Source organism: Podarcis melisellensis (genome assembly GCF_964234715.1).
Source record: "Podarcis melisellensis genome assembly, chromosome: 9".
NCBI lineage: Eukaryota > Metazoa > Chordata > Lepidosauria > Squamata > Lacertidae > Podarcis > Podarcis melisellensis.
Genome location: NC_138541.1, coordinates 65,575,230 through 65,719,408, shown reverse-complemented (window position 1 = coordinate 65,719,408; position 144,179 = coordinate 65,575,230). Strand labels below are relative to the sequence as shown.

The window sequence follows — 144,179 nt, the reverse complement described above, 5'->3', positions numbered from 1 at the left end:
TAGGGATTTTTTCAAAAAAATCTTTTTCCGCAGGTCAAGTTATGAGGGCAGATTTCTTGTCCTGTGATAAAAAGCCTTCTGTTTCGACCGCCAAACCGTTCTGGGGAGTATTTACAACCGATTGGCACCATTTTTGAGTGAATTGGAGAAATTGAGATTTTTGCAGAAATTGTGACACAAGGCCTTAGGGATTTTTTCAAAAAAATCTTTTTCCGCAGGTCAAGTTATGAGGGCTGAATTCTTGTCCTGCGATAAAAAGCCTTCTGTAACGACCACCAAACCTTTCAGGGGAGCATTTGCAACCGTCAGGCACCATTTTAGAGCGAGTTGGAGAAATTGAGATTTTTGCAGAAATTGTGACCCGGGGGCTTAGGGATTTTTTCAAAAAAATATTTCCCCGCAGGTCAAGTTATGAGGCCTGATTTCTTGTCCTATAATAAAAAGCATTCTGTTTCGAACGCCAAACCTTTCAGCGGAGCATTTACAACAGATTGGCACCATTTTAGAGTGAATTGGAGAAATTGAGATTTTTGCAGAAATTGTGACCCCGGGGCCTAGGGATTTTTTCAAAAAAATCTTTTTCCACAGGTCAAGTTCTGGAGGGCTGATTTCTTGTCCTGTGATAAAAAGCCTTCTGTTTCGACCGCCAAACCTTTCAGGGAAGCATTTGCAACCGTCAGGCACCATTTTTGAGTGAATTGGAGAAATTGAGATTTTTGCAGAAATTGTGACACCGGGGCTTAGGGATTTTTTCAAAAAAAAAATTTCCCGCAGGTCAAGTTATGAGGCCTCATTTCTTGTCCTATAATAAAAAGCCTTCTGTTTCGACCGCCAAACCTTTCAGCGGAGCATTTACAACAGATTGGCACCATTTTAGAGTGAATTGGAGAAATTGAGATTTTTGCAGAAATTGTGACCCCGGGGCTTAGGGATTTTTTCAAAGAAATCTTTTTCCGCAGGTCAAGTTGTGGAGGGCTGATTTCTTGTCCTGTGATAAACAGCCTTCTGTTTCGACTGCCAAACCGTTCTGGGGAGCATTTACAACCGATTGGCACCATTTTAGAGTGAATTGGAGAAATTGAGATCTTTGCAGAAATTGTGACTCCGGGGCTTAGGGAGTTTTTCAAAAAAATCTTTTTCCACAGGTCAAGTTGTGGAGGGCTGATTTCTTGTCCTGTGATAAAAAGCCTTCTGTTTCGACCACCAAACCTTTCAGGGGAGCATTGGCAACCGTCAGGCACCATTTTTGAGTGACTTGGAGAAATTGAGATTTTTGCAAAAATTGTGACCCCGGGGCTTAGGGATTTTTTCAAAAAAATCTTTTTCCGCAGGTCAAGTTATGAGGCCTGATTTCTTGTCCTATAATAAAAAGCCTTCTGTTTCGACCGCCAAACCGTTCTGGGGAGCATTTACAACCGATTGGCACCATTTTTGAGTGAATTGGAGAAATTGAGATTTTTGCAGAAATTGTGACCCCGGGGCCTAGGGATTTTTTCAAAAAAATCTTTTTCCACAGGTCAAGTTCTGGAGGGCTGATTTCTTGTCCTGTGATAAAAAGCCTTCTGTTTCGACCGCCAAACCTTTCAGGGAAGCATTTGCAACCGTCAGGAACCATTTTTGAGTGAATTGGAAAAATTGAGATTTTTGCAGAAATTCTGACACCGGGGCTTAGGGATTTTTTCAAAAAAAAAATTCCCGCAGGTCAAGTTATGAGGCCTCATTTCTTGTCCTATAATAAAAAGCATTCTGTTTCGACCGCCAAACCTTTCAGCGGAGCATTTACAACAGATTGGCACCATTTTAGAGTGAATTGGAGAAATTGAGATTTTTGCAGAAATTGTGACCCCGGGGCTTGGGGATTTTTTCAAAAAAATCTTTTTCCGCAGGTCACGTTGTGGAGGGCTGATTTCTTGTCCTATGATAAAAAGCCTTCTGTTTCGACCGCCAAACCGTTCTGGGGACCATTTACAACCGATTGGCACCATTTTTGAGTGAATTGGAGAAATTGAGATTTTTGCAGAAATTGTGACCCCGGGGCTTAGGGATTTTTTCAAAAAAATCTTTTTCCACAGGTCAAGTTCTGGAGGGCTGATTTCTTGTCCTGTGATAAACAGACTTCTGTTTCGACCGCCAAACCGTTCTGGGGACCATTTACAACCGATTGGCACCATTTTTGAGTGAAATGGAGAAATTGAGATTTTTGCAGAAATTGTGACCCCGGGGCTTGGGGATTTTTTCAAAAAAATGTTTTTCCGCAGGTCACGTTGTGGAGGGCTGATTTCTTGTCCTGTGATATAAAGCCTTCTGTTTCGATCGCCAAACATTTCAGGGGAGCATTTGCAACCGTCAGGCACCATTTTTGAGTGAATTGGAGAAATTGAGATTTTTGCAGAAATTGTGACCCCGGGGCTTAGGGATTTTTTCAAAAAAATCTTTTTCCGCAGGTCAAGTTGTGGAGGGCTGAATTCTTGTCCTGTGATAGAAAGCCTTCTGTTTCGACAGCCAAACCGTTCAGGGGAGCATTTGTAACCATCAGGCAACATTTTTGAGTGAATTGGAGAATTTGAGATTTTTGCAGAAATTGTGACCCCGGGGCTTAGGGATTTTTTCAAAAAAATCTTTTTCCGCAGGTCAAGTTGTGGAGGGCTGATTTCTTATGCTGTGATATAAAGCCTTCTGTTTCGACCGCCAAACATTTCAGGGGAGCATTTACAACCGATTGGCACCATTTTTGAGTGAATTGGAAAAATTGAGATTTTTGCAGAAATTGGGACCCCGGGGCTTGGGGATTTTTCAAAAAAATCTTTTCCGCAGGTCATGTTGTGGAGGGCTGATTTCTTGTCCTGTGATATAAAGCCTTCTGTTTCGATCGCCAAACATTTCAGGGGAGCATTTGCAACCGTCAGGCACCATTTTTGAGTGAATTGGAGAAATTGAGATTTTTGCAGAAATTGTGACCCCGGGGCTTAGGGATTTTTTCAAAAAAATCTTTATCCGCAGGTCAAGTTGTGGAGGGCTGATTTCTTGTCCTGTGATATAAAGCCGTCTGTTTCGACCGTCAAACATTTCAGGGGAGCATTTATAACCGATTGGCACCATTTTTGAGTGAATTGGAAAAATTGAGATTTTTGCAGAAATTGTGACCCCGGGGCTTAGGGATTTTTTCAAAAAAATCTTTTTACGCAGGTCAAGTTGTGGAGGGCTGATTTCTTGTCCTGTGATAAAAAGCCTTCTGTTTCGACAGCCAAACCTTTCAGGGGAGCATTTGTAACCATCAGGCACCATTTTTGAGTGAATTGGAGAATTTGAGATTTTTGCAGAAATTGTGACCCCGGGGCTTAGGGATTTTTTCAAAAAAATCTTTTTCCGCAGGTCAAGTTATGAGGGCAGATTTCTTGTCCTCTGATAAAAAGCCTTCTGTTTCGACCGCCAAACCGTTCTGGGGAGCATTTACAACCGATTGGCACCATTTTTGAGTGAATTGGAGAAATTGAGATTTTTGCAGAAATTGTGACACAAGGCCTTAGGGATTTTTTCAAAAAAATCTTTTTCCACAGGTCAAGTTGTGGAGGGCTGATTTCTTGTCCTGTGATGAAAAGCCTTCTGTTTCGACCACCAAACCTTTCAGGGGAGCATTTGCAACAGCCAGGCACCATTTTAGAGTGAATTGGAAAAATTGAGATTTTTGCAGAAATTGTGACCCCGGGGCTTAGGGATTTTTTCAAAAAAATCTTTTTCCGCAGGTCAAGTTGTGGAGGGCTGATTTCTTGTCCTGTGATAAAAAGCCTTCTGTTTCGACAGCCAAACATTTCAGGGGAGCATTTGTAACCATCAGGCACCATTTTTGAGTGAATTGGAGAATTTGAGATTTTTGCAGAAATTGTGACCCCGGGGCTTAGGGATTTTTTCAAAAAAATCTTTTTCCGCAGGTCAAGTTATGAGGGCAGATTTCTTGTCCTGTGATAAAAAGCCTTCTGTTTCGACCGCCAAACCGTTCTGGGGAGTATTTACAACCGATTGGCACCATTTTTGAGTGAATTGGAGAAATTTAGATTTTTGCAGAAATTGTGACACAAGGCCTTAGGGATTTTTTCAAAAAAATCTTTTTCCGCAGGTCAAGTTATGAGGGCTGAATTCTTGTCCTGCGATAAAAAGCCTTCTGTAACGACCACCAAACCTTTCAGGGGAGCATTTGCAACCGTCAGGCACCATTTTAGAGCGAGTTGGAGAAATTGAGATTTTTGCAAAAATTGTGACCCGGGGGCTTAGGGATTTTTTCAAAAAAATATTTCCCCGCAGGTCAAGTTATGAGGCCTGATTTCTTGTCCTATAATAAAAAGCATTCTGTTTCGAACGCCAAACCTTTCAGCGGAGCATTTACAACAGATTGGCACCATTTTGGAGTGAATTGGAGAAATTGAGATTTTTGCAGAAATTGTGACCCCGGGGCTTAGGGATTTTTTCAAAAAAATCTTTTTCCACAGTTCAAGTTCTGGAGGGCTGATTTCTTGTCCTGTGATAAACAGCCTTCTGTTTCGACCGCCAAACCGTTCTGGGGAGCATTTACAACCGATTGGCACCATTTTTGAGTGAAATGGAGAAATGGAGATTTTTGCAGAAATTGTGACCCCGGGGCTTAGGGATTTTTTCAAAAAAATCTTTTTCCGCAGGTCAAGTTGTGGAGGGCTGATTTCTTGTCCTGTGATAAAAAGCCTTCTGTTTCGACCACCAAACCTTTCAGCGGAGCATTTACAACAGATTGGCACCATTTTGGAGTGAATTGGAGAAATTGAGATTTTTGCAGAAATTGTGACCCCGGGGCTTAGGGATTTTTTCAAAAAAATCTTTTTCCACAGGTCAAGTTCTGGAGGGCTGATTTCTTGTCCTGTGATAAACAGCCTTCTGTTTCGACCGCCAAACCGTTCTGGGGACCATTTACAACCGATTGGCACCATTTTTGAGTGAAATGGAGAAATTGAGATTTTTGCAGAAATTGTGACCCCGGGGCTTAGGGATTTTTTCAAAAAAATCTTTTTCCACAGGTCAAGTTGTGGAGGGCTGATTTCTTGTCCTGTGATGAAAAGCCTTCTGTTTCGACCACCAAACCTTTCAGGGGAGCATTTGCAACCGCCAGGCACCATTTTAGAGTGAATTGGAAAAATTGAGATTTTTGCAGAAATTGTGACCCCGGGGCTTAGGGATTTTTTCAAAAAAATCTTTTTCCGCAGGTCAAGTTGTGGAGGGCTGATTTCTTGTCCTGTGATAAAAAGCCTTCTGTTTCGACAGCCAAACCTTTCAGGGGAGCATTTGTAACCATCAGGCACCATTTTTGAGTGAATTGGAGAAATTGAGATTTTTGCAGAAATTGTGACCCGGGGGCTTAGGGATTTTTTCAAAAAAATATTTCCCCGCAGGTCAAGTTATGAGGCCTGATTTCTTGTCCTATAATAAAAAGCATTCTGTTTCGAACGCCAAACCTTTCAGCGGAGCATTTACAACAGATTGGCACCATTTTGGAGTGAATTGGAGAAATTGAGATTTTTGCAGAAATTGTGACCCCGGGGCTTAGGGATTTTTTCAAAAAAATCTTTTTCCACAGTTCAAGTTCTGGAGGGCTGATTTCTTGTCCTGTGATAAACAGCCTTCTGTTTCGACCGCCAAACCGTTCTGGGGAGCATTTACAACCGATTGGCACCATTTTTGAGTGAAATGGAGAAATGGAGATTTTTGCAGAAATTGTGACCCCGGGGCTTAGGGATTTTTTCAAAAAAATCTTTTTCCGCAGGTCAAGTTGTGGAGGGCTGATTTCTTGTCCTGTGATAAAAAGCCTTCTGTTTCGACCACCAAACCTTTCAGCGGAGCATTTACAACAGATTGGCACCATTTTGGAGTGAATTGGAGAAATTGAGATTTTTGCAGAAATTGTGACCCCGGGGCTTAGGGATTTTTTCAAAAAAATCTTTTTCCACAGGTCAAGTTCTGGAGGGCTGATTTCTTGTCCTGTGATAAACAGCCTTCTGTTTCGACCGCCAAACCGTTCTGGGGACCATTTACAACCGATTGGCACCATTTTTGAGTGAAATGGAGAAATTGAGATTTTTGCAGAAATTGTGACCCCGGGGCTTAGGGATTTTTTCAAAAAAATCTTTTTCCACAGGTCAAGTTGTGGAGGGCTGATTTCTTGTCCTGTGATGAAAAGCCTTCTGTTTCGACCACCAAACCTTTCAGGGGAGCATTTGCAACCGCCAGGCACCATTTTAGAGTGAATTGGAAAAATTGAGATTTTTGCAGAAATTGTGACCCCGGGGCTTAGGGATTTTTTCAAAAAAATCTTTTTCCGCAGGTCAAGTTGTGGAGGGCTGATTTCTTGTCCTGTGATAAAAAGCCTTCTGTTTCGACAGCCAAACCTTTCAGGGGAGCATTTGTAACCATCAGGCACCATTTTTGAGTGAATTGGAGAAATTGAGATTTTTGCAGAAATTGTGACCCCGGGGCTTAGGGATTTTTTCAAAAAAATCTTTTTCCGCAGGTCAAGTTATGAGGGCAGATTTCTTGTCCTGTGATAAAAAGCCTTCTGTTTCGACCGCCAAACCGTTCTGGGGAGTATTTACAACCGTCAGGCACCATTTTAGAGCGAGTTGGAGAAATTGAGATTTTTGCAGAAATTGTGACCCGGGGGCTTAGGGATTTTTTCAAAAAAATATTTCCCCGCAGGTCAAGTTATGAGGCCTGATTTCTTGTCCTATAATAAAAAGCATTCTGTTTCGAACGCCAAACCTTTCAGCGGAGCATTTACAACAGATTGGCACCATTTTGGAGTGAATTGGAGAAAATGAGATTTTTGCAGAAATTGTGACCCCGGGGCTTAGGGATTTTTTCAAAAATATCTTTTTCCGCAGGTCAAGTTGTGGAGGGCTGATTTCTTGTCCTGTGATAAAAAGCCTTCTGTTTCGACAGCCAAACCGTTCAGGGGAGCATTTGTAACCATCAGGCACCATTTTTGAGTGAATTGGAGAATTTGAGATTTTTGCAGAAATTGTGACCCCGGGGCTTAGGGATTTTTTCAAAAAAATCTTTTTCCGCAGGTCAAGTTGTGGAGGGCTGATTTCTTATGCTGTGATATAAAGCCTTCTGTTTCGACCGCCAAACATTTCAGGGGAGCATTTACAACCGATTGGCACCATTTTTGAGTGAATTGGAAAAATTGAGATTTTTGCAGAAATTGGGACCCCGGGGCTTGGGGATTTTTCAAAAAAATCTTTTTCCGCAGGTCATGTTGTGGAGGGCTGATTTCTTGTCCTGTGATATAAAGCCTTCTGTTTCGATCGCCAAACATTTCAGGGGAGCATTTGCAACCGTCAGGCACCATTTTGGAGTGAATTGGAGAAATTGAGATTTTTGCAGAAATTGTGACCCCGGGGCTTAGGGATTTTTTCAAAAAAATCTTTTTCCACAGTTCAAGTTCTGGAGGGCTGATTTCTTGTCCTGTGATAAACAGCCTTCTGTTTCGACCGCCAAACCGTTCTGGGGAGCATTTACAACCGATTGGCACCATTTTAGAGTGAAATGGAGAAATGGAGATTTTTGCAGAAATTGTGACCCCGGGGCTTAGGGATTTTTTCAAAAAAATCTTTTTCCGCAGGTCAAGTTGTGGAGGGCTGATTTCTTGTCCTGTGATAAAAAGCCTTCTGTTTCGACCACCAAACCTTTCAGCGGAGCATTTACAACAGATTGGCACCATTTTGGAGTGAATTGGAGAAATTGAGATTTTTGCAGAAATTGTGACCCCGGGGCTTAGGGATTTTTTCAAAAAAATCTTTTTCCACAGTTCAAGTTCTGGAGGGCTGATTTCTTGTCCTGTGATAAACAGCCTTCTGTTTCGACCGCCAAACCGTTCTGGGGACCATTTACAACCGATTGGCACCATTTTTGAGTGAAATGGAGAAATTGAGATTTTTGCAGAAATTGTGACCCCGGGGCTTAGGGATTTTTTCAAAAAAATCTTTTTCCACAGGTCAAGTTGTGGAGGGCTGATTTCTTGTCCTGTGATGAAAAGCCTTCTGTTTCGACCACCAAACCTTTCAGGGGAGCATTTGCAACCGCCAGGCACCATTTTAGAGTGAATTGGAAAAATTGAGATTTTTGCAGAAATTGTGACCCCGGGGCTTAGGGATTTTTTCAAAAAAATCTTTTTCCGCAGGTCAAGTTGTGGAGGGCTGATTTCTTGTCCTGTGATAAAAAGCCTTCTGTTTCGACAGCCAAACCTTTCAGGGGAGCATTTGTAACCATCAGGCACCATTTTTGAGTGAATTGGAGAAATTGAGATTTTTGCAGAAATTGTGACCCCGGGGCTTAGGGATTTTTTCAAAAAAATCTTTTTCCGCAGGTCAAGTTATGAGGGCAGATTTCTTGTCCTGTGATAAAAAGCCTTCTGTTTCGACCGCCAAACCGTTCTGGGGAGTATTTACAACCGTCAGGCACCATTTTAGAGCGAGTTGGAGAAATTGAGATTTTTGCAGAAATTGTGACCCCGGGGCTTAGGGATTTTTTCAAAAAAATCTTTTTCCACAGTTCAAGTTCTGGAGGGCTGATTTCTTGTCCTGTGATAAACAGCCTTCTGTTTCGACCGCCAAACCGTTCTGGGGAGCATTTACAACCGATTGGCACCATTTTTGAGTGAAATGGAGAAATGGAGATTTTTGCAGAAATTGTGACCCCGGGGCTTAGGGATTTTTTCAAAAAAATCTTTTTCCGCAGGTCAAGTTGTGGAGGGCTGATTTCTTGTCCTGTGATAAAAAGCCTTCTGTTTCGACCACCAAACCTTTCAGCGGAGCATTTACAACAGATTGGCACCATTTTGAAGTGAATTGGAGAAATTGAGATTTTTGCAGAAATTGTGACCCCGGGGCTTAGGGATTTTTTCAAAAAAATCTTCTTCCGCAGGTCAAGTTGTGGAGGGCTGATTTCTTGTCCTGTGATAAAAAGCCTTCTGTTTCGACAGCCAAACCTTTCAGGGGAGCATTTGTAACCATCAGGCACCATTTTGGAGTGAATTGGAGAAATTGAGATTTTTGCAGAAATTGTGACCCCGGGGCTTAGGGATTTTTTCAAAAAAATCTTTTTCCACAGTTCAAGTTCTGGAGGGCTGATTTCTTGTCCTGTGATAAACAGCCTTCTGTTTCGACCGCCAAACCGTTCTGGGGACCATTTACAACCGATTGGCACCATTTTTGAGTGAAATGGAGAAATTGAGATTTTTGCAGAAATTGTGACCCCGGGGCTTAGGGATTTTTTCAAAAAAATCTTTTTCCACAGGTCAAGTTGTGGAGGGCTGATTTCTTGTCCTGTGATGAAAAGCCTTCTGTTTCGACCACCAAACCTTTCAGGGGAGCATTTGCAACCGCCAGGCACCATTTTAGAGTGAATTGGAAAAATTGAGATTTTTGCAGAAATTGTGACCCCGGGGCTTAGGGATTTTTTCAAAAAAATCTTTTTCCGCAGGTCAAGTTGTGGAGGGCTGATTTCTTGTCCTGTGATAAAAAGCCTTCTGTTTCGACAGCCAAACCTTTCAGGGGAGCATTTGTAACCATCAGGCACCATTTTTGAGTGAATTGGAGAAATTGAGATTTTTGCAGAAATTGTGACCCCGGGGCTTAGGGATTTTTTCAAAAAAATCTTTTTCCGCAGGTCAAGTTATGAGGGCAGATTTCTTGTCCTGTGATAAAAAGCCTTCTGTTTCGACCGCCAAACCGTTCTGGGGAGTATTTACAACCGTCAGGCACCATTTTAGAGCGAGTTGGAGAAATTGAGATTTTTGCAGAAATTGTGACCCGGGGGCTTAGGGATTTTTTCAAAAAAATATTTCCCCGCAGGTCAAGTTATGAGGCCTGATTTCTTGTCCTATAATAAAAAGCATTCTGTTTCGAACGCCAAACCTTTCAGCGGAGCATTTACAACAGATTGGCACCATTTTGGAGTGAATTGGAGAAATTGAGATTTTTGCAGAAATTGTGACCCCGGGGCTTAGGGATTTTTTCAAAAAAATCTTTTTCCGCAGGTCAAGTTGTGGAGGGCTGAATTCTTGTCCTGTGATAAAAAGCCTTCTGTTTCGACAGCCAAACCGTTCAGGGGAGCATTTGTAACCATCAGGCACCATTTTTGAGTGAATTGGAGAATTTGAGATTTTTGCAGAAATTGTGACCCCGGGGCTTAGGGATTTTTTCAAAAAAATCTTTTTCCGGAGGTCAAGTTGTGGAGGGCTGATTTCTTATGCTGTGATATAAAGCCTTCTGTTTCGACCGCCAAACATTTCAGGGGAGCATTTACAACCGATTGGCACCATTTTTGAGTGAATTGGAAAAATTGAGATTTTTGCAGAAATTGGGACCCCGGGGCTTGGGGATTTTTCAAAAAAATCTTTTTCCGCAGGTCATGTTGTGGAGGGCTGATTTCTTGTCCTGTGATATAAAGCCTTCTGTTTCGATCGCCAAACATTTCAGGGGAGCATTTGCAACCGTCAGGCACCATTTTGGAGTGAATTGGAGAAATTGAGATTTTTGCAGAAATTGTGACCCCGGGGCTTAGGGATTTTTTCAAAAAAATCTTTTTCCACAGTTCAAGTTCTGGAGGGCTGATTTCTTGTCCTGTGATAAACAGCCTTCTGTTTCGACCGCCAAACCGTTCTGGGGAGCATTTACAACCGATTGGCACCATTTTTGAGTGAAATGGAGAAATGGAGATTTTTGCAGAAATTGTGACCCCGGGGCTTAGGGATTTTTTCAAAAAAATCTTTTTCCGCAGGTCAAGTTGTGGAGGGCTGATTTCTTGTCCTGTGATAAAAAGCCTTCTGTTTCGACCACCAAACCTTTCAGCGGAGCATTTACAACAGATTGGCACCATTTTGGAGTGAATTGGAGAAATTGAGATTTTTGCAGAAATTGTGACCCCGGGGCTTAGGGATTTTTTCAAAAAAATCTTCTTCCGCAGGTCAAGTTTTGGAGGGCTGATTTCTTGTCCTGTGATAAAAAGCCTTCTGTTTCGACAGCCAAACCTTTCAGGGGAGCATTTGTAACCATCAGGCACCATTTTTGAGTGAATTGGAGAAATTGAGATTTTTGCAGAAATTGTGACCCCGGGGCTTAGGGATTTTTTCAAAAAAATCTTTTTCCACAGGTCAAGTTATGAGGGCAGATTTCTTGTCCTGTGATAAAAAGCCTTCTGTTTCGACCGCCAAACCGTTCTGGGGAGTATTTACAACCGTCAGGCACCATTTTAGAGCGAGTTGGAGAAATTGAGATTTTTGCAGAAATTGTGACCCGGGGGCTTAGGGATTTTTTCAAAAAAATATTTCTCCGCAGGTCAAGTTATGAGGCCTGATTTCTTGTCCTATAATAAAAAGCATTCTGTTTCGAACGCCAAACCTTTCAGCGGAGCATTTACAACAGATTGGCACCATTTTGGAGTGAATTGGAGAAATTGAGATTTTTGCAGAAATTGTGACCCCGGGGCTTAGGGATTTTTTCAAAAAAATCTTTTTCCACAGTTCAAGTTCTGGAGGGCTGATTTCTTGTCCTGTGATAAACAGCCTTCTGTTTCGACCGCCAAACCGTTCTGGGGAGCATTTACAACCGATTGGCACCATTTTTGAGTGAAATGGAGAAATGGAGATTTTTGCAGAAATTGTGACCCCGGGGCTTAGGGATTTTTTCAAAAAAATCTTTTTCCGCAGGTCAAGTTGTGGAGGGCTGATTTCTTGTCCTGTGATAAAAAGCCTTCTGTTTCGACCACCAAACCTTTCAGCGGAGCATTTACAACAGATTGGCACCATTTTGGAGTGAATTGGAGAAATTGAGATTTTTGCAGAAATTGTGACCCCGGGGCTTAGGGATTTTTTCAAAAAAATCTTTTTCCACAGGTCAAGTTCTGGAGGGCTGATTTCTTGTCCTGTGATAAACAGCCTTCTGTTTCGACCGCCAAACCGTTCTGGGGACCATTTACAACCGATTGGCACCATTTTTGAGTGAAATGGAGAAATTGAGATTTTTGCAGAAATTGTGACCCCGGGGCTTAGGGATTTTTTCAAAAAAATCTTTTTCCACAGGTCAAGTTGTGGAGGGCTGATTTCTTGTCCTGTGATGAAAAGCCTTCTGTTTCGACCACCAAACCTTTCAGGGGAGCATTTGCAACCGCCAGGCACCATTTTAGAGTGAATTGGAAAAATTGAGATTTTTGCAGAAATTGTGACCCCGGGGCTTAGGGATTTTTTCAAAAAAATCTTTTTCCGCAGGTCAAGTTGTGGAGGGCTGATTTCTTGTCCTGTGATAAAAAGCCTTCTGTTTCGACAGCCAAACCTTTCAGGGGAGCATTTGTAACCATCAGGCACCATTTTTGAGTGAATTGGAGAAATTGAGATTTTTGCAGAAATTGTGACCCCGGGGCTTAGGGATTTTTTCAAAAAAATCTTTTTCCGCAGGTCAAGTTATGAGGGCAGATTTCTTGTCCTGTGATAAAAAGCCTTCGGTTTCGACCGCCAAACCGTTCTGGGGAGTATTTACAACCGTCAGGCACCATTTTAGAGCGAGTTGGAGAAATTGAGATTTTTGCAGAAATTGTGACCCGGGGGCTTAGGGATTTTTTCAAAAAAATATTTCCCCGCAGGTCAAGTTATGAGGCCTGATTTCTTGTCCTATAATAAAAAGCATTCTGTTTCGAACGCCAAACCTTTCAGCGGAGCATTTACAACAGATTGGCACCATTTTGGAGTGAATTGGAGAAATTGAGATTTTTGCAGAAATTGTGACCCCGGGGCTTAGGGATTTTTTCAAAAAAATCTTTTTCCACAGTTCAAGTTCTGGAGGGCTGATTTCTTGTCCTGTGATAAACAGCCTTCTGTTTCGACCGCCAAACCGTTCTGGGGAGCATTTACAACCGATTGGCACCATTTTTGAGTGAAATGGAGAAATGGAGATTTTTGCAGAAATTGTGACCCCGGGGCTTAGGGATTTTTTCAAAAAAATCTTTTTCCGCAGGTCAAGTTGTGGAGGGCTGATTTCTTGTCCTGTGATAAAAAGCCTTCTGTTTCGACCACCAAACCTTTCAGCGGAGCATTTACAACAGATTGGCACCATTTTGGAGTGAATTGGAGAAATTGAGATTTTTGCAGAAATTGTGACCCCGGGGCTTAGGGATTTTTTCAAAAAAATCTTTTTCCACAGGTCAAGTTCTGGAGGGCTGATTTCTTGTCCTGTGATAAACAGCCTTCTGTTTCGACCGCCAAACCGTTCTGGGGACCATTTACAACCGATTGGCACCATTTTTGAGTGAAATGGAGAAATTGAGATTTTTGCAGAAATTGTGACCCCGGGGCTTAGGGATTTTTTCAAAAAAATCTTTTTCCACAGGTCACGTTGTGGAGGGCTGATTTCTTGTCCTGTGATGAAAAGCCTTCTGTTTCGACCACCAAACCTTTCAGGGGAGCATTTGCAACCGCCAGGCACCATTTTAGAGTGAATTGGAAAAATTGAGATTTTTGCAGAAATTGTGACCCCGGGGCTTAGGGATTTTTTCAAAAAAATCTTTTTCCGCAGGTCAAGTTGTGGAGGGCTGATTTCTTGTCCTGTGATAAAAAGCCTTCTGTTTCGACAGCCAAACCTTTCAGGGGAGCATTTGTAACCATCAGGCACCATTTTTGAGTGAATTGGAGAAATTGAGATTTTTGCAGAAATTGTGACCCCGGGGCTTAGGGATTTTTTCAAAAAAATCTTTTTCCGCAGGTCAAGTTATGAGGGCAGATTTCTTGTCCTGTGATAAAAAGCCTTCTGTTTCGACCGCCAAACCGTTCTGGGGAGTATTTACAACCGTCAGGCACCATTTTAGAGCGAGTTGGAGAAATTGAGATTTTTGCAGAAATTGTGACCCGGGGGCTTAGGGATTTTTTCAAAAAAATATTTCCCCGCAGGTCAAGTTATGAGGCCTGATTTCTTGTCCTATAATAAAAAGCATTCTGTTTCGAACGCCAAACCTTTCAGCGGAGCATTTACAACAGATTGGCACCATTTTGGAGTGAATTGGAGAAATTGAGATTTTTGCAGAAATTGTGACCCCGGGGCTTAGGGATTTTTTCAAAAAAATCTTTTTCCGCAGGTCAAGTTGTGGAGGGCTGAATTCTTGTCCTGTGATAAAAAGCCTTCTGTTTCGACAGCCAAACCGTTCAGGGGAGCATTTGTAACCATCAGGCACCATTTTTGAGTGAATTGGAGAATTTGAGATTTTTGCAGAAATTGTGACCCCGGGGCTTAGGGATTTTTTCAAAAAAATCTTTTTCCACAGGTCAAGTTCTGGAGGGCTGATTTCTTGTCCTGTGATAAACAGCCTTCTGTTTCGACCGCCAAACCGTTCTGGGGAGCATTTACAACCGATTGGCACCATTTTTGAGTGAAATGGAGAAATGGAGATTTTTGCAGAAATTGTGACCCCGGGGCTTAGGGATTTTTTCAAAAAAATCTTTTTCCGCAGGTCAAGTTGTGGAGGGCTGATTTCTTGTCCTGTGATAAAAAGCCTTCTGTTTCGACCACCAAACCTTTCAGGGGAGCATTTGCAACCGCCAGGCACCATTTTAGAGTGACTTGTAGAAATTGAGATTTTTGCAGAAATTGTGACCCCGGGGCTTAGGGATTTTTTTCAAAAAAATCTTTTTCCGCAGGTCAAGTTGTGGAGGGCTGATTTCTTGTCCTGTGATAAAAAGGCTTCTGTTTCGACCGCCAAACCTTTCAGGGAAGCATTTGCAACAGATTGGCACCATTTTAGAGTGAATTGGAGAAATTGAGATTTTTGTAGAAATTGTGACACCGGGGCTTAGGGATTTTTTCAAAAAAATATTTCCCCGCAGGTCAAGTTATGAGGCCTGATTTCTTGTCCTATAATAAAAAGCATTCTGTTTTGAACGCCAAACCTTTCAGCGGAGCATTTACAACAGATTGGCACCATTTTAGAGTGAATTGGAGAAATTGAGATTTTTGCAGAAATTGTGTCCCCGGGGCTTAGGGATTTTTTCAAAAAAATCTTTTTCCGCAGGTCAAGTTGTGGAGGGCTGATTAAAGGCCTTCTGTTTCGACCGCCAAACCTGTCAGGGGAGCATTTGCAACCCTCAGGCACCATTTTTGAGTGAATTGGAGATATTGAGATTTTTGCAGAAATTGTGACCCCGGGGCTTAGGGATTTTTTCAAAAAAATCTTTTTCCACAGGTCAAGTTGTGGAGGGCTGATTTCTTGTCCTGTGATGAAAAGCCTTCTGTTTCGACCACCAAACCTTTCAGGGGAGCATTTGCAACCGCCAGGCACCATTTTAGAGTGAATTGGAAAAATTGAGATTTTTGCAGAAATTGTGACCCCGGGGCTTAGGGATTTTTTCAAAAAAATCTTTTTCCGCAGGTCAAGTTGTGGAGGGCTGATTTCTTGTCCTGTGATAAAAAGCCTTCTGTTTCGACCACCAAACCTTTCAGGGGAGCATTTGCAACCGCCAGGCACCATTTTAGAGTGACTTGTAGAAATTGAGATTTTTGCAGAAATTGTGACCCCGGGGCTTAGGGATTTTTTTCAAAAAAATCTTTTTCCGCAGGTCAAGTTGTGGAGGGCTGATTTCTTGTCCTGTGATAAAAAGGCTTCTGTTTCGACCGCCAAACCTTTCAGGGAAGCATTTGCAACAGATTGGCACCATTTTAGAGTGAATTGGAGAAATTGAGATTTTTGTAGAAATTGTGACACCGGGGCTTAGGGATTTTTTCAAAAAAATATTTCCCCGCAGGTCAAGTTATGAGGCCTGATTTCTTGTCCTATAATAAAAAGCATTCTGTTTTGAACGCCAAACCTTTCAGCGGAGCATTTACAACAGATTGGCACCATTTTAGAGTGAATTGGAGAAATTGAGATTTTTGCAGAAATTGTGTCCCCGGGGCTTAGGGATTTTTTCAAAAAAATCTTTTTCCGCAGGTCAAGTTGTGGAGGGCTGATTAAAGGCCTTCTGTTTCGACCGCCAAACCTGTCAGGGGAGCATTTGCAACCCTCAGGCACCATTTTTGAGTGAATTGGAGATATTGAGATTTTTGCAGAAATTGTGACCCCGGGGCTTAGGGATTTTTTCAAAAAAATCTTTTTCCACAGGTCAAGTTGTGGAGGGCTGATTTCTTGTCCTGTGATGAAAAGCCTTCTGTTTCGACCACCAAACCTTTCAGGGGAGCATTTGCAACCGCCAGGCACCATTTTAGAGTGAATTGGAAAAATTGAGATTTTTGCAGAAATTGTGACCCCGGGGCTTAGGGATTTTTTCAAAAAAATCTTTTTCCGCAGGTCAAGTTGTGGAGGGCTGATTTCTTGTCCTGTGATAAAAAGCCTTCTGTTTCGACCACCAAACCTTTCAGGGGAGCATTTGCAACCGCCAGGCACCATTTTAGAGTGAATTGGAAAAATTGAGATTTTTGCAGAAATTGTGACCCCGGGGCTTAGGGATTTTTTCAAAAAAATCTTTTTCCGCAGGTCAAGTTGTGGAGGGCTGATTTCTTGTCCTGTGATAAAAAGCCTTCTGTTTCGACAGCCAAACCTTTCAGGGGAGCATTTGTAACCATCAGGCACCATTTTTGAGTGAATTGGAGAAATTGAGATTTTTGCAGAAATTGTGACCCCGGGGCTTAGGGATTTTTTCAAAAAAATCTTTTTCCGCAGGTCAAGTTATGAGGGCAGATTTCTTGTCCTGTGATAAAAAGCCTTCTGTTTCGACCGCCAAACCGTTCTGGGGAGTATTTACAACCGTCAGGCACCATTTTAGAGCGAGTTGGAGAAATTGAGATTTTTGCAGAAATTGTGACCCGGGGGCTTAGGGATTTTTTCAAAAAAATATTTCCCCGCAGGTCAAGTTATGAGGCCTGATTTCTTGTCCTATAATAAAAAGCATTCTGTTTCGAACGCCAAACCTTTCAGCGGAGCATTTACAACAGATTGGCACCATTTTGGAGTGAATTGGAGAAATTGAGATTTTTGCAGAAATTGTGACCCCGGGGCTTAGGGATTTTTTCAAAAAAATCTTTTTCCGCAGGTCAAGTTGTGGAGGGCTGAATTCTTGTCCTGTGATAAAAAGCCTTCTGTTTCGACAGCCAAACCGTTCAGGGGAGCATTTGTAACCATCAGGCACCATTTTTGAGTGAATTGGAGAATTTGAGATTTTTGCAGAAATTGTGACCCCGGGGCTTAGGGATTTTTTCAAAAAAATCTTTTTCCACAGGTCAAGTTCTGGAGGGCTGATTTCTTGTCCTGTGATAAACAGCCTTCTGTTTCGACCGCCAAACCGTTCTGGGGAGCATTTACAACCGATTGGCACCATTTTTGAGTGAAATGGAGAAATGGAGATTTTTGCAGAAATTGTGACCCCGGGGCTTAGGGATTTTTTCAAAAAAATCTTTTTCCGCAGGTCAAGTTGTGGAGGGCTGATTTCTTGTCCTGTGATAAAAAGCCTTCTGTTTCGACCACCAAACCTTTCAGGGGAGCATTTGCAACCGCCAGGCACCATTTTAGAGTGACTTGTAGAAATTGAGATTTTTGCAGAAATTGTGACCCCGGGGCTTAGGGATTTTTTTCAAAAAAATCTTTTTCCGCAGGTCAAGTTGTGGAGGGCTGATTTCTTGTCCTGTGATAAAAAGGCTTCTGTTTCGACCGCCAAACCTTTCAGGGAAGCATTTGCAACAGATTGGCACCATTTTAGAGTGAATTGGAGAAATTGAGATTTTTGTAGAAATTGTGACACCGGGGCTTAGGGATTTTTTCAAAAAAATATTTTCCCGCAGGTCAAGTTATGAGGCCTGATTTCTTGTCCTATAATAAAAAGCATTCTGTTTTGAACGCCAAACCTTTCAGCGGAGCATTTACAACAGATTGGCACCATTTTAGAGTGAATTGGAGAAATTGAGATTTTTGCAGAAATTGTGTCCCCGGGGCTTAGGGATTTTTTCAAAAAAATCTTTTTCCGCAGGTCAAGTTGTGGAGGGCTGATTAAAGGCCTTCTGTTTCGACCGCCAAACCTGTCAGGGGAGCATTTGCAACCCTCAGGCACCATTTTTGAGTGAATTGGAGATATTGAGATTTTTGCAGAAATTGTGACCCCGGGGCTTAGGGATTTTTTCAAAAAAATCTTTTTCCACAGGTCAAGTTGTGGAGGGCTGATTTCTTGTCCTGTGATGAAAAGCCTTCTGTTTCGACCACCAAACCTTTCAGGGGAGCATTTGCAACCGCCAGGCACCATTTTAGAGTGAATTGGAAAAATTGAGATTTTTGCAGAAATTGTGACCCCGGGGCTTAGGGATTTTTTCAAAAAAATCTTTTTCCGCAGGTCAAGTTGTGGAGGGCTGATTTCTTGTCCTGTGATAAAAAGCCTTCTGTTTCGACCACCAAACCTTTCAGGGGAGCATTTGCAACCGCCAGGCACCATTTTTGAGTGAATTGGAGAAATTGAGATTTTTGCAGAAATTGTGACCCCGGGGCTTAGGGATTTTTTCAAAAAAATCTTTTTCCGCAGGTCAAGTTATGAGGGCAGATTTCTTGTCCTGTGATAAAAAGCCTTCTGTTTCGACCGCCAAACCGTTCTGGGGAGTATTTCCAACCGTCAGGCACCATTTTAGAGCGAGTTGGAGAAATTGAGATTTTTGCAGAAATTGTGACCCGGGGGCTTAGGGATTTTTTCAAAAAAATATTTCCCCGCAGGTCAAGTTATGAGGCCTGATTTCTTGTCCTATAATAAAAAGCATTCTGTTTCGAACGCCAAACCTTTCAGCGGAGCATTTACAACAGATTGGCACCATTTTGGAGTGAATTGGAGAAATTGAGATTTTTGCAGAAATTGTGACCCCGGGGCTTAGGGATTTTTTCAAAAAAATCTTTTTCCGCAGGTCAAGTTGTGGAGGGCTGAATTCTTGTCCTGTGATAAAAAGCCTTCTGTTTCGACAGCCAAACCGTTCAGGGGAGCATTTGTAACCATCAGGCACCATTTTTGAGTGAATTGGAGAATTTGAGATTTTTGCAGAAATTGTGACCCCGGGGCTTAGGGATTTTTTCAAAAAAATCTTTTTCCGCAGGTCAAGTTGTGGAGGGCTGATTTCTTATGCTGTGATATAAAGCCTTCTGTTTCGACCGCCAAACATTTCAGGGGAGCATTTACAACCGATTGGCACCATTTTTGAGTGAATTGGAAAAATTGAGATTTTTGCAGAAATTGGGACCCCGGGGCTTGGGGATTTTTCAAAAAAATCTTTTTCCGCAGGTCATGTTGTGGAGGGCTGATTTCTTGTCCTGTGATATAAAGCCTTCTGTTTCGATCGCCAAACATTTAAGGGGAGCATTTGCAACCGTCAGGCACCATTTTTGAGTGAATTGGAGAAATTGAGATTTTTGCAGAAATTGTGACCCCGGGGCTTAGGGATTTTTTCAAAAAAATCTTTATCCGCAGGTCAAGTTGTGGAGGGCTGATTTCTTGTCCTGTGATATAAAGCCGTCTGTTTCGACCGTCAAACATTTCAGGGGAGCATTTATAACCGATTGGCACCATTTTTGAGTGAATTGGAAAAATTGAGATTTTTGCAGAAATTGTGACCCCGGGGCTTAGGGATTTTTTCAAAAAAATCTTTTTACGCAGGTCAAGTTGTGGAGGGCTGATTTCTTGTCCTGTGATAAAAAGCCTTCTGTTTCGACAGCCAAACCTTTCAGGGGAGCATTTGTAACCATCAGGCACCATTTTTGAGTGAATTGGAGAATTTGAGATTTTTGCAGAAATTGTGACCCCGGGGCTTAGGGATTTTTTCAAAAAAATCTTTTTCCGCAGGTCAAGTTATGAGGGCAGATTTCTTGTCCTGTGATAAAAAGCCTTCTGTTTCGACCGCCAAACCGTTCTGGGGAGTATTTACAACCGATTGGCACCATTTTTGAGTGAATTGGAGAAATTGAGATTTTTGCAGAAATTGTGACACAAGGCCTTAGGGATTTTTTCAAAAAAATCTTTTTCCGCAGGTCAAGTTATGAGGGCTGAATTCTTGTCCTGCGATAAAAAGCCTTCTGTAACGACCACCAAACCTTTCAGGGGAGCATTTGCAACCGTCAGGCACCATTTTAGAGCGAGTTGGAGAAATTGAGATTTTTGCAGAAATTGTGACCCGGGGGCTTAGGGATTTTTTCAAAAAAATATTTCCCCGCAGGTCAAGTTATGGAGGGCTGATTTCTTGTCCTATAATAAAAAGCATTCTGTTTCGAACGCCAAACCTTTCAGCGGAGCATTTACAACAGATTGGCACCATTTTGGAGTGAATTGGAGAAATTGAGATTTTTGCAGAAATTGTGACCCCGGGGCTTAGGGATTTTTTCAAAAAAATCTTTTTCCACAGTTCAAGTTCTGGAGGGCTGATTTCTTGTCCTGTGATAAACAGCCTTCTGTTTCGACCGCCAAACCGTTCTGGGGAGCATTTACAACCGATTGGCACCATTTTTGAGTGAATTGGAGAAATGGAGATTTTTGCAGAAATTGTGACCCCGGGGCTTAGGGATTTTTTCAAAAAAATCTTTTTCCGCAGGTCAAGTTGTGGAGGGCTGATTTCTTGTCCTGTGATAAAAAGCCTTCTGTTTCGACCACCAAACCTTTCAGCGGAGCATTTACAACAGATTGGCACCATTTTGGAGTGAATTGGAGAAATTGAGATTTTTGCAGAAATTGTGACCCCGGGGCTTAGGGATTTTTTCAAAAAAATCTTTTTCCACAGGTCAAGTTCTGGAGGGCTGATTTCTTGTCCTGTGATAAACAGCCTTCTGTTTCGACCGCCAAACCGTTCTGGGGACCATTTACAACCGATTGGCACCATTTTTGAGTGAAATGGAGAAATTGAGATTTTTGCAGAAATTGTGACCCCGGGGCTTAGGGATTTTTTCAAAAAAATCTTTTTCCACAGGTCAAGTTGTGGAGGGCTGATTTCTTGTCCTGTGATGAAAAGCCTTCTGTTTCGACCACCAAACCTTTCAGGGGAGCATTTGCAACCGCCAGGCACCATTTTAGAGTGAATTGGAAAAATTGAGATTTTTGCAGAAATTGTGACCCCGGGGCTTAGGGATTTTTTCAAAAAAATCTTTTTCCGCAGGTCAAGTTGTGGAGGGCTGATTTCTTGTCCTGTGATAAAAAGCCTTCTGTTTCGACAGCCAAACCTTTCAGGGGAGCATTTGTAACCATCAGGCACCATTTTTGAGTGAATTGGAGAAATTGAGATTTTTGCAGAAATTGTGACCCCGGGGCTTAGGGATTTTTTCAAAAAAATCTTTTTCCGCAGGTCAAGTTATGAGGGCAGATTTCTTGTCCGGTGATAAAAAGCCTTCTGTTTCGACCGCCAAACCGTTCTGGGGAGTATTTACAACCGTCAGGCACCATTTTAGAGCGAGTTGGAGAAATTGAGATTTTTGCAGAAATTGTGACCCGGGGGCTTAGGGATTTTTTCAAAAAAATATTTCCCCGCAGGTCAAGTTATGAGGCCTGATTTCTTGTCCTATAATAAAAAGCATTCTGTTTCGAACGCCAAACCTTTCAGCGGAGCATTTACAACAGATTGGCACCATTTTGGAGTGAATTGGAGAAATTGAGATTTTTGCAGAAATTGTGACCCCGGGGCTTAGGGATTTTTTCAAAAAAATCTTTTTCCACAGTTCAAGTTCTGGAGGGCTGATTTCTTGTCCTGTGATAAACAGCCTTCTGTTTCGACCGCCAAACCGTTCTGGGCAGCATTTACAACCGATTGGCACCATTTTTGAGTGAAATGGAGAAATGGAGATTTTTGCAGAAATTGTGACCCCGGGGCTTAGGGATTTTTTCAAAAAAATCTTTTTCCACAGGTCAAGTTGTGGAGGGCTGATTTCTTGTCCTGTGATAAAAAGCCTTCTGTTTCGACCACCAAACCTTTCAGCGGAGCATTTACAACAGATTGGCATCATTTTGGAGTGAATTGGAGAAATTGAGATTTTTGCAGAAATTGTGACCCCGGGCCTTAGGGATTTTTTCAAAAAAATCTTTTTCCACAGGTCAAGTTCTGGAGGGCTGATTTCTTGTCCTGTGATAAACAGCCTTCTGTTTCGACCGCCAAACCGTTCTGGGGAGCATTTACAACCGATTGGCACCATTTTTGAGTGAAATGGAGAAATGGAGATTTTTGCAGAAATTGTGACCCCGGGGCTTAGGGATTTTTTCAAAAAAATCTTTTTCCGCAGGTCAAGTTGTGGAGGGCTGATTTCTTGTCCTGTGATAAAAAGCCTTCTGTTTCGACCACCAAACCTTTCAGGGGAGCATTTGCAACCGCCAGGCACCATTTTAGAGTGACTTGTAGAAATTGAGATTTTTGCAGAAATTGTGACCCCGGGGCTTAGGGATTTTTTTCAAAAAAATCTTTTTCCGCAGGTCAAGTTGTGGAGGGCTGATTTCTTGTCCTGTGATAAAAAGGCTTCTGTTTCGACCGCCAAACCTTTCAGGGAAGCATTTGCAACAGATTGGCACCATTTTAGAGTGAATTGGAGAAATTGAGATTTTTGTAGAAATTGTGACACCGGGGCTTAGGGATTTTTTCAAAAAAATATTTTCCCGCAGGTCAAGTTATGAGGCCTGATTTCTTGTCCTATAATAAAAAGCATTCTGTTTTGAACGCCAAACCTTTCAGCGGAGCATTTACAACAGATTGGCACCATTTTAGAGTGAATTGGAGAAATTGAGATTTTTGCAGAAATTGTGTCCCCGGGGCTTAGGGATTTTTTCAAAAAAATCTTTTTCCGCAGGTCAAGTTGTGGAGGGCTGATTAAAGGCCTTCTGTTTCGACCGCCAAACCTGTCAGGGGAGCATTTGCAACCCTCAGGCACCATTTTTGAGTGAATTGGAGATATTGAGATTTTTGCAGAAATTGTGACCCCGGGGCTTAGGGATTTTTTCAAAAAAATCTTTTTCCACAGGTCAAGTTGTGGAGGGCTGATTTCTTGTCCTGTGATGAAAAGCCTTCTGTTTCGACCACCAAACCTTTCAGGGGAGCATTTGCAACCGCCAGGCACCATTTTAGAGTGAATTGGAAAAATTGAGATTTTTGCAGAAATTGTGACCCCGGGGCTTAGGGATTTTTTCAAAAAAATCTTTTTCCGCAGGTCAAGTTGTGGAGGGCTGATTTCTTGTCCTGTGATAAAAAGCCTTCTGTTTCGACCACCAAACCTTTCAGGGGAGCATTTGCAACCGCCAGGCACCATTTTAGAGTGAATTGGAAAAATTGAGATTTTTGCAGAAATTGTGACCCCGGGGCTTAGGGATTTTTTCAAAAAAATCTTTTTCCACAGGTCAAGTTCTGGAGGGCTGATTTCTTGTCCTGTGATAAACAGCCTTCTGTTTCGACCGCCAAACCGTTCTGGGGACCATTTACAACCGATTGGCACCATTTTTGAGTGAAATGGAGAAATTGAGATTTTTGCAGAAATTGTGACCCCGGGGCTTAGGGATTTTTTCAAAAAAATCTTTTTCCACAGGTCAAGTTGTGGAGGGCTGATTTCTTGTCCTGTGATGAAAAGCCTTCTGTTTCGACCACCAAACCTTTCAGGGGAGCATTTGCAACCGCCAGGCACCATTTTAGAGTGAATTGGAAAAATTGAGATTTTTGCAGAAATTGTGACCCCGGGGCTTAGGGATTTTTTCAAAAAAATCTTTTTCCGCAGGTCAAGTTGTGGAGGGCTGATTTCTTGTCCTGTGATAAAAAGCCTTCTGTTTCGACAGCCAAACCTTTCAGGGGAGCATTTGTAACCATCAGGCACCATTTTTGAGTGAATTGGAGAAATTGAGATTTTTGCAGAAATTGTGACCCCGGGGCTTAGGGATTTTTTCAAAAAAATCTTTTTCCGCAGGTCAAGTTATGAGGGCAGATTTCTTGTCCGGTGATAAAAAGCCTTCTGTTTCGACCGCCAAACCGTTCTGGGGAGTATTTACAACCGTCAGGCACCATTTTAGAGCGAGTTGGAGAAATTGAGATTTTTGCAGAAATTGTGACCCGGGGGCTTAGGGATTTTTTCAAAAAAATATTTCCCCGCAGGTCAAGTTATGAGGCCTGATTTCTTGTCCTATAATAAAAAGCATTCTGTTTCGAACGCCAAACCTTTCAGCGGAGCATTTACAACAGATTGGCACCATTTTGGAGTGAATTGGAGAAATTGAGATTTTTGCAGAAATTGTGACCCCGGGGCTTAGGGATTTTTTCAAAAAAATCTTTTTCCACAGTTCAAGTTCTGGAGGGCTGATTTCTTGTCCTGTGATAAACAGCCTTCTGTTTCGACCGCCAAACCGTTCTGGGCAGCATTTACAACCGATTGGCACCATTTTTGAGTGAAATGGAGAAATGGAGATTTTTGCAGAAATTGTGACCCCGGGGCTTAGGGATTTTTTCAAAAAAATCTTTTTCCGCAGGTCAAGTTGTGGAGGGCTGATTTCTTGTCCTGTGATAAAAAGCCTTCTGTTTCGACCACCAAACCTTTCAGCGGAGCATTTACAACAGATTGGCATCATTTTGGAGTGAATTGGAGAAATTGAGATTTTTGCAGAAATTGTGACCCCGGGCCTTAGGGATTTTTTCAAAAAAATCTTTTTCCACAGGTCAAGTTCTGGAGGGCTGATTTCTTGTCCTGTGATAAACAGCCTTCTGTTTCGACCGCCAAACCGTTCTGGGGAGCATTTACAACCGATTGGCACCATTTTTGAGTGAAATGGAGAAATGGAGATTTTTGCAGAAATTGTGACCCCGGGGCTTAGGGATTTTTTCAAAAAAATCTTTTTCCGCAGGTCAAGTTGTGGAGGGCTGATTTCTTGTCCTGTGATAAAAAGCCTTCTGTTTCGACCACCAAACCTTTCAGGGGAGCATTTGCAACCGCCAGGCACCATTTTAGAGTGACTTGTAGAAATTGAGATTTTTGCAGAAATTGTGACCCCGGGGCTTAGGGATTTTTTTCAAAAAAATCTTTTTCCGCAGGTCAAGTTGTGGAGGGCTGATTTCTTGTCCTGTGATAAAAAGGCTTCTGTTTCGACCGCCAAACCTTTCAGGGAAGCATTTGCAACAGATTGGCACCATTTTAGAGTGAATTGGAGAAATTGAGATTTTTGTAGAAATTGTGACACCGGGGCTTAGGGATTTTTTCAAAAAAATATTTTCCCGCAGGTCAAGTTATGAGGCCTGATTTCTTGTCCTATAATAAAAAGCATTCTGTTTTGAACGCCAAACCTTTCAGCGGAGCATTTACAACAGATTGGCACCATTTTAGAGTGAATTGGAGAAATTGAGATTTTTGCAGAAATTGTGTCCCCGGGGCTTAGGGATTTTTTCAAAAAAATCTTTTTCCGCAGGTCAAGTTGTGGAGGGCTGATTAAAGGCCTTCTGTTTCGACCGCCAAACCTGTCAGGGGAGCATTTGCAACCCTCAGGCACCATTTTTGAGTGAATTGGAGATATTGAGATTTTTGCAGAAATTGTGACCCCGGGGCTTAGGGATTTTTTCAAAAAAATCTTTTTCCACAGGTCAAGTTGTGGAGGGCTGATTTCTTGTCCTGTGATGAAAAGCCTTCTGTTTCGACCACCAAACCTTTCAGGGGAGCATTTGCAACCGCCAGGCACCATTTTAGAGTGAATTGGAAAAATTGAGATTTTTGCAGAAATTGTGACCCCGGGGCTTAGGGATTTTTTCAAAAAAATCTTTTTCCGCAGGTCAAGTTGTGGAGGGCTGATTTCTTGTCCTGTGATAAAAAGCCTTCTGTTTCGACCACCAAACCTTTCAGGGGAGCATTTGCAACCGCCAGGCACCATTTTAGAGTGAATTGGAAAAATTGAGATTTTTGCAGAAATTGTGACCCCGGGGCTTAGGGATTTTTTCAAAAAAATCTTTTTCCGCAGGTCAAGTTGTGGAGGGCTGATTTCTTGTCCTGTGATAAAAAGCCTTCTGTTTCGACAGCCAAACCTTTCAGGGGAGCATTTGTAACCATCAGGCACCATTTTTGAGTGAATTGGAGAAATTGAGATTTTTGCAGAAATTGTGACCCCGGGGCTTAGGGATTTTTTCAAAAAAATCTTTTTCCACAGTTCAAGTTCTGGAGGGCAGATTTCTTGTCCTGTGATAAAAAGCCTTCTGTTTCGACCGCCAAACCGTTCTGGGGAGCATTTACAACCGATTGGCACCATTTTTGAGTGAAATGGAGAAATGGAGATTTTTGCAGAAATTGTGACCCCGGGGCTTAGGGATTTTTTCAAAAAAATCTTTTTCCGCAGGTCAAGTTGTGGAGGGCTGATTTCTTGTCCTGTGATAAAAAGCCTTCTGTTTCGACCACCAAACCTTTCAGGGGAGCATTTGCAACCGCCAGGCACCATTTTAGAGTGACTTGTAGAAATTGAGATTTTTGCAGAAATTGTGACCCCGGGGCTTAGGGATTTTTTCAAAAAAATCTTTTTCCACAGGTCAAGTTGTGGAGGCCTGATTTCTTGTCCTGTGATAAAAAGCCTTCTGTTTCGACCGCCAAACCGTTCTGGGGAGCATTTACAACTGATTGGCACCATTTTTGAGTGAATTGGAGAAATTGAGATTTTTGCAGAAATTGTGACCCCGGGGCTTAGGGATTTTTTTCAAAAAAATCTTTTTCCGCAGGTCAAGTTGTGGAGGGCTGATTTCTTGTCCTGTGATAAATAGCCTTCTGTTTCGACCGCCAAACCTTTCAGGGAAGCATTTGCAACAGATTGGCACCATTTTAGAGTGAATTGGAGAAATTGAGATTTTTGTAGAAATTGTGACACCGGGGCTTAGGGATTTTTTCAAAAAAATATTTTCCCGCAGGTCAAGTTATGAGGCCTGATTTCTTGTCCTATAATAAAAAGCATTCTGTTTTGAACGCCAAACCTTTCAGCGGAGCATTTACAACAGATTGGCACCATTTTGGAGTGAATTGGAGAAATTGAGATTTTTGCAGAAATTGTGTCCCCGGGGCTTAGGGATTTTTTAAAAAAAATCTTTTTCCGCAGGTCAAGTTGTGGAGGGCTGATTAAAGGCCTTCTGTTTCGACCGCCAAACCTGTCAGGGGAGCATTTGCAACCCTCAGGCACCATTTTTGAGTGAATTGGAGATATTGAGATTTTTGCAGAAATTGTGACCCCGGGGCTTAGGGATTTTTTCAAAAAAATCTTTTTCCGCAGGTCAAGTTGTGGAGGGCTGATTTCTTGTCCTGTGATGAAAAGCCTTCTGTTTCGACCACCAAACCTTTCAGGGGAGCATTTGCAACCGCCAGGCACCATTTTAGAGTGAATTGGAAAAATTGAGATTTTTGCAGAAATTGTGACCCCGGGGCTTAGGGATTTTTTCAAAAAAATCTTTTTCCGCAGGTCAAGTTGTGGAGGGCTGATTTCTTGTCCTGTGATAAAAAGCCTTCTGTTTCGACAGCCAAACCTTTCAGGGGAGCATTTGTAACCATCAGGCACCATTTTTGAGTGAATTGGAGAATTTGAGATTTTTGCAGAAATTGTGACCCCGGGGCTTAGGGATTTTTTCAAAAAAATCTTTTTCCGCAGGTCAAGTTATGAGGGCAGATTTCTTGTCCTGTGATAAAAAGCCTTCTGTTTCGACCGCCAAACCGTTCTGGGGAGCATTTACAACCGATTGGCACCATTTTTGAGTGAATTGGAGAAATTGAGATTTTTGCAGAAATTGTGACACAAGGACTTAGGGATTTTTTCAAAAAACTCTTTTTCCGCAGGTCAAGTTATGAGGGCTGAATTCTTGTCCTGCGATAAAAAGCCTTCTGTAACAACCACCAAACCTTTCAGGGGAGCATTTGCAACCGTCAGGCACCATTTTAGAGCGAGTTGGAGAAATTGAGATTTTTGCAGAAATTGTGACCCCGGAACTTAGGGATTTTTTCAAAAAAATATTTCCCCGCAGGTCAAGTTATGAGGCCTGATTTCTTGTCCTATAATAAAAAGCATTCTGTTTCGAACGCCAAACCTTTCAGCGGAGAATTTACAACAGATTGGCACCATTTTGGAGTGAACTGGAGAAATTGAGATTTTTGCAGAAATTGTGACCCCGGGGCTTAGGGATTTTTTCAAAAAAATCTTTTTCCACAGGTCAAGTTCTGGAGGGCTGATTTCTTGTCCTGTGATAAACAGCCTTCTGTTTCGACCGCCAAACCGTTCTGGGGACCATTTACAACTGATTGGCACCATTTTTGAGTGAAATGGAGAAATTGAGATTTTTGCAGAAATTGTGACCCCGGGGCTTAGGGATTTTTTCAAAAAAATCTTTTTCCGCAGGTCAAGTTGTGGAGGGCTGATTTCTTGTCCTGTGATAAAAAGCCTTCTGTTTCGACCACCAAACCTTTCAGGGGAGCATTTGCAACCGCCAGGCACCATTTTAGAGTGACTTGTAGAAATTGAGATTTTTGCAGAAATTGTGACCCCGGGGCTTAGGGATTTTTTCAAAAAAATCTTTTTCCACAGGTCAAGTTGTGGAGGCCTGATTTCTTGTCCTGTGATAAAAAGCCTTCTGTTTCGACCGCCAAACCGTTCTGGGGAGCATTTACAACTGATTGGCACCATTTTTGAGTGAATTGGAGAAATTGAGATTTTTGCAGAAATTGTGACCCCGGGGCTTAGGGATTTTTTTCAAAAAAATCTTTTTCCGCAGGTCAAGTTGTGGAGGGCTGATTTCTTGTCCTGTGATAAAAAGCCTTCTGTTTCGACCGCCAAACCTTTCAGGGAAGCATTTGCAACAGATTGGCACCATTTTAGAGTGAATTGGAGAAATTGAGATTTTTGTAGAAATTGTGACACCGGGGCTTAGGGATTTTTTCAAAAAAATATTTTCCCGCAGGTCAAGTTATGAGGCCTGATTTCTTGTCCTATAATAAAAAGCATTCTGTTTTGAACGCCAAACCTTTCAGCGGAGCATTTACAACAGATTGGCACCATTTTAGAGTGAATTGGAGAAATTGAGATTTTTGCAGAAATTGTGTCCCCGGGGCTTAGGGATTTTTTCAAAAAAATCTTTTTCCGCAGGTCAAGTTGTGGAGGGCTGATTAAAGGCCTTCTGTTTCGACCGCCAAACCTGTCAGGGGAGCATTTGCAACCCTCAGGCACCATTTTTGAGTGAATTGGAGATATTGAGATTTTTGCAGAAATTGTGACCCCGGGGCTTAGGGATTTTTTCAAAAAAATATTTCCCCGCAGGTCAAGTTATGAGGCCTGATTTCTTGTCCTATAATAAAAAGCATTCTGTTTCGAACGCCAAACCTTTCAGCGGAGCATTTACAACAGATTGGCACCATTTTGGAGTGAATTGGAGAAATTGAGATTTTTGCAGAAATTGTGACCCCGGGGCTTAGGGATTTTTTCAAAAAAATCTTTTTCCGCAGGTCAAGTTCTGGAGGGCTGATTTCTTGTCCTGTGATAAACAGCCTTCTGTTTCGACCGCCAAACCGTTCTGGGGAGCATTTACAACCGATTGGCACCATTTTTGAGTGAAATGGAGAAATTGAGATTTTTGCAGAAATTGTGACCCCGGGGCTTAGGGATTTTTTCAAAAAAATCTTTTTCCGCAGGTCAAGTTGTGGAGGGCTGATTTCTTGTCCTGTGATAAAAAGCCTTCTGTTTCGACCACCAAACCTTTCAGGGGAGCATTTGCAACCGCCAGGCACAATTTAGAGTGACTTGTAGAAATTGAGATTTTTGCAGAAATTGTGACCCCGGGGCTTAGGGATTTTTTCAAAAAAATCTTTTTCCACAGTTCAAGTTCTGGAGGGCTGATTTCTTGTCCTGTGATAAAAAGCCTTCTGTTTCGACCGCCAAACCGTTCTGGGGAGCATTTACAACTGATTGGCACCATTTTTGAGTGAATTGGAGAAATTGAGATTTTTGCAGAAATTGTGTCCCCGGGGCTTAGGGATTTTTTCAAAAAAATCTTTTTCCGCAGGTCAAGTTGTGGAGGGCTGATTTCTTGTCCTGTGATAAAAAGCCTTCTGTTTCGACAGCCAAACCTTTCAGGGGAGCATTTGTAACCATCAGGCACCATTTTTGAGTGAATTGGAGAATTTGAGATTTTTGCAGAAATTGTGACCCCGGGGCTTAGGGATTTTTTCAAAAAAATCTTTTTCCGCAGGTCAAGTTGTGGAGGGCTGATTTCTTGTCCTGTGATAAAAAGCCTTCTGTTTCGACCACCAAACCTTTCAGGGGAGCATTTGCAACCGCCAGGCACCATTTTTGAGTGACTTGTAGAAATTGAGATTTTTGCAGAAATTGTGACCCCGGGGCTTAGGGATTTTTTCAAAAAAATCTTTTTCCACAGGTCAAGTTGTGTAGGCCTGATTTCTTGTCCTATAATAAAAAGCATTCTGTTTCGAACGCCAAACCTTTCAGTGGAGCATTTACAACTGATTGGCACCATTTTTGAGTGAATTGGAGAAATTGAGATTTTTGCAGAAATTGTGACCCCGGGGCTTAGGGATTTTTTTCAAAAAAATCTTTTTCCGCAGGTCAAGTTGTGGAGGGCTGATTTCTTGTCCTGTGATAAACAGCCTTCTGTTTCGACCGCCAAACCGTTCTGGGGAGCATTTACAACCGATTGGCACCATTTTGGAGTGAATTGGAGAAATTGAGATTTTTGCAGAAATTGTGACCCCGGGTCTTAGGGATTTTTTCAAAAAAATCTTTTTCCACAGGTCAAGTTCTGGAGGGCTGATTTCTTGTCCTGTGATAAACAGCCTTCTGTTTAGACCGCCAAACCGTTCTGGGGAGCATTTACAACCGATTGGCACCATTTTTGAGTGAATTGGAGAAATTGAGATTTTTGCAGAAATTGTGACCCCGGGGCTTAGGGATTTTTTCAAAAAAATATTTTTCCGCAGGTCAAGTTGTGGAGGGCTGATTTCTTGTCCTGTGATAAAAAGCCTTCTGTTTCGACCGCCAAACCGTTCTGGGGAGCATTTACAACTGATTGGCACCATTTTTGAGTGAATTGGAGAAATTGAGATTTTTGCAGAAATTGTGACCCCGGGGCTTAGGGATTTTTTTCAAAAAAATCTTTTTCCGCAGGTCAAGTCGTGGAGGGCTGATTTCTTGTCCTGTGATAAAAAGCCTTCTGTTTCGACCGCCAAACCTTTCAGGGAAGCATTTGCAACCGTCAGGCACCATTTTTGAGTGAATTGCAGAAATTGACATTTTTGCAGAAATTCTGACACCGGGGCTTAGGGATTTTTTCAAAAAAAAAAATTCCCGCAGGTCAAGTTATGAGGCCTCATTTCTTGTCCTATAATAAAAAGCATTCTGTTTCGACCGCCAAACCTTTCAGCGGAGCATTTACAACAGATTGGCACCATTTTAGAGTGAATTGGAGAAATTGAGATTTTTGCAGAAATTGTGACCCCGGGGCTTAGGGATTTTTTCAAAAAAATCTTTTTCCGCAGGTCAAGTTGTGGAGGGCTGATTTCTTGTCCTGTGATAAACATCCTTCTGTTTCGACCGCCAAACCGTTCTGGGGAGCATTTACAACCGATTGGCACCATTTTTGAGTGAATTAGAGAAATTGAGATTTTTGCAGAAATTGTGACCCCGGGGCTTAGGGATTTTTTCAAAAAAATCTTTTTCCGCAGGTCAAGTTGTGGAGGGCTGATTTCTTGTCCTGTGATAAAAAGCCTTCTGTTTCGACCACTAAACCTTTCAGGGGAGCATTTGCAACCGCCAGGCACCATTTTAGAGTGACTTGTAGAAATTGAGATTTTTGCAGAAATTGTGACCCCGGGGCTTAGGGATTTTTTCAAAAAAAATCTTTTTCCACAGGTCAAGTTGTGGAGGCCTAATTTCTTGTCCAGTGATAAAAAGCCTTCTGTTTCGACCACCAAACCTTTCAGGGGAGCATTGGCAACCGTCAGGCACCATTTTAGAGTGACTTGGAGAAACTGAAATTTTTGCAGAAATTGTGACCCCGGGGCTTACGGATTTTTTCAAAAAAATCTTTTTCCGCAGGTCAAGTTGTGGAGGGCTGATTTCTTGTCCTATGATAAAAAGCCTTCTGTTTCGACCGCCAAACCGTTCTGGGGAGCATTTACAACTGATTGGCACCATTTTTGAGTGAATTGGAGAAATTGCGATTTTTGCAGAAATTGTGACCCCGGGGCTTAGGGATTTTTTTCAAAAAAATCTTTTTCCGCAGGTCAAGTTGTGGAGGGCTGATTTCTTGTCCTGTGATAAAAAGCCTTCTGTTTCGACCGCCAAACCTTTCAGGGGAGCATTTGCAACCATCAGGCACCATTTTTGAGTGAATTGGAGAATTTGAGATTTTTGCAGAAATTGTGACCCCGGGGCTTAGGGATTTTTTTAAAAAAAAAAATTCCCGCAGGTCAAGTTATGAGGCCTGATTTCTTGTCCTATAATAAAAAGCCTTCTGTTTCGACCGCCAAACCGTTCTGGGGAGCATTTCCAACCGATTGGCACCATTTTTGAGTGAATTGGAGAAATTGAGATTTTTGCAGAAATTGTGTCCCCGGGGCTTAGGGATTTTTTCAAAAAAATCTTTTTCCGCAGGTCAAGCTATGAGGCCTGATTTCTTGTCCTATAATAAAAAGCATTCTGTTTTGAACGCCAAACCTTTCAGCGGAGCATTTACAACAGATTGGCACCATTTTAGAGTGAATTGGAGAAATTGAGATTTTTGCAGAAATTGTGTCCCCGGGGCTTAGGGATTTTTTCAAAAAAATCTTTTTCCGCAGGTCAAGTTGTGGAGGGCTGATTAAAGGCCTTCTGTTTCGACCGCCAAACCTGTCAGGGGAGCATTTGCAACCCTCAGGCACCATTTTTGAGTGAATTGGAGATATTGAGATTTTTGCAGAAATTGTGACCCCGGGGCTTAGGGATTTTTTCAAAAAAATCTTTTTCCACAGGTCAAGTTCTGGAGGGCTGATTTCTTGTCCTGTGATAAACAGCCTTCTGTTTCGACCGCCAAACCGTTCGGGGGAGCATTTACAACCGATTGGCACCATTTTTTAGTGAATTGGAGAAATTGAGATTTTTGCAGAAATTGTGACCCCGGGGCTTAGGGATTTTTTCAAAAACATCTTTTTCCGCAGGTCAAGTTGTGGAGGGCTGATTTCTTGTCCTGTGATAAAAAGCCTTCTGTTTCGACCACCAAACATTTCAGGGGAGCATTTACAACCGATTGGCACCATTTTTGAGTGAAATGGAAAAATTGAGATTTTTGCAGAAATTGTGAGCCCGGGGCTTAGGGATTTTTTCAAAAAAATCTTTTTCCGCAGGTCAAGTTGTGGAGGGCTGATTTCTTGTCCTGTGATAAGAAGCCTTCTGTTTCGACCGCCAAACCGTTCTGGGGAGCATTTACAACTGATTGGCACCATTTTTGAGTGAATTGGAGAATTTGAGATTTTTGCAGAAATTGTGACCCCGGGGCTTAGGGATTTTTTTCAAAAAAATCTTTTTCCGCAGGTCAAGTTGTGGAGGGCTGATTTCTTGTCCTGTGATAAAAAGCCTTCTGTTTCGACCGCCAAACCTTTCAGGGAAGCATTTGCAACAGATTGGCACCATTTTAGAGTGAATTGGAGAAACTGAGATTTTTGCAGAAATTGTGACACCGGGGCTTAGGGATTTTTTCAAAAAAATATTTTTCCGCAGGTCAAGTTGTGGAGGGCTGATTTCTTGTCCTGTGATAAAAAGCCTTCTGTTTCGACCGCCAAACCGTTCTGGGGAGCATTTACAACTGATTGGCACCATTTTTGAGTGAATTGGAGAAATTGCGATTTTTGCAGAAATTGTGACCCCGGGGCTTAGGGATTTTTTTCAAAAAAATCTTTTTCCGCAGGTCAAGTTGTGGAGGGCTGATTTCTTGTCCTGTGATAAAAAGCCTTCTGTTTCGACCGCCAAACCTTTCAGGGGAGCATTTGCAACCCTCAGGCACCATTTTTGAGTGAATTGGAGAATTTGAGATTTTTGCAGAAATTGTGACCCCGGGGCTTAGGGATTTTTTAAAAAAAAAAAAATTCCCGCAGGTCAAGTTATGAGGCCTGATTTCTTGTCCTATAATAAAAAGCCTTCTGTTTCGACCGCCAAACCGTTCTGGGGAGCATTTACAACCAATTGGCACCATTTTTGAGTGAATTGGAGAAATTGAGATTTTTGCAGAAATTGTGACCCCGGGGCTTAGGGATTTTTTCAAAACATCTTTTTCCGCAGGTCAAGTTGTGGAGGGCTGATTTCTTCTCCTGTGATAAACAGCCTTCTGTTTCGACCGCCAAACCGTTCTGGGGAGCATTTACAACCGATTGGCACCATTTTTGAGTGAATTGGAGAAATTGAGATTTTTGCAGAAATTGTGACCCCGGGGCTTAGGGATTTTTTCAAAAAAATCTTTTTCCGCAGGTCAAGTTGTGGAGGCCTGATTTCTTGTCCTGTGATAAAAAGCCTTCTGTTTCGACCACCAAACCTTTCAGGGGAGCATTGGCAACAGTCAGGCACCATTTTAGAGTGACTTGGAGAAATTGAAATTTTTGCAGAAATTGTGACCCCGGGGCTTAGGGATTTTTTCAAAAAAATCTTTTTCCGCAGGTCAAGTTGTGGAGGGCTGATTTCTTGTCCTGTGATAAAAAGCCTTCTGTTTCGACCGCCAAACCGTTCTGGGGAGCATTTTCAACTGATTGGCACCATTTTTGAGTGAATTGGAGAAATTGAGATTTTTGCAGAAATTGTGACCCCGGGGCGTGGGGATTTTTTTCCAAAAAAATCTTTTTCCGCAGGTCAAGTTGTGGAGGGCTGATTTCTTGTCCTGTGATAAAAAGCCTTCTGTTTCGACCGCCAAACCTTTCAGGGAAGCATTTGCAACAGATTGGCACCATTTTAGAGTGAATTGGAGAAATTGAGATTTTTGCAGAAATTGTGGCCCCGGGGCTTAGGAATTTTTTCAAAAAAATATTTTCCCGCAGGTCAAGTTATGAGGCCTGATTTCTTGTCCTATAATAAAAAGCATTCTGTTTTGAACGCCAAACCTTTCAGCGGAGCATTTACAACAGATTGGCACCATTTTAGAGTGAATTGGAGAAATTGAGATTTTTGCAGAAATTGTGTCCCCGGGGCTTAGGGATTTTTTCAAAAAAATCTTTTTCCGCAGGTCAAGTTGTGGAGGGCTTAATAAAGGCCTTCTGTTTCGACCGCCAAACCTGTCAGGGGAGCATTTGCAACCCTCAGGCACCATTTTTGAGTGAATTGGAGATATTGAGATTTTTGCAGAAATTGTGACCCCGGGGCTTAGGGATTTTTTCAAAAAAATCTTTTTCCCCTGATCAGGTCATGAGGGCTGATTTCTTGTCCTGCGATAAAAAGCCTTCTGTTTCGACCTCCAAACCTTTCAGGGGAGCATTTGCAACCGTCAGGCACCATTTTTGAGTGAATTGGAGAAATTGAGATTTTTGCAGAAATTGTGACCCCGGGGCTTAGGAATTTTTTCAAAAAAATCTTTTTCCACAGGTCAAGTTGTGGAGGGCTAATTTCTTGTCCTGTGATAAAAAGCCTTCTGCTTCGACCGCCAAACCTTTCAGGGGAGCATTTGCAACCGTCAGGCACCATTTTTGAGTGAATTGGAAAAATTTAGATTTTTGCAGAAATTGTGACCCCGGGGCTTAGGGATTTTTTCAAAAAAATATTTCCCTGCAGGTCAAGTTATGAGGCCTGATTTCTTGTCCTATAATAAAAAGCATTCTGTTTCGAACGCCAAACCTTTCAGCGGAGCATTTACAACAGATTGGCACCATTTTAGAGTGAATTGGAGAAATTGAGATTTTTGCAGAAATTGTGATACCGGGGCTTGGTGATTTTTTCAAAAAAATCTTTTTCCGCAGGTCATGTTGTGGAGGGCTGATTTCTTGTCCTGTGATATAAAGCCTTCTGTTTCGACCGTCAAACATTTCAGGGGAGCATTCATAACCGATTGGCACCATTTTTGAGTGAATTGGAAAAATTGAGATTTTTGCAGAAATTGTGACCCCGGGGCTTAGGGATTTTTTCAAAAAAATCTTTTTCCGCAGGTCAAGTTGTGGAGGGTTGATTTCTTGTCCTGTGATAAAAAGCCTTCTGTTTCGACTGCAAAACATTTCAGGGGAGCATTTGCAACCGTCAGGCACCATTTTTGAGTGAATTGGAGAAATTGAGATTTTTGCAGAAATTGTGACCCCGGGGCTTAGGGATTTTTTCAAAAAAATCTTTTTCCACAGGTCAAGTTGTGGAGGGCTGATTTCTTGTCCTGTGATAAAAAGCCTTCTGTTTCAACCGCCAAACATTTCAGGGGAGCATTTACAACCGATTGGCACCATTTTTGAGAGAATTGGAGAAATTGAGATTTTTGAGTGAATTGTGACCCCGGGGCTTAGGGATTTTTTCAAAAAAATCTTTTTCCGCAGGTCAAGTTGTGGAGGGCTGATTTCTTGTCCTGTGATAAAAAGCCTTCTGTTTCGACCGCCAAACCTTTCAGGGGAGCATTTGCAACCGTAAGGCACCATTTTTGAGTGAATTGGAGAAATTGAGATTTTTGCAGAAATTGTGACCCCGGGGCTTAGGGATTTTTTCAAAAAAATCTTTTCCCGCAGGTCAAGTTGTGGAGGGCTGATTTCTTGTCCTGTGATAAAAAGCCTTCTGTTTTGACCGCCAAACCGTTCTGGGGAGCATTTGCAACCGTCAGGCACCATTTTTGAGTGAATTGGAAAAATTGAGATTTTTGCAGAAATTGTGACCCCGGGGCTTAGGGATTTTTTCAAAAACATCTTTTTCCGCAGGTCAAGTTGTGGAGGGCTGATTTCTTGTCCTGTGATAAAAACCTTCTGTTACGACCGCCAAACCTTTCAGCGGAGCATTTACAACAGATTGGCACCATTTTAGAGTGAATTGGAGAAATTGAGATTTTTGCAGAAATTGCGACACCGGGGCTTGGTGATTTTTTCAAAAAAATCTTTTTCCGCAGGTCAAGTTGTGGAGGGCTGATTTCTTGTCCTGTGATATAAAGCCTTCTGTTTCGACCGTCAAACATTTCAGGGGAGCATTTAGAACCGATTGGCACCATTTTTGAGTTAATTGGAAAAATTGAGATTTTTGCAGAAATTGTGACCCAGGGGCTTAGGGATTTTTTCAAAAAAATCTTTTTCCGCAGGTCATGTTGTGGAGGGCTAATTTCTTGTCCTGTGATATAAAGCCTTCTGTTTCGATCGCCAAACATTTCAGGGGAGCATTTGCAACCGTCAGGCACCATTTTTGAGTGAATTGGAGAAATTGAGATTTTTGCAGAAATTGTGACCCCCGGGGCTTAGGGATTTTTTCAAAAAAATCTTTTTCCGCAGGTCAAGTTGTGGAGGGCTGATTTCTTGTCCTGTGATATAAAGCCTTCTGTTTCGACCGTCAAACATTTCAGGGGAGCATTTATAACCGATTGGCACCATTTTTGAGTGAATTGGAAAAATTGAGATTTTTGCAGAAATTGTGACCCCGGGGCTTAGGGATTTTTTTCAAAAAAATCTTTTTCCGCAGGTCAAGTTGTGGAGGGTTGATTTCTTGTCCTGTGATAAAAACCTTCTGTTACTATCGCCAAACCTTTTAGGGCAGCATTTGCAACCGTCAGGCACAATTTTTGAGTGAATTGGAGAAATTGAGATTTTTGCAGAAATTGTGACCCCGGGGCTTAGGGATTTTTTCAAAAAAATCTTTTTCCGCAGGTCAAGTTGTGGAGGGCTGATTTCTTGTCCTGTGATAAAAAGCCTTCTGTTTCGACTGCAAAACATTTCAGGGGAGCATTTGCAACCGTCAGGCACCATTTTTGAGTGAATTGGAGAAATTGAGATTTTTGGAGAAATTGTGACCCCGGGGCTTAGGGATTTTTTCAAAAAAATCTTTTTCCACAGGTCAAGTTGTGGAGGGCTGATTTCTTGTCCTGTGATAAAAAGCCTTCTGTTTCAACCGCCAAACATTTCAGGGGAGCATTAACAACCGATTGGCACCATTTTTGAGAGAATTGGAGAAATTGAGATTTTTGCAGAAATTGTGACCCCGGGGCTTAGGGATTTTTTCAAAAAAATCTTTTTCCGCAGGTCAAGTTGTGGAGGGCTGATTTCTTGTGCTGTGATAAAAAGCCTTCTGTTTCGACCGCCAAACCTTTCAGGGGAGCATTTGCAACCGTCAGGCATCATTTTTGAGTGAATTGGCGAAATTGAGATTTTTGCAGAAATTGTGACCCCGGGGCTTAGGGATTTTTTCAAAAACATCTTTTTCCGCAGGTCAAGTTGTGGAGGGCTGATTTCTTGTCCTGTGATAAAAAGCCTTCTGTTTCGACCGCCAAGCATTTCAGGGGAGCGTTTACAACCGATTGGCACCATTTTTGAGTGAATTGGAAAAATTGAGATTTTTGCAGAAATTGTGACCCCGGGGCTTGGGGATTTTTTCAAAAAAACCTTTTTCCGCAGGTCAAGTTGTGGAGGGCTGATTTCTTGTCCTGTGATAAGTAGCCTTCTGTTTTGACCGCCAAACCATTCTGGGGAGCATTTGCAACCGTCAGGCACCATTTTTGAGTGAATTGGAAAAATTGAGATTTTTGCAGAAATTGTGACCCCCCCGGGGCTTAGGGATTTTTTCAAAAAAATCTTTTTCCGCAGGTCAAGTTGTGGAGGGATGATTTCTTGTCCTGTGATAAAAAGCCTTCTGTTTCAACCGCCAAACATTTCAGGGGAGCATTTACAACCGATTGGCACCATTTTTGAGAGAATTGGAGAAATTGAGATTTTTGAGTGAATTGTGACCCCGGGGCTTAGGGATTTTTTCAAAAAAATCTTTTTCTGCAGGTCAAGTTGTGGAGGGCTGATTTCTTGTCCTGTGATAAAAAACCTTCTGTTACGACCGCCAAACCTTTTAGGGGAGCATTTACAACCGATTGGCACAATTTTTGAGTGAATTGGAGAAATTGAGATTTTTGCAGAAATTGTGACCCCAGGGTTTAGGAATTTTTTCAAAAAAATCTTTTTCCACAGGTCAAGTTGTGGAGGGCTGATTTCTTGTCCTGTGATAAGTAGCCTTCTGTTTCGACCGCCAAACATTTCAGGGGAGCATTTGCAACCGTCAGGCACCATTTTTGAGTGAATTGGAAAAATTGAGATTTTTGCAGAAATTGTGACCCCCCCGGGGCTTAGGGATTTTTTCAAAAAAATCTTTTTCCGCAGGTCACGTTGTGGAGGGCTGATTTCTTGTCCTGTGATAAATACCTTCTGTTACGACCGCCAAACCTTTTAGGGGAGCATTTGCAACCATCAGGCACCATTTTTGAGTGATTTGGAGAAATTGAGATTTTTGCAGAAATTGTGACCCCGGGGCTTGGGGATTTTTTTGAAAAAATCTTTTTCCGCAGGTCAAGTTGTGGAGGGCTGATTTCTTGTCCTGTGATAAAAAGCCTTCTGTTTCGACCGCCAAACATTTCAGGGGAGCATTTGCAAACGTCAGGCACCATTTTTGAGTGAATTGGAGAAATTGAGATTTTTGCAGAAATTGTGACCCCGGGGCTTAGGGATTTTTTCAAAAAAATCTTTTCCCGCAGGTCAAGTTGTGGAGGGCTGATTTCTTGTCCTATAATAAAAAGCATTCTGTTTCGAACGCCAAACCTTTCAGCGGAGCATTTACAACAGATTGGCACCATTTTTGAGTGAATTGGAGAAATTGAGATTTTTGCAGAAATTGTGATACCGGGGCTTGGTGATTTTTTCAAAAAAATCTTTTTCCGCAGGTCAAGTTGTGGAGGGCTGATTTCTTGTCCTGTGATAAAAAGCCTTCTGTTTCGACCGCCAAACCTTTTAGGGGAGCATTTGCAACCGTCAGGCACCATTTTTGAGTGAATTGGAGAAATTGAGATTTTTGCAGAAATTGTGACCCCGGGGCTTAGGGATTTTTTTAAAAAACATCTTTTTCCGCAGGTCAAGTTGTGGGGGGCTGATTTCTTGTCCTGTGATAAAAAGCCTTCTGTTTCGACCGCCAAACATTTCAGGGGAGCATTTGCAACCGATTGTCACCATTTTTGAGTGAATTGGAAAAATTGAGATTTTTGCAGAAATTGTGACCCCGGGGCTTAGGGATTTTTTCAAAAAAATCTTTTTCCGCAGGTCAAGTTGTGGAGGGCTGATTTCTTGTCCTGTGATAAAAAGCCTTCTGTTTCGACCGCCAAACATTTCAGGGGAGCATTTAAAACCGATTGGCACCATTTTTGAGTGAATTGGAAAAATTGAGATTTTTGCAGAAATTGTGACCCCGGGGCTTAGGGATTTTTTCAAAAAAATCTTTTTCCGCAGGTCAAGTTGTGGAGGGCTGATTTCTTGTCCTGTGATAAAAACCTTCTGTTAGGACCGCCAAACCTTTTAGGGGAGCATTTGCAACCGTCAGGCACCATTTTTGAGTGAATTGGAGAAATTGAGATTTTTGCAGAAATTTTGACCCCGGGGCTTGGGGATTTTTTCAAAAAAATCTTTTTCCACAGGTCAAGTTGTGGAGGGCTGATTTCTTGTCCTGTGATAAAAAGCCTTCTGTTTCGACTGCCAAACCGTTCTGAGGAGCATTTACAACCGATTGGCACCATTTTAGAGTGAATTGGAGAAATTGAGATCTTTGCAGAATTTGTGACTCCGGGGCTTAGGGAGTTTTTCAAAAAAATCTTTTTCCACAGGTCAAGTTGTGGAGGGCTGATTTCTTGTCCTGTGATAAAAAGCCTTGTGTTTCGACCGCCAAAACTTTCAGGGGAGCATTTGCAATCGTCAGGCACCATTTTTGAGTGAATTGGAGAAATTGAGATCTTTGCAGAAATTGTGACCTCGGGGCTTAGGGAGTTTTTCAAAAAAATCTTTTTCCGCAGGTCAAGTTGTGGAGGGCTGATTTCTTGTCCTGTGATAAAAAGCCTTCTGTTTCGACCGCCAAACCTTTCAGGGGAGCATTTGCAACCGTCAGGCACCATTTTTGAGTGAATTGGAGAAATTGAGATTTTTGCAGAAATTGTGACCCCGGGGCTTAGGGAGTTTTTCAAAAAAATCTTTTTCCGCAGGTCAAGTTGTGGAGGGCTGATTTCTTGTCCTGTGATAAAAAGCCTTCTGTTTCGACCGCCAAACCTTTCAGGGGAGCATTTGCACCGTCAGGCACCATTTTTGAGTGAATTGGAGAAATTGAGATTTTTGCAGAAATTGTGACCCCGGGGCTTAGGGATTTTTTCAAAAAAATCTTTTTCCGCAGGTCAAGTTGTGGAGGGCTGATTTCTTGTCCTGTGATAAAAAGCCTTCTGTTTCGACCGCCAAACCTTTCAGGGGAGCATTTGCAACCATCAGGCACCATTTTTGAGTGAATTGGAGAATTTGAGATTTTTGCAGAAATTGTGACCCCGGGGCTTAGGGATTTTTAAAAAAAAAAAAATTCCCGCAGGTCAAGTTATGAGGCCTGATTTCTTGTCCTATAATAAAAAGCCTTCTGTTTCGACCGCCAAACCGTTCTGGGGAGCATTTCCAACCGATTGGCACCATTTTTGAGTGAATTGGAGAAATTGAGATTTTTGCAGAAATTGTGTCCCCGGGGCTTAGGGATTTTTTCAAAAAAATCTTTTTCCGCAGGTCAAGCTATGAGGCCTGATTTCTTGTCCTATAATAAAAAGCATTCTGTTTTGAACGCCAAACCTTTCAGCGGAGCATTTACAACAGATTGGCACCATTTTAGAGTGAATTGGAGAAATTGAGATTTTTGCAGAAATTGTGACCCCGGGGCTTAGGGATTTTTTCAAAAAAATCTTTTTCCATAGGTTAAGTTGTGGAGGGCTGATTTCTGGTCCTGTAATAAAAAGCCTTCTGTTTCGACCGCCAAACCTTTCAGGGGAGCATTTGCAACCGTCAGGCACAATTTTTTAGTGAATTGGAGAAATTGAGATTTTTGCAGAAATTGAGACCCCGGGTCTTATTGATTTTTTCAAAAAAATCTTTCTCCGCAGGTCAAGTTGTGGAGGGCTGATTTCTTGTCCTGTGATAAAAAGCCTTTCTGTTTCGACTGCCAAACCTTTCAGGGGAGCATTTGCAACCGTCAGGCACCATTTTAGAGTGAATTGGAGAAATTGAGATTTTTGCAGAAATTGTGACCCCGGGGCTTAGGGATTTTTCATTGTAATTTCATTGTCCCCGAGAGGGGGCAATGACAATAAAGATATTATTATTATTATTATTATTATTATTATTATTATTATTATTATTATTATTATTACTGTTATTATTGTTATTATTAGTATTATTATTTTCAAAAAAGCCTTCTGTTTCGACTGCCAAACCTTTAATGAGAGCATTTGCAACCGTCAGGCACCATTTTAGAGTGAATTGGAGAAATTGAGATTTTTGCAGAAATTGAGACCCCGGGGCTTAGGGATTTTTTCAAAAAAAAAATTTTCCGCAGGTTAAGTTGTGGAAGGCTGATTTCTTGTCCTATGATAAAAAGCCTTCTGTTTCTACCGCCAAACCTGTCAGGGGAGCATTTGCAACCCTCAGGCACCATTTCTGAGTGAATTGGAGAAATTGAGATTTTTGCAGAAATTGTGACCCCGGGGCTTAGGGATTTTTTCAAAAAAATATTTTCCCGCAGGTCAAATTATGAGGGCTGATTTCTTGTCCTATGATAAAAAGCATTCTGTTTCGACAGCCAAACCTTTCAGCGGAGCATTTGCAACCGTCAGGCACCATTTTAGAGTGAATTGGAGAAATTGAGATTTTTGCAGAAATTGTGACCCCGGGGCTTAGGGATTTTTTTTTAAAAAAACCTTTTTCCGCATGTCAAGTTGTGGAGGGCTGATTTCTTGTCCTGTGATAACAAGCCTTTCTGTTTCGACTGCCAAACCTTTCAGGGGAGCATTTGCAACCATCAGGCACCATTTTTGAGTGAATTGGAAAAATTGAGATTTTTGCAGAAATTGTGACCCCGGGTCTTAGGGATTTTTTCAAAAAAATCTTTTTCCGCAGGTCAAGTTGTGGAGGGCTGATTTCTTGTCCTGTGATAAAAAGCCTTCTGTTTCGACCGCCAAACCTTTCAGGGGAGCATTTGCAACCGTAAGGCACCATTTTTGAGTGAATTGGAGAAATTGAGATTTTTGCAGAAATTGTGACCCCGGGGCTTAGGGATTTTTTCAAAAAAATCTTTTTCCGCAGGTCAAGTTGTGGAGGGCTGATTTCTTGTCCTGTGATAAAAAGCCTTCTGTTTCGACCGCCAAACCTTTCAGGGGAGCATTTGCAACCGTAAGGCACCATTTTTGAGTGAATTGGAGAAATTGAGATTTTTGCAGAAATTGTGACCCCGGGGCTTAGGGATTTTTTCAAAAAAATCTTTTCCCGCAGGTCAAGTTGTGGAGGGCTGATTTCTTGTCCTGTGATAAAAAGCCTTCTGTTTTGACCGCCAAACCGTTCTGGGGAGCATTTGCAACCGTCAGGCACCATTTTTGAGTGAATTGGAAAAATTGAGATTTTTGCAGAAATTGTGACGCCGGGGCTTAGGGATTTTTTCAAAAACATCTTTTTCCGCAGGTCAAGTTGTGGAGGGCTGATTTCTTGTCCTGTGATAAAAACCTTCTGTTACGACCGCCAAACCTTTCAGCGGAGCATTTACAACAGATTGGCACCATTTTAGAGTGAATTGGAGAAATTGAGATTTTTGCAGAAATTGCGACACCGGGGCTTGGTGATTTTTTCAAAAAAATCTTTTTCCGCAGGTCAAGTTGTGGAGGGCTGATTTCTTGTCCTGTGATATAAAGCCTTCTGTTTCGACCGTCAAACATTTCAGGGGAGCATTTAGAACCGATTGGCACCATTTTTGAGTTAATTGGAAAAATTGAGATTTTTGCAGAAATTGTGACCCAGGGGCTTAGGGATTTTTTCAAAAAAATCTTTTTCCGCAGGTCATGTTGTGGAGGGCTAATTTCTTGTCCTGTGATATAAAGCCTTCTGTTTCGATCGCCAAACATTTCAGGGGAGCATTTGCAACCGTCAGGCACCATTTTTGAGTGAATTGGAGAAATTGAGATTTTTGCAGAAATTGTGACCCCCGGGGCTTAGGGATTTTTTCAAAAAAATCTTTTTCCGCAGGTCAAGTTGTGGAGGGCTGATTTCTTGTCCTGTGATATAAAGCCTTCTGTTTCGACCGTCAAACATTTCAGGGGAGCATTTATAACCGATTGGCACCATTTTTGAGTGAATTGGAAAAATTGAGATTTTTGCAGAAATTGTGACCCCGGGGCTTAGGGATTTTTTTCAAAAAAATCTTTTTCCGCAGGTCAAGTTGTGGAGGGTTGATTTCTTGTCCTGTGATAAAAACCTTCTGTTACTATCGCCAAACCTTTTAGGGCAGCATTTGCAACCGTCAGGCACAATTTTTGAGTGAATTGGAGAAATTGAGATTTTTGCAGAAATTGTGACCCCGGGGCTTAGGGATTTTTTCAAAAAAATCTTTTTCCGCAGGTCAAGTTGTGGAGGGCTGATTTCTTGTCCTGTGATAAAAAGCCTTCTGTTTCGACTGCAAAACATTTCAGGGGAGCATTTGCAACCGTCAGGCACCATTTTTGAGTGAATTGGAGAAATTGAGATTTTTGGAGAAATTGTGACCCCGGGGCTTAGGGATTTTTTCAAAAAAATCTTTTTCCACAGGTCAAGTTGTGGAGGGCTGATTTCTTGTCCTGTGATAAAAAGCCTTCTGTTTCAACCGCCAAACATTTCAGGGGAGCATTTACAACCGATTGGCACCATTTTTGAGAGAATTGGAGAAATTGAGATTTTTGCAGAAATTGTGACCCCGGGGCTTAGGGATTTTTTCAAAAAAATCTTTTTCCGCAGGTCAAGTTGTGGAGGGCTGATTTCTTGTGCTGTGATAAAAAGCCTTCTGTTTCGACCGCCAAACCTTTCAGGGGAGCATTTGCAACCGTCAGGCATCATTTTTGAGTGAATTGGCGAAATTGAGATTTTTGCAGAAATTGTGACCCCGGGGCTTAGGGATTTTTTCAAAAACATCTTTTTCCGCAGGTCAAGTTGTGGAGGGCTGATTTCTTGTCCTGTGATAAAAAGCCTTCTGTTTCGACCGCCAAGCATTTCAGGGGAGCGTTTACAACCGATTGGCACCATTTTTGAGTGAATTGGAAAAATTGAGATTTTTGCAGAAATTGTGACCCCGGGGCTTGGGGATTTTTTCAAAAAAACCTTTTTCCGCAGGTCAAGTTGTGGAGGGCTGATTTCTTGTCCTGTGATAAGTAGCCTTCTGTTTTGACCGCCAAACCATTCTGGGGAGCATTTGCAACCGTCAGGCACCATTTTTGAGTGAATTGGAAAAATTGAGATTTTTGCAGAAATTGTGACCCCCCCGGGGCTTAGGGATTTTTTCAAAAAAATCTTTTTCCGCAGGTCAAGTTGTGGAGGGATGATTTCTTGTCCTGTGATAAAAAGCCTTCTGTTTCAACCGCCAAACATTTCAGGGGAGCATTTACAACCGATTGGCACCATTTTTGAGAGAATTGGAGAAATTGAGATTTTTGAGTGAATTGTGACCCCGGGGCTTAGGGATTTTTTCAAAAAAATCTTTTTCTGCAGGTCAAGTTGTGGAGGGCTGATTTCTTGTCCTGTGATAAAAAACCTTCTGTTACGACCGCCAAACCTTTTAGGGGAGCATTTACAACCGATTGGCACAATTTTTGAGTGAATTGGAGAAATTGAGATTTTTGCAGAAATTGTGACCCCAGGGTTTAGGAATTTTTTCAAAAAAATCTTTTTCCACAGGTCAAGTTGTGGAGGGCTGATTTCTTGTCCTGTGATAAGTAGCCTTCTGTTTCGACCGCCAAACATTTCAGGGGAGCATTTGCAACCGTCAGGCACCATTTTTGAGTGAATTGGAAAAATTGAGATTTTTGCAGAAATTGTGACCCCCCCGGGGCTTAGGGATTTTTTCAAAAAAATCTTTTTCCGCAGGTCACGTTGTGGAGGGCTGATTTCTTGTCCTGTGATAAATACCTTCTGTTACGACCGCCAAACCTTTTAGGGGAGCATTTGCAACCATCAGGCACCATTTTTGAGTGATTTGGAGAAATTGAGATTTTTGCAGAAATTGTGACCCCGGGGCTTGGGGATTTTTTTGAAAAAATCTTTTTCCGCAGGTCAAGTTGTGGAGGGCTGATTTCTTGTCCTGTGATAAAAAGCCTTCTGTTTCGACCGCCAAACATTTCAGGGGAGCATTTGCAAACGTCAGGCACCATTTTTGAGTGAATTGGAGAAATTGAGATTTTTGCAGAAATTGTGACCCCGGGGCTTAGGGATTTTTTCAAAAAAATCTTTTCCCGCAGGTCAAGTTGTGGAGGGCTGATTTCTTGTCCTATAATAAAAAGCATTCTGTTTCGAACGCCAAACCTTTCAGCGGAGCATTTACAACAGATTGGCACCATTTTTGAGTGAATTGGAGAAATTGAGATTTTTGCAGAAATTGTGATACCGGGGCTTGGTGATTTTTTCAAAAAAATCTTTTTCCGCAGGTCAAGTTGTGGAGGGCTGATTTCTTGTCCTGTGATAAAAAGCCTTCTGTTTCGACCGCCAAACCTTTTAGGGGAGCATTTGCAACCGTCAGGCACCATTTTTGAGTGAATTGGAGAAATTGAGATTTTTGCAGAAATTGTGACCCCGGGGCTTAGGGATTTTTTTAAAAAACATCTTTTTCCGCAGGTCAAGTTGTGGGGGGCTGATTTCTTGTCCTGTGATAAAAAGCCTTCTGTTTCGACCGCCAAACATTTCAGGGGAGCATTTGCAACCGATTGTCACCATTTTTGAGTGAATTGGAAAAATTGAGATTTTTGCAGAAATTGTGACCCCGGGGCTTAGGGATTTTTTCAAAAAAATCTTTTTCCGCAGGTCAAGTTGTGGAGGGCTGATTTCTTGTCCTGTGATAAAAAGCCTTCTGTTTCGACCGCCAAACATTTCAGGGGAGCATTTAAAACCGATTGGCACCATTTTTGAGTGAATTGGAAAAATTGAGATTTTTGCAGAAATTGTGACCCCGGGGCTTAGGGATTTTTTCAAAAAAATCTTTTTCCGCAGGTCAAGTTGTGGAGGGCTGATTTCTTGTCCTGTGATAAAAACCTTCTGTTAGGACCGCCAAACCTTTTAGGGGAGCATTTGCAACCGTCAGGCACCATTTTTGAGTGAATTGGAGAAATTGAGATTTTTGCAGAAATTTTGACCCCGGGGCTTGGGGATTTTTTCAAAAAAATCTTTTTCCACAGGTCAAGTTGTGGAGGGCTGATTTCTTGTCCTGTGATAAAAAGCCTTCTGTTTCGACTGCCAAACCGTTCTGAGGAGCATTTACAACCGATTGGCACCATTTTAGAGTGAATTGGAGAAATTGAGATCTTTGCAGAATTTGTGACTCCGGGGCTTAGGGAGTTTTTCAAAAAAATCTTTTTCCACAGGTCAAGTTGTGGAGGGCTGATTTCTTGTCCTGTGATAAAAAGCCTTGTGTTTCGACCGCCAAAACTTTCAGGGGAGCATTTGCAATCGTCAGGCACCATTTTTGAGTGAATTGGAGAAATTGAGATCTTTGCAGAAATTGTGACCTCGGGGCTTAGGGAGTTTTTCAAAAAAATCTTTTTCCGCAGGTCAAGTTGTGGAGGGCTGATTTCTTGTCCTGTGATAAAAAGCCTTCTGTTTCGACCGCCAAACCTTTCAGGGGAGCATTTGCAACCGTCAGGCACCATTTTTGAGTGAATTGGAGAAATTGAGATTTTTGCAGAAATTGTGACCCCGGGGCTTAGGGAGTTTTTCAAAAAAATCTTTTTCCGCAGGTCAAGTTGTGGAGGGCTGATTTCTTGTCCTGTGATAAAAAGCCTTCTGTTTCGACCGCCAAACCTTTCAGGGGAGCATTTGCACCGTCAGGCACCATTTTTGAGTGAATTGGAGAAATTGAGATTTTTGCAGAAATTGTGACCCCGGGGCTTAGGGATTTTTTCAAAAAAATCTTTTTCCGCAGGTCAAGTTGTGGAGGGCTGATTTCTTGTCCTGTGATAAAAAGCCTTCTGTTTCGACCGCCAAACCTTTCAGGGGAGCATTTGCAACCATCAGGCACCATTTTTGAGTGAATTGGAGAATTTGAGATTTTTGCAGAAATTGTGACCCCGGGGCTTAGGGATTTTTAAAAAAAAAAAAATTCCCGCAGGTCAAGCTATGAGGCCTGATTTCTTGTCCTATAATAAAAAGCATTCTGTTTTGAACGCCAAACCTTTCAGCGGAGCATTTACAACAGATTGGCACCATTTTAGAGTGAATTGGAGAAATTGAGATTTTTGCAGAAATTGTGACCCCGGGGCTTAGGGATTTTTTCAAAAAAATCTTTTTCCATAGGTTAAGTTGTGGAGGGCTGATTTCTGGTCCTGTAATAAAAAGCCTTCTGTTTCGACCGCCAAACCTTTCAGGGGAGCATTTGCAACCGTCAGGCACAATTTTTTAGTGAATTGGAGAAATTGAGATTTTTGCAGAAATTGAGACCCCGGGTCTTATTGATTTTTTCAAAAAAATCTTTCTCCGCAGGTCAAGTTGTGGAGGGCTGATTTCTTGTCCTGTGATAAAAAGCCTTTCTGTTTCGACTGCCAAACCTTTCAGGGGAGCATTTGCAACCGTCAGGCACCATTTTAGAGTGAATTGGAGAAATTGAGATTTTTGCAGAAATTGTGACCCCGGGGCTTAGGGATTTTTCATTGTAATTTCATTGTCCCCGAGAGGGGGCAATGACAATAAAGATATTATTATTATTATTATTATTATTATTATTATTATTATTATTATTATTATTATTATTACTGTTATTATTGTTATTATTAGTATTATTATTTTCAAAAAAGCCTTCTGTTTCGACTGCCAAACCTTTAATGAGAGCATTTTGCAACCGTCAGGCACCATTTTAGAGTGAATTGGAGAAATTGAGATTTTTGCAGAAATTGAGACCCCGGGGCTTAGGGATTTTTTCAAAAAAAAAATTTTCCGCAGGTTAAGTTGTGGAAGGCTGATTTCTTGTCCTATGATAAAAAGCCTTCTGTTTCTACCGCCAAACCTGTCAGGGGAGCATTTGCAACCCTCAGGCACCATTTCTGAGTGAATTGGAGAAATTGAGATTTTTGCAGAAATTGTGACCCCGGGGCTTAGGGATTTTTTCAAAAAAATATTTTCCCGCAGGTCAAATTATGAGGGCTGATTTCTTGTCCTATGATAAAAAGCATTCTGTTTCGACAGCCAAACCTTTCAGCGGAGCATTTGCAACCGTCAGGCACCATTTTAGAGTGAATTGGAGAAATTGAGATTTTTGCAGAAATTGTGACCCCGGGGCTTAGGGATTTTTTTTTAAAAAAACCTTTTTCCGCATGTCAAGTTGTGGAGGGCTGATTTCTTGTCCTGTGATAACAAGCCTTTCTGTTTCGACTGCCAAACCTTTCAGGGGAGCATTTGCAACCATCAGGCACCATTTTTGAGTGAATTGGAAAAATTGAGATTTTTGCAGAAATTGTGACCCCGGGTCTTAGGGATTTTTTCAAAAAAATCTTTTTCCGCAGGTCAAGTTATGAGGGCTGATTTCTTGTCCTGTGATAAAAAGCCTTCTGTAACGACCGTCAAACCTTTCAGGGGAGCATTTGCGACCGTCAGGCACCATTTTTGAGTGAATTGGAGAAATTGAGAGTTTTGCAGAAATTGTGACCCCGGGGCTTAGGGATTTTTCATTGAAATTTCATTGTCCCCGAGAGGGGGCAATGACAATAAAGATATTATTATTATTATTATTATTATTATTATTATTATTATTATTATTATTATTATTACTGTTATTATTGTTATTATTGTTATTATTGTTATTATTAATATTATTATTTTCAAAAAAGCCTTCTGTTTCGACTGCCAAACCTTTCAGGGGAGCATTGGCAATCGTCAGGCACCATTTTAGAGTGAATTGGAGAAATTGAGATTTTTGCAGAAATTGTGACCTCGGGGCTTAGGGATTTTTTCAAAAAACTCTTTTTCCGCAGGTCAAGTTGTGGAGGGCTGATTTCTTGTCCTGCGATAAAAAGCCTTCTGTTTTGACCGCCAAACCTTTCAGGGGAGCATTTGCAACCCTCAGGCACCATTTTTGAGTGAATTGGAGAAATTGAGATTTTTGCAGAAATTGTGACCCCGGGGCTTAGGGCTTAGGGATTTTTTTCAAAAAAAAAATTTCCCGCAGGTCAAGTTATGAGGCCTGATTTCTTGTCCTATAATAAAAAGCATTCTGTTTCGACCGCCAAAACTTTCAGGGGAGCATCTTCAACCGTCAGGCACCATTTTTGAGTGAATTGGAGAAATTGAGATTTCTGCAGAAAATGGGACCCCGGGGCTTAGGGATTTTTTCAAAAAAAAAAAATTTCGCATGTCAAGTTATGAGGCCTGATTTCTTGTCCTGTGATAAAAAGCCTTCTGTTTCGACCGCCAAACCTTTCAGGGGAGCATCTGAAACCGTCAGGCACCATTTTTGAGTAAATTGGAGAAATTGAGATTTTTGCAGAAAATGGGACCCCGGGGCTTAGGGATTTTTTCAAAAAAAAATCTTTTTCTGCAGGTCAAGTTATGAGGGCTGATTTCTTGTCCTGTGATAAAAAACCTTCTGTTTCGACCGCCAAACATTTCAGGGGAGCATTTGCAACCGATTAGCACCATTTTTGAAGGAATTGGAGAAATTGAGATTTTTGCAGAAATTGTGACACCGGGGCTTAGGGATTTTTTCAAAAAAATCTTTTTCCACAGGTCAAGTTGTGGAGGGCTGATTTCTTGTCCTGTGATAAAAAACCTTCTGTTTCGACCGCCAAACCTTTCAGGGGAGCATTTTCAACCGATTGGCACCATTTTTGAAGGAATTGGAGAAATTGAGATTTTTGCAGAGATTGTGACCCCGGGGCTTAGGGATTTTTCGTTGTAATTTCATTGTCCCCGAGAGGGGGCAATGACAATAAAGATATTATTATTATTGTTGTTGTTGTTGTTGTTGTTGTTGTTTTTGTTGTTATTGTTATTGTTATTTTCAAAAAAGCCTTCTGTAATGACCGCCAAACCTTTCAGGGGACCATTTGCAACCGTCAGGCACCATTTTCGAGTGAATTGGAGAAATTGAGATTTTTGCAGAAATTGTGACCCCGGGGCTTAGGAATTTTTTCAAAAAAATCTTTTTCCGCAGGTCAAGTTGTGGAGAATTGATTTCTTGTCCTGTGATAAAAAGCCTTCTGTTTCCACCGCCAAACCTTTCAGGGGATCATTCCAACAGTCAGGCACCATTTTTGAGTGAATAGGAGAACGTCAGATTTTTTGCTGAAATTGTGATCCCCGGGCTTAGGGATTTTTCGTTGTAATTTCATTGTCCCCGAGAGGGGGCAATGACAATAAAGATATTATTATTATTATTATTATTATTATTATTATTATTATTATTATTATTATTATTATTATTTTCAAAAAAAATCTTTTCCGCAGGTCAAGTTGTCGGGGGCTGATTTCTTCTCCTGTGATAAAAAGCCTTCTGTTTCCACCGCCAAACCTTTCAGGGGGAAATTTGCAACCATTTGGCACCATTATTGAGTGAATTGTAGAACTGTTGCAGTGCTCATCTCGCTTTACTAGCCGAGGGAGCCAACATTTGTCCACAGACAGTTTTTCTGGGTCATGTGGCCAGCATGACTAAGCCGCTTCTGGCGAAACCAGAGCAGCGCATGGAAACTCCGTTTACCTTTCCCACCAGAGCGGTACCTATTTATATACTTGCACTTGATGTCCTTTCAAACTACTAGGTTGGCAGGAGCAGGGACCGAGCAACGAGATCTCACCCCATTGCGGGGATTTGAACCGCCAACCTTTCTATCGGCAAGCCATAGGCTCAGTGGTTTAGACCGCAGCAGCACCCGCGCCCCTCATTTAAGGGTAATTATAGTTCATTATGATTTAACTGAATTGCTTTGGCAACTTTGCCTTTGACAGAGGGAGTTTTTGCTTCCCAGACACTCTTCCTAGGTTGTGATCCTTACATTTGGGGTTTAAAAAGTGTAGACATCCTTTTTAAAAATAAAATAAAATACATTCTTGCTTTTTTTCTAGAGACAAAGGGACCCACAAGTTTACTTGCAAGGTGGCATGATATTTTGGCATTTCCTGTGATGCTGCTAAGTTTCAGGTTATTCATTCCACTTTAAAGCTTTTCATTAAGAAATGAGTCATGCTTTGATGCGAAATACAGATATGAAAATGTCTGAATTTAAATGTGCAGTTGCTTACATTGTGTAAATTTGCATTGTGTAAATTGCCAGGTCTCCCTGGAATAAGTCCTGGTGACCAATTGTGCAGTCCTATGCACGACTCCTTGAAAGCAAGTCCTAATGAGTTCAGTGAGACTTACTCCCAGATAACCATAGACTAAACAGATTCATCCTACGCATGTAACCTTAAATGTGGTCAGTGGAGTCTGCTTCTGCATTAGACTGCAGTCTGATACTTGGGAGTAAGTCTCACCAAGCTCAGTAGGAGCCATGCATATGATGGCTTGTGTTGGGCACCAGGAAGTCAATGGCTACCGGTCATGATGGCTATACAGTGGTACCTCAGGTTAAGTACTTAATTCGTTCCGGTCCGTACTTAACCTGAAACTGTACTTAACCTGAGAAACCACTTTAGCTAATGGGGCCTCCTGCTGCCGCCGCACAGCCGGAGCACAATTTCTGTTCTTATCCTGAAGCAAAGTTCTTAACCTGAAGCACTATTTCTGGGTTAGCAGAGTCTGTAACCTGAAGCGTAGGTAACCTGAAGCGTATGTAACCCGAGGTACCACTGTACGTTAATTCAATTAATTGCTTGCTACATGTTCTAAGGTGTATTTACTTTCTCCCAAAATTACCATTTAAAGCCTTTTCCTGTCTCACAGGCCCTCAAAGCAAGTTGCCGTACAATAAAATCATGAAAGCATGAAGACAAAAAACACAAACAGTAGCTCGTTTCACAGTAAAACGAGCAGTTATCAGGAAGCATTGCTGAATAAAAAATGCCCAGACCTCCTAGAGATTGCAGGAGAGCTGGTCTCATGAATTTCAGAGGAGAATAAATTCAACAGTGCATACAAGCACTGTAGGCAGTAGCATGGCAATTCTGAGAGAGACCATCAGCATCCAATAGAGACCCATGGACTCTTGTTGACTAGTTTGCAGATTTTACCGTAGCTGGTGTGTAAGCAGAAAACGGGAGGTTAGTGAACTTCTATACCACATCTTTCCATACTGTGTTGTGACATGTTAGTGTCGGCTGCAGTGGTGTGCCGCGTGAATGCTCCCAGCTCTCCTCCCGGGGCTGGAAAGGGGTTAGTTTATCATTTCTGGGAAATGATATATAATGAATTGAAAAGGGTGTTTAAAATAATGTTTGTAAAAACAAACAAACCCAGAAGCTTTTCTTTTGGGAATTATAGGGACAGAACTAGCTAAACTGTATAGAAGATTATTCATGTATGCTACCACAGCGGCAAGAACGTTTCTCACCACAAAATGGAAAGAAGCAGAAGTCCCAGAAAAGGAAGAATGGATACAAAAACTGACGGAATATGCAGAAATGGCGAAACTTACTGGAAGATTAAGAAATCAAGATAAAAAACTTTTTTTATATAAAAGAATGGAAATGGTTTATTGAATATTTACAGATAAATTGTAAACAGATAAGAACATTGGCAGGATTACTGTAATAACCTGCAGTTTTATAAAAGTATATATTTAAAGTAGCAAATTAAGTTAATTAGGATATGCAGAATCAATTTTTTAAAAATTGAAGGAACCGCAGAAAGAGGGGAAGGAAGTCAAGTTTTGAAATGTTAAAATGATTGTAAAATTACAGCGATACCTCATGTTACTTATGCTTTAGGTTACAGACTCCGCTAACCCAGAAATAGTACCTCGGGTTAAGAACTTTGCTTCAGGGTGAGAACAGAAATCAGGCTCCGGCGGCGTGGCGGCAGCGGGAGGCCCCATTAGCTAAAGTGGTGCTTCAGGTTAAGAACAGTTTCAGGTTAAGTACGGACCTCCGGAACGAATTAAGTACTTAACCTGAGGTACCACTGTAGTGAAATGTATAAACCTGAAAAGCATGCACACCCACATATATATGGAAAGGGGATAGTTTAACCTCTGGTTTCCTGGTAAAACTGAATTACTGTGTTGTGAAATGATGCATGTCTTAAAAAAATTGTGTCACCAACATGAATAGTTTGGAAAGCTCTGTTCTGTGCTGTCGTCTTAGCGGACCAGAGTGTGTGGAGGAAGAAGTTTTCGTTCTCCAGACAGTGGGTTGGGACTGCAAGCTTTCAGCTTCAGAATGAATCATTTGGCATTATCCGTAATGTCACTTCAGCAATTTGGAGCGGTAGTGGAGCGTGTGAGCTCAGCCATGGCATTACTCTGCCCCCTGCCAACATGGTGTGGGCACCAGCAGCATCTTCCCAGCATCACCCATTTGTTGGCCTGCTTGTTTGTATGTTGTAAGTGTGCTTATGTGTGCGTATTTTTTACACTGCCTGCTTTTTGAGGGGTGGTTCCCTGGTTCTTGTTTTTGTCTGCTTTTGATTGTGCCCAGGTGTTGTGCCTCTTCTGGGGTGTGTTTTCTGAGTGTCTCCAGTTATCTTCTGTGAAATGGGTGTTTTGTGGTACCCACAACAGCTCCTTAGATTTCGAAATATGCCTCAGGGACCCATCACATGGCATATAAATGTGTGTTGTTGCATACAGACAAAAGTAGCATTAACATGTGGAACTGGTTTGCAGGCCCTGATCTAACTTAAGGGAGTAAAAAGGTAAAGGGACCCCTGACCATTAGGTCCAGTCGTGACTGACTCTGGGGTTGCGGCGCTCATCTCGCTTTATTGGCCAAGGGAGCCAGTGTACAGCTTCCAGGTGATGTGGTTAGCATGACTAAGCCGCTTCTGGCAAACCAGAGCAGCGCACGGAAACACTGTTTACCTTCCTGCCGGAGTGGCACCTCTTTATCTACTTGCACTTTGACGTGCTTTCGAACTGCTAGGTTGGCAGGAGCAGGGACCAAGCAACGGGAGCTCACCCCGTCATGGGGATTTGAACCGCCGACCTTCTGATCGGCAAGCCCAAGAGGCTCAGTGGTTTAGACCCGCGTCCCTTTGACAATAAAGAGTTTACTATCTGCCATGTACATTCCTTTGGCTGGGACAGAGTGACAGGAGCTCTGTCCGTCGTGGGGATTCGAATCGCCAACCTTCTGATCGGCAAGTCCTAGGCTCTGTGGTTTAACCCACAGTGCCACCCGCGTCCCCAACTTAAGGGAGTACTTAGTACTTAGTAAAGAGACATCACTTTTAAATTAAGATCTTAGAACAACCAGTTAAGTCCTGAATAAAGTCAATTTTTTTACCTTGGCAAAAGGGGATGAACACTGCAAGATTTGTGGTGATAAATACCATCTGTAAAATTGTTTCCAGTTTTCCTTGGAAAGCCATTTTCAGTAACAAGGGTTACAGAGTTTACATTGAAACCCTTGTTAGGGAGCAACTGTTTTATTATTTTCCAGATGATGGAGTACTATCACAACTCATACAATGATTTTGTCCTTTTCACTAAAACACATCACAGGACTTTGCTCAGGGGTCCCATGACAGTTCTGTGATTGTCCCGCCTCTTACTATTGTGTACCGATTGGCATTGCATTTAAGTCTAGGAATAAAGCAGTATTGGGAGCATGATAAAGTCAACGAGTGGCGTTTTTCATTTCAAAGTTATGTTCCAAATGGAAATACCAGAACTATAGCACATGATCCAAATATTCTTACCAGCTGTGGAAAATCTGAACCCACCCTTTTATCCAATGACAGTTCACATTTTTTTTCTGCCTTTATTGGAATTCCACCCTACTGCATTTTGGAGAAGGCTCAGTTCCAACCGAAATCCAAACTGTGTTTCAAGGATCAAATACTCTCCCATTAGTATCAACAGCCTAAAATATTTCCTATTTCCAGGGGGCCAAACCAAGCCACCCCTCTTTAGGAAGCTCAGTAAATAAGAATTTAGACAAACAGATTCCAAGTCATGCGCAACAGAATTAATTGGTGGAATAAATTCGTTTAGAGTGATGCATTATTATTTTTGGAATAACAGCTAATAGATTAATAGCCTTTACATTCAATTGCACATTTAAAGGGCCCTATGCAGTGCTCACTGGAGAATATACCCATTTGGAAATAATTTGCATTTCTATTTCTTCCTCTGATGACTAAAAGTATTATAAATGACAGGAAGGAATAGCCTATTTTTATGAGTTGATTTTAGTCTTCCTTCCAGCTTGGCTCGTGTTCATACATCATGACTAATAAGGGAGGCTGCTTACTTGGAAAGCCAGAGGGAAAATCCCATATAAAACAGGTACACAGCTTGGAAGTCTGTCGTTTTGAAAGAAAAGTTCATGGCAGCCCCTTAAGGATTTCTTACAACCCACCCTTCCTTCAGGGAGTTCAGGATAGCATAGCACGGGAGTGTTCCTAGTTGTATCTTCCCAACAACCTATTGAGGTACATTAAGCTGAGAGATAACGAACTTTCTAACCAGGTATTACAGGTAAACACATCTTCCTGGATCCAGTCCAATTCAGCCTTCACTATACCACACAAGCTTATTTAGATAGCTAAGTGTCTACCGATGTAAGGAAGTGAGAGCTGGACCATAAAGAAGGCCGGTCGCCGAAGAATTGATGCTTTTGAATTATGGTGCTGGAGGAGACTCTTGAGAGTTGATGCTACCTCAGGGTATGGTTGATGCTACCTCAGGGTGAACACACCCAGCTCCCACTCTCCACCCCCCACTCCAGGATGTGGGGGGGCATCTTTCAGAACCACCATAGCCTCATACTACTTCCAGTATTGGAGGCAGCTTAGCTTATTTTATTTATTTATTTATTTATTTATACCCCGCCCATCTGGCTGGGTTTCCCCAGCTACTCTGGGGGGCTTTAAACAGAAGATTCAAAACAGAATACAATTTCAAACATTAAAAACTTCCCTATCTTACCTCAGAGGGTTATTGCAAGGATAATTTGGACAGGGAAAGCACACCATACATACCACTTTGAGTTCTTTGGAGGAAAGGTGGGTTTTCAAGTGAAAATAAGGCACAAAGTAAAAACCCCTGAGAGTACCAATGTGTTTTTTGAAAGCTGCCTAGAGGTGGTGAGTTAGCAAGAACTTTCAAACCAGTGGAACCGATAATGCACAATGACTAAATGAAGAACAGCCGGCCACCCAACACCCTGGGCAGGCAGGTGAATTTTCATGAGATGTTGGAAACTGGATCACAGTCAAGGCCCACCTTATTCTTTTTTATTCCCATAGGGATGCGAGGCAGGTGGTGGGAAGCCAAGATCCAGCTGCTCTGGACCTTCTGGTGAGGGTAAAATTAAGGGGCAGGCCAGGTGCTTGGAAGCTGGATGAAGATACCAAGTGTTGACATGGGCCTGAGATGGAGAGAGAGAGCCCACAGTCCATTGGGTGAGGCCTTGGCCAAGATCTGACTTCACAATGGTCTGCAGAATGTTTTGTTTCCCAGGAAACCAGGTGAGTTGTTTGAAAGGATGCTGAGATCAGTTAACAGCTCCTTCAGCTGCCTCCCTTCAGATCGGTTGACACCGCAGATGTCTGTCTGCTTCAGAGAACTGCCTTTTTTTTTGGATCAGTTGATGTCAGAAACATGGGTCTTCGGACAACTATTTTTGGCTCAGTTGAAAGCCCAGAGAATGGTCTTCTGCCTCCCCTTCTACCACAGAAGATAAGGTAAGAGGGGAGGAGGGGAGACATTCTGAAGCCTTGTTCTTCCCTCCACCCTTTGGGCAGTTTTTAAAGATGCTCCTTGGTTATTTGACCTTCATAAGTCCCATGCTCCTAGGGAGTGTTCTAGCTAATTTTCTGATTAATTCGTTTGTCTCCATCCAAATGTCAGGAGAATTGCCACCTTCCCGCCGCCTCAAAAAAAATCAGTAAAATGCTCCCCCCGCCCCCTATTTCACCATCCACATAGGAAATTCTGGGATCTTATTTTTCACTCAGCGAAACAATTGCAATCTATAAAACACTGTTAACAGAGCAACAACTAAAAAATAAGCCAAACATCACAACTGAAGCAAAAGTCATATTACATGATTAACAAATCAATACAGAATAAACCACAGAGCCTAGGACTTGCTGATCAGAAGGTCGGCGGTTCGAATCCCCATGACAGGGTGAGCTCCCGTTGCTCGGTAACTGCTCCTGCCAACCTAGCAGTTCAAAATCACGTCAAAGTGCAAGTAGATAAATAGGTACCGCTCCAGCGGGAAGGTAAACGGCATTTCCATGCGCTGCTCTGGTTCGCCAGAAGCGGCTTAGTCATGCTGGCCACATGACCCGGAAGCTGTATGGCGGCCCCCTCGGCCAATAAAGCGAGATGAGTGGTGAACCCCCCAGAGTCGGTTACGACTGGACCTAATGGTCAGGGGTCCCTTTACCTTTACAGAATATATAATCAACAAACAATATTAACAACATTAACAGAATAGCAGGGGTGCTGAGAAGAGTCGCATCAGCTTCCCTCAGTGGGCAGTGCGAGGGGAGAGGCAGCTCAACATACCGTATTTTTTGCTCTATAAGACTCACTTTTTCCTTCCTAAAAAGGAAGGGGAAATGTGTGTGCGTCTTATGGAGGGAATGCAGGCTGTGCAGCTATCCCAGAAGCCAGAACAGCAAGAGGGATTGCTGCTTTCACTGCCCAGCGGATGATCCCTCTTGCTGTTCTGGCTTCTGAGATTCAGAACATTTTTTTTCTTGTTTTCCTCCTCCAAAAACTAGATGTGTCTTGTGGTCTGATGTGTCTTATAGAGTGAAAAATACGTAACTCTCTCATTTTTCCAAGCCTAGTAAATGTGGCAAAGCAATGCTATGTTCTCCTCCTTAGGTGCAGACACCTATTTAAGAGCCAGTGCAAAGGCTCATGCAGACTATAAATATTCAAATTTACTCTTGGCTTGTGCTTCTCTCCCTGCATTTTTTAAATTACTTATTCAAGGAGTTATATCTTGATTTTCAAGGCAAAAGTCTTCACAAAGTGGCTTGGACTCTAGCACAAATAAAACCAGTCAATGGACTCTCGTGCCCAGCAGTGTGATTTTATTCCCTCACTTCTGTTTTCTTGCAAGCATAAACAAGCAGCAGCATTCTGGATGTCATTCAATTTCACGGTCATTTTTCTTGGAATTCCCTCTCAGCTTTTACGTGAGTCATATGTCTGACATATTATGCCCGCATTTAGTGCATCAGACATGTTGTTTTCTTAAAAAGGGAACTCAAATTAAGAGAATCAAAGTTTATTAGCATCCTATATCCTTTTAATTTTCTTTTCTTTTTATTTTTTTAATTTATTTATTCAAAGTTATAACAAAACATATTTTCCAAAAACATATCCTTATTCCCCTCCCCATTTTTTCCTCCCTCCCCCCTCCCCCCCACAGAACCCATCCTCCCACCCCACCCCCCAACTTCCCTCAGTTCCAGTCTTTGGTTTCTCCAATAACGCTATTTTCTGCATGTTAGAGTTGTGTAGATCTTCAAACTGTTTGGCTAATTATTATCAGTAAAAAAATTGTGAATGTTTATTCAAAACCTGCCAAGGAGTCCAGTTCACTTTGTTGCATCTTCAAATACTTTGCAAAAGGTTCCCATTCATCCTTAAAGTCACAGTTATCCTTGTCTCGTAACTTATATGTCAATTTTGCCAGTTCTGCATAGTCCATCAATTTTTCTTGCCATGATTCTTTAGTTGGGGTTTCTTCAGTCTTCCATCCTTGTGCTACCAGAACTCTCACGGCCGTTGTCGCGTACATGAAGATGTTTTTCAACTTTTTTGGCAGGTCGTTCCCTACAATCCCCAACAAAAATGCCTCAGCATCCTATATCCTTTTAAATGTGTTTGTGGAAGGGGACATTATTGTTTTTGTTTTTCCTTGTTTTTATTATGTATTTTGTGTTTTTTTCTTTTATTTTTATACTGTGAACTGCCCCGAGTTCTTCAGATGTAGGGCAGTATACAAATTTAATAAATGGTAATAATGGTAATAATAAATTTAGCGTTTTTCACGTCAATCTGCCCCGAAAGATGGGAAATTGCAGAGCTAGCCTCCTTGTTAGGAGAGAGCACTGGAGATGCATGGTTCTTTTTCAGATAAGCAGCTCATTTGCAAATACACAGTTTGAACGAATGTTAAACAAGTACTCATGCCATCAGTACCAGGTCTCAGGCTGCATCAGCTCAAGTTTCCCAGCATCCCAGAAGTTGCTTTTGATAGCCAGAAATCTCTTGGCACTAGCATTATTTCCCCCATAGCCTCAAAACCCAGACTGTTTATTTCTTCTGCCAGTATTCAAAATGCAAAAATTGTAAGATGTATAAGACTGAATCGGATAAGTACTGGAGATGTAAAGAGGTGGAGGGAACATTTTTTCATATGTGGTAGACATGTAAAAGGGTAAAATGGAAAACAAGCAAGGTCCCAGCCAAAGAAGAACAGCAACTTAGGTTGACAGAATATGCACAATTTGCAGACTTAACATATAGAATAAGAGAACAAGAAGAATGTATGTTTAGAGAAGATTAGAAAATGTTTATTGAATATATGGGAAATATCTGTGTACAGCTGAAAATGCTGGCAGCATTAAGATAAATTCAACAGCGTAAACAAGTTTTGATGGATGCAATAATGGAATACTGAATGCTATAGTTTTTGTAACATATGCAGGGATTTATCATATGTAAAATGAACCATGGAAAGAGAAGAAGGGAAGTCATTGATATCTTAAGGATGTAAAATAAAAAAATTCCTTCCAGTAGCACCTTAGAGACCAACTAAGTTTGTTATTGATATGAGCTTTTGTCTGCATGCACACTTCTTCAGATAAGGATGTAAAATGAGTATTTTAAATTGTAAAACAGAAAATTTAATAAAAAATCATGTATCTCTCTCTCTCTCTCTCTGTGTGTGTGTGTGTGTGTGTGTATCTGGGCGTTTGCCCTCCTATGTGTGTGACATCATACCGGGTTCATAGGGAAAGGGTTAACTAATTGTAAAATGACTAACCAATGGGAACCCAAGGGGCAGAGTTAACTGTGTATAAGGTTTAAGCACAGGGAGAATTTGTTAAGAAGAGTTAGAGTTAGAGTGGTTGAGAAGACAGTCTGGAGTTAGACGAGAGAGGGAAGATAAGTCTGTGGGTTGGGCTAGTCTGGTGTGTGAGAGTGAGAAAATTTGTTAAGAGGAGTCAGCATTAAAAAGCAGACACAGTCCTGAACCTGGGTGTCTTCTTTTTAATGCAGACACACAGACACACAAAACCCCCTTTGCCACTTTGTAGATGATACAGGATGAAGACTGAGGAAGTGGAAGGGCTAAGCATTTCCTTTGCAGCCTCTTTTGCATGCATTCACTGGAGCAGATCTCAAATGCAGAAAGACGTGAGAGAGGCAAAGTAGGTCTTGTATATCCTTGTTTATCTTGTCTATCCTGTGGCGCTGTGGTCTAAACCACTGAGCCTCTTGGGCTTGCCGATCAGAAGGTCGGTGGTTCGAATCCCCGTGTCAGAGTGAGCTTCTGTTGCTCTGTCCCAGCTTCTCCCAACCTTGCAGTTCGAAAGCACGCCAGTGCAAGTAGATAAATAGGTACCACTGCAGCAGGAAGGTAAACGGCGTTTCCGTGCACTCTGGTTTCCATCCCAGTGTCCCATTGTGCCAGAAGCAGTTTAGTCATGCCTGCCATATGACCCAGAAAGGTGTCTGTGGACAAGCACTGGCTCCCTTGGCCTGAAAGCGAGATGAGCGCCGCAACCCCATAGTCGCCTTTGACTGGACTTAACCATCCAAGGGTCCTTTTCCTTTACCTATATCCTAGAGGACTGGGAGAATCTGAAAACTCAGACTTGACAACCCTATGATGCCAGCACCTAACATCAAACGTTGACATGAAAGCCTAGAAGAAATGAACTTTGAGAGTGGTAGCAGTAGCCATGAAAACTACCTAAGAAGGCAGTTAGGAAAGTCCATTTCCAGAGACTTTAGCATGCTGAATCGCAGAATAGGTGATGTTACTGGAAGCAAGATCTGCCGAGCAACGAGGAGTTGACATTGCAGAGCACCTGGGTCAAATGTCTCCTTCAGTATTCACATGAGAATGACATGGCTAACACGACACTGCTATGTTCCCTTTGGATAAAACTGCAAAGGCATGTCATGGAACGAGCCACAGTTAGGCAATTACCAGGTTAGTTTCTCTGTTTACATTTAGGCAAACAAATAAGGGCCTCAGATGATGAGCTCAGGGTCTGAGTAGATTCATATGGAGAGAGGCAGTTTTTGAAGTATTGTGGTCCTGAGCAATAGAATCGGTTGGGAACCATTTTATTTTTGAAACAGAGTAAGTCTGAAGCCAGAACGAAATTCCGGGAATCCTTTTCAAAAATAAAAAATAAAATCAACTGACTTTGACATTCATAACAAGGAATTCTTCCACTGTAAAGCTCTGTAAAATATATCACATGTGGCCTATGCTTGCATAACTGTGGTTGCAAGTGCATTGTGATGAAATATTTGGCTGCATTTATTTCAACAAAGGCTTTTCACCATTCGCTGAGTGATTGCATATTAGTCAGAATCACTGCTAATGCCAGTCTACAAAAGAAGACGACTGTGGTTTGTCATCGTAACGCTCTCAGTCTTTAAAGATTTTCACGCCACAATCCCCTAAACATGTTTCTATACAGCACCAGGTGTGTGTAATTGGGATTACAGTGGCACCTCGGTTGTTGAACGTCTCGGAAGCCACATGTTTCGAAAACCGAAAACCCTGAAGTAAATGCTTCGGTTTTTGAACATGCCTGGGAAGTTGAACAGCTTTCGCTGAGTGCCCCCCCCCCCAATTTTCTCCATTGAATTTGCAGACTGTCCTTTGTGGCTTGGTTTTCGAACGTTTCGGAAGTCGAAAGGTCTTCCGGAACGGATTGCGTTCAACAACCGAGGTACCACTGTATTATGCCACACCCAGTTATGTCCACCTGAAAATAAGTTGTCCAGATGCGCCCCAATGTTATTGCTTTGTCTGAGAATCAGTGTGGTCCCAACGATTCTTTTTAAACTGGAAAAAGCAAAAATATATATTTAATGTTCTAGGGCAGGGGTCAGCAAACTTTTTCAGCAGGGGGCTGGTCCACTGTCCCTCAGACATTGTGGGCGGCCAGACTATAGGGGGGGGGAATGAATGAATTCCTATATCCCACAAATAACCCAGAGATGCATTTTAAATAAAAGCACACATTCTACTCATGTAAAAACACCAGGCAGGCCCCACAAGTAACCCAGAGATGCATTTTAAATAAAGGGACACAAAGCGTGTTCTCCATCACGGAGAGCACATGTTGCGGTTGGAGATTCCAAGACACCTTGCTGTTTCTGGGCAGGTGGTTTGGCCAACTCGTAAGCAGGGGCGGGCTGTTACTGGGGAAAATTACATGTTGCCATTTAGTGATTGACAGCCCTATTTGTTAAATACAAGGCACACAGCAACGGACGTCCTCTTTCGCTGCGTGCTTCGGATCACCCACCCTCCCTTCCCTAATGTTAGACTGTTTGCTTGACCTTGCTATTGCCTGTCATGGGGTCGTCTGCTTTGGGGCACGGGCCTGGTAGGAATTTTGCCATTTGGCTGATTAGTGTGTGCCACTTGGTTTTCGCCTACCGCGTAAGGTTTGCGGTTAGGCATTGGTCTGGAATTGTTGCTTGGGGGGTATGGATTCGGCTGTGCCTGCCCCTCCAAAATGCTGCTGCTGCTGAAGGGTTTTACCGTTAAAGGAACCCAGGGGCTCCCCATGCTTTTGTCCGAAACCCCCTGGCAAGGGGCTAGGGCCACGCAAACCCCTGGGAGCATTCTGGGGAGAGGTGAGGCATGGTTCGCAGTCCTGTCTCTCTCCCCAGGTGACTTACCCTTGCTGACTTCGCGGGGGGTGCAAATGTCAGAGCTGTCCCCGTGCGGGGGCAGTTAGTGCTGCCAATGCCTAAGCAACCACTCACATTGCTGTAATTTGAATAAAGTTGTGGCCAAAATTATGCCAAAAACCTTAAACAAAAATTAAGTGTCATTGTGTTTTTCTGTGTGGTATCTTGGGGACCTCGACGTGCAACTAGTGTGAGGTAATCCCCTCCCCCAAAATATTTATGCATTTAGCAGTACAGTACAAATTATGCAAGAATATGCATATAGCCAGGGGAAAAGAATGATATTTCACACACACCCCTTCCCTCTTTGCACTTTGTTTATTAAATGTGACTAATTTTTTGGCGCTTTTCTGTGCAAGATCTGTTAGGGCACGATAAAATGGGTGTGATCATAGCAGTTAAAAGGTCTTGTTTCTTCCCCTGAGAATTATGTGCTGTTATTTTACTTCAAAAAAATCCATGCTAGTCAAAGTTATGTTGGATAACAAACCCTAGCTGCATGCTGATACGTTGCAAGTCTTCCACACAGGTTAATAAAAACAATCAAAACCTTACCAAAACAATAATACTAATGTATACATGCTAATAAACAATGCACACGTAACGAAAGCCCCTAAACAATACTCCAGCACACAAGTACAAAAATTAACCTATAGCATTTAACAATTTAAAACAGCCCCACCCTCCAAATAAAACAGCACCCACCCAAACTGAAAACCCCATCCCCATTAAAACAATAATTTGTTTTACACCCAGTGAAATGTGGATGTCTTTAAGGTTGAGTGTTCAGTGGAGATTCTGAGAAGCAAATTAGTTTCCCCCAGCCCTCGCTTAGTATGCTGTGAACTCACTGTCATGGAATTCTACTCAGTATTGATCCAGAGCATATACCAATGTATAGTTAGCAGAGTAAAAACGTAGACACGTTGCAGGATTCCCCCAAAATAAGACCAGAGGCAATTAATATTTCATCCAGCAAAGCTTTACTGCTACTGAAGGCAAATGAGCATAATGGTCACAAATCCAATACATTCAGGAATGGCACTGTCCATAAGAAAACCAGTTGCAGCAGACTTAACTTAAACTTACAATAACTTATAATAAGTCTAAACTTTAACACTAAGCATACTATGTACAGAACAGCACACTAGAAGGAAAAGAGACAGCAAGGGAAAAGTGAAACCCAGGCTCCTTCTGGCCTCTTATTATAGTCAGCATGACCTTGACAGAAAGAGATAACAAATCCATTTTAAGCCAGCTGTACTCAGCTTCTATGGAAGAATAACCCAAATATCATGAACTTTCTGCTTGTCTCTTTCACACAGAGAAGCTCCCAGAACCCTCTTGAATTAATTAGAATAGGAAAGATCTCTACACATCAGATCAATACTTTCTGTACCAAGAAATGCAAACTGGAAGAAATTTAAAGACTATTTGAATAAATAATGTAATATTAAAGATATGTAATCACTTGAAAGAATCAATTAGGCCTAGGATTAAATTGGGATTAAATTTATAAATAAGAAAATGCACGATAAGGAAAGTGATGTAATGTGATTATGACTGTGATTTGGTTTTTTAAAATATTGATATTGGAAACTGCTACAGATAATTACTAAGAAATTCAGACGGAAGAGACTCGAGGAACTCAAATACTATGTTTATGAAGATGGGTGGTACTTAATTGTAATTAATTAAGTGGCATTATACTGTATTGTATGTTCTTTTTTTTCTTTTTTTCTTTTTTATTTTCTGTTTGTTTTTGTTACTGTTAATTCTTTAGTATTATGCTTATTTACTGAAAATAATAAATATTATTTTTTAAAAAAGAAAAAAAGAAATGCAAACTGACACTCACAACCCGGCTCAAAGCGGGAGAAAGAATTAGGAGCCAATCTATGCCCTCTGCTCAATGCCATGGCTAAGAATTCATGTGGACGTGCAAAGTGGGACCAAGTGCATAGCTCATCTCCCGGGCAGCGAGTAGAAACTGGGTATTTTTCTGAAGAAGTGTGCATGCACACGAAAGCTCATACCAAGAACTAACTTAGTTGGTCTTTAAGGTGCTACTGGAAGGAATTTTTTTTGTTTTGGGTATTTTTCTAATGGTCATGGATTCGTTGCCAGTCAGAAGCTCCCTGACCTCGATCACCCCAAGGTACCGTATTTTTCGCTCTATAACACGCACCCGACCATAACATGCGCATAGTTTTTAAAGGAGGAAAATCCATAGGCATGCCACCCGTAGGCATTCCCTCCATAACACGCACAGACATTTTCCCTTACTTTTTAGGAGAAAAAAGTGAGTGTTATGGTGCAAAAAATACGGTATTTTCCCTGGGAAAGATGCTTCAGGAGAGACCTAGGCAGCCTAGCTTAGCGAAGCCTTGAGAACCCTTTGAGTCCCTACCCCTCAAAAGTCCAGGCAGGAACCAAACTGCCATCGCTGCACACAATGATTTATGCAGAAATGCTGGGGTAAATTGCCCCTGGCAAATAGTCTTGTTTTCAGCTCTTCAGGATGGTGAAAGAATGTTTGGTTCTGGTTTCCATTTTTTATAGTATTTTTCTCCTTCACAGAACAGCTATGTAATGCGATGGCTGGATTTTCCTTTTCCCCTCTGTGGTTACTTTGGATTTCAAAGTTCTTAAAGATTCAAATGTTCTTACTTACTGGATGTTTGGGGTATTGCGGTTGTCAGTTTCCAAAGCCACGCCATCTATTTATTACCTCATCCAAGAATTTACTAACCCTGGGGCACAACCAAAACATGTGTAACTAATTACCTGGAGAAGATCCACAGCTCAAATAAACAAATATAATTTTTTGAAAATTGCTTTTAAAACTTTCATTCTGGTGCCTGATGTTCTCTACAGAATTCTCTGCAGAGAATTCTCTGCTAGATAAAAATAGATTATTCAGCTCAGGGGTGCCAATTCACAGATCCTTTCATCTCATTATTATTAAGGTACTCTAATTCCACAAATCCCACAAGCTTTTTTTTTAAAGCACGTTGAAGGCATTAAAAATATATTTGTAACTGAAGTCTCCAGACTAGCAAAAAGATGCCTAAAATTTCAGAAATCTAACATCATGGATCCTCCTAATTATCTTGTGCAAACGCCAAGGCTGTGAGCACATTACCAATTTATTCTGGCTCCAGTGCACTGCCACTGCTGGCGTCTGAAGCCATATAGGCACAATCCACAATCCCTATCTAGCCTGTACTTTCTTGAGAAATGCTGCCGTTCAATGTTGTTGTTTAATCGTTTGTCATGTCCGACTCTTTGTGACCCCATGGACCAGAGCACGCCAGGCACTCCTGTCTTCCACTGCCTCCCACAGTTTGGTCAAACTCATGCTGGTAGCTTCGAGAACACTGTCCAACCATCTCATCCTCTGTCGTCCCCTGCTCCTTGTGCCCTCCATCTTTCCCAACATCAGGGTCTTTTCCAGGGAGTCTTCTCTTCTCATGAGGTGGCCAAAGTATTGGAGCCTCAGCTTCACGATCTGTCCTTCCAGTGAGCACTCAGGGCTGATTTCCTTCAGAATGGAGAGGTTTGATCTTCTTGCAGTCCATGGGACTCTCAAGAGTCTTCTCCACCACCATAATTGAAAAGCATCAATTCTTTGGCGATCAGCTTTCTTTATGGTCCAGCTCTCACTTCCATACATCACTACTGGGAAAACCATAGTATTTCCCCTCAAACTGGCTTCCATCCGATTTGAGCTACATTCAGTTTGTATTCCAGCTGAGTGTCCACATTCCAGACAGCCATTGTGCATATGCAAATGACAACTCATGTACTGACGACAGTGAGAGTTTGGGGTGAGTGGGTGCAGGTATGGGCATACGAAATGACTTGCATATGACTTGGTTGTAAACAAAGTGAAACAAAAGCCGCAAAGCGCTTTAAAAACCAAACCATACCCTCCAGCATTTCTCTGATGAAACTGTCAGTTGCATTTCTTAGCACAGAAAGTAATGATCTGGTGTGATCTTTCCTATTCTAATTAATTCAGGAGGGTTCAGGAAGCTTCTCTGTGTGAAAGAAGCAAGCAGAAGGTTCATGATGTTTGGGTTATACCTTTAGAGAAGCTGAGTACAGCTGGATTAAACTGACCCTGTTATATCTTTCTGTCAAGGTCACACTGTACATAATATGCTTAGTGTTAAGGTTTAGACTTCTTGTAAGTTCTTGTAAGTTTAAGTTACGTCTGCTGCAACTGGTTTTCTTATGGACAGTGCCATTCCTGAATGTATTGGATTTGTGACCATGATGCTCATTTGCCTTCAGTAGCAATAAAGCTGTGCTGGATGAATTGCATTTGCCACTGGTCTGTTTTTTGGGAATCCTGCAAATTTTTACTCTGCTAACTATACATTGGAATCTACTCTGGATCACTACTGAGTAGAATTCTATGAAAGAAAACAGGGACGTCCTATTAAATAATAATAAGAGCCTGCCCATCTGATGGGGCTGCCCCAGGTATTCTGGGTAGCTTCCAACATATTAAAAAACATAATAAAACATTAAACATTAAACAACTTCCCTATACAGGGCTGCCTTTCAATGTTTTCTAAAAGATAGGGGACACGGGTGGCGCTGTGGGTTAAACCACAGAGCCTAGGACTTGCCGATCAGAAGGCTGGCGGTTCAAATCCCCGCGACAGGGTGAGCTCCCGTTGCTTGGTCCCTGCTCCTGCCAACCTAGCAGTTCGAAAGCCCGTCAAAGTGCAAATAGATAAATAGGTACCGCTCCGGCAGGAAGGTAAACAGCATTTCCATGCGCTGCTCTGGTTCGCCAGAAGCGGCTTAGTCATGCTGGCCACATGACCTGGAAGCTGTACGCTGAGTGAGATGAGCGCTGCAACCCCAGAGTCGGCCACGACTGGACCTAATGTCAGGGGTCCCTTTACCTTTACCTTTAAAAACTATATACTCATCTCCTTGGCTCAGGGGTCACATAACTCCATTCCGTCCAACATTTCTCTGATGAAAATAGGGACAGCCTAAGGAAAAGTGGGGCATTCCAGGATCAAATCAGAAACCGGAATGGCTTCTGTAAATCCAGGACTGTCCCTGGGAAATAGGGACACTTGGAGGGTCTGTAACACTAACATCATCATTGGCACACCCTCGTTCAGCCACCTTGCTCCTCATTTTACATGGAAGCACATTCTGTTTTATGTATAACAATGAATATTTCTTACTGAGCAGGTAACGCACATTGGGTGAAGCCATCCTCTCCCTGGTGTGCACAGCAATGCAACAATATGACTTGAAATGTGGGGGGGGGGGGGAGACAGGACAACGACGACGACTTTGCTCCATTTTAAGCTGCTAACGTGTGCATAGCCAAAGGGAGCCTGACTCAGAATTTGCCTGCATGTTCCTACCTAGTGATTTTCCCTGCAAGCATTCCCACCACAGCATTTGACTTATGAGGATAACTTAGCTCCAGGAAATCTATGGTTTTCTGTTGACATGTAGTTTTGCCCTAAGGAATGGTCACAATATTTGGATTTCTATGCTAATTAGTTACCATAGCGTACTGTGCTTCACTATGGCGTAGAGAGTCGAAGCCAAGCACAGCGTTCCACACGGAAAGCCAATTGCTTTCAAAAATATCCTTTCTCTCAGCCTGTGCCAGGCCTCAAAGTACTCCAGAGGTTAACATCACAGATCAAGGAAAATAAACACTCCGTGACCAACACAACAACTATACTTTCCCTAAAATGTTATGTTTCGGATTCTTCTGTGTACCCAAATGCTTTTCAGTTCGTTTCCCCTGAATGCCTTATTTCTTGATGTTTTTCAGGTTTGTCACACGCAACCCCACTTTCAATACTGTTTGTACCTGCAGTATTAACTTTATCAGATCAACCAGTAAATTCTTGAGACAGCAATGGTGGACGAGTGGTGGATTAATTCTGCTTTAGCTCATCGCAAAATGCTTCCCAAAGCTACCACATTATTGCTGCCCAGCACAACAAAAGTGGAACCAAAATAAATCAGAATATTTGTGGTATTGAAAAATTATGGAATTTCAGCAGAATGTTATGGGATATGCACTGTCTGGAAGTGAAGCAGGAGGAAAATAGTACAGTACTGAAAGCAGATCTGGGTTCAGGCTTTACTAAGCCATGAAGCACAGAGGGTGACCTTGGGCTATTTGCTATCTGTCATCCAAATCTGGGTTGTTTTGAGGACAAAACCTACAAATGGTGCCCTGAGCATTTGTGGAGGATGTAAGCAACATAAAGTAGCTTCTTGGTTCCCATCTTATTCACCTTAAGAAACTTAAAAGTAGCGTTAAATTTGAACATATTAAACTCATTTCCTACACTTTGCTGCCATAAAGTTATGAAGCTCTGGAAGGTTTCCATTTTGCTTCTAATTCTCCTTCCCCTCAGTGAGTTTTGACTCAGTCTTATATAACTGGAAATGTTTAGCATAATTGAGCTTTCCCAGATGTTAGCCAAACTTGCATTCCAGGCACAGTTCTTGTTTCTCAAAAGTCACCCTAGCCATAAATTACCAGTCAATTCTCTTTTTACTCCCTGGAGATCATCCTTTCAGTTGCCCTACCAAAGTTGCAACTGAATCCTCCATTGATAATCATACCTGAATTCTTACCAATTTACTAAACATGGAGGGGGGAAAGCAACATGCATGTGCCATATTTGGCATAGGACTGTGCTAAAAGGAGTCTAGGGGGCCAGTGTAATGTTTTGGGTGGGAAATGGATTATCCACACCACTGGTCACTGTTTTTAGGAGGGTGATTGTGCTTTTTCCTATCCACACCAAAGGTGGGATGCACTTAGAATCAGAAAGGTTTTGTGCCTGTACAGTGGACGCTCGGGTTGCGAACATGATCCGTGCGGGAGGCATGTTTGCAACCCGCAGCGCTGCACCTGTGCAGGTCACGATTCTGCACTTCTGCCGAAAGCATGATTTAGCACTTCTGTGCATGCTCACGTGCCGAAACCCGGAAGTAACCCGTTCCGGTACTTCTGGGTTTGGCATGGTGCGCAACCCAAAAACGTGCAACTTGAAGCGTCTGTAACCTGAGGTATGACTGTAGTCGCATCCCTTCCATTCCTTTGAAGGTGACCCGGAAACTACAACTAATCCAGAATGCGGCAGCTAGACTGGTGACTGGGAGTGGCCGCCGAGACCACATAACACCGGTCTTGAAAGACCTACATTGGCTCCCAGTACGTTTCTGAGCACAATTCAAAGTGTTGGTGCGGACCTTTAAAGCCCTAAAAGGCCTCGGTCCAGTATATCTGAAGGAGCGTCTCCACTCCCATCGTTCTACCCGGACACTGAGGTCCAGCTATGGGGGCCTTCTGGTGGTTCCCTCACTGTGAGAAGCCAAGTTACAGGGAACCAGGCAGAGGGCCTTCTTGGTAGTGGCACCCGCCCTGTGGAACACCCTCCCACCAGATGTCAAAGAGAACAACAACTACCAAACTTTTAGAAGACATCTGAAGGCAGCCCTGTTTAGGGAAGCTTTTAATGTTTGATGTATTACTGTATTTTAATATTTGGTTGGAAGCCGCCCAGAGTGGCTGGGGAAACCCAGCCAGATGGGCGGGGTATAAATAATAAATTATTATTATTATTATTACTTTCCCTCCTTCCACCAGTTAATAAATATGGGAGTTATTTACCTCTCTCTCAGCTAGCCCAGGATGTCCATGCAGATGTCCTTTGGCTAGCCATGAGAAGGAGGCACCGCTGTCACCCAAGCACTGAAGGCCCAGCCCGGGCACAGCTTGCCTCCCTGTGACTCCAGCCTCGATGAGGGCTATACCACTGTCCTTTCCTCCCTGCCATGATGTGTAACTTAGGTTGTTGGGTTTTTTTAGGCAACAGCCTTGAGCTCCTTAGCCTGGCAACCCCAAAGTCTCTCCAAAAGGCAAAATAAGGGAGAGCAAGCATGAATAAATAAATAAATATGGGACTGCTGCTGAAATCCTGCATTGAATTCTCCTCTCTCACCCCTGTAAAACTTACTTTTGTTCAAGGCATCTCATTCATATATGTGTGTGAGTGAGTGTCCAAACACTAGGTTAAATTCTGGAAGTTACTTTGGAAACTATTTCCGCCCCCCTTCGCTGCAGAGCTCCAAGGAAAAGAGGCACATACTGACATAACTTTTTAGCACTGTGACCAACATATTTCTCCAAGCAAATGCAGCCAGAACCACTTGCCAAAACCAATATTGACCCAGTCCTTCATCCAATCAACAAACGCTATTATTTATAAGACTGGGTTTTTCTTGGTTGAAGTTCAAAGCAAAGCTCCAAGGATTTTCAAAACTATAATAATGAGAGGATTTAGCTTTCCAGAAAAAACCATGCCTCGCTTTTGGTTGCAACGGGAACACTAGGTCACTGCAAGTAAACATTCAGATAACCTTTTCAGTTCTATACATTCATTTTCCTCCACAGTTGTATCGAGTCCTGAAATTGTATGGGTCTGAATTAAGGCGCTGCTGTGTAGCTGATGCTGTCCTGAATATGTTCATTTATTTCAATGGGTCTACGTTGAGCAGGACTGAGCAGAATGCAACCCCGTTATGTTTGCATTGCTTTTCACATTTCCTGCATCTGCAATTCAGTGCAGGATCGAAGGAGAAAATCAGTTTGATTCTTGCACTTTTCTAAATAATATGAACTGAAGCACATTTGTGTTTTGAAACTCACACTTCTCTTTTGCAGTGAAGTTCTGCAGTCAAAGATGGGTAGAAAGTGTTCCTAAAACTGCATTGATTAGTAAATATAACATACATTAAGCAAAATTGCATTGAAATGTGAATCCAGTACAAAACTAAAATGCTCACAAATGTTTGGTAAGAGGGTTTTTTTTTTAATGTAATATAGTGAACTTTTTCCCCAGTAGTGACGTATGGAAGTGAGAGCTGGACCATAAAGAAGGCTGATCACCAAAGAATTGATGCTTTTGAATTATGGTGCTGGAGGAGACTCTTGAGAGTCCCATGGACTGCAAGAAGATCAAACCGATCCATTCTTAAGGAAATCAGCCCCGAGTGCTCACTGGAAGGACAGATCCTGAAGCTGAGGCTCCAATACTTTGGCTACCTCATGAGAAGAGAAGACTCCCTGGAAAAGACCCTGATGTTGAGAAAGATGGAGGGCACAAGGAGGACAACAGAGGATGAGATGGCTGGACAATGTTCTTGAAGCTACCAGCATGAGTTTGACCAAACTGTGGGAGGCAGTGGAAGACAGGAGTGCCTGGCGTGCTCTGGTCCATGGGGTCACGAAGAGTCGGACACGACTAAACGACTAAACAACAATAAATAACAGCAACAACAATAGTGAACTGTGTAATGTTTCTGAATTGAAGATGGGGGGACGAGGACAGAAACTGAGAGAAACAGAAATAGCCAGATTTTTCCATCCTTGAATGGAAGGCAATCTTTTCCTTCATCATAGCGTTCAGCTGATATTTTGAATGGTCGTTTTCATGATAAATCAGAAGTACTTTTCTCTCCGCACATCTGATAGCTGAGCCATTCTATCTGAATGAAAATGAGGTCTGCCTGTTACTCTGGCACCAAGTGACGATTTTGCTTTCAGGTGTGACTTTGGAGAAGGCCACTGCCTCTTTCTCTGCCCAAGTCTCTGTTCTGAGCATGTGTCCTGATTTAGAAGGCAGCAAGCTCACAGCGGTGACTCATGCAGTGATGCCACACGCAGCCTCCTCCTCTGAGAGCAGGTAATTCTGCTGCGTGATCCAATTATCCCGCGATGCAGAGATAATTAGAAACAGACAAAGCCACGGCAGCAAATGCAGCTGAGAGGCAATGGGCACACCCTCTCCCGGTTACCGAATTAGCTATCATTTATAAGTGGTGCTTGCAACAGGGTGGAGTGCTCAGTTTCAGAGTTCTAGCCAGACAGACATCCCCTTTTCCAGGATACACCATTCCATTTCTCCACTCCAGGTTTCTGCTGTCATTACCCTGTTCTCTCCAACAAACAACCAGCATTCTGTGGTCACAGAGCATCTCTTGGGCTGGTTTTTGTGGTGGTAGCTGCTGGGTCCCTGAAATATACTCAGAGTTGCTTTCTGTTTCAGCTCATCATGGGACGCAGGTGGCGCTGTGGTCTAAACCACAGAGCCTCGGGCTTGCCAATCAGAAGGTCGGCGGTTCGAATCCCCGTGACGGGGTGAGCTCCGGTTGTTCGGTCCCAACTCCTGCCCATCTAGCAGTGCGAAAGCATGTCAAAGTGCAAGTAGATAAATAGGTACCGCTCTGGCGGGAAGGTAAACGGTGTTTCCGTGCGCTGCTCTGGTTTGCCAGAAGCAGCTTAGTCATGCTGGGTGTTATGTACTGAAGTTCTCACCCTGGGCCAGCAGGGGGATACTGTTTTCACTCAGGTCCACATATGCAAATACAGGATTGAAAGTGACGTTCAGCGATTGGATAATTACAGAAAGTGGTTACTGTTGCGTTGTAGTGGAGCTCTATATGAGCAGGCTGGCTGAACCCTTCAGTTCAGTTCTGTTCTGACTGTGAATAAACAAGAGCTGTTTGAAGAATCGCTGTGTCGTCTGATATGTTCACCCACAACTTAACACTGGCCACATGACCTGGAAGCTGTCTGCGGACAAACGCCAGCTCCCTCGGCCTATAGAGCGAGATGAGCGTGCAACCCCAGAGTCGTCTGCGACTGGACCTAGCGGTCAGGGGTCCCTTTACCTTTACCTATTTCAGCTCATAGGAACATTGATTTAATCCCCCCCCCAACCTCTGGGACCCGCACAATGGGTCTCGCGTGATTGGTTGATTCTGCTCCTCTCCTGGAGCCTGATTGGGCTGCTCCTGCAGGCCAACTGGATGCAGCATTCTAGTACCTACCCTACCTGCCTATTGTTCTAGTGATAGGCTGATTCACTTTCTATTGTGGCCTGATTGGGTGGCTCCTGCAAGCCAATCAAATTGCTGCCTTCTAGGATCCTACTGCTCTAAGACCCAATCTCAGTACATAGCAGTCCCCATTAGCATTTCTCCCCTCTAAATATTTGTTTTACAGCTGCAAACAATGGGATTGCCCAAGACCCACCAGTGCCTCCTCCCTTTTCCATACTGATGGTGCTGTTTTGGTGGCATAAGGACGCACATTTGGAGAATGAACCAGCTATAAGCATAAATCATGGGTAGGCAAACTAAGGCCCGGGGGCCAGATCCGGCCCAATCGCCTTCTAAATCCGGCCCGCAGACGTTCCGGGAATCAGCGTGTTTTTACATGAGTAGAATGTGTGCTTTTATTTAAAATGCATCTCTGGGTTATTTGTGGGGCAGAGGAATTCGTTCGTCCCCCCCCCCAAAATATAGTCCAGCCCCCCACAAGGTCTGAGGGACAGTGGACCGCAGTGGCGTAGCGTGGGTTGTCAGCACCCGGGGCAAGGCAAGTAATTTGCACCCCCTAACCTGTGGATTTGTGCTCCCTAACCCATGGATTTGCGCCCCCTAACCCTAACCCCCAGATGTTGCGCCCGGTGCGGCCGGCCCCCCCCTGCACCCCCACGCTACGCCACTGGTGGACCAGCCCCCTGCTGAAAAAGTTTGCTGACCCCTGGCATATAGGATGGAAATTGCCTCCCTCGTCCACCAAACAACAACCCTGGCAGAACTAATTTTTCAAGAGCAATCCTCTGTTTTGATTTGGTTAGTCACAAATTCTCTCATTCTCTCTCTCTCTCTCTCTGTCTCTGGCATCTGGAAGCAGCTAAATGGTAGGAAGCTATTCCTGAAGTGAAACCAGGTCATCTATTTATTTACCAATTTTTGAAATACATTTTATTTTATTAGCAAACAAAAATAAAAGATAAAGAGCATAAAGGAATACGGTTGCAGCAGGTTGAAAGCAGCATAGGTGAAGACAGATCCCTCATAAGAACTAAAGGCAGCTTGAAAGACAGCCCCTCCTTTCACCTAAAAAGGATTTGCAGGTTATTGATTCCCCCTTCCAATCAACCCCCCCCCTGCTTAACTATAAGTAAGAATAAGAAAAAGGAAATTGTCGGCTGTAGGAATCGGTGGCTTTTTCAAACTTCTTTCAGCTCTCCAATAAATAAGTGTCAAGATATCTAGGTTTATTGCTAAAGTGTCCATCTCTGTTAATAATAATAATAATAATAATAATAATAATAATATAGTAGTAGAAAACAAGATAGCACAGCTGTCTCCTTTGTTACAGTAGTTTATCAAGCTGTCAATGTACTGCTAGAGCCAGAATGGTAGTACAGCTTTGGTTAAAGTTACTCCCATTACTCCATTAAAAAATATAATCCCCACAAGCTTCTACTAAGGTAGAACTACATTGCTTCAATGAACACGTGATCCCAGACCTAAACTCATGTTTGCTAAAGGGAGTAGGAGGCATTCGTCGAGGAGAGCCAGTCGTCTCGGAGCCCCCACGTCACATTTACGTTGCAAGCGAAACCTGTGTTTGTGCTGTATGTTTGCTTCCACCTTTTTGCTGCCCTTTTTGCTGCCCTTTCTTAACCATGAAAGCCTTTGGGCAGTTGAAGCAGTTGAAGCAGTGAGCAAACGGGGGGGGGGGGGGGGAGTCAAAGGCCTTTCTCAAGAAAAAACAGGAGAGATGCAGGAAAGCTATGGATTGTGGCTAATGGCATAAGCACAATTCTTCCCAAACAACCAGTGGAAGCGCACTGGATGCAAAATATATGAGTGTGCATACACAGCCAGCTTGCATAAGTGTGAAAATAATTGACTGTGGGATTATTTGTAGGGAGTTTTTTTTTGCCCACACAGCATACTAGCAGTTCTCCTATGTGTCACGCTAATGTGCTCCAAAACTCAGCTTGCGAATGGTTGATCTGTCCCAGGGGTGTCTATTGTGAGTGACTAGCAGTGGCAAAGGTAACGTGGCAAAGGGTTAGGGACGCGGGTGGTGCTGTGGTCTAAACCACTGAGCCTCTTGGGCTTGCCAATCAGAAGGTCGGCAGTTTGAATCCCCGCAACAGGGTGAGCTCCCATTGCTTGGTCCCAGCTCCTGCCAACCTAGCAGTTTGAAAGCACGCCAGTGCAAGTAGATAAATAGGTACCACTGCAGCGGGAAGGTAAGCCGCGTTTCTATGCTGTTACGTACTGAGCTTGGATCCTAGAACTATAGGCAAGTAGGATCCTGGAATGCAACAACCTGATTGGCCTGCAGGAGCAGCCCAATCAGGCTGCGGAAGGGAAGCAGAATCAGGCAATCAGATGGGACCAATTGTGTAAATAATGTATATATAGCCTGAGGTTTCGGAGGAAATTAATTCACTGTTTTGTGAGCTGCAATAAAGAGCATGAAATCACTGTTTCTGAGAATATTTCACATGCACTTTGTTTTCCGTCATGGTTTTCCATTGCGCCAGAAGCGGTTTAGTCCTGCTGGCCACACAACCCGGAAAGCTGTCTGTGGACAAACGCCGTCTCCCTTGGCCTGAAAGCGAAATGAGCACTGCAACCCCATAGTCGCCTTTGACTGGACTTAACCAACCAGGGATCGCTTACCTTTTTTTACCTTTTACTAGCAGTGGCTCTCCAAGATCTTGGGCAGAGGATCTTTCTCCATCCCTGGTTTATGCAATGCTTTTAACTCTAGAGACCATAGCTGTCAACTTACAGATCTGAAAATAAGGGACCAGCAGCCTCGAAAATAAGGGATCAGCAGCCCAAATAAGGGATGTTCTGGGCACAGGTATGTTCAGCTTCTGAGCCCCTCCGGGCCAAAGGCAGAAAGCCCAGCCAGCAGCCAAACGAAGCCTCAAGCAGTGGTTGCCACAGCGCAGCAACCCGGCAAAGGAGATGCAGCAAGGAAAACCACCATCACCTCTCCGCTGGGAAGCGCTGAGCAAAGGCGAGTCCCCAGGCAACGCGGCCGATTTGATCGGCACAAGGCATGCAAGCTCCACCCCCCAGTCATTCTTAGACTCCTTATTGGGTGAGCAACACAGCCAAGCAACACAGTTGGAGCCTCCCTGGCCGGCAGGCAGGGAGGGAGAGGAGCTGCTTCCTTTGAAACCCGGGAAATTGAAGGGACATCATCAATAAGGGACAGCAGCGGGACACGGCGCTGGGATAAGGGAGTTTCACGCCAAATAAGGGACGGTTGACAGCTATGCTAGAGGCGCAGGTAGGGAATGAACCTGTGACCTTCAACATGCAAATTTGGTGCTTTACCACTGAACAATGGCCCCCTCCCTGACTATCAGTCCTCCTCCTTTGGGAAACTTCTTCAGACAATGCTCAACCGTACCCATCTGTTGTTGATCTATTTCGCTCTGTTCCCTACAGACGTATTTTTCAGAACTAGCTGTAGGTGACATGGAAACTAACAAACTTAGTGTCCATTCTTGCCGAGGGCTGCATTTATTTATTTTTTTAATATCGTAGCTGACATTTAAACAATATGCGCTATGCTGACATTTGGCTGATTCTTCCACGCTGCTCAGACATTCTTGGCCAAAGCATTGCTTTTGTGCTTGTTCTTGCATTCTTCAATTCCCAAACATTCTAGGCAAAATTCTTTTCCGGTAAATCAACCTAATGGTTGCTGGCATTAATTTTCCCATTTCTTATCTAGTTTTTAGATGTGTCAGCATTCTTAGCACAATATAACTCGAGAAAGAGGGGGGGTTGCGGGGTGTGGGGGGAGGTTGGACAAACCCCTATGGACCAGTGCAACAATGTAATTTAGATCCCGGGTCTTAATCCTAATAGCAATTTGTTATATGAAACACATGCCCATTGCAGACAGCACTGGAATGCCTTCCAGGGTTCACACGCACATTTAGTGGGTTACAACTCTGGCGGCTACCTATCTCTACATGCAAACTGAGTGAGACCAACATTACTGTATATCAGGAAGATCAGTAATGGTGGACAATAGGTTGGATCTAGCCTAAGTGTGTTGTACTTTGTATTCATAGAAGTCAATGAGACTATATGCTATTGCATATAATATTCTATAGATTGCCTGACTGCATTGGACATCATTGCCTGTCCCATCTTGATTTAATCCATAGCCAAGGTCTTCTCGTGTTTTACAGTCTGCCTGAAATGCTACATCAGTTAGGCAATCTCATTTTTAAAAATCAGGATTACACCTTTAGTCAAACAATTTGTGTGCCTCCTGATGGAGACTTAATATTGCAAATGGGTTATTTGAATACTGGAAGCTAGTAGTTGGCAAGAAGTTTTCTTTTAAAAAAAATCACTGGGTTTTCTGCAGAGATGGGTTAATCTGGATTAAATGGCGGTGGGAAATAACTGGCTGGCATTTTGATGCCCATGATGGTGTGTAGATGCTGGGGGAAAACTTGCATGTATGAGCAGCAACAAATCACAACAAATAAGCATTTGGAAGCCCCTTAGTTTAAATGTTCTTAATTTTCTGAAACAGATGTTTGATGCATCAGCAAAATGTCTTCTTTTTCTCTTTCCCACCTATTATGTAGAATGTTGAAGTCTTAATCTGTTTTTTTAATCACTGATTTTAATTTGTTTAATGTTGTAAATAGTTGTCTTTCTTTTTGTAAATAGCTTTGAGGGTTTTTCTTTTTTTTAACAATCACAAAGTATATAAATTTTATAGACAAGCCTTCCGCGATCCTATAACCTGAATTTGCTTAGCTTTAAATTTGTTAGAATATTAATTTTTATCACAAAATGTCATCAGTTGTCATCATTTTCACTGAGTTCAGTGGGAGACCCAGATCTTCTCCCGCTGCCTGCAGTTTCTGGTATAGAGAGTTCCTAAAAGAGTAAGAGTATATGTATTTGTAAGGTAAAGGTACCCCTGCCCGTACGGGCCAGTCGTGTCCGACTCTAGGGTTGCGTGCTCATCTCGCTCAAGAGGCCATGAGCCGGCGCCGTCCGAAGACACTTCCGGGTCACGTGGCCAGCGTGACGTTTACCTTCCTGCTATAAAGCGGTACCTATTTATCTACTTGCACTTTAAGGGTGCTTTCGAACTGCTAGGTAGGCAGGAGCTGGGACCGAATGACGGGAGCTCACCCCGCCGTGGGGATTTGATCCGCCAACCTTACGATCAGCAAGTCCTAGGCACTGAGGTTTTACCCACAGCGCCACCCGCATCCCAATATGTATATGTACGCTTTTACAAAACTCTGTTCCAAAGCAAGGATGAGAAACCTGTGGCTCTCCAGATGGTTTTGGACTACAAATCCCATCACCCCTGAGCATTAGCCATTCTAGCTAATGGAGTCAAACAAAAACATTTGACACTTGGTTCGACTGGGAGGCAAGAGAAGACATTGATTCTTAAGCCTCTCTTGCATAGAGCAGCTGAACAGACAGAACAAAACTTGAAAGTACCGTATTTTTCGCTCTATAAGACGCACCAGACCACAAGACGCACCTAGTTTTTGGAGGAGGAAAACAAGAAAAAATAATTCTGAATCTCAGAAGCCAGAACAGCAAGAGGGATCATCTGCTGCACAGTGAAAGCAGCAATCCCTCTTGCTGTTCTGGTTTCTGTGATAGCTGCGCAGCCTGCATTCGCTCCATAAGACGCACACACATTTCCCCTTACTTTTTAGGAGGGGAAAAAGTGAGTCTTATAGAGCAAAAAATACGGTAAATATGGGTCGTCAAGGCTGGAACATGTTGTATACAGTTCTTTCAGAAAGCAAGAAATAAAAGAGGGGGTACTTCACATCATGGTTCCGTATCCTGAGATGGATCTAGCTGTTGTGTTGAGTACTTCAGAGAAGCTTCTAGTTTGTTCCTTGACCAAGTTAAGTTTCTTCAAATTCATTCGTTCTAATTCATATGGGGTGCCAACTTGAATACGATACTGGGGTGGGGGCAGGTAAGCCTCGCTCCCCATAATCGCTGACAAAATGAGGCACGTGCACGCTAATTGAATGGCAGTGCCCTTCAACTTGGAGAGCAGCTCCCTCAAATATTTTATAAGGGGGGCAAAGGGACCTTGGCCCCTAGGAGTTGGCTCCTATGGTATAGGATTGCTATCTTCCTTAGGCTCTATACAGTGGTACCTCAGGTTAAGTACTTAATTCGTTCCGGAGGTCCGTACTTAACCTGAAACTGTTCTTAACCTGAAGCACCACTTTAGCTAATGGGGCCTCCTGCTGCCGCCACGCCACTGGAGCACGATTTCTGTTCTCATCCTGAAGCAAAGTTCTTCACCTGAAGCACTATTTCTGGGTTAGCGGAGTCTGTAACCTGAAGCGTATGTAACCTGAGGTACCACTGTATTTGTTGTCTTATATAAGCTTGCGAGAGAGGTACAAATACATAATCTCCAGAATGATATTAGTCCCGATGGGATACAGATAATCTGGGTGTGTACTGTTTTGTATAATTATAGTCTGGCTAGATGAAGGATTGCATCCTGAGCCATTTTTTCAGCTTGAGCCAGTCAAGGTGGGTGGGGCTCTTTCTTCCCATATGATATTCGACTTTCGTAAATTTGTTTGTCCACCTTCTCCTCCTGACCTGTTTGCTGACTCAGGCAGCGAAGTTCCGAGTTGGGGTTTATAAGCCGGGTTTGGTTTGCCTGAGACTTTCCATCGAAGACAGGTTCTCCTCAAAGCCTCTTCTTCCCACTTGGAGCAACCGAGCAGAAAATCGCTCCAGGGTGACATCATGACAGCCTTTTCCTTCTTTTCGCACCTATTTGATCTTGGACAGGTAGCTGCTGTGCATTCCATGCTGCTAACTCACATCAAGTTGCCTAGCGACTGATCAGCCCTCACCTCAAACTTAGATGCTCACATGAACTGCAGCCAGTTTTGTAGCCCTGAGAGAGCCATTTGCCCTGTGCCACCCTCTCCCCATGAATGACCACCAATAAATCCATGCATTGTATCCATCAGCACAGCTATCACGTGGACGCAACCGAATGGTTGATCTTACAGTGGTACCTCGGGTTACATACGCTTCAGATTCCAGACTCCGCTAACCCAGAAATAGTACCTTGGGTTAAGAACTTTGCTTCAGGATGAGAACACAGATCGTGCTCCGGTGATGCAGCAGCAGTGGGAGGCCCCATTAGCTAGTGGTGCTTCAGGTTAAGAAAAGTTTCAGGTTAAGAACGGACCTCCGGAACGAATTAAGTACTTAACCTGAGGTACCACTGTACTGACATCCAACACCCTTTTAGAATGTGGCTTTGGGGGGGGGCGTTATTGGGTTACTGCTTTTGGTTTGCTTTTATATGCTGCGGTCTTGTTGTGAACTTCCCTAAGACCTCTGGGTACAGGGTGGTGTATAAGTTGAATTAATAATAATAATAATAATAATAATAATAATAATAATACAGTGGTACATCTGGTTACATACTTAGTTCATTCCGGAGCTCCGTTCTTAACCTGAAACTGTTCTTAACCTGAGGTACCAGGTTAGCTAATGGGGCCTCCCACTGTTGCCACGCCGCCAGAGCCCGATTTCTGTTCTCACCCTGAAGCAAAGTTCTTAACCCAAGGTACTATTTCTGGGTTAGCGGAGTCTGTAACCTGAAGCATATGTAACCCGAGGTACCACTGTAGTAGTAGTAGTAGTAATAATAATAATAATAATACCTGGGAAGCAGCAGGAAGGGGCAGGGCATACATTTTGATAATTGTACAAGATCTCATCCATCCACAAGTCACATTTCCATGACCATTCTCACCGTCTGTGGGAATCTCACTAACTAGCAAAAAAATTAAAACCCAATGAGAGACCTATTAGCCACTGGAGATTATTTAATCCAGCAGGAAGAAACTAGCAGATGAACATGAGAAGAATCCAGTTGAATCAGACCGACGTTCCACCTAATCTAGCATGAGGATCCCACACTAGCCTTGACTATTGCCATTCGCTTTTTTGCTCCGGCATTTGTAAAATCTATTTTTGTGTTCCACGCTTGTAAAAACAATGAGAGCTATTCAAAGCTGCTTTGGCAAGGCTTGGTTCAACTTGGAAGTAATAAATACGCTGGGTTGTATCCAAAGCTGCGTGAGTGGAGTTCTGTTTTCCCAGTGGGATGTACATTTCCTCTTCCTCCACCACATGTCCTCAGTCTGCTCTGGAGGAGCCCTCAACCCTCCAAAGCTGGTTTTGATGGTGCTGGAGGGATCAGGAAAGGAAGAGGAAGTTCCATGATACACATGGAAGTGGAATATCTACAGTCAAATCTAACTGCATATTCTTGTCAATTAGTAAATCTAGGGGCTAACGACCATAGAGCTATAATTTTTTAGATAGGCGGATATAGACCATAAGAATGCAATCGGTGGATAGAGAGTTCTGTTTGACGTCATTCCCCCTGCTTCCAGTGCAGGTGATAAAGGAAAAGCCAGCCCTTTGAGTTAAGTTGTGGGTGAACATATCAGACGACACAGCGATTCTTCAAACCGCTCTTGTTTATTCACAGGCCAGAACAGAAACTGAAACGAAGGGCTCAGTCAGCCTGCTTATATAGAGCTCCAGTACAACGTTACTGTAACAACTTTCTAAAACTATCCAATCACTGAACGCCACTATCGATCCCTTATTTGCATAACTATCTACAGTATCCCCCTGCTGGCTCAGGGTGAGAACTTCAGTACATAACACTTTGGTTAATCTGGGCCATTTAGGACTTTAGAGGTGGAAACCAGTGGCATGCGGTCAGTGGACTGGAGGGACTAAACTAGTCCTCTAAACGTTCCTCTGGTTCTTGCTGGCATGGACAGGCAGAGTCCCCCAAACCCTGGGCGGCCCCCGTGTGGAATAACAACTCAAGACAATGTGCTATGGGGTTAAAATTGGCCACAACTTTATTATGTTTCAGATGTGGGTAGACCTTGGCTCAGGCATTGGGTGCTTATCCTTCCTAGTCCCCCGCCGGGGATCTGGGGAACATCAGGGTTATCCGGTGTGAGTGGAGGATGGGCTGGCTCTGGAGAACATATGTTCAAGCAGAGTCGCAGGGGAGAGCAATGACGACCTCTAGGCATGCGGCCAAAGCCTCCCCTCAAACAACGCCTTTAATGGGGAACCCTGGTATTGCCGCCGCAATGGAGGGGGGGAAGGGTCACTGCTGCAGGTTCCCCCCCCCCCATTTAGGAAACACAGACTAAAGGATTCCGCCCAAGGCCTGATACCGCCAAAGTTGCGACGTTTTGCTACGGAAAAGGCAAACCTGCCAATGCAGGAGAATTCCTTTCCGGCCCTTCAACAGCGACCTTGACGTAGCAGCGCCCGTGTACCTGTGAAGAAAGGGTTAACTTGCAAAAGCAGTCTTAACTGAGGGTGGGTAGGGTGGGAGAAGCTCTGGAGCCAACTGACAATTCCCAGGTAAGATCCTCCCCCTATTGTGTGGGCAGGTAGTCCCTCCCCCTACCTGGTCTGATCACCTTGGCAACGCTTCCCCAGGCAGGATTGGGCAACTGGCTGAGGTAGGTGGAGACCTCCAGGTATCCCACCTGGGGAAGGCGAAGCGAAGCCTGTGCTAATGGTGCTGCATAGGGTCCAAGGGGCTGCGCGCAACCACACAAAGGGCGCCCCCCATTTAATGTGGGGAGTAAAGGTAAAGGGACCCCTGATCATTAGGTCCAGTTGTGACTGACTTGGGTTGTGGCGCTCATCTCGCTTTATTGGCCAAGGGAGTCAGTGTAAGGCTTGTGGGTCATGTGGCCAGCATGACTAAGCCACTTCTGGTGAATCAGAGCACCGCACGGAGACGCTGTTTACCTTCCCGCCGGAGTGTTACCTATTTATCTACTTGCACTTTGATGTGCTTTTGAACTGCTAGGTTGGCAGGAGCAGGGACCGAGCAACGGGAGCTCACCCTGTCACGGGGATTCGAACCGCCGACCTTCTGATCGGCAAGTCCTAGGCTCTGTGGTTTAACCCACAGCGCCACTCGCGTCCAATGTGGGGAGTAGTCATTCCTAAAGCCTGGGAAGCTTCTGCCCAGCTGACAGAAGGAGGTACTATGCTCATATTGTATCTTCTTCTCTTCTTAGGCAAGACATCATGCAGGCGATGTCGCACACACACACCCATCGCCCCCTCAAGCTGGCACCTCTGACCCTGTTTTCCTGCAAAAAAATTCACCGCATGCCTCTGACCTACAAGTTGAGACCCGCTGCACACCGACAGCTTCTAGGAGACACAGGTGAGAGCTGCTGAGTGCAGGATGAGTACCAAACCTGGACAATCTACCTCAGAGGGAGCACTTTGTGACTCCCGCTAGAAGTGCTATCCCTCCTTTAACATCCCACACACCCCCAGTGACACCCATTCATTCACTTTTTTGCATCAGTGGTTTATTACATTTTTAAAAAAATTACATATAATAACAGCAATAAATAATAATAGAAACCGAGGATGGTAACTTTCAAAAATACATTATTTTGTAACATCTGTGCTCTCTGGGATAAAGATTCAGCTGACTTTCCTTACTTTATCTGAGCCGAGAAAAGCGCATTTTGCTGTTTTCAGCTCAATATTATTATTTTTCTGCAGGCTGACTCATATTCTCCAGTCTTTTGCCCTTAGGGAAGATACAAGGAAATGATGTAATGCCTCAGACATGGGCCTTATTCTGCCTGTATTTTTAGTTACCCTGTATAAGTTGCATTATAACAGAAGGCAAGTTTCTCTTTGATAACTGAGTGGGTGGAGTGGGACTGAGCACCATTCAGATGGAACTGTGCACTATATGGATGCCCAGATATCCTGGGATTTTCTTGGCGTGCCTTTTTAAAGCATGCAATAGTTTCTACAGTTAGTTACTACAGCTGCGTGGTAAATATTAATTTCCTTACGTAGAGGTGGAAATGGGTTTTAAAGGTCAGTTTATGGAAAGATGTCAACTCCAGGAAATTCAAAGAGGAAAGTTTCCCCTCCTCACTCTTTGCACCCCCAAGATACCTTTTTTGGAGTTTAGGGGCTCTTCTGAGCAGTGGGGTAAAAGTTGGGGCTGAATTGTCCCAAATCAAGTAGGATTACCCAGCTTGAGCCATTCTTCCCTTCCTCTTCACCCTATCCCACATGGTTCAGAACATGAGTAGGCAAACTAAGACCTGGGGGCCAGATCCGGCCCAATCGCCTTCTAAATCTGGCCTGTGGACAGTCCGGGAATCAGTGTGTTTTTACATGAGTAGAATGTGTGCTTTTATTTAAAATGCATCTCTGGGTTATTTGTGTGGCAGAGGAATTTGTTCATTTTATATATTTTTTCAAAATATAGTCCGGCCGCCCACAAGGTATGAGGGACAGTGGACCGGCCCCCTGCTGAAAACGTTTGCTGACTCCTGGTTCAGAAGGATCTCCCAAACCTTTGGAGAGACTTTTCCTAGGGTTAAGATGTCTGCAAAGGAGGGAAAATGTTTGTTTAGTTGCTTTTTTTTTTATTTGGATGTAGAATACATTAGAATAATCCAAAACATCCAGAGCTCGTTTTGAACAGAAAGGCTTGAGGTGATAGCAAAGTGCCTGTAGATTTTTGGTCGAAAATGTATAGAATGCTTTTGGAACCACATACAAAGGATGAACAGGTTAAATCTGTAATGATACACTGGGCGAGGGATTTGGGGCATAAAATCCAACTTTCAGATTGGGAAAGGTTATGGAAAACTAATTTGAAATTCTCGGCGTGCTGTACATTGAAAGAAAACTATATGAAAATGATGTACCAATGGTACTTGACTCTCAGTAAGTTAGCAAAAATATGTAAGACAGGTACAAATATCTGCTGGAAATGTAAAGAAAAAGAAGGCACCTTTTATCATATGTGGTGGTCTAGTAAGGTAATAAAAGCATTCTGGGAAATTATATATAATGAGCTGAAAAAGATGCTCAATTTTTATTTAAAACACACCAGAGGCTTTTCTATTCTAGGTGCTGATATTCCAAGGGAGCAAATTAAACTGTTGGACTATGCCGAGATGGCAAAAATGACTGGAAAGCTCAGGGACCAAGAAGACCAAAACTTTAACAAAGAATGGGGAAATTTTATAATTTACCTTGGAGACCACCATAAGCAGATGAAAACATTAGCAGGACTGCAATAACACTCATAATGTAGCAAGTACTATGGGGATAATGGAGTTATATAAAACTGAAAAAGATGCAGTAGAAAAGGTTTAATAATAGGACCCACAGAGGGGAAGGTGGGAAGTCCAGAGATTCGGATGTTTATGGTTGTATTGTTATAATTTTATACTTGTAAAATCAATTTTTTTAAAAAATGAAGTGCTCATAGATTTTTACCCTGCATAGCCTGATGCTCTGAATGGAAATTAAGAAATTGGATAGTTCCTTTTGAACAGGAGCAGGGAAGGAGGATAGCCTTGCAGACGGACTGTCTCTGGGGACTGGTAATAGGATAAAGGGCCTTTCACCCCTAGGTCACTGATCTTAATGTGGCCAGAATGCACAGCGGCTGAAAGTCATTACCATCTTATGTCTGTTCAGCAGCCTCTGAGGTAGGACTCATTGTTCTCTCAGAGTCCTTCCAAGTGGCCAGGTGGTCGTGACAGAGAAAATCATTACAGTCGATCGGTAATATAATTTATGCAATTCGCAGCAGCCTCAGCAAGAGCAACAAATGAACTTGAAAACTGGGCAGATGCTCTTTACTAAGGCAACACATACTGGGTAGATACAAGGAAACACAGTATTAGGGGTACAAATACCTGCTGGAAATTATTTTGTATTTTCTTTTGTTGTAAATATGTATGTTTTCTAATTTGCACTTAATAAAAATTAATTTGAAAAAAAGAGAGAAAGAAGGTACCTTTTACCACATGTGGTGGACATGTAAGGCAATAAAAGCATTTTGGGAAATGATGTATAATGAATTTTAAAAATGTTTAAAATAACATTTATAAAAATAAACCAGAAGCTTTTTTTATTAGGAATTGTAGGTACCGTTATCCCAAAGGAGTAGAAAAGACTTTTTATGATTTGAAAGAGTGTTTGGTCCAGGAATTTGTGTCCTTTTGGGATCTAACAAAGGAAGAGGTGGAATCTACAATTGTAAAGGCCTATAGATTTGGACCTAGAGGTAAAAAGGACTCAAAAATTTTAAATGATTGCATGGTAGTCTTCCAAACAAAGGATCAAAGAGATAAAATTCTGGGAATGCATTACAAGAAGAATTTTGAAGTACAACAACACTCAATTGTTTTCTTTAAAGAAATTCCAAATTTTTTCTTAGCAAAAAGGAATAACTATTCAGATCTTACAAGTGCTTTGAGAAGAAAAAACATTTTTTTTTTAATGGAAATTTCCACAAGGCCTTTCATTTAAATACCAGCAAAGGAAAAATCGAATCAGGTGAATTGAAGAAAAGAGAAGATTCTTGGAAAAGAAAGCTAGGGAATTTGGATTTGACACAGGAGCAGGAATTATTCAGGGGGTGCAGTTCAGGAACAGGATCAGAACTTGGGGCAGGAACCTGACCTTCAGATTTGGACTGAGTGACAAACTAAGCTATTGGACTATGCCAAAATGGCAAAACTGACCGGAAAGCTCAGGAACCAAGAAGACCAAAACTTCAAGAAAGAATGGGGAAAAAATATAATTTATTAAGGAGACCACTGTGAGCAGATGAAAACATGAGCAGTAATGTTTGTAACTTGTAATGTAGCAATTATCATGGACAATATGGAGAAATATAAAACATGGATTATGAAATAATATGCAGTTGAAAAGGTTAACAAAAGGACCCATGGAGGTGATGGTGAGAAGTCCGGAGATTCTGTTGTTGTTGTTTAGTCGTTTAGTCGTGTCCGACTCTTTGTGACCCCATGGACCAGAGCATGCCAGGCACTCCTGTCTTCCACTGCCTCCCGCAGTTTGGTCAAACTCATGCTTCAAGAACACTGTCCAACCATCTCGTCCTCTGTCACCCCCTTCTCCTTGTGCCCTCCATCTTTCCCAACATCAGGGTCTTTTCCAGGGAGTCTTCTCTTCTCATGAGGTGGCCAAAGTATTGGAGTCTCAGCTTCACGATCTGTCCTTCCAGCGAGCACTCAGGGCTGATTTCCTTCAGAATGGATAGGTTTGATCTTCTTGCAGTCCATGGGACTCTCAAGAGTCTCCTCCAGCACCAGAATTCAAAAGCATCAATTCTTTGGCGATCAGCCTTCTTTATGGTCCAGCTCTCACTTCCATACATCACTACTGGGAAAGCCATAGCTTTAACTATACGGACCTTTGTTGGTAAGGTGATGTCTCTGCTTTTTAAGATGCTGTCTAGGTTTGTCATTGCTTTTCTCCCAAGAAGCAGGCGTCTTTTAATTTCGTGGCTGCTCTCACCATCTGCAGTGATCATGGAGCCCAAGAAAGTGAAATCTCTCACTGCCTCCATTTCTTCCCCTTCTATTTGCCAGGAGGTGATGGGACCAGTGGTCACGATCTTCGTTTTTTTGATGTTGAGCTTCAAACCATATTTTGTGCTCTCCTCTTTCATCCTCATGAAAGGGTTCTTTAATTCCTCCTCACTTTCTGCCATCAATGTTGTGTCATCTGCATATCTGAGGTTGTTGATATTTCTTCCGGCAATTTTAATTTCGGCTAGGGATTCATCCAGCCCAGCCTGTTGTCTTTGTCCATGGAGTTTTCTTGGCAGGGATACTGGAGTGGCTTGCCGGTACCTCCTCCAGGTAGATCACGTTTAGTCAAAACTCTCCACTATGACCTCTCCATCTTGGGTGGCCCTGCTCGGCATAGTTCATAGCTTCTCTGAGTTATTCAAGCCCCTTCGCCACGGCAAGGCAGTGATCCATGATGGGGCCGGAGATTCTAGAAGTCTTTAAATGTGGATATTTATTTTGTATTGTTATAACTCTACACTTGTAAAAACACATAAAAATCATTGCACACAAAAAAGGAAACACAGTACAGTATTAGGCGCATGGTAGCTACAAGAGAATTTGAACAGCAATGTATAGAGAACCCAGTAGGGCCTCATGAAACAACAGCCATTCGAATATTTGCAGTTTCAGTTATGTCTGTCTGGGTTAACTTCATATGCTGAAATTGGGGGTTGCATTACCAGTGGCATCTAATCTGGGTGTCAGCAGAACCAGCCTTTTTTCTTTTCTTTTTGCAGAGCCAGCCTTATCATTAGGGTAAGACATCTCTCACGACAGCCCTATATATATATTATATATATATATATATGGCTGCGACCACCAATTTCTAGCTGAGGACCATTTCCCCCTTCTCCGTCCCTGCCTTGACACTATGTTCCTCTCTCCATCCCATTAGAGCCTGAAATGTTCAGGCCACAATTATCTCCCCTGCTTCAAGCACCTCCTTTGTGATGCATATTAACTTGGGGTTATGTTTCCTTTGTTGGAGACGTGCTGCTTGTGTCCCAGGAGCAGGTTTGCTTTATTGTTCTTGCCGATCTGTACTGCTGGGTGCAGCTCAGCGGAAGCCATCCAGTTTGTGCCTGACTGATGCTGACCTGGACAACTGCTTAGACCCCCAGCAGATGGTGGTACAGGGTCTCCATCGAGCTGGAACTAATAGCCTGCGCTGTTTCTCTTTTTGTTTCTGAAAAGAAGCCGGGCTGTGAGTTGCCCTCCTTTCTGTGTCAACAGCTATATACATGGCAAAAGCTGGCAAAATGCTAACTGTCACTTCAGGGGTGTCTTTGCTGCCGTTAAGAATAACTCCTGGACAGTCAAAATCTCGTCTGAGCAAATTTGATGCGGATGCTTGCGGTTCTTCACACTGTGAGCTGGGACAGGGGGTAGGAGGCCGGGGATCGCTTCCCAATTCAGGTCCAAACCGACGGGTGTTAAAAGGAGAAAGAAATGAAAACCACCACACACATTCCTCTTTCCTTCACAGCTTTAGAAGACCACAATAAACCATTTCAGCATTAGCTGTGCCCTTTCTCTTTGGGAAGTTATTTGAAAAGCCTGAGGGCACTGAATCCATTCCTGTCCTGCCAAAAAGCAAAACGAAGGATTCTCTTGAAAAGCAATACTTATCTCACTTCAGTTGTTGTTGTTTCCCCACCTTACTTCCCGGCAGGACTCAAGGCGCCTTACAACTAAAATAGAAACAACTAGAAACATATATTTAAAAAGCAATAATAATAAAAAATGATTAAACATCAGTGGAATTAAAATATATACACATAACCCTCAGTAGGCTTTAAGGAATAGTTGACTCACATTTAAAGCACATTGAAAGGACTGTAATTTGTTGAGAATGCTGGAAATGGTAGCTCTATGTGGTAGAAACTTCCCATATTTTTTATTTTTGGGGGGGCGGGGGGAAGTCATGTGCTTTAAATGTTTTGAATATGCTTTAAATTTATACAGTAGATCTGCTAACCAGTGCTGAGATTAGCATTCCAGACTATCTCCTCTAACTCTGTCATCTGCCTTGGGCTTAAATTTGCCTTAAATTTCCGCAAGATTCTCATCACGAATAATGATCTGTTGTTTTGTAGCACTATAACATGTAATAATTACAATTATTAAATTCCATAAAAACCTGCACCTCTGTGAATTCCAGATTCTTTCTAGACAGCTGGTGTGTTTGTGTTTGACAGAAGGATTTGGGGACCACAAGAGAAGGGCATTTGAATGGGAAGTGTGTTGGCAGCAGCAAAGGCTCCATAATTACTGCAAATGGGTGCGCAGAGTGTGACAGATTTAACAACACCCTTGGCTACAGGAAAATTTATTCAGCACCATAATGAGGTAACTAGTAATCTTTTTTAAACTTCTCCCCCTCAACGCAGTGCTTCTCAGACTATCTGGCTAGCGAAGCTGTTCTCCCTCCTGCAATGTGACCAATACCACATTTGGTCCCTGAAGCCTCCCGCCCAACCTGGGCTGTGGTGGTGGGGTCACCGAGGACTGGAGGACCCATTCTGCAGACCACCACTTTGAGCAGTGATGCACTAGTGAGATTCTCCAACTGCAGTGGTTGCTATAGTTCTCAAGAGACAATGGAGCGAAATCAAACTGCTGTGTTGTTGTTGTTTAGTCGTTTAGTCGTGTCTGACTCTTCGTGACCCCATTGGACCGGAGCATGCCAGGCACTTCTGAAAGCTATGGTTTTCCCAGTAGTGATGTATGGAAGTGAGAGCTGGACCATAAAGAAGGCTGATCGCCGAAGAATTGATGCTTTTGAATTATGGTGCTGGAGGAGACTCTTGAGAGTCCCATGGACTGAAAGAAGTTCAAACCTCTCCATTCTTAAGGAAATCAGCCCTGAGTGCTCACTGGAAGGACGGATCCTGAAGCTGAGGCTCCAATACTTTGGCCACCTCATGAGAAGAGAAGACTCCCTGGAAAAGACCCTGATGTTGGGAAAGATGGAGGGCACAAGGAGAAGGGGACGACAGAGGACGAGATGGTTGGACAGTGTTCTCGAAGCTACGAACATGAGTTTGAGCAAACTGCGGGAGGCAGTGGAAAGCACCGAAGTGACCTTACCAAGGTGCAAACCTAGGCAGTTTGTATGGAGGTCATGGGCTACCTAGAATACAAGAACCCCTTATTGGCCTCGCTGATGGGGTCCAAAGGAAAGCAGAGCAAGATGTTTGGCGCCAGTTTGGCTGCAGGAGTTGCTGGAAGGAGGAGTATAAGGCACTATCCAACTGTCTTAGGGTCTCCATTTGTGAAGTGTTTACTCCTTAACATTTTCTTCTCCACACAGTAGCAGAGGTTTAGGAGCAGACTTTTCCTTCTCCTAGATGAGTGACCTTTCCAGGTTGTTAAGTTCCACCTGCCCCTCGCTTCCCTCTACAGCACATGCAGAAACCACCTTCTTGCCCATTGGACAAACTCTTGGTCTTGTCCACTCATGTCTTAGCATGCAGGGGAAGTCCCCAATTCACTAAAAGTTTGAGACCCATCGGAAACATTCTTTCATATGTGGGGGACTTGTAAAAGGGTAAAAGAGTATTGGGAAATGATCCATAATGAATTGAAAATAATAATTTAAAAGTACCTTCTCAAAAAGCGACGCGGGTGGCACTGTGGGTTAAACCACAGAGCCTAGGACTTGCCGATCAGAAGGTTGGCGGTTCGAATCCCCGTGACGGGGTGAGCTCCCGTTGCTCAGTCCCTGCTCCTGCCAATCTAGCAGTTTGAAAGCACATCAAAGTGCAAGTACAGTGGTACCTCAGGTTACATACTCTTCAGGTTACATACGCTTCAGGTTACAGACTCCGCTAACCCAGAAATAGTGCTTCAGGTTAAGAACTTTGCTTCAGGATGAGAACAGAAACTGTGCTCCGGCGGCGTGGTGGCAGCAGGAGGCCCCATTAGCTAAAGTAGTGCTTCAGGTTAAGAACAGTTTCAGGTTAAGATCGGACCTCCGGAACGAATTAAGTACTTAACCAGAGGTACCACTGTAGATAAATAGGTACCACTCCGGCGGAAAGGTAAACGGCGTTTCCGTGCACTGCTCTGGTTTGCCAGAAGCGGCTTAGTCATGCTGGCCACATGACCCGGAAGCTGTACGCCGGCTCCCTCAGCCAGTAAAGCAAGATGAGCGCCGCAACCCGAGTTGGCCACGACTGCACCTAATGGTCGGGGTCCCTTTACCTTTAGAGTCCTTCTTTTTGGGGAGAATTCATGCTGAAATACCCAGGTGTCCAAAAAGTTTATTTATGTATGCTACTCCTGCGGTCTGTGTTTTGTTAGCCCAAATATGGAGAATGAGTGAGGTCCTAACCAAAGAAGAATGGCAGAATATGCACAACTTGCACACTTAACATATAGAATAAGAGAACAAAAAGAACATATGTTTAAAGAAGATTGGGAAACGTTAGGCAGCATTAAGACAAATTCAACAGTGTAAATAAGTTTTGGTGGATGTAATAATGGAATACTGAATGGTAGAGTTTTTTGTAAAATATGCAGGGATTTATGATATGTAAAATGAACCATGGAAAGAGAAGAAGGGAAGTCACTGATATCTTAAGGATGTAAAATGAGTATTTTAAAAGGACCTCTGGATGGTTCAGTCCAGTCAAAGGCAACTATGGAGTACGGTGCTCACCTTGCTTTCAGGTCAAGGAAGCCAGCGTTTGTCCACAGAAAGCTTTCCGGGTCATGTGGCCAGAATGGCTAAACTGCGTCTGGCACAACGGAAACACAGCGACAGAAACCAGAGCGCACAGAAGACATTTACCTTCCCGCCGCAGTGGTACCTGTTTATCTACTTGCACTGGCATGCTTTCATACTGCTAGGTTGGCAGGAGCTGGGGCAGAGCAGCAGGAGCTCACCCCATCACGGGGATTCAAATTGCTGACCTTCTGATTGGTAAGCACAAGAAGCTCTGTGGTTTAGACTACAGCGCTACCTGCGTCCCTTACCTTTAAGCAAGTACCGTATTTTTCACCCTATAGGACGCACCGTCCCATAAGGTGCACCTAGTTTTTTGGGGGGGAAATAAAGGGGGGGAAATTATTTTCCCCCCCAGGCGCGGGGCTGGGCGGGGGAGGTCCAAGCTTCCCCTGACCCCAGCCCCCAAACAGGCAGCTCTCTGCAAGCCGTGGGAGCCCAGCGTTGGCTCCTGCTGCTTGCGGAGAGGTCCGCGAAGCCTGGAGCGCTGATCTCAGTGCGCACAGGCTTCAGCATGCAGGCAACTCTCCGCAAGCAGCGGGAGCGCTCCCGCTGCTTGTGGAGAGGTCCGCGAAGCCTGGAGAGCGAGAGGGGTTGGTGCACACCGACCCCTCTCGCTCTCCAGGCTTCAGCGAAAGCCTGCATTCGCCCCATAGGACGCACACACATTTCCCCTTCATTTTTGGAGGGGAAAAAGTGCATCCTATAGGGCGAAAAATACGGTAACCAGGTTGCACACCTGCTCTGAGAGTGACTGGACAATCCAATCACACCCAGCGTAACAATACAGCAGAACTACTACCTTCTTTTTTCATTCAGGCTGATTCAAAGAGTTAAGAGCAATGAATCCTGCATAGATGAAGCAGGAACTTTCCTTGGCAGACGAAGACTTGGGGCTTGCATCAGATTTATTTTGTGTGCCCTGCAGTTTGAGAAATTCTTCCAGGGCAAATGCTTTTTTCAATAACAAGCAAACATTCAAATGAATAAATGCTAGTATTTTGTGTGTGTGTGTGTGTGTTGGGGTGTGTCTGTAATGTTTGAAATGTATTAAAGGCTGACCTATTTTTTTCCAACATGTTTTCCCCCCAGTTGGATTTAAGGCACATAAATTAAAGGCCCCTTAAAATTATCACCTAGAGACAGTTTATGGCAAAAATCCAGAAGCCATTCATAGTTGAACTGAAGCAGCATGAGCCCAGAGGGAGGGATACGTATTTTCAAAAAGAGAACTTAAAAGGATTATGGATTGTTTCATGAACTTTAAATAGAGGATTTGCAAAAGTCCATTGAATGCAGGAAATGTTCCTTGAATGGAACCAACTTCAGTAATGCAGATACGACAAAGAGCGAGAAAAACTTCATTTTATTCATTTTATATATTTAAACCTCACCCTTAAATTAAAATAGAGGGGAAATCGAGGTTGGTTAGCTTGACTTAATGCCATAAATAGGGTTGGATTTAGCACAGTTCACATATATAGGAAAAATACAAGTTTTTCCACAGACATTACACAAATTAACGTGTCTTTTTTTAAAACACAAGTGTATTGATAGTAGACTTGAATGCAACCCCCCCATTTTTTAAAAATGTATTTAAACACAAACCCACACACCTTTCACTTTCTCCTCGATTAATAGCATTAAGTTATTTTCTGCTCCTCTTAAGCTTGGGGAAATTTCTCCCCAGAGGCTCACCTGGTGTCTTCATTATCTATGTGTAGGTGCCAGGCTAAAACGTTTCCCTTCAACCAGACGTTCGCCTGATGAACATTTATAATCTAAAAATAATAGTAATAGCAAAATAAAGTGAAAGTCAAGTCCTTCCGCCTTAAGTGGAAATGGTAATTATATTGAGGGTCCAATGGAATGAATATCATGACAACTAGTAAATTCTTATCTGCTGCAGCCTTCATCTGCCTTACCAGCCATTGTAATATACCACTTGTTATCTTCCACCTATCTTACAATTGAGGACTTCTTGGATCATTCTTTGTCTAGCTCCTCCCCTTTGACCTTACCACCTTGGGTGACCCTACTGGGAGACTCCCAAGGGCTTCGCTCACAAGGGTCATAGAACATGCAAGCCCACTCACCACAACAAGGTGATGATCCAGCAAGTTGAGTTTGGGGTGGGTTTTTGGAAGAAGCAATGGTTCTTCTACATCTACTTTGTTGGACTGGTCATGTTGTGTGGATGCCTGAGCATCGTCTGCCAAAGCAACTACTCTATTCCAAACTTAAAAATGGAAAGCGTAATGCTGGTGGTCAACAAAAGAGGTTTAAAGACTCTCTCAAGGCAAATCTAAAAAAATGTAGTATAAACACTGACAATTGGGAAACACTGGCTGTTAGTGCTCCAATTAGAGAACAGCCTTTACCCAGGTGTCATGGACTTTGAAGATGCTTGAACTCAGGATGAAAGGGAGAAACTTGATAGGAGGAAGGTACGTTTAGCAAACCCTCACCAAGATCAACACCAAGCCGGAAACCTATTTCCCCACTGTGGAAGGACGTGTGGATCCAGAATTGGCCTCCACAGTCACTTACGGACTCGCTGTTAAGATTGTGTTCATGGAAGACAATCTTACTTGGCTAGGAGTGATTGCCAAAGAAGAAGATATTGAGGATCGCTGCCCACGCCCAACTGAGCTCACTCTCCCTATTGCAACCAACAAGGCTGATTTAGAGGCAATTCATCAGTGACCCAAATGATGCACAACGCATGCAGGCTTACCCAAATGTAATTAAAAACCAGTTAATCCAATTTTTTAAAAATGCACCGGGGTAGTCTGTGGTAACCTGAGGGGAGGGATGCAAAATGCACATTTAAGAAACACACACAAAGGAGCCTTTTGTTTATTTAAGCTCCTTCACATTCATTGTTGGCTTCCTTCTCTCTCCCTAAAACACCTCACGCCGCTGCCCCCATGCCCGCAATTCGGAGTCCACTCCTTCCCGCCACCCTTCATGCTGTCTGAAATGGTCCCATCCGATATAGACATGGAAGCATGGGAACGACTGTGGAACATGGATATAAAATTTACAGCATGTTAGAGAAAATTATATGAAAACGATACATTGATGGTATCTAACACTGAGGAAATTGGCAAAAATGTATAAATCTAAATCAAACAAGTGTTGGAAATGTAAAGGGAAAGAAGGTTCTTTTTATCATATGTGGTGGTCTTTTAGTAAGATTAAAGCTTACTGGGAAATGATATATAATGAAATGAAAAGGATGTTTAAAATAATGTTTGTAAAAAAACAACAACAACCCCAGAAGCTTTTCTTTTGGAAATTATAGGGACAGAACTACCAAAAATGTATAAAAACTTATTCATGTATGTGACTACAGCGTCAAGAATGCTACTTGCCGCAAAATGGAAAGAAACAGAAGTGCCAGCAAAGAATAGATACAAAAACTTATGGAATATGCAGAAATAGCAAACTTGCCAGAAGAAGAATAAAAAATCTATATATATATATATATATATATATGCTTTCGTAGATTTTCACGGGTACAGGAATGCAGGTTTTGGTGTCCTCGGGTGTCTTCCCGTGTAAAAGTTGGGGTGTCTAGGCGACGTTTCGACGAGGTCTCACTCGTCATCTTCAGGCTGGTGCTTTCGGCTTCTTGTTACTGGAACAGAGCAGGATCTCAGTGTTTGAGTTCCTATAAATACTGTTGAGGGGGTGTGGTGTATAGCCTCCAATGTTCTGGGCAGAGAGGAAGTTCCCAGGCTAGTGTGCCTTTTCTTCTTTTGTTCCTTAATTACTTGAGGGATATCTTGAGTGATTTCTTGAGTGATATCCTGAGTACCACTTAGGTGGGTCATTAGGTGTGGATTAGTTGCTAAAGTCTTTGTGTCTTGACCTCTTGAACTTTGTGAAGAGTTTTTCTGAGAAGATGGCTGTACTGCACTTAGTTGTGCTCTGGCTTGGCTTCGTGTATAGGGGCGAGCTGTGGTTTTGTGGCCTGTGTCAGCCATATCTGTTTAGGGATTGCAGGGGGGTGCAGCATCCGGAGGTGCCACCATGGTTTGGCTACTGGATGGTGTCTGTAATTTATCTGTGGAGAGGGTCTGGGTTTGGGTCTGGTGTGGTTGATTGGTGATAGCGTTCTGTGTGCCTCTGGATCTGGTGTCAGTTTTTGTGGGGAGGGCTAATTTCCAGATGTCTGGCAAGCGGGATGTGTCGTCACGCTTGTTCATGTTGTGAGGGTGTTTCTCTATCTCGATGGCTTCCATGATTATTCTCTTGTGGTGATGTTCCATGTTAAAGAGCAATTTGGAATCTGCAAAATTAATTTCGTGTCCTGTTTCTTTCATGTGTTGGAAAAGAGAGGAAGTTTTTTCTTCTTTTTTGACGGCATTCTTGTGTTCTGCGATACGTGCATTTATTCGTCTGTTTGTTTGTCCAATGTACGTGGCTGGGCAGACTTTGCAGGGTATTTCATAGACCCCTTGGTTTTCTAACTGGATTTTATCCTTGGGGTTTCTGAGGATATTGGCTATTTTTTGGTTGGTGCAAAAGGCTGTTTTGATATTGTGTTTATGGAGGATTTTGCTAATTTTATCTGTAGTGCCCTTGATATAAGGAAGGAGGGCCATGCCATTGTTTTCTTCTGTGTCTTGGTTTTTGGGGGGTGTTTCTTTTTGGATTAGCTTCGTAACCCTGTTTTGCTGGTATCCATTGGCAATTAACACATTTGAGAGATTCTGTAACTCAGTTGTCAAGTGGTCTTTGTCAGCCAGGCGTTTGGTTCTGGAGATGAGAGTCTTGGCTACGGAGTTTATTTGTGCAGGGTGGTGGTGTGATTGTGCATGTAAGTAGCGGTTGGTGTGTGGTTTTTTCCGGTAGATAGTGTGTCCTAGGGAGCCATCAGGTTTTTTGTAGATTAGGACGTCAAGGAAGGGAAGTTGGTTGTTGGCTTCTATTTCCATAGTGAATTGTATTTTGGGGTGTAGGCTGTTGAGATGTGTGAGGAAGCTATCCAGTTTTTCCTTCCCGTGTGGCCAAATTACAAAGGTGTCGTCAACATATCTGAGCCAAAGTTTGGGTTTGTGTTCTGACTTGTCTAAAGCATTGGTTTCAAAGTGTTCCATGTACAGGTTTGCGATGACCGGTGAGAGGGGTGATCCCATAGGTGCTCCTTCTATCTGTTTGTATCTTTGTCCATTGTGGATGAAGTACGTGTTGGTTAGGCAGTGGTTGGTCAGGTCCAAGATGTATTCGGGGGGATTGTATTTGTTTTGAATGGCTGTCAAGGCTTCATTAATGGGCACTTGTGTGAAGAGAGATACCACATCGAAGCTCACAAGTAGGTCATTAGGATGTAGGTTTTGCTTCTTTATTGTTTCTATGAACTGGAAGGAGTTTGGAACGTGTGAAGAGATGGATTCTGCATAGGGCTGAAGTTGCTTGGCGAGAAATTTAGCGAGATTTTGTAGAGGTGAGCCTATGGAGCTGACTATTGGTCTGAGTGGTGTTCCTTCTTTGTGTATCTTGGGGAGGCCGTAGAGTTTGGGGCATCTGGATGATTTTTCTCTGGGGATGATTCTTAGCTGGATTTCTTCACTGATAGGAGAGGCTTTTATTTTGGATTTGGTGGTTTTTTCCAGATAGGTGGTGGGGTCTGTTTTTATAGGTTGGTAGGTAGGATCTTGGAGTAGGTTTGATAGTTTTGCTTGGTAGTCCGATGTGTTCATCACAACAGTGGCATTACCTTTGTCTGCTGGGAGAATGATTATGTTGTTGTCTTTCCTCAGGTTGGTGAGTGCTGCACCCCCCTGCAATCCCTACACAGATCTGGCTGACACAGGCCACAAAACCACAGCTCGCCCCTATACACGAAGCCAAGCCAGAGCACAACTAAGTGCAGTACAGCCATCTTCTCAGAAAAACTCTTCACAAAGTTCAAGAGGTCAAGACACAAAGACTTTAGCAACTAATCCACACCTAATGACCCACCTAAGTGGTACTCAGGATATCACTCAAGAAATCACTCAAGATATCCCTCAAGTAATTAAGGAACAAAAGAAGAAAAGGCACACTAGCCTGGGAACTTCCTCTCTGCCCAGAACATTGGAGGCTATACACCACACCCCCTCAACAGTATTTATAGGAACTCAAACACTGAGATCCTGCTCTGTTCCAGTAACAAGAAGCCGAAAGCACCAGCCTGAAGATGACGAGTGAGACCTCGTCGAAACGTCGCCTAGACACCCCAACTTTTACACGGGAAAACACCCGAGGACACCAAAACCTGCATATATATATATATATATATATATATATATATATAGGAATGGAAATGGTTTATGGAATATTTACAGATAAATTGTAAACAGATAGGAACATTTGCAGGATTGTTGTAATAACATGCAGTTTCATAAGAGTAAGTATTTAAAGAAGATGAATAAATGAGCAAATTAAGTTAATTTGGAATATGCAGAAGATATTAAAAATAAATTTAAGGAACAGCAGAAAGAAGGGGAAGGAGGTCAAGTTTTGAAATGTCAAAATGATTGTAAAATCAGTGAAATCCTTTAAACCTAAAAAGTATATATATATTTTTAATGAATGAATGAAATGGTCTCGCCCGCGGCCCTACGCGAATGGTTCGGTCCGTTCTCTCCCACGCCGAAGCCTCTGCGCTCGCTCGGTCAGGCGTAAAGGGAATCCCCCTCCTGCCCCTCCCTTTTCCTATGACCGCTCTTCTCGCGATATCCTCTCTCCGCTTCCCTCGAAGAGATCTCGCGAGTCTTCGGGCCGAGTTCCCACGCCTGTTGTGTCTGACTTCTGAGACGGGAGAGCGACACAGACCCCCGTCAGCGTGTGTGCGTAAGTGACGTGAGCGAATGGGCGGGGTTTCCCTACGCCCCGCCCCCTTTCGCTCCTTCGCTGTTGCGATAAGCTTGTCCTCTCCCCCCCCGCGCGCGCGCGTGCGCGCTGCTGATTTCCGCGGGGAGGCGCGCGCGACGGCTGCCTCGGCTCCCTTCTCGCGAGAGTAGGAGTTTTAGCGAGAGTTTGTGGAAGATGGCGCCTGTTGTGACAGGGTGAGTGCGGGGGGGGGGTGGCTCTCTCGACATAGTTCCTCAGGGGCCCGTTTCCTTCCCGTCCCTCGGCCGGCCTGCCCGGCTCTCGCCCCTCCGCCGCCCGTTCCTCGAGCTCCGGATTCGGGTGGGGTCTCCTTTCTCCTCACGACGGCTGCCGCTTCTCCGGTTGCGGGGGAACCGGAACGGTGGTGCTGGTGGTCGGTCGGTGGTTGTGGGGAGGCCGAGTCGCCTGGGCCCTCGACGGGCCGGGGGTCCGGGTGGCGGGAAAGTCCCGCCTGGAGCCTCGTCGCTGTGGGGAAGCGCTTCTCGACGCGCGGAGCTCGTCGCTGTGGGGAGAAGCGGGGGGCTTCTGTGGGGAGAAGAGGCAAAACACCCCCCCCCCACATGGAAACTGCCTGGTCCTGCGTCTCTCCGGCTCAGTGCTGTTAACACCCCCCCCCCCAAAAAAAGGAGAGGGGGGGAAGCGCTCTAGAGTAAAAGTCACTTCAGGGGCTCTGAGGAACTTGGCACGTCTGCGCGGCTCTTGCCTGCTTTTACTTTGGGGGTGCATCTTGCCATCTGCCTTATGCAAGGAGGAATTCCATCGCGTTGCCTTGACACTTGCGTGGTGCTCGTGTTGGTGGTGCCTGGAATGAGGCGCAGACACCCCCCCCCCTCAAGTGAGAGCTGTCACTTCAAGCCCCCATCAATGCCCTGCATGGTTAAGCTGTCCTCTGGTGTGTTGCATTGCATAACTAACTTCCCCAGCTTCCTTGCAGTGCAGTGCAGGTTGTTGCGTGAAGTTGGTTGGATTGAAAGCAAAGGCTTCCGTATCTTTGCTTTGTGGTGTGCGGTTAATGGGAACGTCCCCCTAGGTGAGTTGAGCTTTGGCTCTTAGTGACATACTGAGCATGTTCCGGTTTTCCTTGAAGGGGCCCTAACTCTTACTCTCAGGGTTGTGGTTTTGAGCTCTACAGTGGGCCAAAGGTTCCTGCTTTGCAGGGGGGGAAAAAATTCCTTCCAGTATCACCTTAAAGACCAACAAAGTTAGTTCTTGGTATGAGCTTTCGTGTGCATGCACACTTCTTGGTATGAGCTTTCTTCACACGAAAGCTCATACCAAGAACTAACTTAGTTGGTCTTTAAGGTGCTACTGGAAGGAATTTTTTTTGTTTGTTTTGACTATGGCAGACCAACACGGCTACCTATCTGTAACTGCTTTGCAGGGGGTTGGACTCTGTGATTCTGTCTCAGAAGCTGATGATGCCTTTTTGTGTTGCTTCATGAGGCCCTCCAGTCTTCATTAAAGGTTGCTGCTGCATACCACATGTGTGCTTGACTTAAGTTATGGGTTGTCTTCTGGCAACAGCATCAGTCCATTGGGGCTTAGAGTTAGCCTTCAAGGTAGCCCGTGTCATTTAGGTCACATGATTTCATTGAAAGCAAATGATGCTTTTTGGTGATTGGGTAGGAATTTGTTGTATAGAGATTTCTGGTGTTCAGACATTACAGAAACAATCTCCTGTTCCAAACTCCGAATGTGTCTGCAGTCTTATGCTATAATTTGCGAAGTGAAAGTATACCACCTCTATTAATTATGGAATTTACTTAAAGTGTCTTTAAGATTAGTGTGCTGATAGCTTGATTGAAAATATCAGAAAAGTCCTTCAATAAAGTCACTTTCTAATACGCTTTAGTATCACAGTATGCAACTAATATGTTGCTCCCTTCCCCTCCAAAGAAAGCAGGAATTGTTTCTTACAAATTTCAAATTATTTAAGGTTTTAGAGTCGGGGTGTCAAGATGAAAGTAGGCTTGGACTATTTGATTCAGCTATTCTGTGGTTTATAGATTCTTTTTATTCTGGTCTTGTATTGAGGGTACGCTTTTTTACTGTTGAGTATAAATTGCTCCTAACATTCTGAACTGAAAAGTAGTTCCTTCTAGCTTTAGATTGTTACAAATTCAAATTGCTTGTAAGTGAAGGCAAGGTAAATGTGTTCTTCAGGATCTAGTTCTCTGCTTGAATAAGTATCGTGTATTGCACTGAACAGTTAATTATTATGCTGTTAATATTCCTAGATCCATTTTTGACACAAAGTTAACATCAAAAATCTTATGGAATATGTTCTTCTGTCAGTACATTGAAAAGTCATAAAAAGTAGTACCTTGCTAATTGAGAGCTACTGTTTTGTGCAGACAGAATTTGACTTCTTTCCCAGCCTGTTCTTCACACTTTGGGCCTCTTCTGGCTGGATCTTAGTTGCTGCTTTATCACTGTAAAAATAACCTACAGATTATTGGGCACTTTGTCATACATAATTTAATATTTTATGTAACACTTCCATTGTGCAGATGCTATGCTGAGACCATTATTAGAGACATAGGTATCATTTTCTTAAGCAGCAGTGCAGCATATTTGGAGAAAATTTGATTGATGGGAGGCTTTGAAATTTACTTTGAAACCTAAGGAGAAATTCCATCCGGTGAAAAATAATGCATGGCAGATACACACTTAAGAGGGACGATGGACACCAGCAGGAATATTCGGGGGGGGGGTCATTGCCATGCTTTTATAAGATGAACAGCATGCATTCATATCCAAGGATTTAATTTGGTGATACCACATTTTTATAGGGACGTGGGTGGCACTGTGATCTAAACCACAGAGCCTAGGGCTTGCTGATCAGAAGGTTGCTGGTTCGAATCCCTGCAACGGGGTGAGCTCCCGTTGCTCGGTCCCTGCTCCTGCTAACCTAGCAGTTCGAAAGCATGTCAAAGTACAAGTAGATAAATAGGTACTGCTCCGGTGGGAAGGTAAATGGCGTTTCTGTGCACTGCTCTGGTTCACCAGAAGTGGCTTAGTTATGCTGGCTACATAACCCAGAAGCTGTACACCAGCTCCCTCGGCCAGTAAAGCAAGATGAGCACCGCAACCCCAGAGTCGTCCACGACTGGACCTAGCGGTCAGGGGTCCCTTTACCTTTACCTTTTTCTAATCAGTGTTTGTTTGAATACTGTACCCTCTGTAAACTTGTGGAAACAACAATGAAGAACTTGGACAGGTTGCAGAGAGAAGAGGGACATTTGGAAGCTTAGAAAACTGCTTTGCAATGTGAGGTTCCTGCGGCAAAATATTCCTAGGGCAACCGTCCAACTGTACCCTATAAAGCAAGGGTGGGCTGAAGGTAGATCAAGATCTACTGGTAGATCTTCGACTGATTGTCAGGGTTTTGTACTTTCAGTTGTTTAACAGTACCAGCAAAAATTAGTTTCTTTGCTAAATTAAGACTAAATTAAGAAATAAATAAAAGTAACCGGGAATGTATTTTTGCAGGAAAGGGTTAAAATATCAGTGTTGTTTTGGACTGAAAACCAATTCCTAGGTTTCGAATGTGCTCAGAAGCATCCCCCTATTTAAAAAAAAACAACAGCCCTATGTCTCTCTTGCACCTAGCTCTCTTGAGTAGATCTTGTGGTGCTAACAGAGAACAAAGTAGACCCAACAAACCTCAAGTCTGTCCACTCCTGCTCTAAAGTATTTGAAGACATGGTATATTTGAGGATGGACTCTTCTGTATTCCTTTTCTAGTGGCCCACCAGTCATTTATCAGCAACGAAACAGCTTCCTCAGTGGAAGGGGATTTAGAAGCAAAGAAATAATATGAGAGTGCAAGTATTATTTCTCCTTGCCTCTATCTGTCATCAGGCAAGTTGACTACCTGCCCCAAATAAAAGTACAACTTGTGCATATATACAGGTAGAGGGGGTGACAGCACACAGAGATGAAGGGCACTGGACTCTGTCAACTGTGCTTGAAGAGTTAACACCTGAAAGAGTAACCAGATTTCTAAATGTCCCAAGTGACGGAAGTTTGATACTGGTAAGCTTGTAAGAGACTGCTTAGAACAAAAAATTATAGCTGTAAACTTGTGATGTGTTGCTTGTAAAAGTTGCCTCTCTGATCAGAATACTGTATTAAATTGGTTTACTTCCCCCCAAATAAATCTTGACTTGGTTCACTTTTTTTTAAAAAGACATTGGTTTCTTCTTATTTATTTACCCAATTTATAGGCCACTTGATCCTTTACACATCTATATGAAACTCATACAAAAATGTCCCATAGTTTTTTAGAAACTGCCAAGTTTGTAGAGTTGATAGTGCTTTGTAGCCTTTTAAGTATTGTCCCACATTTGTAAGAAAGTCTTACATGGCAAATATGAATTCCTTTTGTGTGAAGAGGTAAGAAGGCTTCTATAATCTGGATCAGTAGTTCTGTGTTTTCTCAGGCTGTTGATACATCACAGATTACTTATACTGCCACGTGGAGGCAAGCAGGTAGGCTTGTAATTCTTGTGGGATTGTTTGCGAGCCTTTATCAGGGCATATAATGGTTTGTGTCCAGTGTATCTAAGAAATGTCCTCCTTCTTTATGTTCTGTCTTGCACACCAAGATTTATCAAGAGTATTTTACTGACTGAATTAATTTTGTGCCGTGGAATCAGGGTGTTTATAAAGAGTTTAATTGCTTGACTCATAACTAGGAATCTCTTCTTCCTAGACATTTATTGGAGCCTAAACTGAGGATTTTTCAGAAATACTAAGTAAGTCTTCATCATTATTGTGTCTGCTATTTGATAGTTGAGGTTAGGTAGCACAGAGCTTATTTGTATGTATTTACTTTCTGTTACAAAACCCCATTACAAGTTGAATTGACTGTGAGTTAAGTTTGGCTACCCACTGAGATTTGTAGTTTTGGTCATGCTAAAAATGTGAATAAACAAATAAGCACCTCTGTTTTTTATTCAAAGGGAATGGCTAGGAAATTGGCTGTACAGTACTATAAGTGTTGATTACTTGGTATCTTACTGTGTTTAGGCACTGTACAGCTATTGAATATATTCCTGAATATAATAACAGTAAAACAAATGAATGAAATAAGATGATGTGCTAAAAAGAGTGGATTTGATAACAGCAGTAGTTGAGGGATCCACAGTATAAACTTACTACCAAACTTATTAACTTTTCTGTCTTCAAATGTAGATAATTTTTATCATTGAAAAATATGATAGTATTACCTGTTTGTTTCTGCATTTGGAACAAAACCTTGTGAACAAAAATATATTTACACAATCCTTTGAAATTCTGACCTTAAATCTTCTCTCCAGTAGCATAAGTCATGAGCCATTGCTTTCACAGTTAATTTGGTATAGGCTTCCCTCCCCACTTCCTATTAAACAGTACAGAATGGGGAGGAATTAGCAAAAGCGGGGGAATGGGTTTGTGGCTGATCTAGTGTGGCTTTAGAAAAAATAGCCAAACTATTGTCAAATGAAGTAGGTTCAGTTCCCCACTGAAGCTGGGTAACTTTTATATGCATCTTATAGGTTATCATCAGTGTTAGAAACTGAGATATGAAAGCTAGCAGCTAAATGGCACCTTAAACCTAGGTTATGGGCGCAACAATTGAATGTCTAGGCACACTTCTTTTACAAGAATACAAAGCTGAAAATGAATGAACAGCTAAAATCTTAATATTCATTTTTCACATGCTCTAGTCCTCATCTGAAGACTGCAAAAAAAGAAAGCCATGCTTCCCCTGTCCACCTCCCTAATATTCTTAAGAGGGTATCTCCTATAGTTTTCAGAGAGTGACTGGAAGTGGGGAGGCAGAAAAAGATCCTCCTTTCCTTCCACTCTGCAGTTTTAATCTGAAATCTTAGGCGCAGTACTGCGCCCGAAGCTCAGAAACTGCTCACGGTAATGAAATTCCTTGTCGCAAAATGTGCCTAGAACGCTGGTTATCATGATATTCATTTTAGAAAGCTCTTTATGAACTTTTATATTTATTAAATGCTGTAAAAACTAGGAAGTGTTATAAGGAAAGCTTTTCTGAGGGAATAGAGAACAGAACAGACTGATAGACTACCTGATTAAAGAGAGGGGTATGAATGGAGCAGGCAAGAGTGTATATGTATGCTTTTCATTAGCATCTGAGAAGCAAGGTGGCAGCTGTTGAAACAAAGTTTTTGAACTCAAGTGATATACATTCTTGTGTATTGTTGCACATCATCTCGGGCACTTAAAAGTGGATTGGTAATTCATAAACACAATTAACATCACCTTGCCTGTTCTGCTGCTTCTAGTTATTGTTGTCATTGGTGATTTAGATTGGCAGGTGTTGTCATAATGAACTATTATTCTTTTGTCTTGTTCTTTGGATTGGTAATCTTAGTTGGTGACTAGAGACTAGGTTTTGTAACCTGCTATAGAAAGCTCTTCAGTGCTTGACTTAAATAGCTTCTGGAATGCTCAGGCAGGTTGCACCACATAAAACCAGCAGGAAACATGCTCTCTCTAATTTACTGTTCAGAATTTGTACTAATAAATGTATTCACCATTGTGAAGCAATCCTTAAAAAAATTACTCTTCTGTATTGCCTTGTGCCATGTTGAAGTAGTGATCACTCTAAGACACTGGGGCAAGAAGTATGCTTATAAGTATAAAGTGCACAAGCTATTTAGAGCTTTTTAATTTAAAACCATCACTTTAAAACATGCCTGTTGTGTGTCTTTGAAGAAGTGTGTTAGCTAATTAGGATTCTGAAACATTCCATTATATGTACAACGTTAATATTACTTTATGTTGCAAGAGTGGAAATATGCGCAGGAGCTAAGAAACCTTAGGATTTTGGTCATAATTGGATGGTAGAACCTGGATGTCAACTCTGAATTACTGATTATCACATTTCTCTGTTTTTAAATACGAGCTGTAGAAATTAGAGGGTTCCAGGTGTGTACCTGGGATGGTACACACCAATACATTAAAATAACACTTTAATGCAAGAAAATCATAAAACCAAAAATATGAATAGAACAAGGGTCAGAATATCGGGAGGTTACTAAAAATATAATAATTCAGCAGCAGCCTAGCTCTTTGAGTAATCATTTCTATAAGCCTAAGAATACTAATGCATTACAATATGATGCCTAAAATCAGCTAGCATAAGGAACAGTCTTATCCCTATGGAGAAGGAATTCCATACCTTTTGTGCCACAACAGATAAGCCCTGCTCTTCATAACTACACTGCAGAAAATAGCTGTAAATAGAACTATTGGGTAGGGTCTCTTCCAGATCTTACGCCATTGGTTGGTAGGTACTAGGGGAGCTGTATAGAATTTTATAGACAAATGTTAGTACCTTAAATTTGACTCAGTAGCAAATAGGCAGACAGTTCAGGTGTCAAATAGGCAGTCAGCAGCCTCTTCTGCACCACCTGCAGCTTCTGGACAGACTTCAAGGAAAGTCTCACAAAGAGCACATTGCAGTAGTTTAAATGAGAGGTTACCAGAGTATGTATTAACATAGCTGAGCTATCAAAGTCCAGGAGCAACTGTAGCTGGGGAACAAGTCAGAGCTGGACATATACAGTCCTTGCCATCTGGGCTTCAAGGACATATGCAGTTCTTGACGCTATCTGGGCTTCAAGTGATAGCAGTGTTTTGCCAAGAGCTATTTACCTGCTCCTTCAATGTGAGTACAACTCAGTCCAGAAAGGGCACTCTACCCAACTCCAGATGCAGGTGGTGCTGTGGTCTAAACCACTGAGCCTCTTGGGATTGCTGATCAGAAAGTCGGCGGTTCAAATCCCCGCAAGGGTGTGCTCCCGTTGCTCTGTCCCAGCTCCCACCAACCCAGCAGTTCAAAAGCACACCAGTGCCAGTAGATAAATAGGTACCTCTGCGGTGGGAAGGTAAACAGCATTTTTGTGTGCACTGGTTTCCGTCATGGTGTTCCGTTGCGCCAGAAGCAATTTAGTCCTGCTGGCCACATGACCTGGAAAGCTGTCTGTGGACAAGCGCCTGGTCCCTCAGCCTGGTCCCTCAGCTAGATGAGCGCCCCAACCCCATAGTCACATTTGACTGGACTTAACCATCCAGGGGTCCTTTACCTTTATGTTTTTACTGATGACATAGTACTTCAGATCCCGGGATGACAAACTTTAAAAAGCATTGGAGACAAAATAGTACCCTATGGAACCCCACAGCACAAGTGCTGGGGAGCTGAACTGCTACAGTCTGGTACTGGTCCTGCAGATAAGAAGAGTAGAGCCCTGTATTGTGGTGCCTCTAGCTCCTAATCCACAGAACTCATGCCAGTCAATATTATGGTTGGCTCTTTCAAAAGCTGATGAGAAGTCAAGGAGAACTAGCACGGTCTCACTCTCCTGATAAAAAGGTCACCAATCGGGGTGACCGAGGCCATTTCCATGCTGAACCTAGGCCTGAAGCCAGAATGAAATGGATCTAGATAATCTGCTTCATCCAGACACACCTAGGACTGACTAATCACTACCTTCTCAATCATCTTGCTCCCATAAGGGACATTTTTGACTGTGTGGTAGTTACCTAATATCACTATCTCCATGTAGGACCTCTTGAGAAGGAGCCTCACCATCTCCAGAGCAATTGGCTGCACCCTCTTCATCATAGAGAATCAATCACTCCTTAGACCCACTCTCATGTTGTTCCTGGGTGGCTTTTATTTGCCATAATGGACTTCATTTTTTCAAATTGCTACTGTCTTCATGTCTTAAGAGGCCTTGGAGTGACTAACAATAAATTTATTTATTTTTAAATGCTATTCTGAAAGTGCTAGGAAAATATTTATAATCATTTCTGTAGTGGGATCTTGAAGAATAAGTTAAACAGGCTTAGGTTAAAATAATTTTTGGTTTTTATTGGAGCTTGCTTTTGCTGATATTCTGTCTTCCTTTGGTGTCTAAGCTCCCCCATCTGGCAACACATTGCACTTTTCTTGGCTTTCTGCATCTGACAGTGGTTGGTAGCAAATTCCTTTCTATAATATTACATTACTGCACCACCACGACCACAGGAAACCTGTTAGGCTTCCAAGCACTTTTAAGAGCTTAGTGAAATATTTGGATTTGGGTGAGAGGATGAGCTGCTCCAATGCTGGATTAGTCATGCAGCAAGGTTAAATGACCTGCTTCAGATGGTACTGGGGAGGTCGCAGGTAGATGAAGTCAGGAATTAGTGTCTGTCTGTCTGGTTTAGAATTTTTTGTTTAAAGTATTGGTCCTAGAATGGGGCCAGTGCCTGGATAGCTCAGTTGGTTAAAGAGTGGTACTGATACTGTAATGCCAAGGTTGCATGTTTTATCCCTGTATGGGACAGCTGTATGTTACTACTCTGCAGGGGGTTGGACTACATGGTCCTGAGGATCCCTTCCAACTCTATGATTGTATGATTCTTTGATTTCCAATTAATTTCAGCCAGCAACATGTGTTAAGACATCCCTGGACAGCTGGCGTTTTGTTTTTAGACAGGAATCCCCTTCCTGTCTGTCTGGGTTGACATTAACCCCTCATTCAGATAGAGACATGTGCTGTCTTGTTCCAGCTGCACTTAGTGACTGCTTGTTGCTATGCAATTCCTGGGTTTCCAGTCAGCTGGGTACAGCAACAAGGTGTAGGAAGCAGGTGATTAACAGCTGATCAGAATGGTGTATTGCGCCCAGGGAGGGAAGGGTAGGGTTAAGCACAAGTGCCGCCCCATTTCTGTGCTCCATAGAAAATGGTGAATTTTGTGGAAACATTTTGTGGATCCTTTTTCTTTAGCTTAAAAAAACTTTGCAGCTACAAGTTGCTACAAGTGGAGCTCCTCTCAGTAGCTGGCAGGTGGTGGCTGCTAGTTTCCTTCTTCAGAAAGTCCTGGATGCATTAGCCACTTGCTTATTTGTGAAAGCTTGTCCCCCACCCCACCCCTGAAATTCCTAGAATGATACTGCATTCAGGAAAGTTGCGGGAAGTGTGTTGACAGGTGGGGGTGGGGGAAGCTAAAGAGAAGAGCTCTGATATTGCCACTGTTTTACACAATATTTTGAATGAATTTAGAATTACTGAGCATGGCATGTCATTATTGGTCCATTTACCTTTATGTGCTGAAGGCTGTTACCTACAGCAAAAGTTGAATATGGGAAAATAAATGAGTATTGTCATTTTAAACATTTCTGGAATTTAAAAAATATTTATCTGGGTGAACAACATGGATTAGAAATTCATGAAATTATTATCGGATATATTGGTTTGCTTATGCAAGTACTACTACTTCAGACCAATTTTAATTATTTCATTCAAACATTCATTTACTTTTTTGGGTCATGACTTGAGTGTAGATGAATTATTTGATTAACTTTTGTGCTTTGTCTTGAAAAAATGCAATTGTTTCTAGTTGGAGCAGTGTGCGCTCTCTGCCTTGGGCTGAATTGTAGCATGAATGAGGTGGCAAAGCTTTTGGAGTTCACTGGAACTCCTACTGCCACTTTTTAAAAAATTGAAGTAGTTATTAGAGTGATTCACTGGGTGCTTTGTCTAGGATTAAATTCCTTTTTCATCTGCTGGATTTTGTTGCTGTTTTACCAAGATATATATGGGTGATTGAGCTGAATGGAGTTGCTCTCTCTCAGTTCTGGTCTTCTGGGTGCTTGTTTCAGAATCAGCATAGATTTGAGGGTTGGGGAGAAGCAGTTGCTGTCTTCTACAAGAATTCTGCCTCTCCAGTCTTCATGTTGGCTTTGAGTGCCAGTTTTGAGTGTTTGTATATTATGTTACATACTCAGGAAACATTAGGATCCTATCAGAGTATCATTCACTCCACTGCTCACCAGTCTCTTTAGCTGAGCTGGGAGTCATAGTCTCAGATTTGGGGTTGAGGACTGCTGGGATGATTGCCCTGGGGGACCTCAACACCCATGCTGAGTGCCTTGTCTGTGGTGGCTGAAAAGTTAATGAGTCCCGTGACAGTCGTGGGGCTATTGCAACATGTCATCAGCCTAATACATCCTGGACAGAAGGATGGTGGTCTGAAGGTAGATTTTATTTTGACTCCCTTGTTATGGCTGGACCACATTCTGTGGAGGTTTAGCATGTTGCTTTATTCCTTCCATGGTTGGAGGAACCTATTAGAATAGTCAATCCCAGAGACTAATGGATTCTGAGGGATTTTTGAGGGATTTTCAGCTAGTGTGGCTGATACAGTGGTACCTCGGGTTACATATGCTTCAGGTTACATACGCTTCAGGTTACAGACTCTGCTAACCCAGAAATAGTACCTCGGGTTAAGAACTTTGCTTCAGGCTGAGAACAGAAATCGCATGGCAGCAGTGGGAGGCCCCATTAGCGAAAGTGGTGCTTCAGGTTAAGAACAGTTTCAGGTTAAGAACGGACCTCCGGAACGAATTAAGTACTTAACCCGAGGTACCACTGTATTTTTGTCAGAGTCCTGATTACTTTCTGGAATACAGATGGAGGACTTGGGCAGTTAGCATAATCGCTCCCAAGTGCCCTTTTGCAAGAAGCAGAGCCCATTAAGCTCCTTAGTATACACCTGAGCTGAGGGAGGGAAGCAGTTTGGGAGACAGCAAGAATGCAGATGGAGAAGGACTAATAAGTTCAATCAAACAAAAACAAGAGCACACTCTCTGTCTATCTGCCTATTTTGTGTCATGAAGGAGGTGAAGAAGCAGTTTTTGTCCACCACTAGTGAAGCACTTCAAAGTGTTTTGGGGCCCTTTGCAACCTGGACATCCCTTGGAGGCACACAGCATCATGTTTGCTAGGCACTTTGAGGACATTCATCACATCGTTGATGCCAATATTATTGCAGATCAATCAACTCAGTTATCTAGGCCAACTAGTTCAGTTTTATTGGGTGACTTTTGATTTTGTAAGACATACAGATGTGAATGTAGGGTGCGGGTGGCGCTGTGGGTTAAACCACAGAGCCTAGGACTTGCCGATCAGAAGGTCGGCGGTTTGAATCCCCGCGACGGGTTTCCTGTTTCTTGGTCCCTGCTCCTGCCAACCTAGCAGTTCGAAAGCATGTCAAAGTGCAAGTAAATAAATAGGTACTGCTCTGGCGGGAAGGTAAATGGCATTTCCGTGCGCTGCTGTGGTTTGCCAGAAGCGGCTTGGTCATGCTGGCCACATGACCCGGAAGCTGTATGCTGGGTTCCTCGGCCAATAAAGCGAGATGAGTGCTGCAACCCCAGAGTTGGTCACAACTGGACCTAATGGTCAGGGGTCCCTTTACCTTTACCTTTTTACAGATGTGCATGTGGTCCAGGTTATAGTAGGCAAAAGACTATTGTGGTTAAGACAGTGAGATTGGAGCTACGTTCTTCCTGCCACATCTGCCAGTGGTAAAATAATGTAAACGACAACAAAGTTGCTGCAGCTGTTAAAGGTAAAAAAAAACCCACCTCTCTCATTGGCAATTACTTTGCTGTATATCTCTTAAAACCTGAGGGAATGCTTCTCCATTTCACCACTAGTGAATGGGACTTCAAAATTTGGGGGGCTTTTGGGCTCAAGCATACGCTGCATATTACGAAAACCTTAAGTAATACACCTTTTTGAGACAGGGAAGCATGTGTAAGACTTTTTTCTTTTGAATTTTTAGTTTCCGTTTGTTGAGACAAAAAGACAATTGCTGATCTTTCCATTTCCTTTTGCAGTAATTTAAAAAACTATTCTGCATTTGATTAACCTTTTTCCATGTTGCCATGCCTGCTGCAGAATATTTAAGTTTTGTAGAAGATCACAGGTGCGTGAGCAATTCCACTGGGGCACTTTAGACGTTACCACCACATGTTGTGAACTCTTTGGCAAATTTCTAAATGCCTGGCAGAGGAATAAGTGACTTCTCTAAAGCACGAGTGAATGCCTTTGAATATGTAGCATTAGAAATAAATTGGACCATGGGAGAAAAAATAAACACACCATCGTAAATAAAGGTGAAAAGCACACTACTATTGCATTGATGTTTTCCAGCAAAACAGCAGCCATTTACGTAAATGGAGCCTTGGACTTTTCAACTTGTTTGTAGTAAGAGTAAAAGTTTGCTGGGGCATGGCGGTTGTTGTCCTTTTGTCTTTACATAGTGCCGTGATGTGACATTTTGCCTGTCCATGAACTTCTAAAATGACTGAGGTGACATGGTCATAGAAAGGTTAGTGCAGTTTAATAGAAATGGTAGTGGATCTTATGATAGACATGGGCATGTAGTCCAATTTTTTTTAATTTTGTTGTGGTTTAAATGAGACAGAGATCTTTCTCTCTCAGCTTGTGTAGTATTTGATTGATATCACACAACAGTGAACTCTTGACTTTCACTTGAAACCACAAAGAAATGATGAAAAGACATCTTTACAAGTCATGCACAAAAATGCCTTTTGAAATAAAGGCCTTACTGTTGATCATCACTCTCTTGCTTTCTCATATTAACAATGTTCAAACTGCCATAATCATTCTATGGTTATTTAATTTACACATGGAAAATGAAATAAAGGGTGGAAATTTAAAATGGCAAAATGAATTTTAAGTTCTTGGCATCCTTCTGTCTCAAGAGGCAATGGAGTGTGCCTCCAGGGGTGAAGTCAAATTGCTGCGTTGTATGTATGGAGGTCCTGGCCTCACTGATGTGGTCCAAAGGAAAGCAGATCCATACGTTTGGCACCAACGTGGCTCTGTAGTTGCCAGTAATAGGGCTACAATGTACCATCCAGCCATCTTGGAGACTCTTCTCCAGATTAGTGTAGGGTTTACAAATATTATTATTATCCTTTTCTTTTCTCGGAAGATATCCTGCAAGGCAGTGGAAGTTTAGGATCAGAGTTTTCCATCTCCTAAATGGGCTACCTTCCTAGTCTGGCAAGCCTCACCTGCCCCTCACTTCCCTCTATAGCACGTTCAAAAAATGCCCTCTTGACCATTAGATCCACTGTTCGGTTTTGTCTGCTCAGTTTACCAGAGCCTGTCTTTACATGCAGGGAAAGATCCTATCTGAGGGTTTGAGACCCATTGGTTACCCTCACCTGGTTTAGCTGGCCAGTTGGAGCCGTTTCCTGTGGTGTAGCTACTCTCGCATACTGAGAGCTTCTAGGAGCCACGGGTAATAATAATAATAATAATAATAATAATAATAATAATAATAATAATAATAATTTATTTATACCCCACCCATCTGGCTGGGTTTCCCCAGCCACTCTGGGCAGCTTCCAACAAAATATTAAAGTACAATAGTCAATCAAACATTAAAAGCTTCCCTAAAGCTTTGACCCACAAAACTGAACATAACTGTCTATGTATGCAACTGTTCAATAAACTTGTTGTTTTCTGGGGCTGAAATAGCAGTGGTGGAAGATCAGGTTAACTTATACGTATTGTTCAAGTCTGATTCATGTAGATAAAATATAAAACATATGTATGGGTGGGACATGAAACTCCTCAAGAGGTCAACAAATTTTGGGAAGCTTCAAGCTGGGGAAGAAGGGATAGTTCCCAATTGGAAGTGAACAGGGGAATGAAAATATTCCTGAAATTTCCCTGAGATGCAGAAGCTATGTCTGTTTTAAGTTTTTAAAATACTGTGAAAAATGGGGTCCAGGTTGTTCTTGCTTCCCCATTGCATGTAAGGCATGACATCAGACTTTGATTATATGCACCTCGCCTGTAATAATATATTTTGTCATTGGTATGTACTTTCAAATGCCTGTGTCACATCACATGTGATGTTATACGTGTAAGAGGCATTTACATGATATCTGAACTCATCACATTTCATATGCTCTCTATATAAAATGTGGCATGTTAATGAGCATAATACAGTTACCATTTAAGTATGGGTGTGTGAATCAGTCCTATGCATCTTTGCAGTGCCCTGTTTGAAGTGAATTGCGGTGGAATATGCAAACAATATCAATCAATAATTTCTGGAATCTTTTTACTAAGAATCTTTCCAATGCAGTCATTATTTTGCCGTCTAGGTTTTGCAGCTTTCCATTCAGAGGGTGTAATTTCCTGGTGTTGGCTTTTAATATCCAAAAAACAAAGGCACTGGTGTTCATCAAAATACAACTCTTCATTCATTTATTTTTCATAAAGCAGCTAAAGGAGGAGGCAAGGGCAGAGGGTGAAGAAAGAGCTGTCCTTTGGACGCCCTGGGAATCTCAGCAAACTTTCTGCACCTAGAACTGGGTGCAGCTGAATGGGGCACAGTTGTGGGCAGCCTAAGGAAGTGCCATCCACCTTGGGCCTGCCTGTAAAAAGCAAGTCTAGAGTGAGAGACTAGGGTGATGTCTGCTGTTTGCAGAAACTCTTCTCGTTGTGCGATTTTTGTGGGTGAGCTGAAAGTTTGTTTAGACCCTTGGTAAAAACTGGGAGGATGGTTGTATCAGAAGGAAAATGAATTGATACTGATTTTTATATATTGGCAACTTTTTATTAATGTAACTTTTTAAATATGTAACTGTATTCTTAAAGTGTTTTGTTTAAAGTGTCTGTTGTTGCTTCTTTTTTGTACACTGTTTAAAGATGACAAAGATACTTTCCAGATTACTTGTGTATTACCTTCAAGCGATCAAGTTGGAAAGCTTTGGTGAACTGGAAATTTATTTATTTTTTTAGGTCATCTGTTTGTCACAATGAGTAGGTGAGGTAGCCAAAATATTTGGACTGGTTTTTAACTCAGACAGTCAGAACTGTTTGCGAGAAATTATAAAAATTACAAACGTTATAGAAGTACGTTTTAACACAGGTGGTCTCTAGCACACAGGACCGCAAGTTGTAGAAGTAAGTTCTGTCAATATGTTGAGCTGGTGTGTGTCTGCGTGTTGTATGCATATATAGATTATTTCACCACAGATAATTTTTGCAGTTATGTGGTATTTAAGTACATAGGAATCCTAAGATACTAGTAACAGATTAATTGGTAGGATACATATTATTTATATAAAGATAATTGAATTTACGTTTTATTTTCTCAATGATAAATCAGTTACTTGGTTAAGAAAATGTAAGGAAATTGATCAGTTTATTATGTATGAAAATGGAGGAGTTATTAAAATTTCTAATTTAAGAGAGTTCTAGTTTTAATTTATGTAGTTGATTAGAACCGCATTATTTGTCTAGGTTGTCAAAAATCTGAATTATGAACTGATTTATTAGAATTAACGATGTCTATATAAAGCTCAGAGACAAATAGGTGTTTGAAATATGACCCAAAAGGCAGAAATCACAGTCTAAGAGGATCATCAAGGAAAAACTTTAAACAGAGTATAATTTTATTATTATTAAATTAAAAGCTTCCAAGGCCAGAGCCCCTTAGGAGATGTTGAAGAGAGAGAAAAGGTGTGGAAGAATAGTTATGTGTGAGAGAAAGGAGGCAGCAAATGAAATTGGATGAAAGGGAGAGAATTAGAAAATAAAAATTTTCATCTGAGCAAATTTAGGACTAGGAAATAAACTATTAAAAGCTGAACACAATCTTCAGCCTCAAAGGTAGACTGCTTGAGTGAAAGGAGAGAGAAAGCTGATTGAAGAATGAAAACTATGCTACTATAGAAGCATTAATGAAAGGAAAAGAAAATACATTTTGAGACAGGATATATCTTAAAATTAACAAGAATCCCAGAAGAAGACCACCACCCATTAAAGGATACTTAAAACTTGGATCAGACTATAGTTGTAGAATGCACTTAATATTTAAATGTCGGGTTTCAGTTTAAGCAAAAATAAGTCATAAGGTATTAGAGCTTTCTTAACTGTGAACCTTTATGAGTAAGAAATCAACATATCTATCCAGATCTACACTAGAACTTTTTTTGAACACTCGCTCTCTGAAAATTCAGTGAGATTGAGAATTAAATGTTCGAGGCATAGGGTTGTATTAAGGCTTATGTGGAATAGACAGATTGAAATTAATGAACCTAAGTCATGTCCATTAACTTCAGTGGGTCTGCTCTGAGTAGGACTAGTGTTTAATATTCCCCATAATCTTCTTTTTGTTAAGTTACAGGCTTTTCTTAAGAAAGAATGGATTATAGCTGACATAGAGGAATTAGTTCATGGATATTAAGACTGACAGAGCCCAGGCTGCAGCAGTCACTGAATAAGGATGAATAAAAACCCTAATGACAGAGAATGTTGAAGATTTAACAGAGGCTATAATTGGCTGTGTGGGATGTGGGTGGCGTTGTGGGTTAAATCACAGAGCTTAGGACTTGCCAAACAGAAGGTTGGTGGTTCGAATCCCCGCTATGGGGTGAGCTCCCGTTGCTCGGTCCCTGCTCCTGCCAACCTAGCAGTTCGAAAGCATGTCAAAGTGCAAGTAGATAAATAGGTACTGCTTTGGCGGGAAGGTAAACGGTGTTTCCGTGCGCTGCTCTGGTTTGCCAGGAGCTGCTTAGTCATGCTGTCCACATGACCCGGAAGCTGTACGCCGGCTCCCTCGGCCAATAAAGCGAGATGAGCGCCGCAACCCCAGAGTCGGCCACGTCTGGACCTAATGGTCAGGGGTCCCTTTATCTTATAATTGCCTGCATTCAGAGAATCAAATCTTATATTTGAAGCCAATATATAAACAGGTTGCAACACTACACACCTGTTTATTATCGTCCTTCACTCAAGCTAGCAAATAAGCCAGGAACCTCTGTTAGCCAAAGCTTGGTTAACTGGCTTAATAGTTACAATAGTTATAAACAGTGTTCAAAAGGTGACAGGTGCATATTGCACCTGGCTTTCAGACACTTGTGACCAAGTGCAGATGCCGGTGCCAGGATGGTGCCTGAAGTCTCCACCATTTGGAGGTGCATGCCTGGAGATTCTTGTTTCCACACACTAGCAACACATCCTTTAGAATCCTGTTACGTTTTATCTGTACAATCAGAATGAATTTCAGAAACCCAAACTTTGTATTGAAAAATTTGACATTTGAGCCATCTCATCCAAAAATGGCAACTAGGCAATCCGTTTTGGCGACTGTAACCCTGTTTTAAGGAGCAATTTTTCACCTAGCTTATATATCTTTAGTTTCTAGTGCTGGTTATAAATAAAAAGAGCCAGGGCCTCCATGTTTGGCAGCCATTAACCACAGAGGGCCTTCTCGGTAGTGGCACCCTCCCTGTGGAACGCCCTCCCACCAGATGTCAAAGAGAACAACAACTACCAGACTTTTAGAAGACATCTGAAGGCAGCCCTGTTTAGGGAAACTTTTAATGTCTGATGTATCACAGTATTTTAATTTTATTTTTTTTTGGAAGCTGCCCAGAGTGGCTGGGGAAGCCCAGCCAGATGGGCAGCGTATAAATAATAAATTATTATTAATTATTATTTTCCTGGTTTGGACGTAGTCGAAAGCTATGGGTCATGGCTTTCTGATGTACTTGCCTGCTCATGTGAAGGAATGAACAAAGTGGCAGTTCCACACATTTGCTTGCTTGCTTACGGAGTGAAGCAAATATTCTCCTTTTTATTTCTCATGCTCTTTACTTTTCTAATATGGATTTGTTAATGCAAAGGAATTTCTGTAAATTATATTTATTCTATGTATTGAAACAGGTTTTCCCAATAATTTTCCGGATAAATTTGGACTTGGGGGTTTGTTTGTTCTGTTGCCATAGTGTGATAATGGTCATGCATCTGGAGGTGGTTCTTCACACAGGGGGAAAACCCCCGCTATAAATAAGTCAGAAATTAAATCGTTATAACAAAAGAAAAGAAAAACCCTATGTAAAAACACTATAGAAAGGTTTGTGCTCTCTGGTGCCATCTTGTGTTGCATATTTATAATGCATTCAAATCACTGTTTTTTTTTACTAATGTAGCTGAGTCCTGGGTTTTCTTTTACTGCAGTTACTGTTTTTTGAACTGCTAACTGATGTTAACAGTCATAAAATTTTGATTTCTTTTATTCCAACAATGTGAATTTTCGTATGCCTTTTTTTAAAAAAAAAACTTATGCTGCATAGCACGTCCATGCTAGAATGAATGGTTTAACTGGGAAAAGTGAGAGCTGCCATTTTTAATAGGGCTTTAAAGTTTGGAGAGATCCAGGAAAGGGTAGATAAGATCTGCATATTTTAAACACTTCTTTAGCAGGATTGTGCTGCTCTGTTAGGCTTGCAGATTGAGTTAACAGTTCATATACTCTGTTAGCTGGACAGATTGAAACTGCAATCTGTACATGTATACCTTGGAGGAAGATATACTCAACACAGTGGGGCATACCTCTGAGTAAGAAATGCTACAAATGACTGTTTTGTGTGTTTTTTTTTGCTTACAGGAAATTTGGTGAGCGACCTCAACCTAAACGGCTCACCAGGTAAGACATAATTATTTGTGTTGCTAGAGCCTAGTTTATGCAATTAGTGTCTTAGTTCCTTCAGACTTTGGGCAGGCAATTGCATGGTTCACTGCTGTTAATTCATACGTTTTTTGAACTATGTATGAAGATCTAGTTGTCATAAAAACAGGTTGTAGCTTAGCCTTTTCCCAATATGCTAAATTTCTTTGTGCAAGTATATCCCCCCCCCCAGAGAAATTACATTTGACCATGTAACTCTATTCCTAGCTGTCATTTGAAATGATATACCGGTACTCTAAGAACCGTTTTACTATTGCATCTGTTATTGGAATGAACTAGACCTAAATACACAGTGGATTCCTTTCTTGTCCCACCTTGAAAATACAAATATTATGGCAGTATATTGTAAAAAGAAGGGTGAAGTGAAGTCAATCCAACTATGGAATAATTCTTCACCTCTGCATTTTTATTAGGTCAGTTTTCAACCTAAAGGTACCACATTTATTAATTTCCAATATTTATAGACATCTTTTTCAGCCTTCAAAGTGAGTGTGGTATTAAACAGCACAATAAGATGCATTCATACAATTTTTTATATTTATTTATTAGATTTATATACCACCCTTCATCATAAGATCTCGAGGCAGTTCACAGCCCATCAAGTACTAAAATTATGAAATGTTTGCAACAACAACAAAATGTCTTGCAGCCCTTCTGTCTAAATGCAGGTTTTTCCAAAGTCAATAGCCCAGCGCAGTAAAAGCACTCCTCTTTTGGGGGAGTTCTGAATTCAGCGACGGCATGTTAATCTGGGCTGGATCACCTGACTACAACTGGATTACACAAATGCATGCACCTACACACTGGATTGCCTTTTGGACCTTTTTAAATAATGGAAATTCCAAACGCACAACAATCCAGGCATTTTGTTATTTATGTATACCTTCTCCTCATCCAAAACAGCTTCCAGAATGGCCTAGGTGTGGTGTAGTGGTTAAGAGCGGTAGTCTTGTAATCTGGGGAACCGGGTTCGCGTCTCTGCTCCTCCACATGCAGCTGCTGGGTGACCTTGGGCCAGTCACACTTCTTTGAAGTCTCTCAGCCCCACTCACCTCACAGAGTGTTTGTTGTGGGGGAGGAAGGGAAAGGAGAATGTTAGCCGCTTTGAGACTCCTTAAAGGGAGTGAAAGGCGGGATATCAAATCCAAACTCTTCTTCTTCTTCTTCTAGGTACCGCTCATTATGCTTAGGTTAGACCACTCACTGATAAAGGGCTAAAGAGCTTGAACTGGATGAGAATTTCTTATCATTGGGCAATATATACTTTCTTGATGCTTTTTACTGTTGTTGAAATATTCAGCCAACCCTTTTTTTAAAGTTTAACTTTCACAGTTTTATTAGTACATTTTGTGTCTGGTCTTTCCAGTGTTAAATCATACCCTGTTCCTTGGCAAAACACTAGATTTTGAATCCTTTTTTCCTGTTGCTTTAGTTTGTATTCTCCAAACAGTCCTCCTGCAGACAAATGTTCTATTTTATCTGTATGTTAGCATTATTTGCAATGCGGGTTCTCTCCTAGTAGCCAAGGACAAAGCTAAAGTTTACAGTTCCTGACAATGGGGTGGCATTCAATATTGTGAATGGAAGCAGCCTTTTGTTCTGTGAACAGAAGCTGTTTCCACTCCCTGGAGCACCAGTGTGGAATGCTAGTCATAATTTTCAGAAAGACAGTGGAATATGCATGTTATTACTTCTTCCCCTCTCTTGGTAGCCTACTAGGGAAGCCATTGAAAAGTAATCCTTTCCATAGGTTCTGTCCTATGATAACTGCATATTGTTCAAAATGAAATGGGAAAGTACCGTATTTTTCGCCCTATAGGACGCACTTTTCCCCCTCCAAAAATGAAGGGGAAATGTGTGTGCATCCTATGGGGCGAATACAGGCTTTCGGTGAAGCCTGGAGAGCGAGAGGGGTCGGTGCACACCCCTCTCGCTCTCCAGGCTTCACGGACCTCTCCGCACGCAGCAGGAGCGCTCCCGCCGCTTGCTGAGAGAGGCCTGCATGCTGAAGCCTGCGCGCTCTGAGCTCAGCACGTCCAGGCTTCGTGGACCTCTCTGCAAGCAGCGGGAGCGCTCCCGCCGCTTGCGGAGAGTGGTCTGCATGCTGAAGCCTGCGCGCGCTGAGCTCAGCGCGTCCAGGCTTCGCGGACCTCTCCGCAAGCAACGGGAGCCAGCACTGGGCTCCCACGGCTTGCAGAGAGCTGCCTGTTTGGGGGCTGGGGTCGGGGGAAGCTTGGGCGGGCCGCCCCAGCCTCGCACCTGGGGGGGAAATGATTTTTCCCCCTTTATTTCCCCCCCAAAAAACCTAGGTGCGCCTTATGGGACGGTGCGTCCTATAGGGCGAAAAATACAGTACTTGTAATCTTGAGCGGCAAATCCCCTAACTATAGGCAGATGTCAGCATCCTAACACGTTTGTCTTAGCTGCTTTTGTTTCATGTGCATTTAGAAAAATTTCTAGCAAATATAGAATTAGAGATACATCCAGGAATGTATTTTGGAATGATTTCTTGCTTGCTCTGTAGTTAATCCATTAACAGGCATGTAATTCCAACCAGAGTATACTTTGAGGCTGAACAATTTAACAGTTTAAGATTTTTCTCATTTTTAAAAAAAAAGATTTAAAAATACAGTCGTACCTGCAGTTATGTATCCCTCCAGTTACGTAAACTTTGGGATACGTAAGCGGTAAACCCAGAAGTATATTTCTGGGATTTTGCCGCATGCGCAGAAGCACTCTACCGCTGTGCGTGTGCGCGCAGAAGCGATCTCTCCGGTTGCGAAAACGTCGGGATCCAGTCAGACTTCCGGAACGGATCCCATCCGCAACCAGAAGTACCACTGTATTAGACTCCCGAAAGAGGCTGTTTATCCTTTCCGAGTAGAGCTAGATTTTGTAGATAGGCTACTGCTTGTGAAGACAAAACAAATGAAAGTGCCTCAACTGTGTTAGGCTCTTGATCCATCTATCTTGTAGTGTTTACTCCCAAAAGCCACCACTGTCCAAAGGCTGGCTGATGTCTTCTCCAGCTCTGCTAGAAAGCAAGGGCCAGATCCCAAGTCCTTCTTTAAATCATGTATTCCACTAATTATAAACCTTATGGTGGATAACTCTTGGACTTTCACTTCACTACTGTTGCCTGAGGACAGGGAGGTGCTTTCTGCAGGAGGAGGGACTCAGAAACTAGGTTAAGCCACCTACACGCCCCTTGGCAACTCTGTAAGCCACTTGAGGTTGTAAAGGTATGTGCTTGCAAATATCTTGTACTCCACGCACTTGGGCTGCTTATTTTGCCGGAATATTTTTAAATATCAATCATGAAGCCAACATGGTGCCCTCCTTAAGTTTTTGGACTACCACCTCCCATCAGCCCCGGCCAGCATAGCCACTGGTCAGGGACGATGGCAGCTGCAATGCCTGGAGACTACCTTTGCCATACAGCTTGTTTTTTTATGAAGAGTATTTCTATTAATTTTATTGTGCCTTTTTAATTCTCAGGGAAGCAATGAGAAACTATTTAAAGGAGCGTGGTGATCAAACAGTCCTAATCCTTCATGCAAAGGTTGCACAGAAATCGTATGGAAATGAAAAGAGGTTAGTGTTGTGCTGTGTGCTCTGTTGTGCCATTTTGAAAGATTATGGGAATTGTCATACACAAAATCTTTTGCTGATCTAGAAGAACTTCAGGCATCCACAGTATCTCTTCTCCAGATTTCGGTAGTGCCATTTCAAAAACTCTATTATACAGTGTAAGCTTGGTTCCAGGTTGTTTAAAATTATTATACTTGTACAGTGTAAGTTTGGGCCCTTGGTTCTTTGAAATCCTGAAATTTGCTTTGGGTGGAGCTCCACCTAGTGTACACATAAAGGCTGGCTTGGTGTTTAGATGTTCTTCAACTGGCCAAATGAGGAATGCTAATGAAACCTATATTAGTTTTCCCCCCCAAAATGTTTTCAGCATACTGGAGTGAAAAATTGGAGTGGAGATTATTCTGGGGATATGTTAGTATCAGTTGATACTAACTTTTAGTATCAGTTGATATTTTAGATAGAATCTTTTTTCCAGTTTTCCCCTTGTTCCTATAGCTATAAAAGTCAGCAGTTAGGCTCAAAAACAGCCTAACAAAACAGAATAAAAGCAGGTGTTTTTTGTGATTTTGGGGTTGATTTTTTAAAATCATTATTGGAGGTGTTACAGCTCTATGCTGTGATCCCAATCTTCCCACCCTCCATCCTGGCATCAGTTAAACAGCTTGCATTATCCCCAGTGGAAGCTGTTTGGTTTTTTTAAAAGCATAAATTTGCTGCACAGGGAAACAAGGAGAGGAGAGAAAGAGAGAGAAGGTGATAAAGTGAAAAGGGGAAGAGAGAGACTGGAATGGAATGAATGAATCATAGAATCATAAGAATTGGAAAGGACATCAAAGCTCATATTTTTCCTGCCAGTGCTAGAAAAACACTACCACACCATCCTAATAGGTGGTCATCCAGACTCTGCTTAAAACCCTCCAGTGAAAGAGAGTCTGCCACCTTCCAAGGTAATACGGCTTTGGTGGGAGTGGGGATGTTAGAGTGAGGGAGGAGTGATCCACTTTTGACATTGGCCCCGTCCCCTATGGACCTGCTGCCCCTGACCGATTTTCTCCAAGAAAATGCAGTTCTGGGGATGGCAAAGACTCCCCACACCTGTCTTACATTTCTGTTTCTTCAATGGGAAATTTAAGTACATATTTGATGTCTCTAATAGAAATCAGTCGGGCTTAGAAGCATGCAATAAGAAGTAGTGCAGATACCTTTTATATTGTTATGTAGCCAAGGCTGTGTTGCTCTGTAATTCCACAGTCTCCTCCTATTGATTCTGAAAACAGAGTATCCAGGAATTTCATTTTTCGTTTTAAAATTAGTGTGTTTCTTCATCCTAAAACTGTAGCGATTGCTCTTTGAAAAAGTATTATCACCATTATTTAAAGCATTTAGAGCTCTTCAGCCAAAAGTGTCCCCAGAGTGGTTTATTTCCAGTCAATTAACATAAGACTATATACAGTCAATAAAAAAACCAAAACCCTTCCCTCAGGCTTACAGTAATAATAAAAAAGACACACAAGGGAAAACGGATAGGGAGAAAGTGGTGGGCGGGCGGGGGGGGGGAATCAAACTCAGAACATTGATTCTTCAATAGTTATTCTTATAATGATAGCTGGCACAGTATATTGGAAAATGTGAGAAATGCCTGGTAAATGCTTGCAAAGTAGGAAATGAGTTTTAGTATCCTGCATAGTTAGTTCCTTATGGCTAAGCAGGAGCAAAATAAAACTATGCACAGTTAGTAAATCTCTGCGAGCCATATCATTTATGTAGGTCACAGAACCCAGTCTCTCTCTCTCTCTCTCTCTCTCTCTCTCTCTCTCTCTCTCTCTCTCTCTCTCTCTCTCTCTCATTTTTATTAAATTTTCTGTTTTACAATTTAAAATACTCATTTTACATCCTTAAGATATCAGTGACTTCCATTTTTCTCTTTCCATGGTTCATTTTACATATCATAAATCCCTGCATATTTTACAAAAACTATACCATTCATTATTCCATTATTGCACCCATCAAAACTTATTTACACTGTTGAATTTATCTTAATGCTGCCAACGTTTTCAGCTGTACACAATTATTTCCCATATATTCAATAAACATTTTCTGATCTTCTCTAAACGTATGTTCTTCTTGTTCTCTTATTCGATATGTTAAGTCTGCGAATTGTGCATATTCTGCCAACTTAAGTTGCCATCCTTCTTTGGTTGGGACCTCGCTCGTTTTCCATTTTTGGGCTAACAAAACACAGGCCACGGTAGTGACATACCGTATTTTTTGCACCATAACATTCACTTTTTTCCTCCTAGAAAGTAAGGGGAAATGTCTGTGTGTGTTATGGAGCGAATGCCTATGGATGGTGGGGGGATCTGCTGCAGTCGTGAGCAGAGGATCCATGGTTCCCTTTCCTTCCCTCCTCCGTGGCTCGCTTTGAAACAGCAAAGCGGAAGAAGAGCCACTGAGTGGGGAGGAGAGAAGGACAGAGAGCCTGCTTCTTTAAAGGAGCAAAGCAGGAGAGGAGAGGAGCCGCTTACACAAGTGTAAGTGGCTCCTGTCCGGTTGGTTCCTTTAAAGCAAGCTGGCTCTCTGTCCCTCTCTCCTCCCCACTCAGCTAGCTAAATAGCAGCAAAGTTTTTCAACTCGCTATGCTGGGGATGAGTGGGGAGGAGGGAGAAAAGCAGAGCCTGTTTGCTTTAAAGGATCAAAGCGGGAGAGGAGAGGAGCCTTCTCCCCTTGTACCCCTCTTCTTCATTATTAGCAGCATCCTTCTCCACCCACCCCACACATACTCTTTGTCCCTTGAGTGCTTTTCTTTCCCTCCCCACTTAAAACGTGGTTACAAAGGATCCTCAGGATTTTTGCATTGGGCTACTCCAAACTCACTGTCAGATCACATGTCTGTGGCCACAGCATGAACCACAAAAATCATACATCCACTGTTTCATTTAGAATATTTTTTTCCTGTTTTCCTCCTCTAAAAACTACGTGCGTGTTATGGTCGGGTTCGTGTTATAGAGCGAAAAATACGGTACATAAATACCCTTTTTTGACACCTGGGAATTTCAGTCTGAAAGGACTCTGTTGTTGTTGTTTTTTGGAAGGTGCTTTTAATCATTTTTTTTAATTCATTATGGATCGTTTTCCAATACTCTTTTACACTTTTACAAGTGCACCACAGAACCCAGTTTCTCTTGCTTCAGATTTTGTTCAGAATTGTATTTATTTAGTACAGAATACACACAGCTTTAACCAAATGCATTGAGCTTGAACCCAACACTCTGTTTTTCATCTTCAGGTTCTTTTGCCCACCTCCCTGTGTCTATCTTATGGGTAGTGGGTGGAAGAAAAAAAAAGAACAGATGGAACGGGATGGCTGCTCTGAACAAGAGTCTCAACCATGCGCCTTTATTGGGATAGGTAATAGTGACCAAGAAATGCAGCAGTTAAATCTGGAAGGAAAGGTAGGAGGAGTACAAATCTGTATTTTATATGCTAGCTGACTGATGTATTGAAGGCCTTCTGAGTCATTTTTCAGTATGTGTTTTATGGCAAGAAACCGGCTTAAGAAGATAAAACATAGAATGTGGTCTCCTTCTTGGGAGTAAGTCATTGATTTGGTCATTCTTTTCGTTCTCAGGAAAATGAGTAGATACTGAGTAGAGACTGTGTACAAGAATTCATCCTATGTGTAAACTTGTTGTAAGCATTGCCTGGAGTAGGGGACACTAGCCTGTTTGAATCGGGGGCGCATTTCAGAATTTGAACGTTTACGGACCTGATCTGTTTAAAATTAAGATTCCACATATGAGCGTTTCTAATACTATTAGTGCAAACAAAAATGCAGCCGAGCATGCTGTACTTGGGTCCATAAAAACTGGACGTCTCATAATTCAGTAGCCACACATCTGTGGTGCTCGCTAAGGAAGTATACAGCTCCCTGAAGTATTTGAAAAGCCTCATATGCTTTTGGAAGCAAGCATGCGTAGGCCTTACGAAGGTAGTTCATAATAGCATTGATATATTTACAGCAACCTGGGATGTTGGGGAAATTACTTACATCCCTAGATGTCAAGGGGGATTAATTGAAGTCTCTTGTAGTATCGTAGTCCTAGCTTTTCTCTATGAAGGAGCATTTCACTCCCTGACCGACCAGAGAGAAGAAAAGGTTGAACAGAGTTCTGTGCCTATGGGTAGCTAGTTGCCTGTTTCATAGGGTTTGTTAATTGATTACATTATAGGGAGATGCCTCAGTCCAGTATGAGTCTCGTCCATGCTTTCCTTTAATTATGGGTACCACACCCCAGTTCTCTTACTGTTACTGCCCTGTTACTGCCACCTATATGTCCCATATGCTTCAGACAATCCCATAGAACATGATTGACCATTTCCTCCACTCCACAAGCCTCGTGACATTTGGAGTCAGTCCTCCCAGTTTTCTACAAGCCACTCAGAAGAGCACAAAGCCCAGTCAGAACTCTGAACAGATCAGCTAACAAATTGCCTTAGCACATAATGATTTGAAGTCATAATTTGTCCTTCTGTCGCTAGTTAAAACTTCTAATGAATTGATTCCTGTTCTTATCCACAGAACTATTGCACAGCTAAAACCTTGTACATATCTGACTCCGACAAGCGAAAGCACTTCATGTTATCGGTAAAAATGTTCTATGGCAATAGCGATGATATTGGTGTGTTCCTCAGTAAACGAATCAAAGTAATTTCCAAACCCTCTAAAAAGAAACAGTCACTGAAGAATGCAGATTGTAAGTATTGATTTTGCAAGCTGTTTTGAACAGCACAATGCCACCTTTTATTTGTATGTCATAATTTTCAAACGAGAAAATGCCCTTAATCGTGCATTGGGTGTGTATGTAGGAACAGCAGCGCTGCCATATGATAACTTGATCTAGCAATTTAGAAGGGCATGAACCTTTATAACAAATACATCATAGAATAATAGAATTGTAGTGTTGGAAAGGATCCTGAGGATCCCCTGCAATGCAGGGATATGGAGCTGTCCCATATGAGAATCAAACTTGAAACCTTGGCATTATCAGTACCATGCTCTAACCAACTGAGCTATAAATAAGGTTAAAAAAAAGTGGTTTAGACCACATTGACACTCGTGTCCCAACTGAGCTATACACATCAATGACACCCTTTAACTTTTGAAAAGGTGATTTCTTCAACTTGCCACTACAGTATTCTGGAACATGCAGTGCATTGTTTGCTGGGCAGAACCCAATTCAGACTATAAAAAGGTAAAGGTACCCCTGCCCATACGGGCCAGTCTTGCCAGACTCTAGGGTTGAACGCTCATCTCACTCTAGAGGCCGGGAGCCAGCGCTGTCCGCAGACACTTCCGGGTCACGTGGCCAGCGTGACAAGCTGCATCTGGCGAGCCAGCGCAGCACACGGAACGCCGTTTACCTTCCCGCTGGTAAGCGGTCCCTATTTATCTACTTGCACCCGGAGGTGCTTTCGAACTGCTAAGTTGGCAGGCGTTGGGACCGAACGACGGGAGCGCACCCTGCCGCGGGGATTCGAACCCCCGACCATGCGATCGGCAAGTCCTAGGCGCTGAGGTTTTACCCACAGCGCCACCCGCGTTCCTAATTCAGACTATAGGGAGGGTCAAATGTGAGAATGTTGGCCCACATAATATACACCCTATGTATACAAAAATACATTGATAAGTTGGTAAGATTGTTTCCACCTCCACCCCACCCCCCAAATACTCCAAGTACTTTATCTTTTTCCAAAAAAAAACGGTTTACAGTCTTTGAAATTTTAAAATGGAATGAACTTTTAAAAAAACAAATTAAGAGACTTGGGACTTTCAAAGGGTGATAGCCAGTGCTGTGTGAGTGAATGACTGCTTGCATATCAGGTTTTCTTTTTTTGTCATTCCCATACCCCCGGTAGCCTTCCACACGCCCAGCCTTTGAGCAGATCACCTTGCCCTCAAGCAGATTGGCGAGAGTGTGTGTGGGGGGGGGGGAATCCAATGTACCAGTGGTGTCCATTCTACCGATGGATGCCTGGATCTATCTATTGGCATCCATCTTTCTCTATGGTCAATGGAGTGCACTTCCGGGAATGAAGCCAAACCGCTGAAGAATCATGGCTACTGCTGTAGCTGCAGAAGCCAGCTACCGTATTTTTCACTCTATAGGACGCACCTTTTCCCCTCCAAAAAAGAAGGGGAAATGTGTGTGCGTCCTATGGAGCGAATGCAGGCTCCCTGCCTTCAGCGATAGCAACGCGAAGCCTCCGAAGACCAGGAGAGTCTGGTCTTTGAGGTTGACGGTGGGGGAAAGCAGCGCTTCCCCCCACCGCCAGCCCCAGAGGATCAGGGGGCAGCGGGAAGGCTCGCGACGCCTTTGCACTACTCTCCGACCTGGTTTGGAGTCTGGCAGTGGGGGAAAGCAGGTGGGAATTCCCCCACCTCATAGAAAAGCCCGCGGGAGCCGCGCAGCCTTTAAAGAGCGTGCCGCTCTTGGGGGCTTTTCCCCAAGGAGAGAGAAGGGACTGACTGGCCGAGTCAGTCCCTTCTCCCTCCTGTGGGCTTTTGCGGGAGATGGGGGAATTCCCCCACCTCCAGCAATAGCAGGGAGAAGGTCTGGGAGAAGTGCACAGGCTGCGTGCAGCCTGTCCTCTGCTCCCAGAGCCGGGGGGGGGGGAGAGGAATCACATTTCCCCCCTTGATTTCCCCCTCTGGAAACACGGTGCGCCCTATGGTCAGGTGCACCCTATAGAGCGAAAAATACGGTAATTGCAATTGCTGCCTCCTGTGTTGCTTTTGCTGCATTAGCAGCACCAAAGTGGCCTCTGGGGCACAAGCCTGGGCAGTGTGTATGGAGATCCTGGGCTGCCCAGATGACAATACCCCCCTCTTTGGCACCAGCTTGTCCGCAGGAGTTGCCAGAAGGAGGCATACAAAACGCCACCCAACTATCTTAGGGACTCCATTCTGGATTTGTGTAGCGTCTACTACTACGCCTTTTCTTCTCCTGAAGATGTCCTGTAAGGCAGCAGGCAATTTTACCTGTAGCGTTATAAAATTACCGGGTCAAATAGTCCCTGTAGGAAACCCTCTTAATAGGTGTGCCAAGTGTGACACTTCATTTCAGCCAGGGAGATGGATAGGGCGTTGCTGTCTCATAGCTAATATTCCCTGCCTTCCCTGCTACTCCTATAAAATGCAAACCTGGAGCTCGTAACGTTTGCAAATGATCAGATCTGTTATCCTACATCATAAATTGCAGCCCAGGTGGGAAGTGCAGAAGTGTCAGTCATTTCCCTTCTGCTTCCCACTAAATGTAGTAACTTCTAAGCTAGTGCTCAGATGTGTTAGAATGGTGGTGTGGTGCAGAATATTGGCCATGTTAACCTCTATTTTGGTTGGTTCCAGACACTCTGAGAAAATGGCTAGGCAAAGCTGCACACAAAGAAGCCGCTTGATTTTACAATTTTAGTATTTGGAGGAGGAGGAGGAGGAGGAGGAGGAGGAGGAGGAGGAGGAGGAGGAAGAGGGGAAACAGTGCCAAGATTTGGAATAAGGCCTACAGAGGATGGTTGAAAGGGATACCTGGCATATTAATTTCAAACACTGGAATTAGAAGGAAATGCTTTGTTTTTGCTGCTTTGGAGAAAAACAGTCGGTTGCAATTGGCTTGTGAATCTGTTCCTATGGCCACATTTAAGGATTTTTAATTTTATATATGTTTAAAATAAAGCATACATTCCAAATTTCTGAAGTAGGTTGCCATCAGGAATGTACTTTCTTATATATACACACTCTCTGGATTTTAGCTTTGCAACCAAAAACATTTAAGTACTTTTGGAAGGAATATGTAGCAATAGATTATTAGAGTTGCTGCCTAGATTAATTTTGCATGCATGGTCTTTTCATGCAAATCTTCATTGCTTAACAGTCTAAAGACTGACATATTTAAATATCTGGCTTGTTGGTTTGTTTTTGCAGTGTGCATTGCATCGGGGACAAAAGTGGCACTATTCAATAGACTTCGGTCGCAAACAGTTAGCACGAGATACTTGCACGTGGAGGGAGGAAACTTCCATGCCAGCTCGCAACAGTGGGGAGCATTTTACATTCACCTCTGTAAGTAAAGCTTGCGATTGAAAACCCATACTTGTCTGTGCTGTGTGATTGCTTTTGGAATCTATTGATCTCCTTGCATACTAAAACCTTTTCTTTTCCTCTGCAGTGGATGATGATGAATCGGAAGGTGAAGAATTCACAGTTCGAGATGGCTATATTCACTATGGGCAGACGGTTAAACTTGTTTGTTCCGTCACTGGCATGGCACTCCCAAGACTGGTATATTTGTTTTTAAATTTTAGATCTAGTATTATATTATTATATTTATATCCCACCTTACTTCCAAAGAGAGGTACACGGTTCTCCCTCTCCTCATTTTATCCTCTCAACAAAGCCCCAAGAGGTAGTTTAGGCTAAGACAGTGGCTGGTCACCCAGGGAGCTTCATGGTTGTGTAGGGATATGAATCCTGGTCTTGTATCCTGGGCCAACACATTAACCACTACGCCACACTGGATCTCTACTCCTTTGATAACTTGGAATACAGTTTTTAACTGATAATCAGTCTTTAAAAGCTACCAGGCTGGTTATACATAGCTGTTAATGGTTGTAAACTATTCTATGTTTTGATATACCGTACTTTTTGGCTCTATTGAATGCACTTTTCCCCCTCCAAAAATTAAGGGGGAAATGTGTGTGTGTCCTATGGAGCGAAGGCAGGCTCCTTGGCTTCAGCGATAGCAACGCAAAGCCTCCGAAGCGCAGAGTGAGCGCTCCCGCTGTGCTCCGGAGGCTTCGGGTTCCTTTTGCTGAAGCCAGGAGAGCAAGACTCTACCGACTTCAGCAGAGAGGGAGAGCTGCACAGTGCCCCTTCAGCCAAGCAGGAGGAGAAATGGAAGGGGCTCCATTTCTCCTGCTGCTTCGCTGAAGGGGCGCTGAGCAGAGAGGGGGAGAATTTTTTTTCTTGTTCTCCCCCTCTAAAACAAGGTGCGTCCTATGGTCGGGTGCGTCCTATAGAGCGAAAAATACGGTACATTTGGTTCTGTGCAAGGTATACCAATGTAGTACAGTATAAGGCACTGTTTCAAAGTCTATATCCATATTGTCAATTTACTACAATATGCTTAGTGCTTAAATTAAAGTGCCTCCTGTAGCTTGCTAGGTTTGATGAACTATAGAAGCTTCATATGAACACGGATGAAGTGTTTGACTGGTTCCTGATACTTGATGAATCCCTCCCACAGTTAGAATCCCTCAAGCACTCTTTTGATACCAAATATATTCACATACAAGTTCACTGCTGCCGCTTTTCAGTGCCCAGAAACAAGTTGATTCCAAGTGTGTCTTATGTGCACTTTTTTATCTACAGATAATTCGAAAAGTGGACAAACAGACGGCATTGCTAGATGCAGACGATCCAGTGTCACAGCTCCATAAGTGTGCGTTCTACCTTAAAGATACCGAACGAATGTACTTGTGCCTTTCCCAGGAGCGAATCATCCAATTTCAAGTGAGTTAGTTGACAAACGGGTAATATTACACATCGACATAATCTCACACTGCACCAGTGCCAATCCAAGGGAACAGAGTACACAAAGTTCCAGCTCCTGGTCTGGAGCTCTTGAAAGGAGCGGGGTGGCAAGGGCTCATGAATTCCTGGATCAGATTCGCTGCTAGCAGGAAAGATTGTATGTAGCACTGCACACCTTTGTTGCAGATCAGACCTTTCCTTTGAGGCTTAGCTGAGGTTTCAGAAGCTTGCCTCATCCTGCAAAGTATTTTAGAACTAGCTGTGGAGCTGCAGATTGATGTATACCATGGCAGATGTTAGAGTGTGGTGGAGAGCTGCCTTGAAATGGATGCAACTACCCTATTTTTTGCTCTATAAGACGCACCAGACCATAAGACGCACCTAGTTTTTGGAGGAGGAAAATATTCTGAATCCCAGAAGCCAGAACAGCAAGCGATCCCTCTTGCTGTTCTGGCTTCTGGGATAGCCTCACGAAGCTTCTTCAGGGCAGTGGGATGAAGGCTCCCCCTGTTCTGAAGAGGCTTCGTGCGGCTAAGTCAGAAGCTAGAACAGCAAGAGGGAGCGCTGCGCAGCGATCCCTCTTGCTGTTCTGGCTTCTGGGATAGCTGCGCAGCCTGCATTCGCTCCATAAGATGCACACACATTCCTCCTTACTTTTTTAGAGGGGGAAAGTGCGTCTTATAGAGCAAAAAATACTGTCCTGAAGAGGCTTCGCGCTGGGCACTTGAAGGGGGCGGGGAGAGGCAAAGGGCTGGGGAAAACTTTGCAGTAAGAAGCAAGGACCAAAGAGAAGGTGGATTTCTGTGGTGGGATAACTGTGGCCCTCCAAATGTTGCTGGACGACAACAGCCACCACCCCTGACCACTGGGCCATACTGGTTGCAGTGGACGGAGTCCAATAATGTCTAGATGGCCAGAGACTTGCTATCTGCAGCATCTGTGTATATGGCGTAATAAGTTCCAGCTCCGAGGGCCTTCTGGCAGTTCCCTCCCTGCGAAAAGTGAGGTTACAGGCAGAGGGCCTTCTCGGTGGTGGCACCCGCCCTGTGGAATGCCCTCCCATCAAGGAAATAAACAACTATCTTCAGGACTTTTAGAAGACATCTGAAGGCAACTCTGTTTAGGGAATTTTTTTATGTTTGATGTGTTATTTTTTTTTAATATTCTGTTGGGAGCCGTCCAGAGTGGCTGGGGAAACCCAGCCAGATGGGCAGGGTATAAATAAATTCATTCATACTGAACTTAGGCTTCAGTATAGTGCAGTGCTAAGCAGCCTAATTTAAACAATTGGGAACTACAGTAGAGGGGCTTCCCTGAGGATCCTAGCTTACAAATTATGCAAGTGAACACAACTAGTTTGTGAATGATGCTTTTGCAACAGGGAAGCCCCTCTACCCAGACAAAGGTGGCTTGATGTGTTACAGTTGATTCATTCTCCGCTTTTTTTTTTTTTGGTTTTTGTTTTAACATGAAGCATTCTTGGCCACCTGATTACTTCTCTGTTTTTTTTTAAAGGCCACTCCATGTCCAAAAGAACCAAATAAAGAGATGATTAATGATGGAGCTTCATGGACAATCATTAGCACAGATAAAGCAGAGTACACCTTTTATGAGGGAATGGGACCTGTCCACGCTCCAGTAACACCTGTGCCTGTTGTAGAAAGTCTCCAGGTGAGTTGATGTCCCTGCACTCATCTTGGGATTTAGTTCACATAGGTGCCACCTGACATTAGCTTGCTAAGTTCAAGAGTTGGCCTTCTGCGAGTGGTAGAACGGGAGTAGCTTGCAAATTATAACAACAGTAGTTGTCTAGGGGCTGCACAGCGTCTTTTGCAAGTGCAAGATGCCCCTTGGCTTGGGCTGTGGTGCTACACTAAAAGCAGGGCTAGCAGAATAGAAAGGTGGTTAGCACAGTTTGGCTGCCACCACTGGTTATCACACGTAACCATTTCGCTTCTTGCTTCTTTATTGCATTAATCTAACAAGTCTAATTGGTACTTCAGCTAACTTGGTCTCAAAAACGTTGCCTCAAAATGCACATCGCTGCATTTTGTGCATTTCTCGAGTGATTTGTGCACTTCTCACAAGTATCTGATAAGTTTATATCTCATTTCCCCACCCCAACCCCTAGTTGAATGGAGGAGGGGATGTAGCAATGTTGGAACTTACTGGACAGAACTTCACTCCAAATTTACGCGTCTGGTTTGGAGATGTGGAAGCGGAAACAATGTACAGGTGCGGTATCACACTTAACGATATTTCTTTTCACACATCAAGTTCAGAATGTGGTTTTTTTGTGTGGACTAAGTCTGTCATCTGTTTAGGTAAGTGTGAGAGTTAATTAACCACTTAGCCTTGAATATTATATCAATTTTAAATTAACTTGCATATTACCAAAACTTCAATATAGGTGCCTGCTTTTGAAGTAAATTACAATTTAGGAGGCCATCTTTCCAACATTCTTTTCCATTTCCCATTACACTAGCAAACAGGGAACCAAAAATGCTTTTATCTTTCATCATGCCACTTACAATTTTGCCCAAAGCATCGTTTATCTGTTTGAAATACTTTTATACCGCCTTTTCTGACGGAAGTCCTTTCAAGGCCCTTAAAAAAGACAAGTTAGCTTCATATTCACAGCAAGAATGGTGGTGTTCCCGATAATTTACAGTACAATCCATTGGTCCTCAGTGATCATCCTTTTCCATGCATACTGGTAATCTGTACAGCCACGCCAACCCACCAAAGTTTTCCCAGCAAATACACCTTCCCCAAACCGAATTAATTCATTAATTAGTTCAGTTTGCGGAAAGGTATATCAGTTAAACAAACTGATAATTTCTGGACTCATAGGGCTTTGTTAGTGGTGAATAACTTTTGTTTGGAGAAGCAACTGGCAACTGTGTTGGAAACAACTGCTGGAATTTTCATTTTAAGGTTTTTTGGGGGGGGGGCGTTTGACTCCGGTCCCTTGCTCCACAGTACAAGCAAAGCCAGAACAACTTAAGGGGGAAACTTTTTTCCCTGCAATTTCTCTTACAGAGAATGAAATAAAAAAAGATCTGTTAGCTATGTATAATGTATGTATGTATGGTGATTGCAGAATCAATTTTTTCCTGTTGGAGAATTTAGATTGCCTGGGTTCAGATTTTTACTTCGTATGGAGTATCCACAACTTTGCACATCCTTTCTTGGCAATAAAAGTGTTGGTCAGCTAATGCGCTCTCTCTCACTCTCTCTCTCTTAATATTTATTTATAAATTTTAAAAGTGGCTGAGGAAACCCAGCCAAATGTGCAGGGTATAAATAATAAAATAACAATAATTATTACAAATTCAATAAAAAATACGTACTTCCCTGTTAATATTCAGTTACCATTTGACTTGCCCTCAATGGTTTTCCCATAATTTCTGTTGCTGCTGCATATTTTGATTTTTCTATGCCCTATCCTTTCTGCTTATTTTCAGGCGCGTAGTTCCTGCTGTTTTTCATTCAAATCCCACTTGCAATTTCCACAAGTATACAATCACTATTTAAATACAGTGGTACCTCGGGTTAAGTACTTAATTTGTTCCGAAGGTCCGTTCTTAACCTGAAACTGTTCTTTACCTGAAGCACCACTTTAGCTAATGGGGCCTGCTGCCGCCGCCGTGCCACTGGACCACGATTTCTGTTCTCATCCTGAAGCAAAGTTCTTAACCCGAGGTACTATTTCTGGGTTAGCAGAGTCTGTAACCTGAAGCGTATGTAACCTGAGGTACCACTGTATTCTACAAAAGGTTTCCAATCCTCCTTAAAGGCTGCCTCTACCTCGATCCCTAATTTCCATAGCTGAATTTGCCAGTTCTGCATATTCCGACAGCTAACGTCATCTCTTCCCTCTTCCCCAGGTGTGCAGAGAGCATGCTGTGTGTCGTTCCTGACATTTCCGCATTCCGGGAAGGGTGGAGGTGGGTCCGGCAGCCGGTCCAAGTCCCAGTCACATTGGTGCGCAATGATGGCATAATCTACTCTACCAGCCTTACATTTACCTACACGCCAGAGCCAGGACCCCGACCCCACTGTAGTGCCGCTGGAGCAATCCTCAGAGCCAACTCCAGTCTCCTGGCATCCAGCGAAACAAACACAAACAGCGAGGGAAGCTACACAAACGTCAGCACAAATCCAACCAACGTCACATCATCCACGGCAACAATAGTTTCCTAACCACTGCTCTTTTATGTGGAACTTCTAAACAAAAAACTTAAGTGCTTCGAACAATGAAACTGAACAACTTTTGTGGTTTCCCGGTGGGGTGGAAAAACCTCTTCACTGCTCTTTGAACTTCTTTCACCTACAAGTGCTGATCTCAGTAGAAGCCACACCTAAAAAATCGCGGGGAGGAAAGGCCCATTTCTATTCATACTCAAAATCTATTTTTAGTTGTCTCTTTTAAAAATGGGCTCGAAACTAAAAATAAAATAAAATAAAAGTGGCTGGGATACAAGTTGAACTCGAAAACATGGACCTAACATAGTTTTTATGGACCAAGGAAACGCTTTAGTATAAAAGGTACATTTTCACCATACCTTTTTGTATCACAACATATAGTATGCTTTTGTTACCAAATAGTTTATATATTATTTTTTTTCCTCTGAGCGTTTGCTCTGAAGTATACTCAGGTTCCAAGCCTGACCATTCTTGTATAATCACCATACTCTTCCAGTTTTTTAAAAAATATATATATTTTTGGTCTGTGGCTGGAACTTGCATTTTTTTAAACTGAAGTCTTGTGACTTTTTATGAACTGATTTTTTTTTTTTATTTTCACCAAGTAGAACCTTGTAAAGGCCAGCATATTTTTTTTAAGATGATATGAAGTTTGTGCAAAAGCTTTAAAAAAATGCCTCTGCCTTGCCTGCAATACATGCAATGTATGTTAACTTTAGAGCTCCTCTTTCCGCCATTGTGGACAGCTCTTTCTATGTGTTCCTTTGTTATGTATTTATAGTGTTGATTCATGAGGTTTTTTACATTACAAATGTGGCCTCGTGCGGTTTTTTTAACTGCTCATGCTACTGGCATCTGTTGGTGTTTTGGAGGGTTCTTCCTTTCACGGTCAATACATGCATTCAGGTTGGCTTTTTTATTTTTTGCTAATCTTGTACATAATTTGCTATTAAGTGTAAGTTAAATGTGTGCGTGATTCTTTTTTTTTTAAGTGAACTGTTCCCAATAACTTCATTTGGCAGCCTCTTTTTCTGTCTCGTTGGCATATGGCAACATTCCCCCCCCCCCCTTGAAGCATTAGCCACAAACAGGATTGGTCGGCGCATCTCTTCCTTGCAAGTTGGGAGCCATTACAAACCAGCATGGCTATATCCTCAGACGTTAGGCCAACCTAATGAGCTTCTTCTTTTGTATGATATTACTTTCTTTGAGTGTGACGTCATTGTACAGTTAAATGATAGTACTTAGAAATGGCTAATTGCAAAAGCACTGATATGGACTACACTTCTTCCTTCCATTTCTCTGTTGCCAATAATCTACTGCAAGGTTCATATCTTTCCCCGATTGCACATTAATGGAGGGCCAATTGAGACTACTGCTTCTCTCCAAAGTCCTTTTCCAAAGCTTCTTGTGGAACGCTCCATAGGGACTTTTGGGGCCCGGGGCCCGGATCTTAAATGCCTGTTCATGTGTTGAAAGCAACAGGAGATGGAGTCCCACAGGGATCCTTGTCTTTGCTGAGATAGGCTAACGTGGCTACCACTCTGGAAAGTGTGCATGCGCAGTATTTCTGCACCCTCAATAGGGAGGCAGCGGGTATCCCTTGCCGCCTGCGTGGAACATGCCCCATCAGGGCCTGTCCTAACCTTTGGGAGCAGCTTTTGAGAGGACCAAAAGTTGCTCAGGAAGGAGGGGACGAAAAGCCCCAGGCTTATATGGCCACAGGGTTTCCCCCTGCCATCATATGCCTGGGAATCCTTGCGATTGAGGCATATTGGATGAAGGTTTGTTGGACTGTGGTGGCGAAGAAGACCCAATACATAGTAGACCCAGTCACAAGCCTTTCTGCCCACGGCTAGGATTTCCAAGCCCCACTAGTGGGAGCGGAGAAGTGGTTGATCTTGAGTTGCACTAGTTGGATATTGGTGGTACTTAAATTTGGAAGTTGTCGTGTCTTATCTCTCTACCCCACCCACACGTTGATGGGTTGTGTTGAAGCGATTTCTCTCTTGATTTGTTGCATGCATAGAAGTACCCTTACCCTTCCTAGGCTATAGTCCTGGCGTGCATTTCTCATCCTCCCTCATATTACATTCTTCCATAAACACAAGGGAAGTGTTTACTACACAAGTAAGCAATGTTAGTGACTTCCACATAGTCCTCAAGTTTAATCAGCACTGTTACTTATATTTTGAGTAGATTTTTTTCCACATCAAGGCTGTAGCTTCTAAACCCATCCAGTTAAATCGGTGCCACTGTCTTGAAGTGCGCTGTGTTGTCTTTTCATACTGTGTAACTTGCCCCCAACAACATTGTCGCAAGCCGTTGGTTCTTAATACTTAGCCAGTTACTGCCTCTCCTCATCTCTCTCTCTCTCTCTCTCTCTCTCTCTCTCTCTCTCTCTCTCTCTCTCTCTCTTTTTAGTGACCAAGGGCAGGATTCACTGTGGCCTTATCTCTGGCTGTTTACTGGCCTTTACTTGCAAGCCTGTATACGTTGTCTGTTCTTAATTTTCTCCCGGTTGTAACGTAGTGCAAATTGCTTCATGGTGTGTGCTGAAGAAGTATTGACTTACGCAGCGCTGTTCGCTCACGGACTTCAGGCTTTTCGCTCAATGTGTTCGGGATCAACACATGCTAGTGTTTGAGGTTTTCAGAAAAATCAAAACTAATAATTGCATACACAGTTGATAACTGTTACAAGCTTATCAGCTTTCACAGTACCCCAGGTGTCGTCATTTTTGCATATAGCTGCATCTCATCCTTTTTAAACTCTTTGCCCTGCGTTGCCCAAATGGCATATATCCAATATTTGTATCTCTTAAGGAATTGAACTGAAGGAATTATATCTACTTTTTGCCTTTCTCTCTACACTACAGGATAGTGAGAGAGTGTTTTTGGGGGGAGAGATAAATTCACTTTTAAGCAGTACCTTGTAACCTTAGACACTTGGCTTTTGTAACCTTTTCTTTTTCTGGACTAGCTGCCCTGTTATCTTCAGGTAGGAAAATTGGTATATTGGAAATAGTCTTCCAGACTAAAATTAGAAATAATCTTTCATTGCTCTGAGTACGTTTTATTTTCTAAATCTCTTTTGCTGATGGATGGATCCTTATTTTTTCATAAATGGGTTTGGCTGTTCAACTTCCATAACGTAGTGAGCTAAATTTGCCTGCTAATGTGCAGCACTTGGGGGGGGGGGTGGAATGAAACTGCAGTCTACAAAATGCTTTCGGAATAAGGTTACTGGCCTAAACAGGGCTACCTCAGAATAACCAGTCAAAATGATCATAGCTGGCATAAGAGTGTTATGCTATAGTCTTTGAACCCTGTTAAGGGCCATGTTATACAATTAGAATATAATTTTTCTGAGACTGCACTACTATAGGTGGAAGGGACTGTTTTGGCTTTTAAATGCCTTAAGTCCCTATAAAACCAGCTTGTGGAGGGGAGAGGGTTCAGCCTTTTCCCATGCTCATACAAAATTTCTACATTCAAGGAGTTCTCCACCCTCTGGCAGCATTCAGACATGCAGTCCTTCCCTCTTGTAGTGGAACATCACAGAAATATGACTTGGTTTTCTAACCTGGTCCTTATTCTTGCATCTTTGGGGAGGATAAGTAACATTTTTGAGTTGATTCAGACCACTTTTTAAATTGCTTTAAATTGCTTTCCGAACAATGTGAGAGAGCAAGCAGTATGCTCTGTTTTGTATGGGAAAAGCAGCTCAGTGCTGAGTGCTGCTGTTACATGTTAGGTCACCGTTAAACCTTCCAGAACATATTTTCTACAGGTCAGTCTCGAGGGGTTGCGCAAGTCGTCTGCAAATCTCTCAATACATCTCTTAAGTAGAATGTGTTTGATTGCACCTCTGACACTGGCGCAACCCGTTTCAGACCAAATAGCTTCATAGCGGCTTCCATTCTGAAACAAAACACTTAACTTATGAATCATGGCATTTATTTTTTCTTTAGAAAACTGGTTTATGTAAGTGTAGAGCGTCTGTACTTTTCCTGTGCCAGGTGTTTTAACTTGTTTTCAAACACTGTAAATGTGGGGTTGGGTGGCAGCATAGGGTTAGAAGCAAAATTTGGCTTTCCCTAAACGCTTTTGGGTCTGAAGTTTTTCTCTGTGGAAACTGCAGTACTGAGCAGCTGCTCCAACATGGTGAATGTGTGATTTCCCCCCCCCCCAATATTCTGTTCTGTTTTGTGGAGCTTTATATGATACTCTTCTTCACGTTGTATTGTGCTTTTGGAATTAGAGCATCACCACAAACAGGACATTCAGCATCCTGGAAGGAGAGAGATTTGGTCACAGCTCATGTCTACTTGGAAATCTGTTTATACACGTGTGCATTTAGAAGTGAGTTGGGAGTTTCTTCTCACTGTGAATGAAATTGGCATTTTGTGCACCCTTCCTCAGTCAAAGCCCCTTAGATAACCCTCTCCCAGCTTCCTACTTACATGCAATGCAGCCAAACACTCCATGTGTCAAACTCCTCCATCCCTTGGCTGAAGGCATCGGTGCATTCCCCACAATGCCCTTCATGTTCTTTCAACGTTATGCGTGGAATGTCAGAACTTCTCTGGTGCTTGTTGGTGGCTCTCTGCTAAGAAGCCATTTGTTCTGGCAGCAATCTCTTGATGTTGGCTGCTGTTAAGAGTTTTTGTACGGCTGAGGACCAGATACATCAGTAGACAGGAACGGCACAATTTTCCCTAGATAGGGAATGCAATCTTAAAGTAAACAGTTTGGGCTTCAAGCACACATTGGTAGTAAAGCCCCTGTTGATAAGACCTCTGAGTAAGATTGCATATGATTGAGGGAATGGGGAATTCACGAGACGAAACATTGGTTGCAGGCCTCTTGTGGTGATGTTTATCTGTATGTGTGTATGTATGTGTCCATTCAGTCCTCAAAAGGGTTTTATTTTGCAAACTGTGCACCTGTAAAACTTGGTAGCAATAAGATAGAAGGCTGATCAAGTCTTTGCTATACCTTTTGTAGGAAAACAAATCTGCTCAGATTTTATAATTCATCAGTTAAACCTAAAGCCTGCAAATAATCAGCAGTTTCCAGGAATAAATAAAAGTGAAATGTATGCCACATCAAGTGTGTTGTCACATGTACAGAGTGTGTAATTAGCTCGTTCGATATTTGATTTTAAAACGTTTCACTCAACTGCGTCAAGATTAAATTTAATGTTCTGTTACTCTTCCTGTGACGAATTAATCAAAAAAAAAATGTATGACACTGAGATGATTGCAAACTTGTTAAAATTTGGGTGCGCTTCTGCACACAAGGGATTGGTTGACAGTGAAGTCATCTGTGTAACCAGAAGAGCAGAACATACCCATGCAAGAAGTCAACTCTGTGAGGAACTGCACTCTGGACTCCACTCAAACTGGATATGGAATCTCTTTTCATACAGCTTGTAAAAAATTGCAGAAGTTAGACAAGACTGTTTTTTTATTCAAATACTGTAAATATGAACTAGTTCACTTTTTGATATTATTTATTAAATAAGGAAAAAACAAACTGTTTAATTTCATTTAAATTCATAGCTAATTAAGTTGGCTTTAGATAGTTGAAACGTAGAAAACTTGGGTTTAATTCTGGTTTGGGTTTAGATGGTAACTTTAAAAAAAACCACAACTGCATTTGAAATTCTGGTTCAGATATAATGCAGAAAGGGAAATTGATCAACTCCTTGGAATGTAATTTATAAAATGAGTACAGTGGTACCTCGAGTTACAAACGCTTCAGGTTACAAACTCCGCTAACCTGGAAGAGTTACCTGGAGTTGAGAACTTTGCCCCAGGATGAGAAAGGAAATTGTGTGCCAGTGGTGCAGCGGCAGCAAGAGGCCCCATTAGCGAAAGCACGCCTCTAGTTAAGAACAGTTTCAGGTTAAGAATGGACCTCCGGAACGAATTAAGTTCATAACTAGAGGTACCACTGTACAATGATTAACCTGAAGGAACTAATCTTTTCTGAACATGTGGCTGGGATGCAAGCAGCTGTGTCTCTGCGTACTTTGCGGCATTTTAAAACCCCAGAAACCTGTTCTCAAAAGGTTGGCTTTTTATTTTATTTTTTTATTTTTTAAGGGGGTCCATATTTGTAACTAAGGCAGCATGAAGATCTGGAATTAGAAAAGGAACTGTGGGACCTCTGGTGTTTTATACAGAATCA

The 144,179-nt window shown here is 42.6% G+C and overlaps 1 protein-coding gene across 6 annotated transcripts; it reads left to right on the top strand.

The window, feature by feature from the left end:
• The first annotated feature begins 57,884 nt into the window (after nucleotides 1-57,884).
• RBPJ (recombination signal binding protein for immunoglobulin kappa J region) lies at nucleotides 57,885-143,522 on the top strand. 6 transcript variants are annotated; one of them, XM_081924549.1, is made up of 12 exons: nucleotides 101,373-101,392; nucleotides 105,934-105,976; nucleotides 120,516-120,554; nucleotides 124,095-124,190; nucleotides 127,474-127,639; nucleotides 128,767-128,941; nucleotides 132,166-132,303; nucleotides 132,410-132,522; nucleotides 133,612-133,752; nucleotides 135,289-135,444; nucleotides 135,905-136,008; nucleotides 137,664-143,522. In XM_081924549.1, the coding sequence occupies exons 4-12, from the start codon at nucleotides 124,102-124,104 to the stop codon at nucleotides 137,977-137,979; spliced, it is 1,398 nt and encodes a 465-aa protein (XP_081780675.1). In that variant the 5' UTR covers nucleotides 101,373-101,392; nucleotides 105,934-105,976; nucleotides 120,516-120,554; nucleotides 124,095-124,101; the 3' UTR covers nucleotides 137,980-143,522. The 6 variants fall into 6 exon arrangements, with proteins under 6 accessions (XP_081780671.1, XP_081780673.1, XP_081780672.1 ...); XM_081924548.1 differs by lacking the exon at nucleotides 101,373-101,392 and adding an exon at nucleotides 104,829-105,254; XM_081924545.1 differs by lacking the exons at nucleotides 101,373-101,392; nucleotides 105,934-105,976 and adding an exon at nucleotides 57,885-57,970.
• The last annotated feature ends 657 nt before the right edge of the window (nucleotides 143,523-144,179 follow it).

What these genes read in the sequence shown, in the direction of transcription:
- RBPJ (XM_081924545.1), top strand. Translation starts at nt 57,888, where the DNA reads ATGGGTCTTCGGACAACTATTTTTGGCTCAGTTGAAAGCCCAGAGAAT. An exon ending in AGTTAAATCTGGAAGGAAAG is followed by an intron (nt 127,640 to 128,766) that starts GTAGGAGGAGTA and finishes TCTTATCCACAG; the next exon opens with AACTATTGCACAGCTAAAAC. An exon ending in CTGTTGTAGAAAGTCTCCAG is followed by an intron (nt 135,445 to 135,904) that starts GTGAGTTGATGT and finishes CCCAACCCCTAG; the next exon opens with TTGAATGGAGGAGGGGATGT.